Source organism: Pteronotus mesoamericanus, unplaced genomic scaffold (assembly GCF_021234165.1).
Source record: "Pteronotus mesoamericanus isolate MK-2021 breed Mesoamerican mustached bat unplaced genomic scaffold, CSHL_Meso_final contig_25, whole genome shotgun sequence".
Classification (NCBI taxonomy): Eukaryota; Metazoa; Chordata; class Mammalia; order Chiroptera; family Mormoopidae; genus Pteronotus; species Pteronotus mesoamericanus.
This window is the reverse complement of record NW_026555105.1, coordinates 23,655,471-23,799,649: the sequence shown is the minus strand read 5'-3', so window position 1 is coordinate 23,799,649 and position 144,179 is coordinate 23,655,471. Positions and strand designations below refer to the sequence as shown.

The 144,179-nt window shown below is 41.1% G+C and overlaps 3 protein-coding genes and 2 pseudogenes across 3 annotated transcripts; 3 read left to right on the top strand and 2 right to left on the bottom strand.

Moving 5' to 3' along the window:
• The first annotated feature begins 39,595 nt into the window (after positions 1 to 39,595).
• Positions 39,596 to 102,030, top strand: RNF24 (ring finger protein 24). Its single transcript, XM_054573990.1, has 6 exons — positions 39,596 to 39,700; positions 72,792 to 72,941; positions 89,436 to 89,478; positions 91,098 to 91,139; positions 99,797 to 99,876; positions 100,583 to 102,030. Exons 2-6 carry the CDS (start codon positions 72,799 to 72,801, stop codon positions 100,719 to 100,721), a joined length of 447 nt encoding a protein of 148 aa, XP_054429965.1. The 5' UTR covers positions 39,596 to 39,700; positions 72,792 to 72,798; the 3' UTR covers positions 100,722 to 102,030.
• Positions 44,572 to 72,457, bottom strand: LOC129070959 (centrin-3-like; annotated as a pseudogene).
• On the top strand, positions 48,950 to 49,086 carry LOC129071013 (uncharacterized; annotated as a pseudogene).
• A 5,820-nt stretch (positions 102,031 to 107,850) lies between the features above and the next one.
• On the bottom strand, positions 107,851 to 135,975 carry PANK2 (pantothenate kinase 2). The gene is made up of 7 exons (XM_054573989.1): positions 135,623 to 135,975; positions 122,738 to 123,090; positions 117,657 to 117,910; positions 116,185 to 116,361; positions 113,446 to 113,569; positions 111,751 to 111,876; positions 107,851 to 109,527 (listed from the first exon to the last, which is right to left on the bottom strand). The coding sequence occupies exons 1-7, from the start codon at positions 135,885 to 135,887 to the stop codon at positions 109,477 to 109,479; spliced, it is 1,350 nt and encodes a 449-aa protein (XP_054429964.1). The 5' UTR covers positions 135,888 to 135,975; the 3' UTR covers positions 107,851 to 109,476.
• A 5,090-nt stretch (positions 135,976 to 141,065) lies between these two features.
• On the top strand, positions 141,066 to 141,567 carry LOC129070958 (60S acidic ribosomal protein P2-like). Its single transcript, XM_054574176.1, has 2 exons — positions 141,066 to 141,108; positions 141,206 to 141,567. Exons 1-2 carry the CDS (start codon positions 141,066 to 141,068, stop codon positions 141,565 to 141,567), a joined length of 405 nt encoding a protein of 134 aa, XP_054430151.1.
• The last annotated feature ends 2,612 nt before the right edge of the window (positions 141,568 to 144,179 follow it).

Sequence of the window (144,179 nt, the reverse complement as noted above, 5' to 3'; positions counted from 1 at the left end):
CTTCGCTCCCCTGCACAGCCTCGTGCTACTGCTGCTGTTACAGCTCCTTTGGAACCAAAGCCTCCACCCAGATCCCCCCGGGGATAATCAGGGCTCAATGTACTAGAATCTGAAGGTGCCACAGGGGTGTGTGTGTGTGTGTGTGTGTGTGTGTGTTGCTCCGTGTAGAACAGAGGAGGCATGGCTGCATTAACCACGGTGGTCACCAGCCTCCAAGAGGGCCCCAAGTGATCCTCGGCTCCTAGCTTTCATAGCCTCATGTAGTCTCCCCAACATTGGATAGAACTGTCCAAGTAATCAGTAGGATATTACAGAAATGTCAGTCTGCTGTGTGTCTTCCAGGGGTAGGTCATAAAAGGCATCCTGGCCTCTGCCTCACTCTCTTGGATCACTTTTTTCTGGGGGAAGCTGACTGCTGTGTCATAAGGACACCCAAGCAGCCCTATGGGGAGGGCCAAGCAGAAACGACCTGAGGCCTCTCACCAGTCAGGACTAACTTTCAGGTGAGTGAGCCGGCTTGGGCACAATCTTCCAGCTCCATCAAGCCCTCCGTTTGGCCAGCCACCGTACTGATGGCAGCTTTATGAAACACCTCCAGCCAGAACCACCCAGCTAAGCTGCTCCTAGATCCCGGACCCCAGAAACTGGAAAGATATTAAACATTTATTGTTCTCTTAAGCTGCTAAGCTTTTGGTGTAATTTAGGACACAACAGTAAATAACTAATACAATATGTTTCCATTTCTCTCGGGTAAATACCTAAGAGTAGAAAATTGTTTGGTCATATGATAAGTGTATGTTTAACTTTATAAGAAGCTGCCAGTTTCCTGCCTACACCATAGGCCAGTTGTGGTTGTTTTTTCCTAAGACTCACCTCACAAAAGATAAATATCAATGGCTTTGATTATAAGATACAGCAGGACCCCAGTTGCACCAAACTGCCATATGTACCTTCCTCCCTAGCCCCCCTTCTTTATAAGCCATTGCCAGGATTAGGGTAAATCTCTGGTCCTTCCACAGGGTGGGGAACTTCCTTCCAACTGACTACTTACATGACCTTGGAAATCATCCCGCAGTTTAGAATTGACAAATCCCTTTCCCATATGTGCCCAGAATTCTTCCAGGCCATGGACGCAAATGAGATTTCATTAATAGGAAAAAAAACAAACACATACACACACATCTTGGGCTTTCACCCCCATCTGCAGACCACGGGTGCTCCAGAGCTCCTAACTTGCCCCAGTTATTTCTAGAAGTCACATGACCTTAGTACAGGGGTCCCTCCTAGAAAGCCAAGTCCTTAGAAGCCACGTGGGGGCAGCACCTCACCACTGCCCCTGCCAATGTGTCCTGAAGATCGGCACCATGTTCCTTCCTCAATTCTACCCATCATCCCCCCGGCACTCCCCGAAGTTGCCAACCCTGTACTACTATATCTGAGTATCACGCAGAAATGCAGGGAGAAGCCTTCTAGCAGATTCTGCTGGTACCCTGTTTAGATCCCCTTTCCCAGGCCAGGGCGTCCATCCACCAGCTGCTGTGCAGGCCGCCTCCTGCTGCCAAGAATTGCCTTTCGCTGATGGGTGACCCTGAGAGGTTACGCTCCCCAACTGCCTCCCAACAACTGGTTGACACAGGGGAACAAAAGCCTGACCTGCTCACCTCAAGGGGGAGACAACTCTCTGGTCCATTCCCACCCCAGAGGTCCCTGTGGGACCAGGGTGAGGCTGGACTCCAGCTGAGACCCCTTCTTGCCGTAAGCATCTTCCCCTGGCCTGCCCAGCTTTCTTCCTTCTCTTTCATGCTGCTCTGAGAGCACACCCACAATAGGCCATTTGTTCAGGAATCCCCATTTTAGCCCTTGCCGGTATGGCTCAGTTGCTCGGAGCATCACCCTGGACACCAAAAGGTTGGGGGTTTGATTCCTGGTCAGGGCACATACCGAGGTTGTGGATTCACTCTGTGCTTAAGAAGCTGCCGGACAGATTTCCTGCCTATACCATAGGTCAATTGTGGTTACTTTTTCCTAAGACCAATGAAAGTTTCTCTCTCACATCAGTTTCTCTCTCTCTATCCCTTCATCTCTCTCTAAAAATCAATAAACAATCCCCATTTTTAGCCTCTTCCTCTAGGGAGGAAAAAAAAAAACACTTTTCCCAACTTTGTGACACAATCTTCTGAACGCCCCAGCACCTCACAAAGACCTCATGAAATCAGCTCCGCAGCCCCTCTCTGCTGGCTCCAGGAGCAGCCGGGGGCCAAGTAGGAGTATAGATACCAGACCACTCTTCTCCGCTCCACTCCTCCTCCTGCTCCCTATATCCTCCAGGAGCCTACCCACCAGCAGCCACAGGAGCCTTTCTCAGACATGCAAATGTTTCTATGCAAAGCCGTCTTCCTGCTAGATCCCAGCTACTAGGTTGCCCAATACGGTATATTCATTTGACCTTCAAAAAAATCCTGTTCAATTGCTATTATTAACTCTCCTATTTTGCTGATGAGGAAGCCAGAAGTGATTTACTGCAAAACTAACGAAGCTTAAGCTCAATAGCCTGGCCGTTTCCGAAGTCCTGCAATTTTGTAATCATAGTTTTGTATTCTTCTACTTAATGGAAGCTCCCAAATTGTATCAGCTTCAGATCCCACAAAACCTAGCTCTGCCCTTCAAGAAACTGAGTCTCTCTGAATGGCAAGGCCACTTGCCCCAGGACAGAAACCCGATGAGCAACAGAAGCAGAACTTGACCCAGGAGAAGTCCGTGGGCCAGGAGCGGCCATGCTTCTCTGAGAGCACCCCCACAATAAACCGTTTGCTGCCCCCCAAGGTCTTTTTCCTGTTCTCCATATTACAATGCATCCCTGAAGTCCCCCCAGGCACACAGAGGTGGTCTCCAGGACCCATCCCTTAGACTCCCTCAGCCTCCAGCATGTGGCCTTCTGGCCGCCAGCAGCCCCTGCCCTGCTGTGACACACTATCATGGCAGCCTGCCAGGCCAGAGTATGCTTTAGCAAAGCTATATTTAAATACGAAGGTGGAAGAGTATCTGCCTGGATGCCACCAATGAATACAGACGCCCACAAGGCCTTATTATAACCTGAAATAGGCTCTCTGTTTGCCTGTGTCCTCTCCGCTAGCCAATGTGGCAGGCTGATAGGGAACGTGGGGGATATCAGAGTTTGTACTGTGTATCAGTTAGCTTTTGCTGTATAACAAACCACTTAGTGGCTTAAAACAGGAACTATTTATTTAACTCACAGTTCTGCAGGTCAGCAATTTGGCCCAGGTTTTGCTGGGCATTTAATCTTTCTGAGATCCCTGTACATATGCAGTCAGCTGCCAGGGTGGGTGGTAACTGGCATCTGCTGACATGAATCATGTCTGTTCCACATGGTCTCTATGCTCCACTGGCTAGCCCAAGATTGTTCACATGTGGCTGGGAAAAATTTCAAGAAAGCGAGTGGAATTAAGCAAGGCTTCTTGAGGTCTGGGCTCAGGACTCACCTACTACCACTCTCACATTTCATGGCCCAAAGCAAGTGATAGGCCAGTTATAATGGTTAATTTTTGTGTCAGCTTGGCTGGGTCACAGGACATGGACATTTAATTGAGCATTATTTTGGATGTTTCTGCAAAGATGGTTTTTTGGATGAGATTAAAAATTAAATCATTGGACTTCGAGTAAAGCAGATTGCTGACTTTCCCTTAACCCTCCTTACATGATTTCTCCCCAAGCAAGCAAACTGCCTTGACGTTGAACTGCAACTCTTCCTTGAGTCTCTAGCCTGCCAGCCTCCTGCATCAGATTTTTGGACTCACCAAATCTCCACGGTAATGTAAGCCAATTCCTTAAAATCTCTTTCTATGGATGGATGGATGGATGGATGGATGGATGGATGGATGGATGGAAGGAGAGACAGAGGGATGGATAGATGGGTAGATAAATAGATAGATACTCTCTCTGTGTATATATACAATACACACACATACATACATATTTTTTCTCTTTCCTATTGATTCTGTTTCTCTGGAGAATATTGACTAATTGAGAGGACTAACCCAAATAGAAGGGCTGAAGAGTAGACTCCTAATGTGAGACACGACAAAGCCACATTGCAAAAGGTGAGGCACAGAGAGAGAAATGTTACAGCCATCTTTGCTAATAATCTATCAAAGGTTGAGTTTAGGAATGGGATGGGATTTCATGGGGGTTCTGCAGGGCCAATCAGGTGGAGCTTCCAGCTGGGTATCAGAAACTTCAGAAACAAAACTATTTCTAAGTCTCCCTGAGCAGGGAAGAACTCCACACCAAGATTTGAAAGTACATCTCCCTCTTTAGACTAGGGACTCCCTGAGGACTGTATTGTCTTCCACCATTCAACTCAGGGCTCAGTGTAGAATGGAGAGTTCAGATGGAAGACTGCTGTCGTACTCCTCTTATAGCATGCAATAGGTCTGAGAGCAGCCAATAGACTGCTTTAGCCATCTGTTCCCCAAGGTACCTGGCAAAATGACTGAGACAAGTGCTCCCCAAATGAACAGACAACTGAGTGTTTGGCTCATGCTCAGTTCTGAACACACAGTCTTCAGTGCTGAGGCTTGGGCTGTCTGCTCCCAGCTACACAAAGAGTTCCCAGTCCCAAGTAACCAAGACAAGGGACAGGGGCCTCAGACCTGCCCAGTCCACTTCACAGTCCCGTTGAGTATCCTATATGCTGACCTATTTTGTTCTGTCTCTGCCTCTGCTTGTTCAGTTGGCCACCTCTCAACTCCTGGCCCCACGCTGCCTCCTGCTTACCCTCCTTTCTAGACTCTGTAAGCTCCTTGTAGGCTTGGTAAGGAAGCCAAGCCTTGCCACGTGTGTATGTCCTGCAGGCTTCCCCTTCCCCCAGACATGGCTCTGGGCTCTGGGTAGAATCAGGAAATAGGGAGTATTCTGGGGAGAGAATGGAGTAGGCAGGTCAGTGGGGTGACTAGATTTAGCCTATGAAACTCTAGGACAGGGCCTCTCCTACCCAGAAGATCCATAACAGCATGAGCTGATTAAAAAACAGTGGAAGGCTCTGAAGCCACAAGCTCTGAGCTCCAGTCCCTTGCCGTGTGATTTGGGACTGTCACTTTGCTTCTCAGTTTCCTCATCTGTTGATGAGGTGATAACCATGATCACAGCATGTTCTGCAGGCACCCTCCTCGCCTCCTCGGGCCCTTACCATTCCAGGAATTTTCAACTGCCTTCCTACTGTAAGTATGCACGTCTGCACCTGAGAGCTTTCTTTCCTGAGCTGCAGAAAGCCATGTAGCAGACTGCAAGTGCCAGGGAATTAATATCCATTGGAGAAGTGCTTTATCTGTAACTCACAGGATAGCTCTAGGGTGGGCATTCTACTGTGAAGTCCAGAGCTTCCCAGGAGGACCAAGTTCCAGTTGCCCACAGTGGTAATTGTCTCCAAAAGGCACCCTGTGTCGGGCTGTTTCCTCCCCTGTCTGACTTTTCCTAGTCCCTCTCAGCGCAATGAACTACTCGCACTGGAATCCTGGTCTCTGCTTCCGAGGGAACCCAAATAAGAGGCCGTTCCACCCCTGTCTGTGCCACAATTAGCCTGTGATGACAGGGCTACCAGCAGGTGTCTGAGCCCAGGGACGGGTGAGGGACTTCCCAGTCCTCATCTATACTCTGGACCCAGAGGTCACAGGGAGCTAGTGGATGTTGGTGGGACTTCCTCTATTGTCCTGGAATGGCAGCCACAGTCTGTAACTGAGAACAGATGCTCAGTGCCCATGTTCTACAATGAGCAACCAGTGAGTCACCAACAGCTGGGCAGCCTTGACTCTTGGCCTACTAAGAGCTGTGTAACCTGCTCCTCCACCAGTCTACCTAAAAGGGGGGTGGGGGTGGGGCAGGAGGGCACCGTTGACAGGATGACAGAATCCTCTCACTCCTTGAAGCAAGTGAGGCAGAGGTTCCAAGCTAATCAGGGAATATTCAACATGTCAGTTTGAATATCCCTCCATACCCAGCCCAGGCCATCTGTTCAGACCAGCCATTCCATCCTATACCCACATCTGTCCACTGTACATCTCTAGCTCATCCCTCTCTCTACCATTTCAATCCCCATTTAGGCTCCTGAGTGGCACCTTCAGCAGCCTCCTTCTGGCCCCTTCTGTCTCCTCCCTCAGCCTCCTGTCCACTACAATCCATCCTTCTAAAAGCAGATCTTTCTAAAACAGGCCAGCACACTACCATGGGCCAAAGTCTGCCCATGGCCTGTTTTTGTGCAGACTGTAAGCTAAGAATGGTTTTTACTTTTTTACACTTTGTTTTTAAACAAAACAAAGAAAACTATGTGACAAAGACTTCTGCCAAGTCCTGTTTTAAAGCATAAATTCCATCCTGCTTTTGGGAGTGGCCTCCCTACCAGCCTCATTCCACACACTCACCTCTTCACACCCTAGGCCTGCTCTCTGTGCCTGAAATATCCACCCCTCCTCCCTCCTAAGCTGGTCCACCACATGTATTCAGCTCTCATTCTAAATATCCCTTTGGCAGGGCCTTGGCTTGTTGGCCTCAGACCATGCCTCAACTTCCCCTGCTCAGCTCTATGTAATGGGCTGGTCCCTACAGGTTCCTGAATAGGTTGCATCACAGCTGGGTTTGGACAAGGGGGCGGAGCAGAATGACAATAAGAAAAATGATTCCAGGGTATTTCTTCCCCGGGTCTCTGACCACAGCTGATCTTGTTCATGATTTAGACTTCTAGTAGGTATACCCAGCACTGTGCCAGCTCCTAATTGATGATCTGAGCCCCAGTAATACCACCTCCTCCTGCCTTCTCTTCCCCTGAGTAGGAACAGCTCTCTACTGTTGTTAATCTCTGGGCTACCCCTGGCTGACTTCTCGTGCCTTCCATTACCTGTGTGACCAATTCCCTGCATTTAATCATCTCTATTTAAACCCTGGTTTCTGTTCATAGTAGGACTCTGACAAGACACCTAAGTGAGCTCCGTACCTATAATTGCTCAAATAACACCCTTCGCTCAGTCGCTTCAACATTTCAAGTTTTTGGATGCTGATGGTATTGGCCAGAGGTCAGCAAACCGTGGCCTGCTGGCCAAGTCCCTCCCCTGCCTAGTTTGTAAACAAGTCTTTACTGGAACACAGCCACACCCATTCATTTACCTATTGTCCATGGCTGCTTTCAAAGTCAGAGTTAAATAGCTCCATCAGAGACCATGTGTTCCACAAAGACAAAATATTTACCATCTGGTCCTTTACAGAAAAAGTTTGCCAACCTCTGTTCTAGGTAGGCCCTTGCTACTCAATATATAATCCCAGGAACAGCTGCCTACTTTACTTGGGAGACTGTTGCAGCTGCAGAATCTCACACCCCACCCCAGGCCCACTGAATCAGGATCTGCCTCTTAATAAAGTCTTCAGGTTGATACTTAAGCTCACTGACATTTGAGAGGCACTGTCTTAAGAGGTCACCAGCATATCATACATAACACTCTTCATGCTCATCAGGAATTACTAATTAGTTGTTTGTGTTCCCTACTAGAAGGAAGTGCAGAGATTATTTGTGTGTTGCGTTCCCCTGAATCTCCCGCACCTAATAAGGTGGCTGGCAAGAGATGATGGATGACTCTGACAAATAAGTAGTTGAATAGAACCATGGAAGCTAAGGGAGGAGTTTTTCAAAAAGAGCAGTTAACATTTTTGTTTATATCTCAAATTGGCATTGGGAGAACAAGGAAATACACCCTCTCTCACATTGTACAACCTCTGTGGGGAGGTCACTTTGACAATATTCATCAGAATTACAAATACATGTAGCCTTTGACCCTGCACTTCCACTCGCAGGCCTTTATCTTTCAGAGAGACTTACACCTGCAGGAAGTGATAAAATACTAACATATTAATTGCACACTGTCCTCACAAGAGCAAGAAATTGGCATGATCAGGGGACTTGCTCAGTGAGTTATGGTACATAATGAAACTGTGCAATTTTCGAAAAGAAAGAAGGAACTGGAGTGATGGTCAAGATATGTTATTAAGTGAGAAAAAAACAAAATGATACGCATCAGATAATACCCAAAACAGGGCAAGGAGAAATAAGAGAATACCTATATACTTGTTTGTATAGTCATAAAATATTTCTGGGAGGTCATACACAAAAATCAACAACATTGGTCAGCCATAGGAAGGGATCGCTGGGTTGTGGGGATAAAAATAGATTTTTCACTGTCTACCCTTTGATACCTTTTGAGTTAAGATAAAACAAAATGAAGGAACACAGGAAAACCTGCAGAAAAAAGTAGAGAAGTGTCAGAAAGTATAGACATGCTTTAGATGTCCAGGCTAGAGCCTTGCTACTCAAAATATGGTCCACAGAGAGGCAGCATAGGAATCACCTGAGAGCTAGTGAAAAACACAGGATTCCAGGCCCCACCTCAGATGGACTGAGTCAGAATCTGCATTTTAACAAGAGCCCTAGGGAATTTGAGCACACAGTATACTTTGATGCATGCTGGTCCAGGCAACCAGAGAACTGGCTCCTAGCAGCACCACCTGGTTTCCACAGTCTGCTACTGATAAAATAGCTGCTTTCCCAGCCCTGCACCCCCCACCCCCACCACCATAATTGGGACTCCCTCCTGGTGAGACACCAGGACCCAGGCTGTTCCCATTACGGGGGAGGTTTTTCGGCAGCTCCTCCCAGGCCTTGGCTGGCCAAGAGCCCAGTGCCCTGGCGGGTCCCCAGCCAAGGAGACAGCTCACTTCCTCCTCCTGGAGCCACTGGGACTGCTCAGAACGGAAACATTTGAGAGTTCTCCCCTGCCCCAATTATAAGTTCTTTCCAACCTGAATAAAGATGCATCTGTCTGCCTCAGGTTTATTCTTAACTGGTATTTATTTATTCATCCACCAGTGCCTCTGGGTACCTGGTACACTGACCTAGTGGTGGAAGGAAGGTAGGGGAGGAAAAGCACGAGGCAGACCCTGTTGGAGAAGGAGGGAGGAAGAAAAGCCAGGAGCTTGGCTGCTGCTTCTGCATCCTTGATCCACCTGGAACAGCTCCAGGCCACATCTGGAAGCAGTGACGCCACTGGACATTTTAGAGCAGCAGGGAGGAGAGAGAGGGGAGGAGGGAGCCGTGCTGACTTCAGTCCAGACCACCCAGGATTTTGCAGTTGGAGAACTAAGCAGGGAGACTAACTTCTTCCACCATACTGCCCTCCTCTCCAACTCACAACTCTCTGAGCTCATCTAAGCAAGCAGAGAACAGCCATGAGTGAATGCCCCACACTGTGGCTCTCCTGAGCCTTGCTGGCACCCCAAGCTGGAGGGACTCGGTACAGGCCAAGCCCTCTCCTTTCCAGATCCTTCTACTCCTCCTACCTCCTAAACAGCACCCCTTTTCCCCAAAGAGAACCCTGAGTCCTCTTCTTCCCCCTTCATATTCCTTTCTAGATTTCTCCTAGCCACCATCCCTAGGAGCTCATGTCTTTTAAAAGCAAAACCAAGCCATAAAACCACTAAAAAGTGCTCAGCCCAAAAGAGTTCACAAAAATGCTTCTACATATTGTGCCCCGGTTCGTCATCTAACAGCCCTGCAAGGTTAGAATTCCCACCCCTACTTTATTGAGGAGGACACCAAGTCCAGGAAACGTTAAAGGGCTTGACAAGATCTCCCACCCTATAGGTGGTGGAGGCCTCGGGGCTCAAAGCTACCATTTCCCAAGGCTTCAAGGCCCTTCCAGTGCAGGGCTCCAAATCAGACAGGGCTCTCTTCAGTAGCCAACTGTTGATATCCTAGTTCTGTGAATGGTTATGTCCCTTGCCTGGCTCCAAATTCAGACTCTTTTCTTCCCCATTCCCTCTATTGTCCCTGATCCTAGGTCTACCCATGTTAGAGTGTGGACAAATACCCTATCCCTCTCTGCCCAGGCACTACTGTGATTCTTCCCAACTAATCCCCCTATCCTTGGGGCCCTTCTCTTACTATTTCATGTTCCAAAAATGTCCCTCAAATCTTCTGTAGTACATTACTTGCAAACCTGGCCATAATTATTCCTCTTCCTGTATCCACGCCCTTTGCAATGTGACTTCATATCTCCTCTTGTTAAGACGTGGAATCTAATTCCCCACCCCTGGAATCTGGGCTAACCTCATAAATTGCTTTGACCAACAGAATATGGTAGAAGTGACAAAACGCCAATTCAGAGCTTAGGTTTCAAGAGGCCGTATGTACATGTATTTCTACTTCTTTTGGAAATCTGTCCAGCTGCCATGTAAACAAGCCCAGGCTAGTCTTCTGAGGGATGAGAAACCATGCGGCCAGACACCCGCATTGGCCCAACAATAGCCAGCCATGTATCAACTATGTGATAAGGCCAACCTGAATCAACCAGCCTCTAGCCAACACATCGCTGACTGAAGATGCATGAGGGAACCACTATAGTCAGTTAAGTCAGCCCGGACCAGGAGGACCACCCAGCCACTCCAAAGATTAGTCAGAAATAATAGAAAAAAATTGTGATTTTAAATCACTAAATTCTGAGGTGCTTTGTCACGCAGCAAAAGTGAACTGGTACCCGTTTTATCCTCTACTCATTGACTGTCTGGGACTTCCCAGACCAAACTCCTCATCCCAAGTGTTCAAAGCCTTCTTTGAAGTTACCACTTCAGCTTCCTTTATCACTAATTCTCCCCGTGCTGTTCTCTATGGTGTCTTCTGATATTTCTTGCTGTTTCCACCCTTGAACCTCTGCTTTATACTCTTTCTCCCCACCCTTGTCCCTTCCTCCCACGCTGAATACTATTTCACCCTCCTTTCTCCATCTCTTGAAATTATGTCCTTCCTTTAATACCTCACTCTAAAGTCTTCCATGATAATGTGTCTTGTTTTTCCAGTACCTTTGGCACTTTTAGCCTCACACTTTGCTCTAATTTGATGTTGGCCAAAGAAGCACTGAATCATATCTTTATCCTGCCTTGCTTTATAATGCATTACATATAGTTCATTATCAACCAGAAGTGCAAATAAGTCTGACCTCATATGTCTACACAGATCAATCAGTAGAAAATGCCTGCAGAGCATCTTGGATCTGCTGAAAAGACTGCTATGAATGATTGGTAATGTCTGCCATTGGTATAGACAAACAGGTTCCAGCATATCTGTCAAGATTGGCCATTCCTCCTCAAGTACAGGGATTCTTGAACTTTTTGTCTGGTGAACCTTATAGAATCCTTGTCCCTCTGCCCACCCCATCACCCAAGGATATGTTTTAGAGAGAGAGAGACAAAAACATTGATGTGAGAGAAACATCAATCAGTTGCCTTTCTCATGCACCTGACCCAGATGGAACCTGAAACTTAGCCATGTGCCCTGACCAGGAATTGAACCCATGATCTTTTGGTGTACAGGATGACACTCCAAACCAATTGGGTCACTGGGCCAGGTCCAGGCCGCTTCTAAGAATACATTTTTAAATGCCTAAAATACCATATTTTGCTGTGTATAATGTACACCCATATTTTTGGCCCAAACTCTGGAAAAAAAAATCTTTTATTTTAATTTTTAAATTCAATTATTTATTTATTTATTTATTTATTTATATTTAAAGACTTGTTTTTTGTATTATAAAGGAATTTTAGCATTTTTTAAAACATATTATGGTACAAGAAACTTTATGTAACAAATAATTACAAAACACAAGGACAGATACAAGACATTTCAGGCACTACCCATGTATAATGCACATCCTTATTTTTTTCCTCAAAAATTTGGGAGAAAAAAGTGCATTATACACAGCAAAATATGGTGGCTCTGGCTGGGTAGTTCTGTTGGTTAGAGCATCATCTAGAAAAGCCAAGGTTGTGGAGAATCAACCAGTGAATGCAAAAATAAGTGGAACAATAAATCCATGATTTTTTTCCTCTCTCTCTCTCTTCCTTTCTCTCCAAAATCAATAAATAAAAATAAACGCATAAAATAAAATCAGATTACAAAAGACACCAATTATATTGTAATACTGTTATCAAAATATTTTAACAGAAAAATATTAACATTTTATTTTGAACAAAGATATATACATTTATATTATTACTATTCTAATTCAGAGTTTGAACAGTGACTGTCATTAAGTTTTTGTCATGGCACTGGTTATCCCAAGACGGCACAATATGCAGGGAACCAGTATTATCAATCTTATTTGAATTACTTTGATTTAACTAGGATAGCAATATACACAGAACTATATCCAAAACTGTCAAAACTCATAAAAGAGTATGGCAATAACTATTAAATTATATCTGCTTTCTTTGATTTAGATATCCCTGCTTTTGGGACTCTATCCCAATATTGTTTTTAATGTATAATAAAATACATGCTTCTTCCTTGATACACTGCATAACAAGGCCTAGTGGAGAGGGGCCTAGTAACTACAGTAATATTGAAGTGTATGTGATCTTTCAAAATATTTATAACTGTAATATGATTTGAAAATATTTGTGGCTTCTATTGGGAACAAAGACTCAGCTGTGTAATTTGTTGCTATGTACATAATTGAGGGAAATGTTTGATTTAATTTAGAGCAAATATAGATGTAATTTTTTCCAACTACATTTCACAGACCCTTAAATTGTATCCACAGGATCTTAAACAAAAAATCCTTGGTTTTAATATACATATGAGGGAAGACCCCCAGGCCCCGCCACCCCCCGCCAAGAAAACCAGAATTATCTTCTGTAGGCAGGCTCCTTGTAGGACAGGCTTCCCCCACTAGGTGTGTGTTCTGGGAACCCATCTGTATCAGTGTACCACCTGGCATTGTTATGAGGGGCTGCCTTAGGCTTCAGGGAATTTTTTTTAAGAACCTTTCAATGTATTTTTGCCCATTTCTTGATGGGTGATTTACAAGCTCACATGCCCACATTGCATTGAGTGTTCAGCAGTTTTTGACCAAAAACATCATGACCCCCATGTCTCACCCTCCTTATTCACAGGATCTTGCCCAAGCAACTGTTTTTTTGTTGTTTCACCGGATGAAAATAAGTCCTCAAATGGAAACATTTTGCTGATGTGGAAGAGGAGAAACAAAAAACAGCAGAAGCACTAAAAGGCATCAAAATTGATGAGTTCAAAAACTGTTCGGAGCAGTGGAAAAAACGTCTCAATAGGTGTATTGCATCACATGGAGTGTACTTGGAAGAAGACTGAAGTTTAAGCATGTAAGAATAAACACGCAATTTTTTATAAATAAATTCTGGGGTTTAATGGGTCCCCCTCATAAAAGGCAGGGGCTGCTATCACATTGGTTTATATCCCTGAGAGGTACCAAGGCTAGACCCACAGTGGATGGTCAGTAGTGGCATAAAGGGATGTTGCTGTTATTGTGCAGGACCTGCAAGGTGCCTGACATCACGCTGAGAAGAGTGCTGTCAAGATTCCATTACACCTTTTCTTCTCCATCTTGGTGGCCTCTCAGCTTCCTTCCCCTCACAGCAGCCTTCTTGGGGACCTATTTGGAGCCCTTTTCCCTCACTCCAGGTCCAGGGGATCCCTCCACACCCCTCCCTCTCTGTCTTCTAGAATCCTTTACCTTCCCCGCTGTCTTACTTGGGTCTCTCTGACCAGCCCCAGTGGACCAATATGGCAGCATCCCTTTTCACTTGGCTCCCTTCCAGGCTCACCCTGGGCCTTGGCCCTCCCTTAGCTCCACAGTCCGGAGGAGGGGTGCCAGGTTGGCCACAGCCCTTGCCCTGATGAGGGCCTCAGAAACCCAAACCCAGGTCTTCTATTATCTAGGTGTGGAATTCGGCCCAATCACTGTCGCATCTCTGAGGAGGGGGGACCTTTCTCTCCATTGTAAAGATGAGTATTTTGGACAGTTTTGGGATACTTTCTCAAAAATATTTGGCCAAACCTCTTTCTCCAACCTGTGCTGAGCTAAGATGTTCTGTGAAGACTTCAACCTGACCTGGAGTTTCTCCAATGCAGCTTGGTGGGACCTCCTCACAAAGGAGCCTGCCTGGCCCTCATACAGGAGCAGCCCAGAAAAGTGGGGAACTAAGAGTGTGTGGGGTTTCCCTTGACTGACTGGAGATAAGAACCCTTGAAGTGGCACTACCCCGCTTCAGCCCATGCTCTCCTTCTGTAACAGTGGGAGATTGTAACCCACCTCTCCATTCTTTTGACAGTGTTTCCGTAAGTGCTAACTCTGACTAATATGTAGCTTGTAGATGAACAGCATGTTTGTATAAGAATCCTAGGAACTAACTTCAAAATATACAGACCCCGACCTTCAAGCATCCCGGCTCCGGGAGATTTGCTGACCTTCAACAGTGGAGCCAGGATGACGTGAAGCCAGGATGTACACCAGACCATCACTTGCCCTATCAACATGGACTGTGCTCATCTGCACGTAGAGAACTTTTCAAACTCCTCCCCCAATCTCTGTTCTGTTCCCCTCTCCCTCCTTATAAAAACCTCTGCCTCCACTGAGAGGTGGAGATGGGCTTTGGGACATAAATCCCCCATCTTCTAGGAGATGGGCTTTGTGACATGAGTCCCCCATCTTCCAGATGGCCAGCATCTGCAAATAAACAACTTTGCTTTACATCAGCGCCTGCCTCTTGAGTATTGGCTTTTGTAGTGTCAGGCAGCAGACCTGCATTTTGGTTACACCAAAATTCCACCTACCCTCTTAGACACAGCTCTATCTCATCATTCCCCAAAGCCTCTTCCAATCCCTGAGCCTACACTGGACTCGCATAGGCTGAGACTTGGAAACTTGAGCCAAAGTGAGATAAAACTCTGAAGGGGCAAAGAGAGAGCCCCAAGGATGCTCTTTGCGGTCTCTTTAAGAATCCAACACCTATCAACCAATGTCACTTCTATAAATTTAATTTAATATATAAATAAATAAATCCAACACCTAACTAGTGAGCCCAGGATGGAAGACACCAGGTTTGATTCTCCCTGTTAGGAATGCTGTAGGCCCTCTGTCTCTTATTCGGTGTCTATGACATACCCAATGCTGTTCTCGCACCAGGGATACAAGCTCAAACTAACAAAGCTCCTGCCCTCATGGAACTAACATGCTGATGGGGGAGACAGAAACAGACACAGACAAAAACACATCAACCAGTAAATAGACTGCATCAGATGATGGTAAGTCCTAGTAAAGCCTGTAGGCCTGAAGAAAAGTAGAGAAAGCCACGTGGGTCTTTAGCAGAAGAGTTTTCTGTTCATACTTGGCATATTCAAGGAGCAAGTACAGTCTGACCAAAGAGGAGAAACACGAGGGGAATGATGGGAGAGAAGTAGCAGGGGGAGATTACGTGAGGCTTTGTAGATATTGTAAAGACTGTGGCTTTTGCTTAGAGTGAGGTGGGAGCCAGGGGAGGGTTTCAAGCAAACACAGAACACAGTCCCACGGAGCCTCAGAGAGGCTACCCCGGCTGCTCTGGTGAGAATCTCCAGGGGCAGCAATGAAAGTGGGGCAGAGGAACGAGGGTGGAAGCAGAGGAGAGGTTGTTGCAGAGACCCAGGTGACAGGTGATGGTGCTCCAGACCAGCTGGTAGCCATGGAGGAAATACATGGTCATGTATTTTGAAGGCATATATGAGGGGGTTGCTTATGGCTTAGTTGAGGGATGTGAGCATAGAGAGGAGTCAAGGTTTCTGGCCCAGATAACTAGTCCAGAAACACAATGTGATGGGGAAGACTGCAGAAGGAGTTCTGTCTTGGGTACAAACTGTAACTTCATGGAGGAAACTCAACTCATCTGTTTTTCTAGCTGAAGTCTGTGGCTAACTTGGCAGGGAAGTTTTCCAGTGGGGCAAGACAGCAAATCAAAACTCTGGGAACTTCACAGTCCTAATATTTGCTTTACGTGGTGTAATGGTTGTTCCTGTCCTCTAGGATTTTGAGAGTATTAGCTGTTCTAATCTTTACCGCAGAAGACTTATACATGAATGTTCATAGTTTTACTCATAAGAACTAAAAACTAGAGACAACCCAAATGTCTGCCAACAAGGGAATAAGCAAATATTCATAAGCAACTTATGGTCTATTCATACAATGAAATAATATTCAGCAAGAAAAAGGAACAAACTACTAATACACACAACAACCTGGATGAATCTCAAATACATTATGCTAAGCAAAATAAACCTTATACAAAAGAGAACAAAATGTATGATTCTTTTCTGTGACATTCAAGAACAGGAAGAACTAAGCTAACATCAGAACAGTCATTTCCTCACAGGAGGAGATGGTCAGATTGACCAGGAGGGGCATAAAGGACAGGAATGAAGCTAAGCCTCTTGGGAATACTTCCCAGAGCTCTGAGTCTGGGGTGAGGCCACAGAAAACAGAGACCGTTGAGAACATGGCCTCAGTCAGACAGTGGTGCCAGCAGCAGCAGTGCCCAGCTGCATTCCTCCTGTGATCAGTCCTTCTAATCAATCCCATCAGTCACCCTGTAATCTTCTAATAAATCCCTCTTTTCCTTAGGCCTCTCAGAGCCATTTCTGTGGTTGAAACCGAACACCCTGGCTGGTAAATACTGTGTGGAATGAGCCCAGGGCTGAGTGTCAGAGAGATCTGGACGGCGTCCTCAGTCACTCTGGTTCATCAAGTCTCACCACACTGGGTGAACAGACAGCCAGAGGGAGCTTGTCCCATGACCAGCCCAGTCTACAAGGGAAAGCCATGAGTCAGGACGAGCCCTTGGAAGCGTGGGGAGAGCTGCTGAGGGCAGCTGAAGGCCACGCCAACACAGTCAGAGGTTCTAGTTTCACCCGGGTGGGTGGGGGATTGTAGCACACCAGCCTTGCTGGACTTATTAGCAGGGCAAGGAAGTTCATGGGATTGATCTGAACCCACAGAGCTAGATCCTCAGAACCTAGACTGAACACTAGGCAAGAGCAGCTTTCAAGGAACAAGGGGCCAGGTCACCATGTAGGGAATGTCTTTTGGGGACAAAGCACAGCCTGGGCTTCAGGGAGTTCTCACCAGCAGAAGAGACTTATGAACGGAAGTTGCAGAATGCACATTAGAGCTTACAGGTGCACGTGTGCACACATGCACCACACATATACCACACACACAGAGACTAGCCCCTTCAAGGAAGAACACAGGGAAAAGATGGGAGAGTGCCAGGGCAGGCCCACTGACGGGGGGAAGCCGAAGAGTGAGCTGACTGTGGCCACAAAGCAACTTCTGTGGAAGCCTTGGTCAGGCTGGAGGCTGCTATTATGTTTTGGGCCAGACTGAGTGTCTAGCTGGGGCAAGGGAGAGAGGATTGGCCCCTGGGATTTGGGTGTACCAGTTAACTAGTTCACTGTAACAGCTCCCTCCAAAACTTGGTGGTTGAAAATAATAAGCATTTATTATTATTCATGAATCTATGGGTCAGCTAGTCAGTCTTGTATTGTCTACAATCATTCTTGTGTCTGCCATTAGCTATGGGTCAAGTAAGTGTCTTTCCTGATCTTGGCTGGGCTGCCTGACACATTTGGGTGTCAGCTAGTGGCTGGTGTAAGATGGTCTCAGCTAGGAAGATTGTCTTTGTTCCATGTGGTCTCTTGTCCTCCAGCAGGCCAGTCTGAACATGTTCACATTGTCATGGCAGCATTCAAGAGAGCAAGCAGAAACAGGCAAGGCCCAGAAAGGGCTCAACAGCTTCTCCCACGTCCCATCAGTCAGAGCGAGTCACAAGTCCAGAACAGATTCAGAGGGTCAGGAAACAGACTCCACCTCTCAATGGGATGAGCTATGAGGTCAGATCATAAAAGGTGTGGATTCAGGGAGTGGCGGAGAGTGAGGGCCATTTTTAAAATCATTCTGCTGCATAGGGCAATGGTGATCCTGGCATGGAATCTGTCAAACCCCAGGTTTTCAAGCAAACCCCTCAACCACTTGCTGGCTGCTTTGAGGACAGCCTCTGGCCCGTTTCCCCACAAGGGCCCCTCCCTCACTGGAGAAACAAGGGGACAAGCAGCTGGGAGTCCTGGAGGTCGGTCTTCGTCTCTGACTCTGAGTGGGTACCGGACACAAAGGTGAGGCAGGAGGAAGGCAAAATGAGAGGAAGGAGTAGGAGGCTGGACTTGCCCTCTCTGACAACAAGGACCTACGCACAGAGGACGAGGAATGGGGGACAATTTTAGCACATCTCACCCCCTCCCCTCCCTTGTCAGATTCTACTGGGCACCACGGTCCCACCAACGTTTTGACTCACATCACCCAGGCCACCCTCCTGGCTCCAAAACTAACCCCTCTCAAATTACCCCAACATCTACCTCTTCACACCTCTTCCCCTCCACTCCCACGCTTTAGAGCTGCTGCAGAGAAATGAATCTGACAAAGCCTATCTCTCTTAGGGCCAGGGAAGTTTTGGCCAATGGGTCTCATCTTTAAGTGGCAATGGTAATCATGATACTAACAGCTTCCATTTATTGAGCACCTACTGTGTGCCAGGTCTTATGCTAAGTGTATATTGGAGATTATCTTGGGATTATGTTATAGGGGCTAACTAGAGAACTCATTCTCTGGAGAGGCATCCTAAGTCCTTGTCTGAAAGAATCTGGTGATAAATTAGCAATGTCTGTCATGCTAGTGAGAGGGGGCTGACAGCAAACATGCCTGGGTCGACTCCGTCTTAATTTAGGCTGCTACAATAAGTTATCACAGATAGGATGCTTAAACAACGTACATTTATTTCTCACACTTCCGGAGGCTGAGAAGTCCAGGATCAAGGTGCTGGCAGACCTGGTGTCTGCTGAGGGCCTACTTGCTGATTTGCAGATGGCTGTCTTCTTGTTATGTCCTCACGAGGCAGAGAGCAGAGAGAGAAAGAACTTTCTCTTATGTCTTTTCTTATAAAGTCATTAATCCCATTCATAAGGGCTCCACCTCATGACCTAATTACCCACCAAAGACCGCATCACCTAATACCATCACATAGGGGGTTAGGATTTCAACATATGAATTTTGGAAAGACACATACAGTTAACTACATGGTCACTGTGAACTTAGGCAAACTGTTTAATCTCTCTGAATCTCAGAGATAATAGTAGCATCTGTTTCACAAGGTTGTGAAAATTAAATGGGATCTTGCTTATAAAGCAATTACCAGAGCACCTGGTCTATAGCAAATATGAAAGACACGTATACTATTTTAATCATGAGGGTTCTGATCACTCACTCTAGAACAGGGACTACAAATCCCGTGACCCTAGGGGTAGGGCAGGGCAAGGCTGCTGGCATTGTAACGAGAGGTTGTAACGAGAGGTCCACACTGGGAAAGGTGAGGCTGCCCATATAGTCAATGAAAAGACTCAGTTTGGGAACCACATGAATAGCAAATACTGCTTTTTGGCTTTTACCACTTCCAACTGCCAGTAATTGTGATTTGTTTTTTTGTTGTTGTTTTTGTTTTTGTTTTTGTTTTACCTGAGAGCTTTCTCTGACCACTTGACCCCATTCTGTTTATCTGTAACCAGGGAGTTAATATGCTACTGCAGTAGCCCTCAACTCATGACTGATGAGAGCTGGTGCATAACTACCCCCGCTCCCTCGCCCCGCAAATGCCATACCTGAGATGTGTGTTCTGCACTGTCTCCCAAGCTTCCTGAGCAGGATTAAGCTCCAGTCACCCACAGTGACTGAAATGCGCTTTGCATCAGCTTCCTTCTCTTCCTTGTCTCACTTCCTGAATCTCCTGCTAGAGGTCTTGGGACGACATCACAAATAAGCTTCTTGCACTTGAATCCTTGTCTCAGGCTGTGCTCCTGTGGAGAAGCAGCCTAAGAGTCCACCTGTGGCGAGGCCAGCCATGTCACACTCGCGGTCATCTGGAAGGGTCACACTAAGCCTGACCTCTGCGCAGCAGCTCAGGCTGCCAGAAAATAATAGAACCTTTGGGCTGCTCAATCAGAAACCATCTCTATTCCCAGGTATTCAAACTAGAGACACCTTAAAGGCAAGTTTTTTCTCCTTTAAATCCCTCTTACATACTCAAGTTCTCTTCCATAATGACCGTCAAGGCCATCTTGACCTGAGGGCAGAGAAGACACAAAGGTTTCACCTTGAGTGTGCCACTTCTAATCAACTGACAGAAGCTACCTGAAGGCTCTATCTAGGGCTGAAGTATGCAGATATAATTTGTGATGTTTGTCTTGAGCACTGGAATGGATAAGCAGTGGTTGATGCCCACCACCCTGGCTTTAGAAGTGAATCCACTTCTTCGTGGGGAAGTTGGCTGGATTTTCCTTTAACATTCCTAGTCCACCAAGGCTCTCTCTGCCTCTTGCTAAGCTACTTTCTTCATGTGACTTGTCCCTTCCCTGTCAGCAAGCCTGTGCGCTAACCATGGCCACCCATTTTCTGGATGAGAAAACTGAGGCTCTGAAATATTAAGTGACTTTCCCAGCATTGCATGGTCTACCTGATACCAAAGTCCCCACACTATACCAGTTCACAGAGAAAGCAGTAGTAAAGATTTTTAACCAAAGAGAACAGCCCAACATGCCTTTTTGTTGAGAGGCCTTCTGTCTACTGGTCCCCCCTTCCTCTGTGGTCTTCTCCAGTCAAATGGATTGGAGGCTCTTTGGGACCCAGTGAGAAGCCCTTCCCCCACCCCAGCCCCTCTCTGCCATTCCTCTGCCAGGCTTCGACAGCACCTTTTCCGGTCCAGAATCGCTCATCCCCACCTGGGAATGCTAGTTCTCACTCTCCTGGGGCAGCTCTCTCTCAGAGAGGGCTGGAGGCTCCCTGGAAAAGCTGAGGCAACGCTCTAGCTGCAGCAGGCATGACTGGGACACTTCCAAACCTCCAAGTTATGGAAAAATCCAGCAGAGGCCTTCCCAGGGTGGTGATTCAGCACTCCCACAGGCAGGAGGCTCTGAATGGGGGCTTCGGACCACAGTCCAGGCCTGAAGCCTGCTGACCAGGCGGCCTGCCCGTGGGTTTGGCTCACTCTGTCTCCCAAGGAGCAGCTCAGGACTTCGAATACATTCCTGTTGCAGCACATCTGGCCTCCTCCTTTCAAAGCCAAGGACTCTCTGCTCTAAGAAGCCTGAGGGATGAGACTCTCAGACCCACGGTCTCTCTACCCACAAACACAGACTTTAACATACCCTTCCCTGCCCCCGTGGAGATACCTAACAGGACAGCTTGTTGCCAGTGCCTGGTTTTCTGGAATGAGACAGCAGCAAGGGGTACACAAGCAAGGGAGAGAGTAACAAAGCCACCAAACTATGGACGATGCAGGAGGTCATCGAGCTGACCTTGAAGTCAGCTAAATCTGGCTTTAAATTCTTCACTTACCAGTGTCTTAGATCCCATTCTATAGAACCAGAGATGAGGATTCCTGCACACATGATTTACTGAGGAAATTCTCTCAGGAGAAGAGAGGGAGGGAAGCAGGACAGAGCAGAGGGAGATGCTCACCAAGGATGAGGTTTCAGTGAAATCTAACTTCAACCTGACCGCTCACAGAGCTCTGGGGGGTGAATAGTCCAGAGTTGATCTCCCTTGAGGTAAGCAGGCCAGGCTTTATCCCCTTGCACCAGTGCGTCCTTGTCCACCACGGGAGAATGGCGGGGGGGCGGGGGATAAGTTCCCAGAAGGTGCTGGACGAGGGCATCAGTTTTTAACCACCACACCGGCAGCACTTGGGGAAAGACACCCAGATAGGGCACCAACATCAGCTATTACACCAGGCAAGATTCAGTTGCCTCCTCTGTAAAATGAGCAATAATACTTACCACAGTAGTATGTTGGGAAGTAAGCAAAAGGCTCCCAACACAAAGTAAGTCCTCAGTGATGGGAAGCTACCATTCCTATTGCTTGTTGAAGTCATTTTAGTAAGGAAGTTAATTTTGTGTGTCCGCTTGTCTGGGCCATGGGTGCCCAGGCATTTGGTCAAAAATTATTCTGGATATTGATATGAGGGTGTTTTTGGAAGAGAGTACATTCAAATCAGTGGACTTTGAGTAAAGCAGGTTGCTCTCTCTACTGTGGGTGGGTTCATTTAATCAGTTGAAGTCCTGACTAGAAAAGGAACCTGACCTCCCCCAAGCAGGAGGAAATTTTGCAAGAAAATGGCCCTTGGACTTTCACTGTGATGTAAGCTCTTCCTTGAGTCCCAGCCCAGTGGTCCACTTTGCAGATTTTGGACTTACCGGTCTGTAATTGTGTGAGTCAATACCTTAGAATACAATAAATACATTTCTCTTTCTCTCTCTCTCTCTCTCTCTCTCTCTCTCTCTCTCTCTCTCCCCCTCTCCCTCTCCCTCTCCCTCTCCCTCTCCCTCTCCCTCTCCCTCTCCCTGACAAATACATATAGAAAGGAGAGCAGGAGGAGGGCAGCCCAGGGCTCAATGACAATGTCCCAAGGACTTGTCTTTATCACCACCCAATCATGTTTCTGTGAATTTCAGGACCCTCCTGAATTCTTGGGAATCAAGACAGAAGCGCACTATCGCCTTCCTGGCACCCACTGCATCAGCTCCCCAAGCAACCTCTCAGGCAGGCAAACGCCTCCCCAGGCATTTCCCACTACCCCTACCCCCAGCTTCTCTGTACGTCACCCCTCCCATAGAGACATGGGGGAGGGGTGAGTCCTCAGAAAAGGGAGAGGTAGATCCAAACGGAGCAGCACTTTCCAGAGTTCACTCTTCCCACCTGCTCCTGGTGATCTCACCAGAATGCTGAGGACCTAGGACCGTCTCAAGGGGACGGGGTGGGGGGACATGAGGAGCTCCAAATATCCTCTCCAAGTAGCCTAGGCTCCATAATGTTCCCTCCTTTCTTTCTGCAAGGAGGGCTGACAAATGCATTATTGTACCCTGCCCCTGGCCTCTGTAGAAAAGTCAGCACCTTAGACAGGGGGCCATGGTGACCCCCCCAGTAGGAAGACACGCCCTTGGAGAGAGCATGGCCCTGCTGACACTTTGATTTCAGACTTCTAGCTTCCAGGACTGTGAGTATAAATTTCTGTCGTTTTAAGCCACCTAGTTTGTGGTATTTTGTTCTGAGAGACCTAGGAAACGGATGCAGGGAGCTCACTAGATACTGTCCAACAGTTTGCCAAAGCGCCAGCCACTCAATTTCTGAGGGAAATCCAAGGATTAGATTCTGGAAACTGGTGGCCACACCGCCTCAGGGATCTGTGAGAGCGGTCAGCTGCACTTCCCCAGCCAGTCCTCCACCTTGAAATCATCATCATTGCCTTAATGTGGGGGAAACAAAAGCTCAGGGAGGGTTAGTTACTTACCCAGGACCACACAGCTGACAAGGGGGTTGAGGCAAGACTTGAACTCAGACTGACTCTAAACCAAAGTTTTTTGTGACACTTGGACACCCAAAGAGTAGCTCCACCTGACACCACATAGGCAGGTAGGTCCTCAGAGCTCCAGCCCTGCTGGCTCACCTCCTGACACCTCATGCTGTGAGTCAGAGCAGCTGAAGACTTTATGAGCCCTCTAATGGGCTAACACCTGACAACATGGTTATGCAAAAAGCCACATGTGAAACTCCGGCCCTCATAACCACGTAATTTATAAGGAAATAAGTCTACCTTCTCCCAAGGCCTTTGGCTGCCTTCCCTTCATGGAGGCTCAGGGGAACTTTTCAGGACAAAGCAGGGAGCAAAGAGGAGCTCCCTCTGGCCCTGTCCCACTCTGTCCCCAGAGCCCGCTCTGCTCCAGGCTGCCTTTCCATCTGGGCCTCTGCACGGTCCTCATTGCAGTGGGGACCCAAGGAGAAGGGAGGCTGGAGGAGAGACAGGAGGAGGCAGCTGGGGGAAGAAAAAGAGAGAAGGAGTGGCTGAATGAAGAGACAGACAGACGGACTGGAGGGGATAGGGTCTTTTCGGCTCGTACTACTCAGAAGCTGGGGATCAGACAAAATCCACCAGATGAAACAGGAGTCTATTGTCTCTGTGCTGGAATGCCAGGCCCAGACAGCAAGGCTGGGTCCCAAGTGGGACGATGAACACTGTGCACCAGTCCATGAGACAGCTGTCCAACCCCTAGTTCTCCCTCTAGCTTTCTGGGTGAGGGCTCCTCAGTTTTCTCTGATTTTCTCTGACCTCTGTGTGCGTCCCTTTTTCCGCCTTTCTTCCCCATGCACCTTAGTTCTGAAGCTACAAGTCCACACTCAAGCTGCCAGCAGGGCCATGCTCTCTCCAAAGTTGTCTTCCTGTGGGGGCGGTCACTGTCCCTCACCGAAGGTGGTAACTTCTCTGTAGAGGCTGGGGGCAGAGCACAAGAATGTACTATTTGTCAGTCTGATGACTGTGGAAGGCCCCAAAGGGGAGAAAAGGCAGAGGCAAGAGAAGGAAGCCGCAGTCACATTCTCCTCCAGCGTGGTCCTCCCAAATACCAGGACAAAAGGGGACATGGGAGAGGGTTTATTGGCAAGAAGCTGGGGAACAGAAGAGGAAGAAGGAATAGAAGAGAGAAGGGATCCAGGAGGAGAAGTGTGGGGAACATATGCTTCAGAGCTTACCCTTGGCCAGGTGGGCTAGAGGTAAGAGCTGGGCATGCCTCCCTCAGCAGGTGACAAGAATATTGAAAACCCCACATTATCCCCTGCTAAGAAAAGTCTCTTCTGCCTCATCCATTCACCCGCTCGCTCCTTCACACCTCTAGCTTTCTTTTTCTAGCCCACCTTACTCCCTGACTCCATTCACTCCCCTCATTTGCCCACTGCTTGTATCTCAAGTGCACAGAACTTTGCCCAGTGCCTGGCAGCAGCTCAGTGTTTATTACATGAATTCATGCACGAATCTCACTTGATACACACAGAGGATTTTTAACAGGGGACAAAAGCCTTTAGAGAAGTTGCAAGTTTATCATTCTTCCCCAGCCTGCTACCAGACCCTGTACTTACACTCATCACACACAGGCCCTTCCAAGTATGAAACCATGGCCTCATTTCTCAAAACAAACCTAGTTTCTCTTTCTTTTTCCCCTCCCTGGTCTCAGAGCCCTGCCTCCTCCTTTCTTCCTACAATCCTGGACACCGTGAGAAGGCTCCACCCACCCTCTAGTTGGCCTGGAGCTCCAGGCCACACTCCTTACTCTATTTTTATCTCATGTGCACATTCTTGGCAGCCTTTAAAAATTCTCTCCGTAAAATCCATGGGCTCCACCCTCACCCTGCCTTTCTGCAGCCCCACTTCAGGCAGGGCCACTTCCTCAGAAGTGGACCCGCCCTACCTGTCTCCTCTCTGTTCCTCTTGTTCCTTCCAGGCCTCTGTCATTGTTACCCTCATCTCACTTCCTTCAACGTCCCCCAGACACACACGCACACTCACACACACAGGCACACACAAACACACATACACATATGCACGTGTACACACACACATATACAATACATATGCATGTTATATACAACGTGTATTTTATATATATATATATACCTCCACTGAAATATAGCTTTCTCTGTGTATTTTTTCATTCTACATCACAGCTCCTTTTGCCACCTTCCTCTTCCCACACAGTGCTGGTTTACTCTAGGCAGGTGTTGCCAACTCACAGCCCCTTTATTCTGGACCCTTAACTGTGGGCCCTGTGGTAAGCAGAATAATAGCCCACCAAGAAATCCACATCCTAATCCTCAGAAATTGTGAATATGTTAGTTTATATGACATAAGGGTCTTTGTGATGAAATTAAATTAAACATTTTGAATTAAAGAGATTATCCTGGATTATCCAGCTTGATCTGATGAACTCACAAGGGTCCTTATAAAGGAAGGAGGGAGGCAGGAAGATCAGAAATTATTGAATGATGAAAACAGAGGAAAGAGAGAGAAATGTAAAAGCATTACACTGCTAACTTTGAAGATGGAGAAAGAGGCCACAAGCCAAGGAATGCAAGAAGCCTCAAGAAGCCGAAAAAGGCAAGGAAGCAGGTCCTCTCCTAGACAGAACCCCCAGAAGGAACACAGAGCTTCCCAACCCCTAGATTTTAGCACAGTGAAACCCACTTTGGACTCCTGACCTCCAAAACTGTAAGATAACATATTTGTGTGGTTAAAAGTGTGTTTGTTACAGCAGCAAAAGGAAAATAATATAGGCATCAATTTGTACAACTCTGGTAGTCCCACAGCGCCCGCCTGAGTAGCTGCTCCTGGCAGCCCCATTCGGGGCAGCCCGTGCATAATGCCTTTGCTGTTTGCAGTCTGTCTGTGATTGAAGGATAGTGCCATAGTTTAGGTTACCCCCTCCATCCCCAGAAGAAATTGGATGCAAGTAATTTAACTAGAGATGATGCCGAGAAACACTGGGAGGAGAGTGGGAAAGTGAGACAAGGAAGGGAAGCCAACTGGTAAAAGTCCGTTATTAACTAGTTACCAGTGTAGGCAACTAGGATTCAATCCCTCAAAGGAACTCTGAGAGCCAACATAGAGCATACCACAGTGTCATCCCCACCCTCTCCTCCCCCAGGGGAAAGGGAGGAGGAGTGTTTATGTATTTACTCCCATCGGTCATTGGTCGAGGGCTGCCTGGAGGTGGAGAGAGAGTGTTCTGGTCTCTGGCCAGCACAGACAGAACCACTTTCATGCTTTGGAGAAAGCCCTCAGGCAAAGAGATGTGCATTCTAGCCATAAAACACACTGAAGTAGTAAGTCCCAAACAGTGAGGTGGTGCCTAGCCAGTCAGCAGTGTGTCCCCCACTTCAACAAGGAAGCACCCCATATATGTGGCCTCTATATCTCCCCTGACAAGAGTGGAAAGAGTGGAATCCTACATCTCTGTAGGATTCTATAGACTGTCCCTCCATTTGGATTTGTCTGGGGTTCTATCATGATTAGATTGAAGTGAGAAGCAATATTGTGCCCTTCTCAGTGCATCACATCATGGGGTACATAATGTCAGTAGAGTTACTACTAGTGATCTTAATCTTGAGCCTTGGTTAAAGTGATGTCTACCAGGTTTCTACACTTTTATATTTTTCCTTTATAATTAATAAATATGCTGAGGAGATACTTTGTTTCTCATCAAATTTTCACTCGTTGATTGTAGTTACCATCAGTGGATCTGGCCTGCAATTGTTATTACTGTAGAGTTTGCCTAGTGGTGATTTTCTATTTCCCTCATTTGTAGACCTAGTTTTAAGTTCTTTTGCACTTCAGTTTCTTCATCTGTAAATGGGGATAATAATATTTCCTGTTAGAGAAAAAGAGCTGTATTACATAAGGATCAAACCATCCATCCACCACGAAAGCACAAGAATCCTAAATGTGTACACACCAAAAAAGTGTCAAAATATATGATGCAAAAACTAATAGGTTGAAAGAAGAAATAGACAAATCCACAATTATAAGTGGTGGCTTCCCATTTGCAGCAAATGATAAAACTATTAGAGAATCAACAAGGATGTAGAACTGAACAACACCATCAACCAAGAGGATATAATTGGCATATAAAAAATACTGCACCCACCAATAGCAGAACACACTTTTTCTTTTTTTTTTCTTAGAACGCAAAGACTGTTCACCAAGATAAGCCATATCCTGGGCCATGAAACAAACCTCAACTAATTTAAAATAATTGACACAGAAAACAGTATGGTGATTACAAGAAGAAAAGGGGGTGGGGGAGGTAAAGAGAGTAAAGGGGGGAATAAATGATGACAAACAGACCTTGAATGGGGAACACACAATACAATATACAGATGATATATTATAAAATTGTACACTTGAAACTTATAAATTTTATTAACCAATGTCACCCCAATAAATTCAATAAAAATTTTAAAAAATAATTGAAATCATACATACAAAGTATGGTCTCTGACTATAATGAGATAAAACTAGAAATTAATAATGGAAAGACAACATGAAAATCTCTAAAAATTAAAAGCTAAACAAACATGTCAGTAATCCATTATCAAAGAGGTCTCAAGGGAAATGTTTAAAATATATTGACCTAAATTAAATACAACGTATCAAAATTGGTGGGATCAAATAAAGCAGTGCTGAAAGGATAATTTAAAGTAGTAAATGCTTATATTAGGAAAGAGAAAAAGCCTCGAATCAATAATCTAAACTCATACTTCAAGAAACTAGGAAAAAAAGGACAGCTGAAAAAAACCCAAATCAAGCTGAAGAAATGAAATAATAAAGAGCAACAAAGAAATTGAAAACAAGAACCTAACAATAGAGAAAATCATTGAAACAAGAAGCTAGTTCTTTGAAAAACTAAAGACGATAAGGAAAAGACAAATATAACCAATATCAGGAATAAAACAGGATATCACTTCATTCCTAAAGCCATTTAAAGGATAATAAGGGACTACTGTGAAAAGCATTCTGCTCAGAAATTTGACCTCTTAAAAGAAATGGACTAGTTTCAACCTGCCAAACTACCAAATTTCAACAAAGATGAAATAATCTGAATAATCTTATAACCATTAAAGATATTGACTCTAATGTAAAATCTGAAAAAAAAGTCTCCAAGTCCAGATGGGAAATCTAACAAACACTTGAAGAAGAATTAGCCTCAAATTTTATACAATCTCTTCCAGAAAATAGAAGTGGGAACATTTTCCAACTCATTTTATGAGGTCAATATTACCCTGATACCAAAACAAGACAAACACTATATTCAACACAAGAAAGAAACAAAGGGAAAGTTATATGATAAATAAGTTTGGAGATGTAATGTACAACATGGTGACTATAGTTAGGAGTACTATATTGTATATCTGGAAGTTGCTAAAAGAGTAGATATTAAAAGCTAACACATACAAAAAATTATAACTATGTTTGTGATAGATGTGCTAACTAATCTTACTGTGGCAATAATTTTGCAATATATATGTATGTAAAATCACTATTTTTACACCTTAAACTTACACAGTGTTATGCGTCAATTGTATTTTGATAGAGCTGGAATAAAATAAAATAATACATACATGGAAAGGCCCAGGCCCCAGAATAGATAAAAACAAATATGTAAAAAAAGAAAAAAAAGATAAGAGGAATCAGCCTACCTAATTTAGAGAGTTATTATATAGCTATAGTAATCAAGATATTGTGGTATTGGCAAAAGGATAGACACATAAATCAGTGGATCAGAATAGAGAACCCAGAAATAGATCCACATGAATATGCCCAATTGATGGTTTTACAAAAGTGCAAAAGCAACTCAGTGAAAGAAGGATAGACTTGCAACAAATGGTGCTGGAAGAATCGGACATCCAAAGGCCAAAACAAATCTTCAACCTAAATATTATACTTTAAACAAAAATTAATTCAAAATGAGTCATGGACTTACATGTAAAATGTAAAATTTCAGGAAAAAAACTTAGGAGAAAATCTTCAGGACCTAAGGCAAGGGAAGGAGTTCTTAAACTTGACACCAAAACACACGATCCATAAAAAAAATTTTTTTGACAAATTGGACTTCATCAAAATTAAAACTTTTGCTCTGTGAAAGACCACTTAAGAGAATGAAAAGAAAAGCCACAGACTGGGAATAATATATTTAAACCACATATCCAACAGAAGACTAGTACCTGGAATATACAAAGAACTCTCAAAATTCAACAGTTAAAAAAAAAACAATTATTCAAGAAAAATGGGCAAAAGATCTGACTAAACATTTCACCAAAGACGATATACAGAAGGCATATAAATACATGTAAAAAAGTTCAACATCATTATCCATTAGGCATGTACAAAGTAAAACACTATAATAAGATATCACTGTACACCTACCAGAATAGCTAAAACTAAACGTGACAACACCAAATGCTGACAGGAATGCAGAGTATCTAGACCACTTACACTCTACTGGTGGGAATGTAAAATGGTGCAGGCACTGAAAGAAGCAAGTTGGCAGTTTCTTATAAAACTAAACATGTAAATTCCATGTGGCTCAGCAATTATTCTCCTTGGCATTTAACCCAGGGAAATATTTTCCACAAAAGCCTGTGCACAAATGTTCATCACTACTGTATTGTTTTGACTATGCATAATAGTGAAAGCTGGAAACAATCCAGATGTCCTTCAGTGGGTGAATGGTTAAATAAACCATGGGGCATCCATACCATGGAATACTACTCAGCAATAAAAAGGAACAAATTATTGATACACGCAACAACTTCGATGACTCTCCAGGAAATTATGCTATGTAGATAAAGCAAATCCCCAAAGGTTACATACTATATTATTTCCTTTATATATCATTATTGAAATGACAAAATTATATAAATGGAGAATCTATTAGTAGTTACCAGGAATTAGGGACAGAAAACATGGCAGAGGGGAGCAGGGGTGGATGTGATTACAGAAAAGCAGCTCAAGGAATCCTTATGGTAATCAAACTGTTCAGTATATTAACCATGGTGATGATTACATGAATCTACTTATGTGATAAATTACATAAAACTAAATACACACACATGACTGTAGAACTGGAGAAAAGTGAGTAAGATTGGTATATGGTATGAATGTCAATTTCTGGGCTTTGATATTGTGCTATGGTTATGCAAGATGTTATCATTGGGGGAAACTGGGTGAAGGATACAAGGATCTTTCTGTATTATTACAACTTTATGTGACTCTGGAATTACTTCCAAATTAAAAGTTAGTTTTAAAGAAAGACCACTAGAAAAAAGCTAGAAGACTATATGTGCAGACAAAATAGCATGTTTGAGAGATTATCTTTGATTTGAGAGTAAGCACTCACACCTACATTGGAATAAATCCCCAAACTGGGTAGTGAGGAGAGCTACATAATGCTGGATGTCTGAGGAAAAAAGAAGCTCTACATCTTGCCTTCTTCCCCATGTAAGTGTGGGAACTCCAAGTGCAGAGAGAACCATCAGTAGGACTCAGGATGGCAATAAGACCACCAAACAGAGATGGCTGTGTGCACAATGCACATTGAGTCAGCCCTGTCAGGGTTCCTAAAATTCAGCAAAGTATGGAAGTAATAGAATGAGCTGCACACATCTGTGAATAGCCTAGAAAATCTAGAGTGTCATAGATAATCCACCATGTCCCCCTTGGCCCATCACAGAACCTTAAAATATCCCTGTGAATCAAGAAGGTCACAAGAGTTGGCTGAGAGACACCCAGCCCCCAAGGAAGCAGACAGTCAAGGAATCATGCAGTCAAGGATGAGAGTTGTATTAGCAAGGATTCTTGTACTGATCGCCAAAAACAAGGTCAAAGAGCACATCTCATATGATACTGAGGCAGATGGTGATGATGCAGACCAGATGTCATCTGCCAGTGCTTTGGATTTCTGAAAGCCTCCCAGAAACTCAGCTGACAACTGACTGACATCAACGCAACAAAGTTCACAATAGAAATTTTATTGGCTTCCTTCCCTTCCCTGTCTCACTTCTTCATTCACCTAACTGGTGCTTCCTGGGATCACCTCCCACATCAACTATTTCCATTTGAATTATATCAAAATCTACTTTGGGCAACAACTAAAACCAAGATCAGTGGTAATTGCTGGTCAGTGTCTCAATCCAAATGTACTGTGTCAAATGAAAGAAGCCAGACTCAAAAGGCTTCATACTGTATAATTACATTAATATGATATTGTGATATCTGGAAAAGCTTCAAATATTAGGATAAAAAAATAGATTACTGGTCCTGGCTGATTTAGCTCAGTGGATTAAGTGCCAGCCTGCAGACCAAATGGTCACTGGTTCGAATCCCAGTCAGAGCACTTGCCTAGGTTGCAGGCCAGGTCCCCAGTGGCGGGGGGGGTGTGAGAGGCAACCACACATTGATGTCTCTCTCCATCTCTTTCCCCATCCCTTCCTCTCTCTCTAACAATAAATAAATAAAATCTTTAAAAAGAATAGATCACTGGTTGCCAGGGCTGAAGTATTTTACTACAAAGGAGTAGCATGAGAGCATTTTCTTTTTTAGGGTAATGGAACTGTTCTGTAGCATGATTGTGGAGGTGGTTACATGACTCTATACAATTTTCAAAACCCATAGAACTGTATATCATAAAGAATAAATTTCACAGAGGCACAGATAGCCTTAAAGACCCATGGAATTCATTTTGTCCATCCTTGACATTTACAGAGGATGATCCTGAGGTTCAGGGAGGGAAAGAGACTTTCCCAGGTTCCACAGCTACTCTAAGACAAAACCAGGAGTGTATGACAAGCCTCAAGAGTATTAGGCTAGTGCTTTTTCCATCAATAAGTGAGGTCTCCATCATTTAGCCAATCTGCCTCCAAGTCTGTGCCTGTAAGAAAAAGTTGTTATAAAGGTGGCACAATGGTAGTGGTCATCTTGGTGATGACAGTCCTTGTTATATCTGTGTCTTGAGTGTCTCAGCTCCAGTCCTCCTAGGTTTACCTTATATCAGCCTCATAGAGATTCTCATACCTCTGCCTATGTAGTATCCTCTGCTTCCTGTATCCTGTGTCTCTCTGTTTTTCTCCCTCAGCTTTGTAAATTACTTTCTTTAGTTACTTCCTAGAAAAGGAAGTATGAGATTGTGCATATCTGAAATTGACTTTATTCTACTTGTCTCTTGATTGATAGCGGGGGTGAGAATAGAATTCTAGATTAGAAACAATTCTCCTTTAAAATGTTGAGGGTATTACTCTAGTATTATACCTTCCAGTGTTGCTTGAACAGCTTTAGCGAAGAGCAGTGTGAAGCCATTTTGATTCTTGCAACTTGGTGCATAACCAGTTTTTTTCTTTATTCAACTCGTGGAATCTTCTTGTTCCCAGGGTTCTGAAATTTCACAAGTACATGCCTTGGTTGGGCTATTTTTACCCATTGAACTAGGCACGTGGTGGGCTCCTTCAACATGGAAATTCATTTATTCAGTTTGAGAAATTTTTCTTGAATTATCTCATGGATGATTTGCTCCCCTCTTTCTGCAATGCCTGTTATTCAGATGTTAAACCATCTGGACTATTCCTCCTACATTCCTCTTTTCTTTCCTATTTAGTTCATTGCTTTGTCTTTTGGGTCTATTTTTTGGGCAATAACTCAGACTTTATTTCCCAAGCCATTTGAGTTTTTCATTTCTGCAATCATGCTTCATTTTTTATATTTTAAAAGTTTATTCCTATATTGTCTTCTAAAATAGCATCTTATTCTTTTTCATAGGTGTAGTATTATCTCTTATCCTTGAGAATAAGTCTTAGCTTCTTCCAAGTTGATTTTTTCTTGTTTATTTTGATTCTTAGTTGGTGTGTTTATTTTATTTTTATTATTATTTATTCTCTGTCTTCCATGCTAACAGTTTTTCTCAGATGTGCGGTAATTTGTAGTAGATGTTATTGGTTTCCTGCCACTACCCTCAGCTGCTCTGAGTGTTGGCTGGTAATGAATGACAGTTGCCCCTTTCTCTAGAGCAGTGATTTTCAGCCTTTTACATCTCATGGCACACAAACTAATTCCTAAAATTCTGCAGCACACCAAAACTACGTTCTATTTTTTGCCAGTCTGACAAAAAAGTAGGTATAATTTTGATTGATTTACAAAAATAGTAATTACCTGCCCTTTTTGATCCAAAATAACTTTTTTTAAAAATGGGGGGCCTATACTTGTATATAAGGATTTCTGGTACAAGAATTCACTAGTCAGATGCAACCCTACTGCGTGACATGACCAATAAAACGCAACTCTATTATATGACCTGTATAGTTATAGTTCAAGACAGAGCATTCACACTGGAGGGTTACTGTTGTGTTGGCTATTGTCATTTTTTTTAGTTTGAAAATTTGAGGGAAAAGCGGTCAGTGCCCCTGACTAAATAGTCAGGTATTGCATGTTTTAAGAATTCTTGTGGCACACTGGTTGAAAATCGCTGGTCTAGAGAATTGACTTCAGCCAGGAGCTGCCTTGCCTGGGAGGCTATGGCCACCTCCTTTGGCAGGCCACAGACAATGATCGATTAATATGTGCACACACACAAAGAAATCCCTCTTGCATCAAAGTGAGATCAGTTCTGTGATGCAGTTCACACTCCAGGGCTCCCTGTGGGATAAGACTTAGCTAGATTCTAGCTAAGACCACAGCCTTGCTCTTAGCGCCTTTCACTGCTGCTTTGAGAGAAGTGAGATGTCGGGGAGGGGGTCTTGTCCTGAGAGACTACTCTCGATCAGTCACATGCATCGGAATTCTCAGCCTCTGTTTATAGAGAACCTAAGGCATCATCTTTAGTTGTCTGCTCTTGATTAAGAGTAAAGTTTATTGAAAGCCCTGAGTTTGGGAGCCAGACTTGTCAACTCAGAGATTTACGGAGAGGGAGATATGGGTGGTCATATATTGGAAATGCCAATGCCAGTATCCTTAGTTCTTTCGTTTAGGGCCAGTCAGAGTACAGAGAAGAGGGGTGGAGTGTGGCTGCTGGTGATTTGGAAAGTGAGCAGAAAAGAAAGCTGAGGATCTCAGCCCGCAGTGAGCAAACATTCACTTAATGTCCCTTTTCTTCTATGAAACCTTTGTCCTCAGCTGTGCCTGGTGTCCTCAGCCCAGAGACCTTCTGTTTTACCCACTCCAGTCTTCTGCCTGGTGGGCAAGGGCCCAGCGGCATGAAGGATGTGAGAGAAGGGCTAGAACTTTAACCGCTTCCCAGTCACCTTTCACCCAGTTCTGATTCTGACTTGCTCTGTTCCAGAGGTATCTAAGACTGCCAATTCCCTTTTTTCTTTTCTTCTTTTTTCTTTTTTTAAATTTTTAGTATTTTACCATGAAAGCAAGTCTGTTCTTAGCTTTCCCTGGATTTCAAGCTTCTTGGGACTGCTAGATCGATTACCATTCATCCATCTGTTTTCCAGCTTCCAAAATTCTTTTTGCTATTGCCTCTTCTGTCCTCTCCGTCCTTTTAAAAAAAAAATCTCTTTATAGTAGTTTTAATGGGTTTCAGGAGAGAGCCAAAGGAGATGTGTGGATTCAATTCACCATCTTAACCTGGGAGGGGAAGCCTCTGGTCATATTAAGAAGATATTTCCTCTCAGCATTCCCCTCCTGTGAGCCCCTTTGGATGACAGGCCAGTGAGAACTGCAGGTAAAGGAGCCAGAGGCCTGTGATGGCACCTGTGTCTCCCAGTGGAGAATATTCTCTCATGGGAGTTCAAGCTTCTTCCCCTAATCTTGGCCTTCACCCGCCTCTAAGGGCATAAAGGGCTGAGTCCAGATTATGATCAAGTAGGTTGGAAGGGCAAAAAGCTAAGATAAACCAGGGAAGCCTGCCTAGGGGAGGTGCTGTAATATGGGGAGAAGCAAAAGATACTGGGTCTCATCTTTCTAATGAGAGAGTTCATCCCATCTCGCACTGCTTCTATGACTGTGAGTCCAGAAGTCATTCCAGAAAGACTGCTTTCTTGCCCTTTCCCTCTTTACTTGTTTTCGGATAAAGTGATGGTGGCAGAGAGCTATCTGGGTAGACTGGATAGGTTGAAATGAGGGGAGAGATAAACCACTTTAGCTCTTTTTTCCTGGAATGTTTGTGGGCAAAGATATCATCCCACTTCACTTCCTCCTTCAAGCTCAGACCTAAGAACCCAGGAAACAGAAAAGGTAGTGGCGCAATTGGGTGGGAGAAATTAGGAGGAGCAGGAATTTTGGTGATGATAGTGGTAGAGGCCGTGTGACCAATAGCAGAAGGAGCTGAATGAGGCAGTTCACTTTGCCGCACGGATGTAACTTGAAAGTTTTCCATTGGTCATCTATAAGCAACCGGAAGTCAGTGAATAAATACTTCAGCCTCCTTCTTCATCGCCTGGGAGGAAAGTGTGAGGATGTTCCCACAAAGTTTCTCAGAGGGTTCCCATTGGATGGAGCCCCAGGTGCCCATGGCAGTAACTGGCCCATTAGCATACCTGAGTATTGGCTTCTCTCCCTTCCATATCTTACTTTCCCATTTCTTGACTCCTATTTCCTGGGATAACCTCCCAAATAAATTACCTGTATCCCAGCCCTTGTCTCAGGGTCTGCTCCTGGGAGAATTCACACTATGACAGGTGTCCGCAATCCAAAAGTAAGAGCAGACTGTACCACCCCTGGGTAATCACTTCCTCTATCTGCGGCTGGCCTCCACTAGAAGGTGCTCACATGGGATCCTGAGCACATTTATATTTTCAGGAGCTCTGAGTTCTGTTTGGGTCATTGGGCCTGTGTGTGCCAAAATAGGCAACATGGATTGCTCGTGGCTGGGAAAACAGAATGCTTGGCTACTGCCTCCGACAGGAAACATAGCTTGGCTCAAAGCTACAGTGCACATAGGAACCTATCCTTCCTCCCCCACTTACACTGTTTCATAGTCGTGCACACACATCCTGCATTGAGAAGCAATTCCATCACTCCAAGGACAGGGTCATACCCCAGCTAGAGATCAACATGGGCTGCGAGGAGAGGAGGACCATTGGGATGAGTCCAGCAGGAGGAGGCCCAGCAGGAGACTCTTTGGAAATCTTGGATGAAAGGGAACATAGGACCATGCTTCAGTCTCTTACAGAAATATGAGGCTCATCTGCTGACCCAGTCCAAGGAGTCATAGCACTGAATAGCCAACCCTTGAACGGATTATTCCAAGCTCTAGATTAACTAAGCAGTCAAATGATTGGCCAATATGAGGGATGTTTTTCTGGTATAGTGCCCACCATTCAACAGAGAGACAGGCCCCACCATGTGGAGAGGACAGGCAGAGGAGTTGGGCTATAGACAACATTCAATTTCTAGCTACTGTTTGAAAGACTGATTTCTGCCTTTAACAGTAGGGCAGTCATTCAAAAAAAAAAAACCCTTGTATTGAGCACCAAATCCAAGATGACTAAAACCAGCCTCTGCTCCTACCACAGTTACCATCAGAAAATGATTCCAAAATTAGTCATAGACATTTGATTTAAAATTAGATATCATCTCTTTTCCAGAAGGTAGAGGAGTCTTAGAGGACTTCTGACCATGAGGGTAGGGGCAGAGTGTTCTGAGAAATGGGCTGGGGATGCTGAAAATGCTTTAAGGTAAGTATAGTATTGGGAGAAGATGAGAGAAAACTTGGGGGAGGGGAGATAGAGAGAAAGAGGGACATCCTCTGAGGTCCTAAACAATGAAGTCTTTCCCTCTATCTGTCTCCCATTATGTGGAACAAAGGAAACATGTTGGCTGAGAAAGCAACTACTTCAAGTCCTGGATGCCTGCCATTTTGGAGTACCCACCTAAACTGCCCAGACCTTCCTTAATATACTCATATCGCACATCTATTCCATAGGCATTTTGCCTAGAGAAGGCGGGGGTAGTTGGGAGTTGTGAGAGAATAGAACCTCTGTATCACTAGGCAGATAGGCAGGTGAATCTCCAGGTGGAGATACCAGGAGACCAAAAACTCTGACTTTTACTCCAAGGGGATAAGGAACAATCCACTACTGAGGAGAGAAGGGTAGGATCCTGTCATATGTGTTGTGGAAACTGTGAGGCCTGGTTCCACCTATCCAGCCCCTAAAGGAGACTTTCTCCTTGACCCAAAAAGTAGCTGGGCTAGCTGATGCCTCAATAAAATTTTCGTAAGATGGGTATCCCTGAAAATAGCAACTGAACACATCTCTACTCCTTACATCCTTACATTCTCTTTCTGTCTCTCTTTTTCCCTCTCTGCCCTAATTTTCACAAGGACAAAAGACATGAAGCTGGAGTCACTCCACCTTCTACCCTACAGCCTGTTTGGACTAGCGAATTTCTAGCCAAGCTTTCTAAACAAACAAAACATGTTTCTAAACACCAGTCAGGGGAAAGAAGCCACACGGAGAGAGGAGAAAGAAATGGGAGCTCAGCATTTCTCTCCCCTGTGGAGCCCACCAGGGAACATCACCTATCCCAGCAACCACTGTATGACTACTGGGCACCAGTCACCTACCTGCTAGGGCTCAAGGAAACATTGCTCCTACTGCTTAAGTGTTCACAGTCTGATCGCAACAGAAAATATGTAAATGAGTAGGAACCCTAAGTGCGCCTGGTGCTGAAAGGAAAGTGGGTACAGGTGAGGATTTCACAAGAAAGTCTGTCAACAAGGAGGGAACAGGAAAGAAGAATTGATTTTTTTTTTTTAAGTATCTTTTGAGTGTTCCTAGGTGAGCGTTGCTTTCATAATAAAGAGAAGAGCAAGAACACAGACACTAAGGGTAAACAACATGGTGCTTCTCTGGGAATGGCTGGAAAATCAAAGTGACAAGTAGGGCAGGAAAAGAGAAAAGGACAGAAACATGTGCATATCATGTAAGTTGATTTGCATAAGCATGGATCGAGACTTCAGCAATAGCTCTGGAGAGAGAAGGGCTGATTTAGACAGATTGAGAGGTATCAGCAATTAGAGTTGAAAATGTTCTCTTGTTTCAAATGACAGCTACGAGTGAAGCGAGAGAGGGGAAAAAGATCATGAGATTCTTTGCTTGAGTGGCAGGGGGGATAGGTGTTGACAGGGAGCCTTAGAGGAAGAAGCATCTCCCACACCCTTCCTTTTGCCATGCTCTACCTAGCACAAGCCCTCATCCATCTCTCACTCTGGGAACTGTGACAATTCGGTAACACGAGATGTTCATTGATTTTGTCTTTACTTCAACCTTGCTTTGGAGGTTTATGGTTTGCCAAGCAGAAGGAGCTTGCCAGCAGGCAATTTCCATGATGAATTTTGCTTCCCAACATTAAGCCACTGAGCTGTTTATGGTTTACGTGACAGGACCTGGAAGGTAGAAGAAAGGACAACCTCAGAGGGGGACATGGGAACTAAAGGAAAAGGGGGTAATCATTTCTGTAAGGCTTGAGCTGCAGTGCCCACACACTCTGCTGAGAAGCCTCAGAGGGGATGGCTGTGAGGACTGCATCAGGCTCTCCCCATCACCAATGTTTCCTTCAGCCCAGGAATGGCAGAGCGAAGGATCTGGGAACTGCAGAAGACACTCACTACCAGAGACACCTCCCTAGATCCTTGGAGTTGAGTTAGACCCTAGACCTTGGAATTACAGAAGGGCAGAGCCCTGGACCCCAACCAAGGTCAGTTTCTTGCCTGCCCTGTGGAATGGGAGCTGGGGGATAAGAGGACTAGGTCAATGCAAATAAACAAAGGACACACCTCCCTCGACTATCTGGGCAGATTCTGGGTCTTCCATCACTGAGGTGGCAGCACTCAGCTGGGTGGACCTGCTGCAAGAGAGGCTAATGGAGAAACGGGGCAGTGTACACAATATCTCCATCAAACTAATGGGCACTCCTGTGCCCCCGGGGGCTGGCAATCTGGAAGCTAAGGAAGGAGATGTTGTTCCAAGCTTTCACTTTTAAAAATGCATACAGGACATGCAAAAGTACTAAGGATTAAACGAGACGGGTCTATTCGCGGCAGCTTCACCTATGGGACTTCCCCAGCGGGTGGGGCGGGACCAGGACTAGCAAGGGAGCACAGCGCCTGCGCGCTGAAGACCCTGAAGGACAGCGTCCTCAGCGAGGTGGGCGGGGGATGCCGGGGCATCCGGGTCCCTCACCCCGCCCCGCTGCATGAATGAGAGGCGCGGCGCCTGCCCTTCCCCCGCCGGGCCCGCCCCTCGCCCCTAGCGGCCGCGCGCAGTCTGCAGCCGCCACCTCAGCCGCACTTGGTCACGGCAGACGCTCTCCGCCCGTAGCCAGCCGCCCGGCGTTGACGGTCTCGCACTCCCGCCGCCGTCGCCGCCGCAGCCGCCGGCGCTACCGAGTAAGTGATCGAGCGAGGACCGGGGCGGAGAGGCCCGTCGCCCCCGAGCTGGGACATAGGGGACCGTGTGGGTCGGGTTTGGGATGCTCAGGAGACCGCGGGCCAACGCCAGCCTCCCACACACTCACTCCGGGCTCCCCGGCGGGGGGCGGGGAGGAGTGGGACTGCAGCCCCAGGCCGGGAGGGACGCGGAGGAGGGTCCGCCCCCGGGCCCGAGGGTGCACAGGCTGTCGCCGGGAGGTCGCAGGAGGAAAGGTTCGCAACGCCTTGCATGCCCCGCTTGGGGGTGCCGGGCGTCTGGCCCTGGGCGTGGGAGGCGGCTGGGTTGTGCAGGAGGACGAGGACGAGGACGAGAACGAGAACGGCTAAGACCGCTGCCGTGGTGTTGGCAGTGGGAACGCGCCTTGTGGATCAGTGTTTTCCTGATCCCCGTCTATTCCTCCCCTTTCTTTGTGGCGTTTGTCTCGTGCCCGTTTGTCACTTACGGTGGCTGTGGTCTAGGGTGCGATCTCTCGTCTGGGCTTACTCATTAATTAAAGTCAGGTGGTGGCGTCCAGCCTGTGGGTGGGGGGCGCGTGTGCTTCCACAGGCCAGAGAATTGAGGACCTTCCTTTGTTTCCAGAGACCTAATGGGTGTGTGTGTGTGTGTGTGTGTGTGTGTGTGTGTGTGTGTCTCCTATGAAGTGAATCAAATTAAAAAGGGTCTAAGGAAAAAAGACACTGCTTATCAGACCGTCACCCAATTCTGTCTCTGATGTTCTTTCAAACGTCATTTCAAAAACAAGCATTTTTTTGTTTCTGACTGTAAAAATCAGTGGGTTGCGTTAATTGAAAATGTGCGTCTATGTTCTCATGTATCTGTACATCTAGAACACTTTGTTTTTTGGGTTTAGTTAATGGTAAAATACTGCTATGTATATCCATGGGAATACACCAGTCCATACAGAACACTGTTTCCTGGCTTTAGCTTATTTACAATGTATACCTATACTCGTATACACATTTATAGAAATACTCCAGTATATCTAGGACACTGTTTTCCCAGCTGCTCAGAACAAGCAGATTTTGTTTCTTCCTTTCCCTGTGTTAATAAGAAGGTGGTCCAGCAGGTTCTGTCCACCTCCTTGCTGTTGTTCTTTTTCTTTTTTTTTTTTCCTCCCCATTGCTTTGGCACAGGATTTTATTGCATATTACCCTGGCATGTGCCCTTGCTTTGATCTGAATTTTCCTGTGTTCTGTTGTCTGGTTGTGCAGCCCAGCTCAATGGCTCCTCTTACAGGACTACTGGAAAACAGAACACCTTTTATCGTTGTCCTCATCCCCAGAGAGAAAAAGCAACTGCAGGTTCCCACAGACTTTCACTTGCTCAGTAAGACTGACTGCCTGACTTTTCTGTCCTCTTAAAGTTATGAAGACCAAGAGTTACAAGTTGACGCAGACCAACTAAAAAGAAGCAATTGTAATAGCACCATGTATTCCTTGCTGTTTCCTTTGGACCTTTTTCTCTTTTAAATCAGGTTTTATAAGCTTTAGAAGATGGTTTATTGCATTACTAGTTTTATAATTTTTTATAATTCCTTTTTACCCTTATAATTTTGCAGAGTGATGGGAAATTAGCTAAAGTTGATTATAAGAAACACACCTCCAAAATATACGATCTTTTGATTTAAAATACTGGTGGTAAAAAAAAAAAAAAGGGCTTATTGGATGATATCAATAATTGAATTGTTATTGGATGATATCAATAATTGAATTGTTCAGTGTTAAGATTCTCTTTAAGATTCTTTTTAGTCATGTGTGTTTTAATTCCTGATAGTTTTCATTGCAAAATAATATCTAAACTAAGCAGTCTTCCACAGCATTGTTTATGTATATTCCCTTTATTAAAAACATTTACTTTTAATTTTAAGGGGAAATTTTCCATCGGTTGTATTGGGATCCATCATTCTTGGTAAAATTCTTCCCTTATGTTGGCACAGTCAAATTGGGTTTTTTTTTAAGTTAAAATTAGTAAAAACTAACTTTCAATCTGGGGAAGTTTTGGTTTCATGATGTAGAATTTAAATAAATTTTAATATCAATGAATTTAACTCAAAATAAGTTACCATTAAAAACAAGAGCTTTATTAATTTTCTTAACTAGAGTCACTAATATTGAAGCAACCCCAATAATTGTATAAACTGCCTACATCTGATTATTTAGGAATCCCCCTAAAATAAACAATAAAGGGAAGTCTTAGATAAACAAAATAGTATAACCGGAATTATCGCTGAAATAGGCTTGCATAGTACCACAATATTGTGGAACTTCAATTTTGCAAGAGTGACTTAGCTATTGTTTCAATCAACAAAGGAACCTAAAAACATCCTGGCCTTGTTCGGCATTCTGTTAACCAAAATCTTTGCCATAGGTAGGTTAGCATTTCCTGTAGTATGATGATTAAAGAAAAAATTCTAAAGTAATTTCTAGATCATCAAAATAAATTAAATTATGTTAAATGCTATTTCAGTAGTAAATATATTCATTAGAAATACTAATATTGTTGTGTTAGTGATGGTAATAGCCGGTATAGTAACAGTTACCCAAAACTGGGATACATTATCCCCCCAGTAACGTCTGGTAATAAAAAGACTATTTTTTCTGTTGAGCATTTTCTATCAATAATTGTTTTCATTATTATATATTAGCTAAAACTCTATGAAAGTGCCATTTTTTTAGATTGGGGAGTAGAAAACAATCAACAACTCCATATGGTTCAATCACTTTCAACTCTCAGCAGTTCCTTCTGTTATTTACCTTTATTTCATTTTTTAATGTTTAAACTGCTGTTTCTTGATTTCTTACCTTTGGATATTTGGATATTACCTATAGACTTCTATTTTGGAAGTTGAGGACTTAGTTATCCCATTCGGACATTCTTCTATTCCCTGCTCATACATACACTACAGTTCCCAATTAGGTCAGTTTTAAGTATTTGTGTGACTATGACAATGTACCTGTTATTCACAGATGAGCCATGTAGGGTATTAATATTACATTTTCTTTCTTGTGCAACTTTTGTTTCTCCTGAATTAAATAATCACGTCTTTGTTTTTCATTTGCTTAGTTTTCTTGGTTTCAGTCACTAATTCATCATCAAATTCTATGACAGAACTAAAAATCTTTCAGTATTTTCAAATAATCTGTTTCATTTCTTTTTCCTAGCTGTCATCTAGGACTTCCCTTTGTTATCATTTTGGGAATTCCCTTCGCCTTCTTCCTGTGTTAAACCTGTTTTTTCCTGGATCCTGTGTCTCCCTCACTCATTCTCTAGTAGCTGACTGAGAAAGGGCACATACAAACTGCGAAATTCCTTCCTAAATTCAGAAGTCTGGAAATGTCATTTTACTCTCACACTCGAATAGTGGTTTAACTGGATATTGAATCTAGATTGAAAATGAGGGCCCCCCCTTTGGAAAGCATGGTCCATTAGCTTCCAGAATTGCTCTTGAGAAGTCTCATGCCATCTTAATCCCCACATCTTTTTTCCTTCCACCCTGGAAAATTTGGGGATCTTTTGTTTATCCCTGGTGTTCCTGACATTTCATGATGTTTCTTGAAACGTCCTTTTTATTTTTGCTCATGGGGCAGATAATATTTTCTCCAAATGACTATACAGACTATGACTGTATGTCCATGCAGACACACACCCCCCCTCTCACCCAATATGCTCTTCTTTATGGTATTGACATGCCTCCAATAAGAAGTGAGGTCTTTGTTTCCTCTCCTTGACCCTGTGAAGACATGAATGATCCCCAGAATGTTGGGTCTTAAGGCAAAATCATTATTTAGGAGCACAGCTGAAGGATCAAGGGCATGCATCTTGAGGGACAGGTATTTTTTTATTTTTTACGTTTAAATGGAATCATTACTGGAAATGTCAGTTAGCATCAGAGAAAATTTCTTTGAGTAGTAAAATGCAGTCAGCTTAGGAATCAACATGTAGGCTACCAGGTGCATTTTTCAAAATCCACTGTAGGCAGTGACAGAACTATTGATGACCAATAAAGAAACACTCTTTAAGCTTCATGATTAAATAATGGTATGACTAAATATGACAAATATAATATTTGCAAGAATTTCTGTGATGAGAAGATGGAGACAAATGGAACTATGTAGACCACGGCTTGATTAGACTTTATCAGTGACTTTGTGTTTATCTTACAGATACATATTTTTTAAAATATCTTTTTGCCCATGATTTTTTTTTCTACTTACAGTGGCCTTATCCCCCATCTAGCTTTTTCATGGGTGCACATGAGTGCCTGAATATTACTGGAGAACTTTAGAGTCATGATTAAAAATCTGAAGTGAGCTCTTAGCACTGCCCAGGAAAAAGCTATGAGATTCCTAAGAAGATCTTTTTGCCTGTAACTATTTAATAATTTCTCCCCATTCTTTGAACTCATGAGCAGTCCACCCCTTCCCATACTGATAAGCAGGCTTTATACTTCATTGAAGGTTTAGAAGTTACCAGACAGATACCCCCTCATCTTTCCCTCACTAAATCTAGAAATTTACCTTCCTTGGGACCTATGCTTTCTGTTATTTTCCTATCAGCAGCCAGCTCCTCTCCCTCCATACTCCCCCCTCATATCTACTCTAGGACTTGACTCTTGTATTTGTTTATCCCTGTCAACATACACATGTTCTTATATTGCCCATCTTTGAAAACCGAAGAAAAAATGACAACTTTTTCCGGACCTCCCATCTATCCCCTTGTTTCCCTTCATGGTTATATGTCTCAAAAGAGAAGTCTTTATTTCCTCCCTACCTCCTGTGTAATACCTAGCACTGTCTGAAAATCTCTTGTTGACTGGTATTTTTGACTCTTACCCGCACTGGAAGGTCAGCTTCAGGAAGGCAAAGACCTCATCTGCCCTGTACACCACTATGTCCCGTAGGACAGCAACTGGCACAAGTACCTACTCAATTATATTGGCAAAAAAAGGCACAGCTGACATTTTTTTAACCTGCTGGAATGACTAGCTCTTGCTTTTTAAAAATTTCGTACAAAAATCCATTTTTATTTATTTTTTAAATTATTCACTTTTTGCTATGCTTGAAAAAATTACGACTGTATTACTAGTTGAATTTTTCCCTATATTACATTACCTTTTATTCTTTCATAAATATAATTTAACATTGGCAGGCTCACACCTGGATTCTGGAGTCAGGCTGCTTGGAGTTGAACTGTATGCAGCTCTTTCACTTTTGCCATGTGACCTTGGCAGGTCTCCTAACTTCTCTGTTTCCTCGTCTGCAAGATAGAAGTAAGAGTAGTATCCACCTCATGTTTTTTATGTGGGTCAAATGAGATAACATGTAAAATGCTAAACTCAGTATTTGCCGTGGGGGGTAAATGTAATGAAAAATAATTATAATTATTTGTAGAGCCTTCTCCAATTTCTAATATTTGATCTGACTTAGTCACTATATTTTTGTCCAGAGTACTTACATCTCCTAGAGTAAGTTGGCTATAAATGTGACTCAGCTGTTTTTAATTTTACAGTTTTTTTCTGATTCCTTGCCTCTCTATTCCCCAGATTATCCCAAGTGGTAGATTGGTAAAATGATCTGCAGTTGACACAGGAGCACCCTATAGCACTTCCCAGCAGTGTGGTCATTTGATTAATCATTTTGATTACTTGATAAAATATTATTTCAAACCCAGTCCTGCTCTTTATTTGGCTTGCCCAGGAGTGAGGTTTCTTTTTCATGTTATTCCACATTAAGTTTTCTTGTTTCTGGAAATGGAACTTTTAAATCACCCAGTACATTATCAACAGATTTTTTTTTTTCAGTAGCTATAAGACACTGTTGTTTTCACTTCTTAGCTAACTGGGAAGATAAATATGTGTAGCAATACAAAATCCACTCTGAGGGCCACATCAGGGAGAACGACAGGCTCTGTAGAAGGTCAGAGTAGGAAGATTCCTGTCCTGCCAGCCTTAAGAGATTCTTATAGATTTTCTGCATGTTAAATTCTGTTTTAGCCTATTCCCATATTATTTTGTCTTGAGTTTTATTTTGAAAGTTTGCTTAATCATCTTGGCAGTAGTTTAGATTTTAAGGCTGATAATACACAAGATAAAATTTAAGGCAGTTTTTAATTTTAGAAATTTTTTCTTGAGGTAATCAACTTAGTAGTTACTCTGCCTCTTTCTTTTCTTGTCTAGGTAGGCAGTGGGGACTTCTCCAATAATCTGAGCATTTCTGACATCAGAGGGTAGTGTTGGGTAAACTTAGGGTTCAAAAAGATGCCAGATGGTTTGAAAGGAATTGTGAGCACTCCAACTAGTACAGTCCATTGAAAGCCAGCTGGCTGAGCCTCGTCTGCTGTGGAGGTAGGAACCAGACACTTTGTTCCAAGCCAGCTGGCCCAGGAGTAGCTGGCCAGTGGACTTATTTTGGTTGGCCATTCCTGGGAAAGCCAGCCTGGGCCCTCCATCTGCCCTAAGAACAGTGTGATACCAGAGAGTCGCTCTGTGCCTTCATGATGCTCTAGGGAATTGGAGCAAGCCAGAGTGGCAAGGAAACGAAGCCGCTTTTTAGGTAGCACTGCAGGTGAGCCTCACATTAAGTTGTGATCTTGCTCTGTAAAAGCATAGTGCAACTTCAGTTTTTATGGATTCAGTGCTGTTAGGTGCATTGTATTAGAGTTGCTTACGGCTAAAGAATCTATAGTGAATTTTTTTGTTTTGTTTTTATTTCAACACTTACCCAAGGATGTGTTTTATTTTTTGAGAGAGAGAGACATCGATCCATTGCCTCCTCCTGTATGTGCCCTGACCAGGGATGGTACTTAAAACCTAGGTTATGTGCCCTGACTGGGGATCGAACCTGAAATATTTTCGTGTACAGCACAACGCTCCAACCAACTGAATCACCCAACCACGGCAATATAGTAAATGTTTTCATATTTTAAATAACTTCCATTTGATCTGCTTTTAAAGTTCCTGCTTTCATTTATTGAGTTTTTTATTTTTAATCATATTTTATTGATCATGCTATTACACTTACCCTGATTTTTCCCCCCTTGCACCCTCCACCCAGCAACCCCCACTCCTTCAGACAATACCCCCACCATTGTTCACATCCAGGGGTCATACATATAAGTTCTTTGACTAATCCATTTCCTATACTGTATTTTACATCCCCATGGATATTCTGTAACTACTGATTTGTGCTTCTTTTTTCTTTTTGGGGTTTTTTTTATATTTTATTGATTATGCTATTACAGTTGTCCCATTTTTTTCCTCCCCTTAATTCCCCTCCACCCTGCACCGCCCCACCTCCCAGCATCCCCCCCTCCGCCTTAGTTCATGCCCATGGGTTGGACAGTAAGTTCTTTGGCTTCTCCATTTCCTACACTATTCTTAACCTCCCCCTGCCTATTTTGTACCTACTATTTTTGCTGCTTATTCCCTGTACCTTTTCCCTCACCCTTCCCCACCCCCTCTGTTTTACTGTTCATAGTTTTGATCTTCCTCCTTTTCTTCGATAAATCCCTTTAACATTTCATATAATAAAGGCTTGGTGATGATGAACTCCTTTAACTTGACCTTATCTGGGAAGCACTTATCTGCCCTTCCAGTCTAAATGATAGCTCTGCTGGATAGAGCAATCTTGGAGGTAGGTCCCTGTCTTTCATGACTTTGAATACTTCTTTCCAGCCCCTTCTTGCCTGCAAGGTTCCTTTGGAGAAATTCAGCTGATAGTCTTATGGGAACTCCTTTGTAGGTAACTGTCTCCTTTTCTCTTGCTGCTTTTAAGATTCTCTCCTTATCTTTAATCTTGGGTAACTTAATTATGATGTTCCTTGGTGTGTGCTTCCTTCATCCAGCTTCTTTGGGACTCTGTGAGCTTCCTGGATCTCCTGGAAGTCTATTTCCTTGGCCAGATTGGGGAAGTTCTTCATTGTTTTTTCAAATAAATTTTCAATTTCTTGCTTTTCCTCTTCTCCTTCTGGCACCCCTATGATTCGGATGGTGGAACGTTTAAAGTTGTCCCAGAGGTTCCTAAGCCTCTCCTCATTTTTTTGAATTCTTATTTCTTCATTCTGTTCTAGTTGAATGTTCATCTCTTCCTTCTGCTCCCAATCGTTGATTTAAGCCCCGGTTTCCTTACTTTTACTGTTGGTTGCCTGTATATTTTTCTTTATTTCATTTTGCATAACCTTCACTTTTTCCTCTATTTTGGGACCATGCTCAATCAATTCAGTAAGCATGGAGATTACCAGTATTTGGAGCTGTCCATCTGATAGGTTGGCTATGTGTTCATTGATTAGTTCTATTTTTGGAGCTTTGATCTCTTCTTTCATTAGGGCCATGTTTTGTTGTTTTTTTTTTTTGTCTTGGCACGCCTTGGAAATTGATGGAAGGGGCAGAGCCTTAGGAATTTACCAGGGCAGAGCAACCCTGTTTGCTGAGTTGTGACGGTGTCTGTGGGGGAGGGGTCCAAGAGGGAACAATGCCGCTTGCTTGGCTCTCAGCCAGCTTTCAGTCACTTCCCCCGCTGCCCACAAGCAAATTGGGCCCGTCTAGTGCTGATTCCCAGGTGTGTGGGTTTGTATACCTTCTAGGAACCTTTGGGTCTCTCCAGCAGACTCTCCTGTGAGTCTGGGGGTTTCTTCTGCTGCTCTGACCCCCACAGGTTTTTACCTCCAGAAGTTTTGAGGCTTTCTTTTCCTGCACTAGAACCCTGGATTGCGTGGTCTGTCTCATTTTCTAGCTGTTCCTCTGGTCTATCTGCACGCAAATGTGGGAACCCCAGTCCTCCAGGCGCCACCTTGCCACGCCTCCTCTCCACCCCTGCTGCCTGTCTCCACCCCTCTTACAGGCCGGATGAGTGTTTCTTCTTTAGCTCCTCAGTTGTCAGATTTCCATTCAGTTCAATTTTCTGGAAGTTCTGCTTATTATTCGTTGTTGTCTTTCTTTGGTTGTGCAAGACAGCAAAGCATATCTACCTACACCTCCATCTTGGCCAGAAGTCCCTGATTTGTACTTTTTAATCCCCTCACCTCTTCACCCATTTCCCCAGACCTGCCTCCCCATCTGGCAACCATCAGAATGCTCTCCATAGCCATGATTCTGTCTCTGTTCTTGTTTGCTTAGTTTGCTTTTTAGATTCAATTGTTGATAGATAATATATTTTTGCCATTTTATTGTTCATAGTTTTGATCTTCTTTTTCTTAAGATAGTCCCTATTATCGCTTCTTGGCCTTTTGACTAAGATCAAGTATAGTATCTGTTCTTATCAGTTTAAATAAGTCCCTTCAACATTTCATTTAATAATGGTTTGGTGATGATGAACTCCTTTAGTTTTTCCTTGTCTGGGAAGCTCATCTGCCCTTAGATTCTAAGTGGTAGCTTTAATAGGTGGAGCAATTTTGGCTGTAGGTCCCTGCTTTTCATGACTTTGAATATTTCTTGCCAATCCCCTCTAGCCTGCAAAGTTTCTTTTGAGAAATCAGCTGACAGCCTTATGGGAACTCCCCTATAGGTAACCAACTTCTTTTCTCTGGCCGCTTTTAAGATTCTCTCTTTACCCTTAACCTTTGGCCTTTTAATTATTATCTCTCTTGGAGTGGGCCTCTTTGCATCTCTTGTTTGGGACTCTTTATGCTTCCTGGACTTGCATGTCTATGTCCTTCACCAAATTAGGGAAGTTTTCTTTCATTATTTTTTTCAGATAGATTTCCAATTTCTTGCTCTTTCTCTTCTCTCTCTGGCACCCCTATGATGCGAATGTTCGAGCCCTTGAAGTTGTCCCAGAGGCTACTTATACTACTCTCATTTTTTTGGAGTCTTTTTTCTTCTTGACATTCTGCGTGGTGGTTTTTTGCTTCCTTATGTTCCAAATTACTGATTTGGTTCTTGGCTTCATCCACTCTACTGTTGTTTCCCTGTAAATTGTTCTTTATTTCAATTAATGTATCCTTTGTTTCTGACTGGATCTTTTTTTTAAGCTGCTGAGGTCCTCACTAAGTTCCTTGAGCATCCTTATAACCAGTGTTTTCAACTCTGCATCTGATAGATTGCTTATCTCCATTTTGTTTAGCTCATTTTGTGGAGTTGTGATCTGTGCTTTTGTTTGGGCCATGTTTCTCTGTCTCTCGTTTTGGCAGCCTCCCTGTGTTTGTTTCTGTGTATTAAGTAGAGCTGCTTTGACTCCATGTCTTTGTTGAGTGGCCTAATGTGGTAGGTGTCCTGTAAGGATCCAGTGGCACAGCTCCCTCTATCACCCAAGCTGGGTACTGAAGGTACACCTTTCACGTGGGCTGAGTACAATCTCCTCCTGTATTTGAGCCTCGGTTGCTGTTGGCAGATCAATGGGAGGGATTTACCCAGGCCAGTCAGCTGCAAGGATTGGCTGTGACCACTTAAGCACCAACCTCCACCCTCTGTGGAGGATCAGCTGTGCAGTAACAGGGTGGTGGTGCTCTGACATGGTCTGTAGTTGTCCACTGGGTGTGCTGGCCCTGGGGTTTCCCAGGTCATGCAGGCCAAGGTCAGCCTCCGCCCATGTTTTGCCTGGGGCACCCTGCCTGAGCTGTGGAGCAATCTGAGATGGCTGCTACCTGTGCTGAGCTTGGAGATTTCCAGGTGAAGCCAAGCTGTGAATCAAGGTTGGCTGCTGCTAGTGCTGGGCCTGGGGCTCACTGAAGCCAGCTATTGATTGTTTCAGAGGATTTAGAAAGCTGTACAGTATAAGCCAACCAGCCATTCACATGGAAAAGCAGCTTGGGTAGGCCTGTAAGTTGGGTGAGGCAGAGTTTCTGGGGATCTCCAAGGCCGGCCAAACAGTGTTAGCCAGATTGATGGAGACTTGGATACATCACCAGCTTGCCAGCTTTATGGCTCTGTGGGTCTGAGGATGTAGAAAAGGGCCAATGTCCTCTGCTCAACTTGATGCCAGGCACTTCAGTTTCTTCCAGTATGCCACTGATGTTTTTCAAGCTGATACCCTGGTACTGGAGCTCAGAGAGAGACTGAGTAGGTGAGTCTGTGTGTGGGTTCTTTAAGAGGAACTCCTTGGGGCTCCAGAGGTTTCTTTCACCGACTCAATCCCCACTGGTTTTTGCAGCCAGAAGTTGTGGGGACTTATCCTCCTGGCACTGGAACCCTGAGCTTGGGGGCCTGGTTTGGGTCTGGGACTCCTTGCTCTCAAGATATCCCTCCCAAATTTTTATCCACTATATGTGGGTGTGGGACCAGCCTGTTGTACATCTGCGTCCCTCCTACCGGTCTGGATGGATGTGGTTTCTTTAATTCTGTAGTTGTCAGACTTCCATTCAACTTGATTTCTGATGGTTCTGAGTGATGGTTGTTCCATATTTTAGTTGTAATTTTGATGTGGTTGTGCGGAGAGGTGAGCCATGCCTCTATGCCACCGTCTTGCCCAGAAGTCTTGACTTTTCTTAAAGTGAGGTTTGCCTTTTCTTTTCCTTGTCTTCTTCTAAAGTTTTGGTCATTTGTAATTATTTTCATCTGTCATAAAGCTTTCCCCTATATAAACCATAGGGTTTTTCTGTCGGAGGTTAATTATGTGTGTTGTCTTAAAATCTGGGTCTCATATCAAGTGACTCAGTTGGTTGGAGCATTGTCCTGTACAGCAAAAGGTTGCAGGTTCATTTCCTGGTCAGAGCACACACCAAGGTTACGGGGTGATCTCTGGTCGGGGTGTGTACAGGAGGCAACTGATCAATGTTTCTCCTTTACTCTCTCTCTGAAATCAATAAGCATATCCTTGGATGAAGAGAAAAAAAGATCTGTGTCTCTTTTTGTCTGTTATTTATGTTTTCCTAACTAAACAGATGTTTATATAGATACAAGTCTTCCTTTAGCAAACTTAATGTCATAATAATGTAACTGAGATCAAAGGAAGTGCAAGTATGGTGCCACAGATGTGAGCATTCAGTTCATTCGATAATATTGAATTCTCAAATTAGTAACTTCACAACAGTCTATCAGTATGCTTTATGTTATCTTTAAATTTTTGTTTCCAAATTTGGAGACTGGTGCTGTATTACTTAGGTTTATTAAGTTTATCTAGGCAAACCAAAAAATTATGAACTAACCTGTACCTCCTGTTGTTCTTACCCAACTCTGAGCATGGAAAATTATGCCCAGTGCTGTAAACTTGAAATAGAATCTAGGTATTCTATCCAAATAGGCTTTTCATTGCAAACTGAAAGAAAAAGTTTGGCAGATAATGAAACACCGAAGTATGTGCTAATGTAGTTTATAGGAAATGGGTGGGAAGGGAAGTGAAAGATGTAGGCTATCATTCTTTTCCTTTGGCACAAAAGAATTGCAAAACTTTTTCAGAAGCATGTTGGGTGTCTCATGCTTGGCTATAATTAAATAAAAATCTTTGCTTAAACTTATTGTCCCTGAAAATAAGCCTGAAGAAATTTTTTGGTACTAAAAAAGATTTTTTTTAAATCATAGACCACAATATCAATAGCTACGGGCAATACTATACCCAGAAAATCATCTTTCACCTTAGCTAAGCTATACCAAAAACCTTTTATGCCAGTAGCTTTATATGCTTTGCTTATTTACTCCTTACAGCAGCAACCCAAGAGTTGTTTATGGATGATAAAACAGACGATCAAAGACGTAACAGAATAGCCATGGGGAAGCACAGTATAGGAGATGTAGTAGGCAAAGAACTTACACGCATGACACATGGACATGAACAACGGTGGGGGTTGCCTGAGGGGCTGGGGAGTGTTGGGTAGAGGGGAGCAAAGGGGAAAAAAATCAAGACAGCTGTAATAGCATAATCAATAAAATATAATTTAAAAAACCAGCATTTAGTTCAAAATGCAGCTGTGACTTCTTTTCTGTGTCTCAATTTTCTGTATTTCAGTTCACTACCACCATCTCTTTAGATCTCCAGAGTTACATAAAATAATGACACAGTTCTGAGGAGAGAAAGTGGGCAGCTGCATTCCTAAAAGTTTTTTTTAAAAACTATATTCTGGCCCTGGCTGGTGTGGCTCACTGGATTGAATGCCAGCCTGTGATCCAAAAGTTCACTGAGTTCGATTCCCAGTTAGGGCACATGCCTGGGTTGCAGGCCAGGTTCCCAGTTGGGGGCATGTAATTAATGTTTCTCTCACACATCAATGTTTCTCTCCCTCTCTTTCTCCCTTGCCCTCTCTCTAAAAAGAAAGAAAAAAAATAAAAATATATTCAATAAAACTGCTTGTTCTCTACTGTGGGTTTTCAGTGGGATATATACTTCAGGAATAAAACAATATATTTTATAGCTATCTGACTGTTTTAGTTCGATTGGGCTGCTGTAACAAAATACCATAGTTTGCATGTCTTACAAGCAACAAAAATTTCTCACAATTCTGGAGGTTGGGAAGTCCAAGATCAAGGCCCTGGCAGATTATGCGTCTGGTAAGGGCCCGCTTCCTGGTACACAGATGGTACTTTTGTTGTGTCTGCATGGTGGAAAGGACAGAGGAGCTGTCTAGGGCCTCAAGGCACTAATCCCAATCATGAGGGCTCCACCTTTATGACCTAGTCACCTCCAGATATCATCACATTGAGATTTAGGTTTCAATATATGAATTTGGGTAGGACACAAACATTCAGTCTTTAACACTGACTATATGATACAAGGAGAAAAATGATGTTTCCCATATAATTCACTTAATTTCTAAATAATCAACTGCCATGGTAATTTTTCATTGATCTATTTATTTTCTACCTGAGATTAATAGTACTTAATTGATTTACCTGTACTTGTTTTCAGGCTTCTCTGCTCTTTCTCATTTTTTATTATAAAAAATTGTAAATACACTCAAAAAGAGATAGTACAGCACACCCCTGTATGATCATCCCTCAGATTCAACTATTTTCAAGATTTTGCCATATTTATTTTTTATATATTTTTCTTTCATTTTTCCTGATGTATTTTACAGCAAATCCTAGGCATTTCTGTATACCCTGACATACTTCTATATGCATCTCTAAAAAATAATGATGTTGTCTTGTAGAACCAAAACGCCATTCTGACACCTAATACAATTAAAAATTACTCCTTGGTATCATCTAATAGATAGACCCTATTCAAGCTTGCTCAGTTGTCTCAAGAATATATTTTTAGAAATGGTCTGTTCCTGGATTTAAAGTCCACAGATCACAGTTGGTCATTTTGTCTCTCATGCCTGTTTTTATGTAGGGCAGTCTCTGTTCTCTCCCTGCCCTTTTTTTGTGTATCACAAACTGGTTGCAGGAACCAGGTCAGTAGTCCTGTGGAAGCTCTTACATTTGGGATTTGTCTGTTTGCTTCATCATGGAGTCAGTTTGTGTCTCTGTTCCCTGTGTTTCCTACAAATGGAATTTAATTCTAGAGACCTGATTAAAGTCAGATTTAAGTTTTGTGGCAGGAATGCTTAGGAGGCCTGTTGTGTACAGCTACCCACTTCTTGTGATACTAAAAGAAAAGACCCCATGGATGATCATCTCATTATCATTTATTACCTCCAATGTGGCAAAATGGTGATTTTCTTATTTTGACCCATCTTCCACATTTATTAGCAGGAGTTCTGTAAAAAAAAAAAAAAAAAACCTTTATTTCATCAACTAGGGCTATTTGGTGTTACCCTGAAATACATTTTGTATGAGAGACTCCCAAGTAATTTGATATTATTTTGTTCTTGATAAAAGATAATGAGTTTGAATCAGAATAAAAGGAATTGAATTTATCCTTTGTTTTATTGAGCATTATAATGAAATTCTGAGTCCTACAGCAAAAGGTGGATGATTGCTTTTCTTTTACAAGTGAGATGTGTACAACAGTTGCTCTGAAAGTTAAAGGTGGAGATATATGAAAGCCCCTTATAAACTGGAATCAAGCAGTGGAGAGGAAAGAGTGCTAGATTAGGATTAAAAAATTGGTTTTAGTCCCTAAATGTCTTAATCCATTCATTTTCATGGACTAATAGTGAGGGTTGACAGTCTTTAATTCTATGGGGTTCTATGAAGATAATCGGTAAATGTGTTACTGATTATTCCAGACTATTTTCTACAATCAAATCAAGAAAATTGCATTCTAATGTCAGATTTCCTGTGTTCTAATTAGTTATCTAATGTGTTATGACAGAAGGCTAATGGTAAGTATACTCTTAACAAAAATCATATTTTTCTGAAGTAGAATTAGGATTCATGGTCTGATATTCCAAATGGTCTATTAATGCAAAAGAATTTAAAATAATACTCACCTAGAACATCAATATGTTGGATTGATGTGTTAGCTGTGAGTAACAGAAAACCCAAAACAAGTGCCTTAAAATGAGATTAAAATTTATTTCTCACATAAAAGTTGGCACAGGTCTGGTATGGAGCTTCATGACAACATGGACCTTTTACCAATTATCCACTTTTCCCTCTTATCACTCTATCCTCCTCTTGAGTGCAAACCATATTCTTATGGAGAAAGAAGGTGGCCTACACATTACACGGAGCAGGATGGAAAAAAGGATAAAGCAGAAGGTAGAATGCGCCTTCAGTGCTCTATCAAGCATGATTCCTAGCCCCTTCCGTATGCGTCCATCACATTAGCTAGATCTGAAACATGGCCACTCACAGCTACAAGAAAAGCTGGAAAGTGTAGCCATGTGTCCAGCTAAAAATTCTGATTAGAGTGGAAGAAAGGGAGGTGTGGGGAGTCTCTACCGCAGTCTGGTTAATGATAAACAAAAGAGAAAACCAAGGAATGTTTGCTATTATATCTCGCCCACTAAAGAAGGGGAGGGTTCCTTCTTTAGTAGCTGTTTCTAGTAGCTGGTGTTCATTCTCTCAATGGAAATGTACTTCTAGAGGAGAAGAGCTGACAACGTCATAGAAACATCTCTTAAGAATGTCATTCTCCTTACTGTAATTGGGTTAATGCATGGGTCCTTCCGAGAGAGAACTGCTAGATATATTTCCTAGTTTTAATTCATTAGTTGATATTATGATTTATGAGCCAGCCTCTGATGAGTTAGTTAATGTGGATTTTTCCCACTGAGCTCAGTAACCCCTGGGGAAATTGATCAAGCAGAAAATAGACCTAACCCTAGATGTACAGTGAACATACTGGAAATATATACTTTGTAAGGCTTCATCTGACCTGAACCACCCATTTCTCATTCTTGATCTTGAAGGAGGAAAAATCACAAACTTGTAGTCATTAATATCTCCATCTATAAAATCAAAATAATGTTTTGCATGGGAAGATTGATAGTGGTCTTGTAAAATGTTTTTAAGTAGGAAAGAGCTTTCCAGGGCTAATGATATGGCAAGTCTTGACTTAAAAACCCACTTAGAAAATTATTCTCTGTTCTGGAATGTTGTGACCCTTTCAAAGTTTCTGAAAATAAATCAGCAGAACCAGACTCATTCTCTAGAATATGGAAGTAACATATTTCATCTGCACCATTGTCTCAGCTGTTCCATTTCCTGCCTGAAATCATCTTAAGGATGAGGTCTTCCCATATCTTTCTTCAAAGAACAAAGCGATGCTAGTAAACTAAAGAGGCCATGCTTAGGATTGTAATATCTAGAAACTTCAGTTAATTTTCACCAGCGTCAAGATACCAGGCAGCCTGCACACTTTGCTAGATTTATAACTGGTTGAGGTTTGCTCAGTTAGTCATGAACATCTCAGATGCTGTTTTATGGGTATAGAATTCTCCTATGAAAGTAAGATCCAAGCCCTGGCTGGTGTGGCTCAGTTGGTTGGAGTGTCGTCCCATAGACTGGGTTTGATTCTCAGTCAGGGCATATACCCAGGTTGCAGAATCAACCCTGGGTCGGGACACGTATGAGAAGGCAACCAATTGATGTTTCCCTCTCACATCCACGTTTCTCTCTCAATCTCTCAATCTCCCTCTCCCTCTCTCCCCCTTCCTCTCTCTCTAAAAGCAACAACAACAAAAATGTCCTCAGGTAAGAATTACTTTTTAAAAATCAGAAAAACCCATAGGCTTTTGATTTATACGGATGAGCCATCTGGAAATTGTTGTTGAAGAAATGTAGCTAAACTAATGACTGTTTCCCAAAATTCCCTTCTCTGTCTGAGTCACTTCAGAGGGGAGTCCACTTGTGGTCCAGGCTCAGAGATTTAGATCTGAACCAGACTGAACCAGGGAGATGTGGTCCGGGCTCAAATTATCCCTGACTCAGGAATATTCAGACACCAACCTCAATGCCAGCCTCACAATAAAGAACCAAAAGACCTTGACCATGATGATGAACACTCCTGTATGCTAGGCACGTCCCCCAGAGACAGGCATTGTAACTACCTTCATTTTACACATGAGGAAATTGAGACTTGCCTACAGTCCTAGTCGGGGGAGTAGCTAAGCTCAAGTCTACAATTAATGCCTCAGCTATGACATCTTCCATGGAGCCCTCTGATTTACCCTCATTTCTTGGCTAATGAATTTCTAAACGACACAGACATTGTTTTCTCTCATTTCCAAGGCTGTATTTTTTCATTGGTTAGCTTGTTCTCATTTTACCACTCTAGAAAGAGCTTGTGGTTTTACTAAACTTCCTTGTTTCAGTTTTAGTTCACAGAATGTATACATTCAAATCTTTTCTCTTCACGGATCCTAAACTCCTGTAAGAATTCTGAAAAACTGGTACCTTTTCTGGTAACTGAGAATTCATGAGTAAAGTATTGGAAGTAATGTGCTCAACCCAGAACCCTCAAGGTTTATAAAGGACCCTCTTGCCACTTCTCCCGTAGTAATTTGACTAGGCTCTAGAGAATGAACCTTCCCAAGGGTTCAGGGTTTGAAATAGTCACCCACAGCTCAGCAACTTTTAAACTACAATGTAGAAAAGGGGATTCATATATAGAGGAAATTCAGTGCCTTCTTATATAGCCCTTATGTATACTTGAATTTAGTTATTAAGTTATGCAGTCTGTGGACTGAACAAACTCAAGTCCTTTAAAAGCAAGTAATCTATCATGACTGCTCCGTTAAACCGTTGTATTAATTTCTGTCTGGTACCCTGTGCTTTTCCAGGGAGTTATAACTGATTGTTGATTTATCTTCTCTGGCCAGGTGTCTGAAATACAATTGACTTATCTAGATTATCACAGCCAACTCTTCTCTTTATTTAAAAAGTGACTCTTTTCTTTGGTCTTTAGGGCTACTCTGGCTCTATTTCCGGACATTTCCTTGGTTATGACATAAATCCAGCAATTCCTAGGGTGGCTTTCAATATTCAAAGCTGTTTCCAGAAATGCCATGACATTTCCAGAATCAAATAAACCTTTATTAATTTTAAAGACATGGTTCTGTGTCAAACACTGGAGAAGACTAAAGAGCCGTAACTAAATACAATGTGGGCTCTTGGATTGGATCCTAGAAAAGAAAAAGAACATTAGTGGAAAAACTGGTAAATTTTAATAAAGTCTACAGTTTAGTTAATAATATTGTACCAGTGTTGATTTCCTGTTATTGTATTATGGTTGCATAAGATTTTAACATTAGGGAAAGCTAGGTGAAAGGTGTATGGGAATTCATGCAACTCTTCTGTAAATCTAAAATTATTTCAAAATTAAAACTTTAAGCGAATATACATACACTCTCCCAAATTGTTTAGGAATTATGGTATTGGCCTTTCCTGAGGCCCTCTAAGGCAAAGAAGATGAACCAGAATGTATCAGTATACTCAACTACACACAGGAACCAGTGACAGAAATTGTTTCGCTTGTGTGTTATTCAAATTCTGCCAGTCTAGTACAAGCTTAGTAAGGCCTATGGAAGGCAGCAGGATCTCATGGGAAGAGTAAGGGATTTGGATTCAGTCATGGATTTCATTTCCTCTGCCACCACTGACTAGTGATTTCAATTTGGGCAGCCGACTTGACGTTTGAGTCTCAATTTCCTCATTTGAATATGGAGGAATATAATACCCAGCCCACAACAATTATAAGGATTAAATGGGATTTATGTATTTGAATATTAGTCATAAACTCTAAAACACTATGTAAAATGTTCATTTTGATTAATATCCTAAAGAATTGTTTGAAGAAAAAAAGATTCCCTAGTTTAGCCTGGCTCTCCTGAGAGTATTTTCTTCCCTTGCTACCTGTCTTTCATTTCATTCTCCTTCTGTCTCAGCATTATTCTGTGCTCTTTTTCCTACATACTCTTAAGAGACCCATCCTTAGTTAATGATGACTTTAAGTTAAATAGAAATCAATAGTTAAATACTAATAAGCAGATTATTTGTAATTAACAGTGCTTGTATGGTTGTCTGGGATAGGGGTTAGGGGGAATATAAGTTATCCAGTTTGAATCCCTCACCACCTTCAAATTCTCATAAAGATCTGATGGAATGATTTAAATTGAAATCATTACCCCCCAAAAAAATGGAGAGAAAGTCTTTATGGGGCCAGCATAGAATAATTACTGGGGATATGTCAGGGTAAAAATAGACCTACCAAAATAACAAACATCTGAAATTTTAAAAAGTGTTTTAGAAGATAGGCTTCAATTATGATAACAAAGATTGAGCACTTCAGACTTGATTTTAGAACTTTGGTAACACCAACAAAGAGAAAAGCTGTGCACAAATCCAGAGAAAACTATGGAAATAGAGGAAACAAAAAGGAAAACACAAACTGCAGAAAATGGAATTGTCAATAATAGAGCTGCAAAGGGTAAAAGATACAAATGCTATTAAAAGGAACTAGTTACGATTAAAAGGAAAAAAAAACAAACAAAGCCTTGAAGCACTGTGATAAAAAGTATAAAGAAATTTCTGTCCCTTAGGGGGATAATGGCGTCAAAGTAATGGGTCGGTCAGTAAAATTGAGGCTAGATGAAGATACCCAGATTACAATACAGACGGAATAGACAAATAGGTTACATCAAACTCCATACCTCTAGCTTTTTGCTCCTGCATCTCCCCTCTAAATAAAGTTGGTGCAGGGAGTGAGTCTTGCAAGTAGAAAGATGCCTCAGTAAACGAAAAATTGAAAATGTTTGAAAAAAGAAAAATAGACCTTTGCTTACAACTGAGTTTGTGGAGTACTCCCCGCCCCGCCAGATTTGGCACTTAAAGACATATCTACTTATCAGTTTCTTAAAACTAGAAAGAAGGAAAAACTATCTCCTGGAGAATAAAAGATAAGCATGACCTCAGAATTTACAACTGAGATTATAGAGAGAAGATGCAGTTAGGGAAATATTTACAAAATACCAGCCTATTTATCCTCCCTAGCTGTCTGCCTTCTGAAGATAAAAGATTTTGAACTCTGATATCTTAGAAGAATTTCGAATAGCCGAGTACCAGAGAAGATTATAAAAGACTTGGAATGCAGAGAAAACTTCTGAACTATAAGTGGTAGAGACAGTGGTACTTGGAAGGAAGAGAGGTAGTGGAATCATCCAGGAGTGGCAGCTTCAGCATTGGAGCACAGAACTTCTCAGTGCAGGATTTGTACCTGAGGTGCTGCATTCCATGGCCTGAGCCTTTATAAGAAGAGAAATGCAACCTTAGCTTAACTGAGTGATAACCAAAGCCTAGGGAAATCTTGTTAACCAAGTCTCACAAGACTTCCTATACTCACAATGTATAGATTGGGCACGAGAAATAGAATTTTCAGGTGAACTTGAACCTTGATTAAACATGAGTAAAATTCTTGTACTCTTTCCCTTAGGTAAGTCATGTGGGAAAAACATAAATAAAATCATTGTATAATTTTGGTAAGTGGTTTTAAGAAGTATTTCTCTGCTAACCTTGTAGTAGTCTTCCCTGGTATAGGGCTTTCTGATGGACCTGTAACTTTTTGACATTCACTGGCAGATTCTGGATTTGACAGGAAATGTATGCTTAATTCTATACATATAATCTATGCTTCTATATAGACAGATATGTACTAACACCATTTCCTTTTAAATCACTTAATACCATTGTCTCTACCAGCTCTTTGTAAGATGTAGGCAAATATTAGTCAAATACATCACTTTAAGTTTCTTTTAAAGTCAAAAGATATAAAAGGATATAGATATAGATATGACTGTGTCTTCCCTAGGGTCCTTGTCCTCTCTACCAAAGCAGCTCACGTTATCAGTTTTTTGGATAACCTTTCAGGGATAGTTTATGTACATTCAAGCAAATCTCTATATTCTTCAGTAGTGACATCTGTCAAATCCAACTAGTAATAGATGTGTTTGCAGTGTTATCAATGACATGATGCAAGGCAGTCAGCTATGGGCTAAGCTGCAGAGGCTTCACATCTCATGCTGATTGTTAATACCTGCCATCTAATTCTCGAAGGCTCAGATTGCTGCAGTAGGGCCAGGCACTGGCCAGTCCAGTGAGGCCACACTGTGGCTCATCAGCTGAATTCAGTCACAGCTCTGAGAGAATGAGCTCTCCTGCAATTAGTTCCTATATTCTAGTTGAACAAAACAAGGATGTATCCTGGTTTTCTTATATTTTTAATTTGTTCCTGAGACCACTTTGATTACGTCAGAAAGCAAAAAGATTGCATCTCCTAAAGCCCAGTCTTTGGGCACAGTCCTGTTTGGGCAGGGTCTTGAGAGACAACTTGCCAGTTTGCTATTTTGTTGTCAGAAAGATGAGCTGGAGATCAGCTAGTGCAAAACAAAAGTTACATTTGGTGATATGTACTTTTAATAATTATTTTAGGTGATATGTAAGTAAAAGACCCTTGTAGAAAGTAACTGTTCGGTTGCCTTGGTGTATGTTTTGCAGCCAGTTTTTCTTGGAGTGCTCACTGCTTAGAGCTCAGTGTTTTGTGGATACTTTACTAAGAGTTATTTGTATGCAGACAATTGGTTGTATCTGCCCAAAAAAGTTTTTCCAAGTTTGGCTCCAAAGTAAATACAGACACCCCTTGACTTACAATGAGGTTACATCCCAATAAATCCACTGTAAATTGAAAATACCATAAGTTGAAAATGCAGTTAATACACCTAAATTACCAAACATCATAGCTAAGCCTGCCCTGCCTCAAACCTCCTCAGAACACTTACATTAGCCTACAGGTGGGCGATTATCTTTAGCTTCATCTCAAGGGTAATTGCCTTCCTCTTACCAGAAGCAGGGGACACAGATGGACATGTTGCAGACATGATGGGACGTGAAAACACAAAACATATCCCAAAAATGCTGGCAACACAGCACACTGTAGAATATCAGTTGCTTACCCTGGTGATCCTGTCTGACTGGGAGCTGCAGCTCACTGCTGCTGCCCAGCATCACGAGAGAGTATCATACCAAGTATCAGTAGCCTGGGAAAAGACCAAAATTCAAAGCACAGTTTCTACTGAGTGCATAGCACTTTTACACTGTCATAAAGTGGAACTATCATAAATTGGGGACCATCTCTATAAAAAGCAGTAGCTTTTCTCTTTTCTGGGAATAACCAGCTTTTAAAAATATAATGGGAAAAAAGATCCTATTCATAATAGGAACAAAAAAATATATATATAATAACTGAGAATAAAGAAAAGGGTAAAACCTCTATGAATAAGCTATCTACTGAGAGGCATAAAATAAAACTCAGATAAATAAAAAGTCATATTGTATGCCTGGATATGAAGACCCATTTTCCCTAAAGTAAGCTATAAATGTAATTCACTGTTGGTTAACTTCTCAACAGGATTTTTAAAACATTGTTTATCTCTTAAGAAATAGCCTTGAAAATATTGAAAGGGGCCCTGGCTGGCATGGCTCAGTGGATTGAGCACCAGCCTGTGAGCCAAAAAGTTCGCCAGTTCGATCCCCAGTCAGGGCACGTGCCTGGGTTGCAGGCCTGATCCCTGCTTGGGTAGCGTGTGAGAGGCAACCAGATGATCAAAGTTTCTCTCGCACATCACTGTTTCTCTCCCTCTCTTTCTCCCTCCCTCCCCTTGCTCTAAAAATAAATTTAAACAATATTTGTTAAAAAAGAAAATATTAAAAAGGGAGAGGAATGATGAACATATTGCCCTATTGCATATGAATTGTTGGTATGCTAGTTTCATTAAAACAAGATGTTTGAGTGCTGATGCAGAGCATCATAGGCAGAAAAAAGGGAATAGACTGCAAAATCCAGAAACAGACCCAGGCATGTGTATAAAGTGACTCTGAAAAAGGTAGAATTTTAAGGCAGTGGAGAAAAAATTTTATAATTGCTATTAGAACAAATGACTAATCATTTAGAAAACAATTTTAGGTCTTTTTTCCATGCCATAGAGTCAATTAAATTTAAATATTTAAATTTAACGTGCCTAACCGTGTATATAGTAAGAGAATACAAGTGTGTATTTCTATAATCTGGTGTGGGGAAATCAAAGATAGCAACCATAATGCAGGGTCACAAACTCAGTGCCAACAGGGCAACAGGGGCAGGCAAGAAATTGAATCATTCTAGTACACTGGGTAAAAAAGAAAATCATGCAGTCCATTTTTTTAATTTTGATTTTTATGTTAAATTTTTATTGATTTGAGAGAGAGGGGGGAAGAGGGGAGGAGAAGAAAGAGAGAGAAAAACATCGATTTGTTGTTTCACTTACTTATGCATTCATTGGTTGTTCCTTGTATTTGCCCTGCCCAGGAACTGAACCTGCAACCTTGGCATATCAGGACCACCCTCTAACCAACTGAGCTTCCCAGCCAGGGCCTTATTTTGATTTTTTTTTTTTTTTTAATATATGTAGAACTATTTATCTTCTTTGAGAAAAATAACAGCATGAGCACAATAAGTAACCACCAACATGTGGTTCAGAGTTATGGAGTTATAGGGCATGGTGGAAACTGTGACGTATGAAACCGTGCTGACCTCATCCCAGCTGTGCCCCTCCTGTCCTTCCAGTTGTGCAGCAAGATGGCAGCTTGGAGGCCCCAAAGCCACTCAGCTCCAAGCAATTGTTGCTATCCATGCAAGAACAAAGCCACAAGAGTTACAGATCATCTGAGTTCTTCCCATGCATAGCTGAACATTGCAGACTTTATTGTTAAATCTACCAAGTTTAAACTGTTATCTTATAGTTTTTGAAATTTGTGAAACAAAACATTCACAAGGCCAAACTCAGCCCATCGGCCTCAGAGGTTATGAATTCTAGCTGCATAGTTTTGCTTTTGGTTTCAGGGTTATGCTTACCACCTTAAATGAGTTGAGATGCTTTCCTCCCTGCCCTTCCCCCGCCCCAATATAATTCTCTGGATAGCAGAGGAATTATCTGTAGAAGTTTAGATTGATTTACCATCTATTGCCCCCAGGGTCTGGGGCCTTTTTGTGAACACAGTTTTATATTTTCAGGATTTCTTCTTGAGCCAGTTTTGGTTATTTATGTTCCTATAAAAATCATATGTTTAATCTGGATTTTAAAAAATTCTCTTACAGATTTTTATTTTAATCTTAGTATCGCAATAGTTTTTATCTCTCATTTCATAATATTTTGTTGATTGGTTGCTCTTAGTTCCCCTCTGGATTTTTTGTTTTAATTTATCTGTTCTTGTTTGACTTTGTTTCTTCTGGTTTATTTTGTTTGATTTGTTCTTTTTCTAGCTTTTAGAGTGAATTTTTTGTTCACGATTTTCATAATTCTTTTTAGATTGATAATACAAGTTTTGAAGGTTATGAGTTTTTCTCTCAGAACAATGCTTTCCCCCACCAACATGTCATTAATTTCTAAATGGTCTGTGGTTTGCTTTGACTGCCTCTTGGACCCAGGTCATTTCAAAGATTATTTTTTGAATTTCCAAGTAGTATTTTTTGCTTGTTTATCAAGGCAGAAGAGAACAACTAAAATCTGCCTAACAACCTTACCTTTGTTTATCTCCTTTTTCCTGGTAACCTTCCATACCTGACTCTCCTCACCCCCAACATATTCTTTTGTCTTCACCTGAAGATGGTATTTAAGATGGTGGCTTCAGACATTTTGGCAAGTTACTCAGTTTCCTGGGTCTCTCTCCCATGTATACACGAGGTATACATATTATTAAATTTTTGTTTGTTTTTCTTGTGCTAATCTGTCTTTTATCATAGGAGAGTCTCTGCCAAGAATCCAGCAGGGTAGAAGGAAAATTATTTTTCCTCCCCTACAAGCAGTAGGCTATATCATATAGCTTAGGTGTGTAGTTGGCTATACATACTATCTAGGTTTGTGTAAGTGTACTCTATGATGTTTGCACAAGAACAAAATCACCTAAACGCATGATGCAGTTCTCAGACTGCATCCCGGTTATTAGTCAGTTCATGACTGTACTGGGATAAGATGCATGTCGTAATCCCTAGAGTAACCGCTAAGAAAATAATTACAATACTATACTTTAAAAAGCAACAAATCTCTCCTGGGCATTTATCCCAGAGGAATGAAAACTTATGTTCACACAATAACTTGTACCAAAATGTCCAAAGCAGCTTTTTTATAATAGCCCAAAACTGGAAGCAAACCAGATGTCCTTCAGCAGATGAGTAGTTTAACTGTGGTACATAAACATAACCATGGAATACTACTCAGCAGTATAAAGGAACAAATTATTGATACACGCAACAGGATGGATAAATCTCTAGAAAACTATGCAAGTGAAAAAAGCTAACTCCAAAGTTACATACCTTATGATTTCATTTATATATCACTTTTGAAATAACATTTTAGACACGAAGAACAGGTTGGTCATTGCTAGAAGAGGTTAGGTACTGAGGGTAAAGGGTGGAAGTAAGTATGTGTGGTTATAAAAGGATAACACTAGGGATCCTTGTGATACTGTAACTGTCCAGTATCTTGTCTGTGGTGGTAGTTACGCCATTTGCACTCGTATACAAACGAGTGTAAGTAAAACTGGGTAAATCTGAGTAAGGTTGGCTATATCAGTGTCCTCTGTTTGCGATACATTATAGTGATAACTAATAATAGTTGTAATTTTATATGGTAAAATGTCACCATTGTGGGAAACTTGGCAAAGTATGTAAGAGATCTCTCTATTATTTCTTTTTTAAAATACTAATAAACATGTGTACCAAAACAAAAGTGACTACTAATAAATGCTAAATAAAACTGTGTACCACATGATTCCATTTTTTAAACTTTATATACATAAAAGCTTATTATAAATACAAAGCTAAAGCTATGAACTATTAGAGTGATGATAATCCTGTTCATACTAAGAAACTTAACAGTAGAAAATATTACTACATAAGATGCTTATTTTTGGTCCTTTTGGAAAAAAGAACTAAGGTTAGGGTGTTTTTTACATTTCTCCAACCACAAAAATAGAATACAAGATGGTAACTGCAACATTCTCAGTGTTTACCCTTGTAGTGCTTTCAGTATCACCAGTCATAGCAGCAATGAACTCCTGTTGATTTATTTCTCTTTCACCATCTTTATCAAATTTTTCTTTCATCACTCAGTGTTTTCACCCAGTTTTCTAGCAACACATCACAAATTCCTCAGGCTTATTTTTCCTGAATCATCATCATCAGATAGTTTAAATGCCTTCAGTATTTCTTCATACGGATCTCTTTCCAATATCCAGTCTGTCACAACTTCATTAAAATCTTCAAAGATAATTTTCCCTATGGCTTCTCTGTCAAAATCTTTAAAAATCTTCAGTACAAAAATAGTCACAGGGATGTAAAGTACAGCATAGGGAATATAATTAATAATATTGTAATAACTATGTATGGTGTCAGGTGGGTACTGGAAATATCAGGGAGAACACTTTGTAAAGTATGTGATTGTCTAATCACTATGCTGCACACCTGAAACTAGTACAAAATAATATCAAATGTAAACAGTAATTTTAAAAAAAAACCTTTGGTACATCAGCTCTTTTTACATTAATCCCCAATGCTCTCATTGTCACCTTTAATTCATGACAACCTATTGCTTTATTTTTATTTCTGTCAAATTGTTTAAAAGCATCTTTAATTTCTTATTTCTGTTCTTCAGAGAGCTCTCTTTTTTTCCTCTTTGTTTTGTCCACTACAAGTACATTTCTCAGAACTAAACTCACCTTCTCTCTGGAGAGAGCTGTTCCTCTTAAGAATGATTTTAACTGCCTACCCAAGGCAGCATGACTTCCACAAGCAGTTCAACAGACACCAACGACCCTCTCTATTATTTCTTACAACTGCCTATGAATCTGCAATTATCTCAATAAAATATAAGTTAAGAAAAGTTTTAAAATCAAAAAAGGAATTAAAATTGTACACTAGAAAATATCCAGTTAATACAAAAAAGTCAGAAAAAAGAATATGAGACATATAGAAAAAAAATAGCAAAATAACACGTAATCCAACCATAGCAATAGTAATATTGAATAGATTACTCCAATGAAAGTCAGCTATTAGCTGACTGGATTTTAAAAATAACAAGGTCCAACTGTATATTGTCTACACTTTAGACAGCTGTATACTGTATATATTCAAAGACACAAAATAATAGAAAAAGATACATCTTGCAAAGAATATGCATAGGAGAGCTAAAGTGGCTATGCCAATATCAGACAAAATAGACTTTAAAACACAAAAAATACTGCTAAAGACAAAGGTATTTTATAATAAAATAGTTCTTCAGGAAAATATAACAACCATAGACATATACCAACCTAATAGCTGAACCCCAAAATACGTGAAACAAAAACTAACAGAATTAAAGGGGAAAATTGATATTTCAACAATAATAGTTGAAAACTTCAATATCTCATTCTCAATTATGGGTAGAACAACTATACCAAAAATCACCAAGGATACATAGGAGTTAAACAACACTACCAATCAACTTGACCTAACTGGCATTTATTGGAATACTCTACCTAATGACAACAGAATACACGTTCTTCTTAAGCACACATGGAACATTTCCCAAGATAGACTATACATGTTAGGTCAGGGGTTTATAAAAAGTTTCTTAAAGGGCTCTATAATAAATATTTTAGGTTTGTTGCCTATAACAGTCTCTGTCACAGCTATTCATCTCTTCTATTTTAACTCAAAAGCAGCAATTAACAACAAATGGGCATGACTGTGTTCCACTAAATTTTATTTACAGAAACAAGCAGGCTGTGCATAGTTTGCCAACCCCTGTGCTAGGTCATAAAACAAGTCTCAATAAATTTAAAAGAATTGTAACCTAACTTGATGGAATTAGATTAGATATCACCAAAAGGATATTTTGAAAACCCATAAATATTTGGGAATTAAACATTACGCTACTAAGTAGTCCACAGGTTAAGGAAGAAAATACAAGGAAAATTAGAAAACATTTTGACTGGATAGAAATGAAAATACAACAAACTGAAATAATGGAATGATTACCCAATGCAATCTGCAGATTCAGTACAATCCCTATCACAATTCCAATGATTTTTTTTTTTTTTTTTTTTTTTTTTTTTTGCAGAAATAGAAACGCCAGTCCTCAAATTCTTATGGAATTGCAAGAGGCCCCCAAATAACCTAAATAGTTTGGGCTGGGGTCCGGGGGGAGGGGAGAACAGAGTTGGAAGATTTCATTCTTCCCAATTTCTAAACTCATTATAAAGCTAAAGTAATCAAAACTGTGGTACTGGCATAAAGATAGACATATAGACCAATGGAGTAGATTTGAGAGTCCAGAAATAAACCCCAGACATCTGTGATCAATTGATTATTGATAAGAGTGCAAAGCTCATTCAGTGGGGAAAGAATCATCTAAAATATGGTGCTAGACAACGGGATATTTACATGCAAAAGAACAAAGCTGGACCTCTCCATGATATCCTATACAAAAATTAACTGAAAATGCACCAATTACCTAAATATAAGAGCTAAAATTCTTAGAAGAAAACAGGTGAATCTTCATGATCTTAGATATGACACCAAAAGCATAAGCCACAAAAAAGAGAGAAAGAAATTAGACTTCACCAAAACTTCAATTTTTTGTACATGAAAGGACATCAAGAAAGTGAAAAGACGAAACTACAAAGTGTGAGAAAATATTTGTAAATCATACATTTAATAAGGCTTTAGTATCCAGAATACATAAAGAACTTTTACAGCTTAAAAAAAAAGTTTCACTTTCAAAATAGGCAAAGTACTTAAATAGCCATTTCTCCAAAGATACACAAATGAAATAAGCACAGGAAAGAATGCTGTACACCATTAGTCATTAGGGAAATGCAAATTAAAATCACAATGAAATAGCATTTCACACACATGAGGATGGGTATTTAAAAAATAAAAAGCACAGAAATAAACAAGTGTTAATGAGGACGTGAAGAAATTTGAATCCTCTTACATTGCTGGTAGGAATGTAATATGGTATATAGCCACTGTGGAAAAGTTTGGTGATTCCTCAAAAAGTTAAACATAGAATTATCATATGACCCAGCAATCCACTTCTAGGAATATATCGAAAAGAATTGAAAACAGATACTCAAGCAAATCCTTGAACACAAATATTCATAGTAGCATTATTCACAATAACGAAACAGTGGAAAGAACACAAATGTCCATCAAGGGATGAATGGATAAACAAATTGTGGGATATACATATAATGGAATATTATTCAGCCATAAAAAGAAATTAAGTACTGATATATACCACTACAACATGAATATGAACCTCAAAAACGTTAAGCTAAATGAAAGAAGCCAGATACAAATAGTCATATATCTTGTTGGATAACTCAGTTGGTTAGAGTGTCATCCCAGTATGCTGTGGTTGCAGGTTCAATCCCCAGTTAGAGCACTCACAAGAATCAACCAATAAATGCATAAATAAGTGGAAAAACAAATCAATGTTTCTCTCTCTTCGTCCTCTTGCTCTCCAAAAAAAATAAGTTATATTTAGTACGATCCCATGTATATGAAATATCCAGAGTAAGTAAATCCATAGAAACAGAGAGTAGTTTGGTGGTTGCTGGGTCTACAGAGAGGGAAGGCATAGGGAGTAAACTGCTTCATAGTATCGGCTTTTATTAAGTTTAGAGTGATTAAATGTTTTGGATTTAGATAGAGGTGGGGGTTGTACAACATTGTGAAGGCACTAAATGCCTTTGCATTGCTCATTTTAAAATGGTTAGTTACGTTATGTGATTTCACCTGGTTTTTAAGCATATGAAGGGTATATACTCTTAAGTTGTTGATAAACTTAAATTTTATAAGTTATATTTAAAGGTACCACTTTTGTAATAATCATTTGCTACTTGACTTTAGAAATTTATTTAATAAGTTTTTATTCAATCATTGCTCAGAAAGTTAGATTATTGATGCTTACAAAAAGAATAATGAGATATAGTTAAAGCAGAGGTTAGAGAGAAATTTATGGCTAGGAATATCTGTATTAGAAGAAAGTAGAGAATTCAAATCAATAACCTACGCTTCCACTATAAAGAAGCTAGACAAAGAAGAACAAACTAAACCCAAAGCAAGTAGAAGGCAGGATATAATAAAACTTACTAAATCACCCGTCCTCTGTAGAACCAAATTCTCTCTCACCTTGTCCCTTTTGTATCTTGCTGGGAAATTCTACTGCCAATAAAATATTAATCTTCTCTGTTTCTTTTCTTTAAAAATAAAAGTAAACTGATTAGGTGATTTGAAATTTAGGCTGAAACTAGAAATTTCAGAAACTATTAATTATACAAGGGGAGAGAAAGTTTTCATGTAATTGAAGTCAGAAATGCCAAGTAAGATCCAGCAGTGCATGTATGTTCTTTCTCCTCTTCACTCCCACAAGGAGCAATTACTAAAAACCTTTTACATTTTTGATACCCAAAAGGCAAAGAATGCTTATTACTGGGATGATAAATAGTCTCTCTTTTTAAAGATTATCTTATTTTGAAAGATTATTAATACTCATGCTGAAAAGATATTATGATGAAAATATTATAAAACCAATGTATTGCTAGACCAGGATTAACATCTTGGAATAATACAACATCTATTTAGACTGTTGAGCCAACATATCATTCATAGCTAAGCAATTCAGCGAAAGAAAGAACAGTCCTAAAATGTATCCTGTATCAGAGTATCCTTTGTCAGCCCCCATCTCTCTGCTAATGGGTTGTAAGGCCCTGCCAAGAAGGGACAACTCACAGGGAAGTATCAGCAGTCAGCTCCCAAGAGCACTGAGGCAGATGTCCCTTCCATGTGATGACAGCACTGACTTTGATACTCTGCATGTCTGTATCTCTGTTCAGAATCCCCCAGGGCTCCTTGGTGACGCCACCCAGTGTGAAGACCCATTCAGGGGCAACATTCTCACACTACTAGCTCACTTCCAGCTGACCTGGAATGAAGGCTGCCTTAGGCAAGGATAGGTGTCCAGGCCTTGCATCTGGGAGCCAGGCTGGCAGGCCACTTGACACAAAGCTTGGCATTGTGTGCAGAGGAGCTCCCTGAGAAAAGAGTACTGGGTTAGTAGACTCCCCTCAAGAGATTTCTCTTTGTCAGGGCTCTTCTGTATTATTTAATGATTTTTTCTAATATCTTCCCTCCCCACTGCCCCCACTAAAATGCACGAGCACACACGCGCCTTACATAAGATGAGAAAATTGAGGTGTAAATGGGTCAGGTATTGACATCTAGATTGTAACATCCTGGGAACAACATTCAGAATTGCTGACTGCAGACCTGTTGCTTTTTCCCACCACATCACTTCCTGTCTCTTTGACCATTTCTCAATTAGTCCTCTCAGCACGGATGTTTAAATCTCTAATTTCCTAAACTGAGAGTTATTTTACCAAATCTAATTTGTCTGGTGAAGGATATTTCTACAGGATTTAGAGTATTTTTAAGGGATTGCAAAGGTTCCTGTACCCAGTTCCAGCACGGCATGGAGGAGTGCCCCCCACCACAGTTCTCGGACACTGGCAGGATGTCCAAGAATTTAACTAAATTCTGACACTATCTGCCCAGTGATAGCATCAGATTCCACAGGTTAATGGTTCAGTCCTACAAGACTACACACACATGTATACACTTCAGACACCAGCCTCAAGCCTAGTCTTTTACCTGTGCTTCTGACCAACCGGCTATAGGTTGGAGGCTCCAATGACCCCCTCTAGCTCATACTGCCAATCACAAGTCCAGATCGTTAACTATACTTCTGATCAACTGGCTATAAGTCAGTCGTTCCCACAGCCCCCTTCTTGGTTTCAATTATTTTGCTAGAATGACTCACAGAACTCAAAGAAATATTTTACTTACTAGTCCCCTGGTTTGTTACAAAAAGATATATCTCAGAAACAGCCAGATGGAAGAGATGCATAGGATAAGGTGTGTTTGAAGGTACCTGGAGTTTCCATGCCCACTCCAGGCACATCACTCTCCCAGCACCTCCATGTGTTCACCTGCCTGTAAGCTCTCCTGAAAAGGACCAACGAGCTGTCCTGGGTTTTTATGCCCCCATCCTTATATAGTTTCCAAAACTTGCCTCATTAACATAACAAAAGACAGCCTTTTCACTCTCAAGAAATTCTGTAGCTATCAGCTAGAAATTGTGGACAAAAACCATTTTATTTATACACACACACGCATGTGTGCGCACACATATACACATATATATACACACACAATTTATATCCTACTTAACTTTTCCGACATATCTTTGTATTTCCCTTAACATTAATATTTATGGACAATTCTAGAAATAAACAATTCATGAGTTTTAAATTGAGTGCTGTTCTGAGTAGTATGAGGAAATCTCTCACCATCCCTGGACGTGACTCACCCTTTGTCTAGCATATCCACATTGTACTTATAGTGCAATAAAGTCTTTAGAGAGAGGGAAAGACCACATTCACATAACTTTTATTACAGTATGTTGTTACAATTGTGCTATTTTATTTTATTGTTAATCTTACTGTGCCTTATTTATAAATTAAATTTTGTCATAGGTATGTACATATAGGAAAAAAGCATAGTGTATATAGCGTTTGTTAACTCTCCAGGAACCCACTGAGGGTCTTGGAACAGATTCCCCAGGGATAAGGAGGGACTACTGTAATATACAAAGATGATGCTCTCTTGGTTCTTAGTCTTTAATAACCTAATTTTTTTTTTATTCTTTTTTCCACAGTTCATCCATGAGCTCAGATTTCCCACATTACAACTTCAGGATGCCTAATATTGGATTCCAGAATCTGCCTCTCAACATATATATAGTGGTTTTTGGCACTGCTATATTTGTCTTCATCCTTAGTTTACTCTTCTGTTGCTACTTGATTAGGTAATCAATTTTGATTCTATGTTACTTTAGAGTATGTTAAACAATCAATAATCAATTAACTTTCTGCCCTTAGGTTAAAAATTTTTATAAGTATTATGGGGGAGGAAGAAAATTTCCTTGTCCCTTCTAGGTTCTTTCAGCTAGTCTAATAATCAAACTGACGTGAGACAGGTTAACAAGAGAAAAATAACCAAATTTAATTACATATATACATATGGGAACCCCACATACATGAGAAGGTCCAGAGACAGAAAGTTAAAATGAGGTCTATGTGACCCTCTGAGCTAAGGATAAAGTAAGGTGCCTTGGGGCTTCAGAGGGGAGGAAGGTCATTTGAAGGATGAAAAGAAGAGCGGACGTTCAGTAATTACATGTTTGCCCTGCCCCGTAGGTCATAAAATGTTATTTATGGCAATAACTGTTATTATGGGCAAAGCACTCAATTTAGATTCTTTAAGAAAGAGATAAAGATTTATCTTGGGCCCACAGGGTCTCAATTGCCTTCAGCTCAAAATAACCGTGTATGTCAAAGTAGCACGTCTTGGGGAGGCCTGTTCTGAACCACTTCAGAATGATAATTAGCAAATTTTTACAACTTACGGTGGCTTAACATTTTAACTTTCTATGAGTTACTAATCAATAAAACACCTTTATACAGTCTTCAGTTGTATCTGTTGTTGAGGTGTTTTATTCGAGGACAAAATTGTTCTCATTTGTTTTTCCAACATATTGACATCTGGACTGGATACACTTATGTCATTGTCAGTCCTTAAGATTCAATCTACTTTCACAGATTTCAAGATTGCTTTTCAGGAGAGTATTACATTATTGTAAGCTAAGTCATTAGGGGTCAGAAAGCAATCTCCAAATCAGATTGAAGCCTTTAAACAAATTTTTGTGGTCTCTCAAGATTTTAAGCTCCCATTCATTGTTGAACTGGTCAGGTGTTCAGGCGATCGATCACCTGCATAAAACACTAAGTGTTCCACAGGCTCTGCAACGTGTGTACTGACACATGATGAAGGGTGACAGCTCACTTGGAGGAGGATGTGGCCAGTAAAGATACGCAGTTGACTGACTCATAATTATTTCAGCAAGCATTTTTCTCTTTTTAAGTATTTAAATAAGGCCTAATTTTCAAAGCCAAAACTCAGACTGTAAAAATTTTTATACTGATTGTTCAAAGAGTTTTATGGAGTAAAGTAAGAGATAATTGAATTTCATTATACAGCTATACGTCTTTAACAGTTTTTGTGTTTGTACAGTATATGATTATGGTTAAAATAAATACCACTATGAGATAACTTTCAGCAATAATTCACTATTGCCCCCAGTGTTTTGAGGCACTTTTTTACTGATGGTCAAATTTGAATGGATTTGGTGTGTAGTTTCTAATTTTCTGACAAGTGAACTTATATTCTTCATAGAAAGTGAATCTTCTGGAGTTCTCAAAATGTAATCACTCCTTATATCTCATAGATATGCTGACTGCCTATGATTCTTAGGTCTTGCTTAGAGAAATAAATACACAGCAAATATAATTATGGCAGTTAGGAAACACTCTTTAAAAAATCTGTTTATTTCTAAAATTTCCTCTTTTTAACATTTCTTTAATAGTTTAATAAGTATTATGTAAATACTCAGCATTTTTTTAAATTAGGGTATTAGCAATAATTAAACAGAACCTTATAGCATTAAAATGTTTTCCTTTTTTCCAGACTTCTTAAATTTTTTTGGAAATTTCTCCACAAAATACTGGCTTAATTCAAATTTTTGAATTTAATATTTGAAACCAAATTATTTTTTACAAGAAGACAAAGATATAACAATATTCTAAAAGGTTCATTAAGGAAGGGTCATATATAAAATATTTTAAAATGTACAGCTTATAGTAGTTTTTAATACTATGTCAAAGAATTAAACCTTTAATTTTTTAAGAAAAATATTAATATACCAATTGTGATTCTTGTAAATTTTTTGAAAAATACGTTATGAAACACTTTTACCTCGTTGTATTTCTTTTAATAGTCAAGCAGGTAAAGAGATAAATGATAGCATTGTTTTCATGCACTATTATTGTACTTCATTTTATCCTGTTTTATTCATTTAACAAGCAAATAAGTAGGGATCTGCTACACTAAAATAAAATTATCTTTTTTAATCAGAGAAGCAGGTCATGTTCAAAAATATCTGTATTTGATTAACAAGTCATTGGTACCACTTTGAAAGTTTTATCATAATGTAAGAAGTGTTCCCTTTCTGATGATCATAGTTTGTTACTTTTAACTCTTCAAATGTTAAGTTTGAAATTAACAAGTCCTTTATAGTTAATCAGGACATTCAGGGATTTGGCTTCTCTAAAATTACCCAGGCCCATTTTTTAATATAAGTTAAGTTCTCCAGCACCTTCCTACAGGGCCTTAATGTTCTCATGCAGAGAGATCCCTCCAGTCCCAGCGAGACTCATCAGAATCATAGGAAGAACACAACTTAGTTCTAAACTAGATACCCACTACCAACCACAGTCTTACATAATATTTTAGTATAAAATCTGCTGCCTATGACAGAGCTATGAATAGATCACTACTGGAACACAATGAAGGACATCTTACCTTGCTAGGAGTGATCCTATTTTATAATGAATCATAAAATAATATAATTTATGTTTGTTATTCATCTCTTTCCCCAAATAGATTTTTATCTGTTCTGTTTGCTGTATCCCAAACACCCAAAACTAAACAATGCCTGTTACAATATTGGTACTCCATAAATGTTTGTTGGGTAAATGAAAGTATGGTGTTTCTAGTAGAAAGTCATTAGTTACACATAAAACTGAAAAATCAAGAAGTAGCAACACAAGAAAGGTATATTTAGAGATATGGAAGTAAATACCAAAATAGTGAGCTAAAGGGAGGGAAATGATTATCTCTGGGGAAGAAGGTTGCTGGATTTATTATTACTAACCCTGTAAAACTACGTATGACTTTGAAATATGTGCATATATCATTTTGATAAAGTTAAAAACTAAAAATAGAGGAAAAATACTGAATGACCTAACAGATTTATAAGGTCTTGAAACAAGATAATGGCAGTAGAGCTAGAGAGTGTGTTATGAATGGTTATAAGAAATATTTGGAAAGTGAAAACGAACAAAATTTGGTGACTAGGCATTAAGGACAAGAAAAAGATGAACTTAGAATCTTTTGTGGACTTCCAGCTTAGGCAGCAGGGTGGATAGCAGTCTTTTCACAGAGACAGAAAATGAATGGCCAAATTGGGGTGGAAGGATGAAAGATTCTGTTTAACACTTGGTGATGCTGAGTTCCCTGTGTAACATTCAAGATGTTTAGTACATAGTTGTATGTATAGGTCTAAAGCTTATGAGAAGTCTGGTCTGAAAACAAAGGGTCATGTAATAATAGATGGAGGCTGAAACCAAGAGTGTCCGCTAGAGAGAATGTGTATAGTGAAATAAAATGGGTCTAGGACAAAATCCTAGGGAAACATTAATATTTAAGAAGAACCCATAAAAGAGATTAAGAAGGAGTAGCCAGAGAAAATCATGAGAGAAGTGCCCCACATATAGGGTTTCAGTGGATTGAGTCAGTTGTGTCAGCTGCTCCCAGGGAGGTTTAGTAAGGGAAGAACTGAAAACTCTCATCCAGTTGACTCTTCATAGGTTTGAAAAGTCAAACATAGGTTTGAACTGTGTGCGTCCACTTGTGTGCAGATTTTTTCAATACAGTAAATTTATTTTCTATGATTTCCTTTTTCTAAATTGTTGTTCTATTACAGTTCCAATTTTCCCCCATTGTGATTTTCTTAATAACATTTTCTGATCTCTAGCTTATTTTATTGTAAGAATACAGTATATTATGCGTGTAACATACAAGAAATATATGAATAAACTGTTTATGTTATCATTGAGACTTCTGGTCAACAGTAGGGGAGGTAAAAGTTACTAAGAGAGCATGATAAACAATGCTAAACAGTGCTAAAGAAAATGATGAAACCATATAGTTTATGGCTACTACAAATCTGTGGTCTCCATTCTCAACAAAGCCCTTCATACATTGCTCTGTAATTCTACACATTCAAGCTCAGTGTTCTAAGCTTCTATTTCAAACCCTTGCCACTCTCCTCAAACTTTATCCCATCCTTCTTCCCCATCTTTTACTGTACAAAGAAAGAGGTTGTCATTTATGCAGCTCTTTTACTCCCAGCTCTACATACCTACATATATACTGTTCTCTGCAGTTTCCTTCATCTCTCTCTTAAGAAGGTATTCTGCTTAGGACTAATACTGCTGTAACTTTTAGGTGTCTCTTCTCATCTCCGCTATTCATTCTTACAAATCTTCCACAACTAGTTCATTCTCCTTAATATTATAAATATAATATTTATATAATAAATCTTTATCTTAAAAAATCAAACACCAAAATACTTGCTTGATTCTAGATCAAATTGCCCCCCCAATATTTTCTCAATCAAGATTCTTCAAAGAGGTTATATTCCTTGTACCCATTTTCTCCTGCTCAAGCTTTGCCCCATTATGCCCCACCTTTTATCACCCCAGTACCTATGATTCTGAAACTTTTCTAAAATTATGGATGCAAACTTAATTATCAAATGTACAGTTGCCCCTTGAACAATGGCAGGGGTTAGGGGTGCTGACCCCCTGCTCAATTGGAAGTCCACATAACTTTTTTAAAAAGATTTTATTTATTTACTTTTAGAGAGAGGGGAAGGGAGGGAGAAAGAGAGGGAGAGAAACATCAATGTATGAGAGAAATATCGATCGGTTGCCTCTCACATGCCCCCAACTGGGGACCTGGCCCACAACCCAGGCATGTGCCCCAACTGGGAATTGAACCAGAGACCTTTTGCTTTGCAGGCCAGTGCTAAATCCACTGAGCCACACCAGCCAGGTTTGAGCCTGGAATTTTTAAATGAAGACTGTACCTACTTTATTTTTTTTTTTTAAAGGGGGGTAACAAGTTACTGAAGAAAAAGCAAATTTAAGATATTATTCCCAATTCTCACTTTTCGCCAGATAAGTTACAATCTATATCACTAGTATGTTCCCTAAAAGAAATAGGAAAAAGATATTTGCGTTTAACATATAGCAAATGCGAAATAAAATAGTGCACTCTAAAATATTAGGTAATTAATGAGACTTAGAGTATGAAGGTGTAATAAGAAGGGGGAAGGAATTTAAGTAGGATTTTTCAGAAGAGACAAATTTTTGAGCCATGGATTGAAAAAAAAATAAAAAGATAAGCCCAAAGTGTGACCCATACTGTGGTTGGAAATAATGAAGCTTGGGAAAGTACACAAATCCAAAGAGTCAAATAAGCAAAATAAATGTACAAATCAAGCCTGATTTTAACTCCAATGGAGTTTATTTTATTCCTTTACATGAAAAGTACTGTATACTTCTGTCACTAAAATGAGCAGACAGAAAAAACAAAAAAACCTGAGGATATAAATTATATGAACTACATAATTAAAAATTTGACTTAATTAGGATAAATTTATAGTTTTAAAATTATATATTAGACCAGAAAGACTGGAAACCATCCTGCTGGGTAGCACAGTTGGTTAGAGCATTGAACTATATGACAAGGTTGCAGGTTTGATCAGGACACAGTCAAGTATCAACCAATGAATGCATAAGTAAGTGAAACAACAAGTCGATGTTTCTCCTTCTCTGTCTCTCTCCCTTCCTCTCTCTCAAAAATCAATAAATTAAAAAAAAAAAATTAAAGAAAGCCAGAAAACCAATGAGGTAAGTTTTTTTTAATGGAGTTTTTTAAAATGCCAATTAAACCCCCCCAAAAAAGTTAATCAAAAAGAAAATCAAAAAGTTAAGCACAGAAATTAATGAAATAGAAAACAAATGCATAATAAATCATTGAAACTGAAATTTGATTCTTTGGGAACATTAACAGAATTGAACAATCTCTAGAAAGACTGATTAGGAAAAGAGAGAAAAGATAAAAATATCAGAAATGAAAAAGCGGACATTACTACAAATCCTAAAACATTAAAAGATCACAAAGGATATTTACTAACAACTTCGTGCCACTAAACTTGAAATTTTAGTTGAATTAGACATAAATGGCACTTACAAAAAAATCCACAGCTAGTATCATACGCAACAGTGAAAGATTTAAAGTTTTCCCTGTAAGATCAGGTACAAGACAAAGATACCAGTTTTCACCACTGCTATTCAACATTGTGCTAGAAGTTCTAGATAAAGCAGTTAGGCACGGAAAAGAAATAGAAGACATCCAATTGGAAAGAAAGAAGTAAAACTATCTCTATATAGATAATCCCATTGAATTCAAACAAAAACAAATCTACTGGAACTAATAAATTAAGCAAACTTTTAGGGTTCAAAATCAATACAAAAGTCAGTTGTATTTTTATAAACCAGCAAGGAGCAATCTGAAAAGGAAATAAAGGAAATAATTCCACTTACAATAGCATCCAAAAGAGTAAAATTCCTACGAATAAATTTAACCAAGGAGGCGAAAGATTTGTACTCTAAAAACTATAAAACATTGCTAAAAAAAATTAAAGAAGACTTTAATAAATGGAAAGATATCCTATATTCATGGATTTGAAGACTTAATTTTATTAAAATGACAGTACTCCTCAAAGCAGTCTACAGATTAGATGCAATCCCTATCCAAATTCCAATAGTCTTTTATGCAGTAATGGAAAAACTGATCCTCAATTTTTTTGGAACATCAAGGAGCCCCAAATAGCCAAAACAATATTGAAAAAAGAAAAAACAAGACTACTTAGAGTTCTCAATTTCAAAACTTAGTACAGTAATCAAAACATTGTGGTACTGGCATAAGAGTAGACATATAAACCAATGAGATAGAATTGAGAGTCCAGAAATGAACCCAAACATCTGTGGCCAATTGATTTTCAGTAAAGGTGCCAGAATCATTCAATGAGGAAATAACAGTCTCTTCAACAAACGGCAGGACAACTGAATAACATGTGAAAGAATTAAGTTGAACCCCTCCCTCACATCCTATATAAAAATAAACTCAAAAAAGATCAATGACCTAAACATAAAAGCTAAAACTATAAAGTTCTTGGAAGAAAATGGGTACATCTTCATGACCTGGACTGGCAATGGATTCTTAGATTTGACACCAAACGCCCAAGCAACAAAAGAAAAAAATAGATAACTTGGACTTAAAAATTAAAAACATTTGTGCATCAAAGAACATTATGAAGAAAGTGAAGAGAGAACCTACAGAAGGGGAGAAAAATATTTGCAAATCACGTATCTCTTCAGGGATTAATATCCAGACTATATTTTACAGACTCTTACAGCTCAACAACAAAAAGACAACTGGATTAAAAATAGGCAGGGGATAGAAATAGCCATTCCTCCAAAGAAGATACATAGGGTGAGCAAAAGAAGGTTTACAGGTGTTCATATGGAAGATAATAAAATAATAATACAAGAATAAACTCTGTTCACATACTGTAAATCTACTTTGCCCCACCCTGTACAAATGGCTGACAAACACATGAAAAAATGTTCAACATTAAAGACATGCAAATTAAAATGGAGAGATACCACTTCACACCTACTGAAATGCTGTGATAAAAAATGTGGAAACCCTGTCCCTGGCTGGTGTGGCTCGGTTGGAGCATCTCCCATAACCAAAAGTTGTGTATTTGATTCCTGGTCTGGGCATGGGCATGTGCAACCCCTGGTCCAGAGGCATACAATGCCCAGTCTGGGCACAGGGGGCAACCAGACGATGCTTCTCTCTCACATTGATGATTCTCTCCCTCTTGCTCTAAAAAGCAATGAAAAAAGTGTCCTCAGGTGAATATAAAATATATATATATTTACATATATAAAAATACGAGGTCTGTCCAAAAAAGTCTGACTATTATTGTTAATACAATGAGAACTGTTTGCACGACATCAACGTAACCTAACAGCCAAGGAGAGTCAGCTGGAATGCACATACATGAACAATGACAACTTCACTGTACTAGTACTAGTCAGCAGAGCTGGTGGAGGCCATTGAGTGAGCATGTGTATTGTTGGCCATCACATTCAAAATGACAGCAGTAGAGCAACAAATCTGCATCAAATTTTGCATTAAGCTTGACCATTCTTCCACGAAAACTATTTAGGTGATTCAGAAGGCTTTAGGGATGATACAATAAGTTCAGTGCAAATAAAAGTGTGGCACAAATGCTTCAAAGATGATCAAGAATCTGTTGAAAGTGATCAACATTCTGGAAGGCCTGCAACAAGTAGAACATCCAAGAATGTTGAATGTGTATAGGCTGCAGTCACCAAAATTTGTGTGAGGTCCCAAGGTGCCAACTTTGAAAGGGACTGAGGTATCATTGTCCTATGTACAGTGCTCCTTATATCTTGTATCTTCTTCAATAAATGTCTCTATTTTACCTATTGTGTGGCTGGATACTTTCTGGACAGGCCTTATATATAATGTACAACAAGATCTGTCCAGCAAAGTCCAACTATTGTTAATACAACAAGAGTGGTTTGTACAGCATCTGTGTAATCTGGCAGCCGAGGAGAGTGGACTGGAATGCATATGCATGAACAATGATGACTTGACTATACTAGTCAGTGGGGGCGGTAGATACCATTGAGTGAGCATGTGTACTGTGTGGCCATCACAGTCAAAATGACTGAATGAGTAAAGCAAAGATCTGCATCAAATTTTGCATTAAGCTTGAACATTCTTCCACAGAAACTATTTGGATGGTTCAGAAGGCCGTAGCTATGGGCAGCTGGTGATTGGCAGCCTCATCACAGCATCATGCTCGCTTTAGCATCACATCTTGTGCAGAGTTTTTTTGGTGAAACATCAAATCATCCAGATGACTCAGCCCCCATACAGCCTAGATTTGGCACCCTTTTACTTCTGGCATTTCCCAAAACTGAAATCATATCACATGGCCACCATGTAATATGAAAAATAGAAACATTTACTGAAGAAAATACAAGAAACATTGTACATAGGACAATGATGCCTCAGTTCCCTTCAAAGTAGGCACCTTGGGACCTCACACAGTTCTCCCATCAGCGGCACTGTCGTATTTCCATAACCTCATTAATGATCTGAAATCTCTTCCTTTTCAAAGGTAATTTTAGTTTTGAGAAAAGCCAGAAGTTGCAGGGCACCAAATCTTGGCTGTAGGGAAGCTGAGTCACCTGGGTGATTTGATGTTTTGCAAAAAAAGCTCTGCAAGAGACGCAATGCATGAGTGGACACATTGTCGTGATGAAGCTGCCAATCACGAGTTGCCCTTAGCTACGGCCTTCTGAATCATCTGAATAGTTTCCTCAGAGGAATGTTCAAGCTTAAAGCAAAGAAAATTTTAAGTATACTATTTTGATTATGCTATTACAGTTGTCCCATTTTTTCCCCTCCCCTTTACCCCCTCTGCCCAGTGCCCCCATTCCCTCCAGCATTCCCCCACCCTTAATTCATGTCTATGAGTCATACATATAGGGTTTTTGGCTTCACTGTTTCCTATACTATTCTTAACCTCCCCCTCCCTGCTGATAACCCTCCATGTGATCTGCATTTCTGTGATTCTCTTTTAGTTGTTTATTAACTTTGTTTTTGTGTTTGTTTTTTTAGGTTCAGCTGTTGATAGTTGTGAGTTTGTTGTCATTTTACTGTTCATAGTTTTGATCTTCTTTTTCTTAGATAAGTCCCTTTAACGTTTCATGTAATAATGGCTCGGTGATGATGCACTCCTTTAACTTTACCTGATCTGGGAAGCACTTTCTCTGCCCTTCCAGTCTAAATGATAGCTTTGCTGGATAGAGTAATCTTGGATGTAGGTCCTTGCCTTTCATGACTTTGAATACTTCTTGCCAGCAAGGTTTCTTTTGAGAAATCAGCTGATAGTCTTATGGGAACTCCATTGTAGGTAACTGTCTCCTTTTCTCTTGCTGCTTTTAAGATTCTCTCCTTACCTTTAATCTTAGGTAATGTAATTATGATGTGCCTTAGTATGTGCTTCCTTGGGTCCAGCTTCATTGGGACTCTCTGAGCTTCCTGGATCCCCTGGAAGTCTATTTCCTTGGCAAGATTGGGGAAGTTCTCCTTCATTATTTGTTCAAATAAGTTTTCAATTTCTTGCTCTTCCTCTTCTCCTTCTGGCACCCCTATGATTTGGATGTTGGAACGTTTAAAGTCGTCCCAGAGGTTCCTAAGCCTCTCCTCATTTTTTTGAATTCTTATTTCTTCATTCTGTTCTGGTTGAATGTTTATCTCCTTCTGCTCCCAGTCGTTGATTTGAGTCCTGGTTCCTTCCCTTTACTGTTTGTTCCCTGTATATTTTTCTTTATTTCACTTTGCGTAGCCTTCACTTTTTCCTCCATTTTGCAACCATACTCAACCAATTCAGTGAGCATGCAGATTACCAGGGTGTTGAACTGTTCATCTGATAGGTTGGCTATGTGTTCATCGATTAGTTCTATTGTTGGGGCTTTGATCTGCTTTTTCATTTGGGCCATATTTCTGTCTCAGTGCACCTGTTACGTTGGGAGAGGTAGAGCCTTACGTATTCACCAGCGCGGGGCAACTCAGGTTGCTGCATTGTGACTCGGTCTGGATGTTTCTTCATTATCTCCTTCGTTGTTGGGCTTCCATACAGTTCAATTTTCTGGTAGTTCTGATTATTTTTTGTTTTTAAATTTGTTGTTGTCCTTCTTTGGGTGAAGAGGAAAAGTGTGTCTTCCTACACCCCCATCTTGGCCAGAAGCCTACTTTCAGTTCGCTCAGTCATTTTGAATGTGACAGCCACACAGTACATGCTCACTCAGTGGCATCTATCGCCCCCACTGAGTAGTAAGGTGAAGTTGTCGTTCACGCATGCGCATTCCAGCCTGCTCTCTTTGGCCACCAGATTACGTTGATGTCACACAAACCATTCTCATTATATTAACAACGGTTGGACTTTTGCTGGACAGACCTCGTGTATATAAGTAAATATATATCAATATAATTTATATGTATATATGATTGGCCAAAAAGTTCGTTTTATTCTGTAAGATGGCTCTAGTAGTGCTTAGTTGTCTTTAGCTTCATTTGAAACAGTTTTGTTAGATTGTATTGTGATAGCTGTCATTTCAGCCTGCATTTTTTAAAATAAACTTACAAAATTCATGATTTTTGTGTAGCCTTTTTAATATTGAAGATGGAAGAAAAAAAGCAACATTTTTAGCATATTATTCTTTATTATTTCAAGAAAGATAAAAATGCAACTGAAACACAAAAAGAGATTTGTGCAGTGTATGGAGAAGGTGCTGTGACTGACACAAATGTGTCAAAAGTGGTTTGTGAAATTTTGTGCTGGGGATTTCTTGCTGGGCAGTGCTCCACAGTCAGGTAAAGCATTTGAAATTGACAGTGATCATACCGAGACATTAGTTGAGAACAATCAACGTTATACCACACAGGAGATAGCTGACATGCTCAAAATATCCAAATCAATAAAGTTATTAGTGAAGATTTAAAATTGTGTCTTTCATTTTATGGAAAAAACTAAATGGACTTTTTGGCCCCTGGCCAGTGTGGCTTGGTTGGAGCATCATCTTGTAGACTGAAAAGCACACGTTCAGGTCATGTCAAGGTACATACCCAGGGTGTGGGTTCAATCCCCAGGTAGGGTGCATACATGAGAAGGCAACAATCGATGTTTCTCTCTCACATCAATGTCTCTTTCTCTCTCTCCCTCTTTCCCCCTTCCTCTCTGTCTAAAAGCAATGAAAAAAATTTCCTCGGGTGAGGACTAAAAAAATACACATATATGGAAAATTAGAAGTGTTGGCAAGGATATGGGGAAGTAAAAACCCACATATGTTGCTGGTGGGAGTGTAAAATGGCGCAATCACGGTGGAAAAGATTTCAGCAGATCCTCAAAAAGTTAAACATAGAATTACAGCATGACCCAGAAATTTCACTTCTAGATGAAGACCCAAAACAAATGAAAAGACATGTCTACACAGAAGCTTACAGAGTAATGCTTATAGCAGCAACATTCATTATAGCCCAAAGATGTATGCAACCCATATGTCCATCAGCAAATGAATGGATAAACAAACTGTGGCATATATTCAGCCTTAAAAGGAGTGAAAAACTGATACCTGCTACAGTTAGGATGAGCCTCAAAAACATTATTTTAAATGAAAAGCCAGAGAGAAAAGGTCACATATTATTATTTCTTTTATATGTGTATTTTATATATTATCCATAATAGGCAAATCTATAGAGACAGAAAGCAGATTATAGGTTACCAGGAGGTGGAGAAGAGGGGACTGGGGAGTGACTGCTCAGTGAGACCACATATTCTTTGGAGGGTGATGAAAATGTTTTGAAACGAAGAGAGCTGGTATTTGCACAACATTGTGACCACACTAAACACCACTGAATTATACAATTTAAAATGCTTAATTGTAAGTTATGTGAATGGAAATAAAGGAATATTAAAATTTTTACTAAAGGATTAAAAACCTCAAAATAAAATAGAAACTATTAACAATTAAATACATAGTAAGAAATTGAATGTATTATTAAAGCATTCCCACAAAGAGACTGTAAGCCAGGTAACTTTACCAGTGAATTCCTTCAAACATTTAAGAAAAATGACCATTCTTAAATGACTCTTGCAGAGAATAGAATACTTCTCAACTCATTATATAATGAGGCCAGCATAATTTTTATTAAAATAATGCAAAGCCTCACAAGGACATTACAAGAAAGGAAATTATAGACTTGGTTCTCTCATGAACAAAATATTAGTCAAGTTCAGGAATGTGCAAAAAGGTAGTACATTAAAACCAAGTGGACTTTATTCCAGGGATGAACATATCAATGCAATATACCACACAGTAAAAAGAGGGGAAAGTGATGGGGGTAAAAAGCATGTGGGACTTCTGGTCAAGATGGAGTGGTAGGTAGAGATGCATCATCTCCTCGTGCAACCATAGAAAGAATTACAACTAGATCTCAAAACAATGCCCAGAACCGTCAGAAAACTGAGCTGTATGGAAGTCCGACAATCAAGGATTTAAAAAAGCCAGATTTAGTTAGATGAGTAGGAGAGACAGGGTCACAGACAGGTGCAAAGACGCAGTGTGGCACAGAGTGGCAGAACAGACAATCCCACATGCATGTTTGGTGGATGAAAATTGGGAGGCATACCTTGGCAGCAAGTGATCCCAGCCCCAGGCCAGACCACACAGCCCAGGGTTTCAGCATCCGGAAGATAAATCCCCATTACTTCTGGCTGTAAAAACTAGTGGGGGTTGGGGAGGCAGAAGAAACTGCCAAATTTTCGGAAGACTCGGTTTAAAGGCCCTGTGCGGACTTAGAACATACGCAAACCCACCCACCTTGGGATTCACCACCAGGACAACAGCTTAAAGGTGCCAGGAACATAGGGGAAGTGGGTGAAATGACTGGAAACAGGACAAATGCCAGGAAAACCTCCAGAAGCCAGGGAACCGCATTGTCACCTCTCCGAGCCCTCCACCCACACAGAGCCACAAAGTGGTGAAGTGGGTTGCCCCACCCTGGCAATTATCTAAGGCTCCACCCCACACGATTTTTAGGTGCCTCTTCTACAATAGGCTACACTACTAAGACGGAGTTAAAGTAGCTCTACCTAATACACAGAAACAAACACAAGGAGGCTGCCATATGGAGGAGACAAAGAAATAAGGCCCAAATGAAAAAAGAACAAAAACTAAACGAAACAGAGATGACCAACCAATCAGAATCAGAGTTCAAAACACTATCAGGATGCTCAAAGAACTTGCTAAGTATGGCAACAACACAAAGGAAGAAGTGAAGGTTACACTAAGTGAAATAAAAATCTACAGGGAACCATCGGTGGAAGGGGAGAAGCTGGGATTCAAATCAATGATTTATTTGAAACATGAGGAAGAAATAAGCATTCAACGAGAACAGCAAGAAAAAAATAATTGAGAAATGAGTATGAGGATCCTCTGGGACATCTCCAAACCTACCAACATCCGAATCATAAGAATGCCAGATGGAGAAGAGGAAGAGCAAGAAATTGAAAACTTATTTGAAAAAATAATGAAAGAAAACTCCCCTAATTTGGTGAAGAAAATAGACTTACAAGTCCAAGAAGCGCAGAGTGCTGACCAAGTAGGACCCAAAGAGGACCACCCCAAGCCACATCACAATAAAATTACCTAAGATTAAAGATAAGGAAAGAATCTTAAAAGCAGCAAGGGAAAAGGAGAGTTTTCTACAAAGGAATTCCCATAGGACTGTCATCTGATTTCTCAAAAGAAACTTTGCAGTCAGGAAGGGACTGGCAAGTATCAAAATGTTTAAAAGCAAGGACCTACAACCAAGATTACTCTATCCAGCAAAGCTATCATTTAGAATGGAAGGGCAGATACAATGCTTCCCAGACAAGGTAAAGCTAAAAGAGTTCATCATCACAAAACCATTATTACATGAAATGTTAAAGAGACTTATTTAAGAAAAAGATCAAAACTATGAACAATAAAATGGCAACAAATTCACAACTATCAACAGCTGAATCTAAAAAAATCAAACTAAGCAAACAACCAGAACAGTAAACAGAATGATAGATATGGAGATCATTTGGAAGGTTGTCAGCTGGGAGGGGGAGAATAGGAGAAAAAAGTGCAGGGTTTAAAAAGCATAATTGGTAAGTACAAAATAGATGGGGATTTTAAGAATCATGTAGGAAATGGAGAAGCCAAAGAACTTCTGTGCACAACCCATGAACATGAACTAAGGGGTAGGAGGAGAATTGTTGGAGGGAAGAGGGGTTCAGGGTGGATGGGGGCAAAGGGAGGAAATTGGCGCAACTGTAATAGCATAGTCAATAAAATATATTTTTTTTAAAAAGTATCTGGTAGCCTTGGCTGATATGGCTCAGCAGATCGAGCCCTGGACTGCAAAGCAAAGGGTCACCAGTTTGATTCCCAGTCAGGGCACATGCCTGGGTTTCGGGCCAGGTCCCCAGTGGGGGGCATGTGAGAAGCAACCACACATTGATGTTCCTCTCTCTTCCTCCTTCCTTCCCCTCTCTCTAAATAAATAAAATCTTTTTTTAAAGCAATCTGGTAAAAACTAATACCTATTCATGATTTTTTAAAATCATAAACTAGAATAAAAGGGAATTTTATGTATGTGAATCAAGATTATCCACAAAAAATCTAGAGAAAACATCATACCTGATAGTGACATATTGATAGAGACATTGACTATCACTTTTATTTAACATTGTATTAGAGGTCTTAGCCAATGCAAAGCAAAAAGTAGAATAAAAGAAATTAAATAAAGTGTAAAGAAGTAAAATATATAAAGATTGTAAAGGTAGATTTAAGCTGTCACATATTTGTAGACAGAATGATTGTATATATTAAAAAATCCAAAAGATTCTACAGGTAAACTATTTAAAATTAATAAGTGAATTTAACCAGTTACTTGATATAAGATCAATGCACAACAACCTTTTTAGTATAGTAACAAGAATTAGAAAATGAAAAAAATTATCATTTATACTAGATCAAAAATTACCAAATACCTAGGAATAAATCTAATGAAAGATGTGTAAAGTGTTCCACCTAGAGATGTATGGACAGAAATTAAAACCTAATAAATAGAGGAATGTACTATGTCCATAGGTTGGAAACTCAATCTTGCAAAGATGTCAGTTCTACCCCAATTTATCTATAAATTCCACACAATCTCAGCCAAAATCTCAACTGATTTTTTTATTGAAATTGACAAGCTCATGCAATTTACATAGTTAAGAACAAAGCTTGAGTACTTATACTACCAGACCCCAAGACTTGTTACAGAGCTCCAGTACGTAGAACAGAGTGCTAGTCACATAGCACCCAGATCTTTCTTTCTAAATAACTATTCTCTTATGAAATAAACCAAGGTTCTTTGTAAAAAGTGGTTAATTCCACAACTAGGGCATGGAAAATGCAAGATGAGCCTGGAACATCTTTCAGTGCCAGTAAGCAAGGAAAAGACTGAAGTAAGCATGCTGACTGAAAAAAGCCAACACAAAAGGGTATATATACCAAATGATCCATTTATGCGAAGCTCAAAAATAAGCCTCATTAATCTACAGCGACAGAAAATCAGGAGAGTGGGTTCCTCTTAGGGGTGGATATTGATTGGGAGGAGTCATTTAAGGGGTACTGGAAAGATATTTCTTGATCTTAGTGATAGTTACACTGGTGTGTGTATGTATATGTATGTATATATATTTTTAATATTTCTTAAGATTCGTGTACATTATTAGGTATATATTATACTTATTTTTAAAGTAAGAAAAATTAGATATATTAAATATTGAAACAAGTGGACTGTCATCAATATAAAAATTGTTATATTGGTAATCGTAATATCGCATTGTTAATTTGTCTTTTAGGCTAAGACATCAAGCACACAAAGAATTTTATGCCTACAAACAGGTAAGAAATTTATTTCAGATTGGCTTTGATCGTGTTTTTTACCCCCAAAAAATGAGAACTTATATTTCCTCTCATTTTAAACTAGGATTTGTGTTCATTTTGACATTTCATTGCCAGTTTGCAGTACAAAAGAGAACAACTTTAAGTACTCTTCTTTTCTTTTTTATTTAAAGTTATAAAAAGTTCAGATGATAGAGTAATATAATTTTTTTTTCTCTAAGAGTTTCTTTAGCAAGACACAGAGAGACTTTAACTTCTCTGATTGATGGTACAGAACCATCTCCCCATGTTAGGATAACATACCTTTTTTGTCCATGTCTCTTTGAAATCTGAGCTCTTGGCCAGTTCCTTAGGTGTCTGCACTGATATCATAGGCTTCACGTGAGATTCATACACAGAGTGGAATGTTTTAGTTTTCTAAATGAATGAAACCTTTTGTCTCAGTTCTGTCATGATCTTGACAACCTACAAGATACTTGTATGTAAAAAATAAATAAATAACTAGTAAGTGAAATTGGTCTTGGTGGTCATTAAAAAGGTGAAATTGATAAAACTAATAAAGTTACAAGACATGATAAAAAAAATTGTCTTTAAAAAATATTGAATTTGCAATGCAATACATCCCTGCATAGCTAGATAGTAGCTTTTGGTTGTGATTTTTGAAAATATGATTTACCCTTAAAATTATTTTTGGTTTAGGAATATAAGATACTCAAAGTAGAGATTTTCTCCAAATTTTACTTCCCTGTTTTTTCACTTGAAAATGATATATATAAGCTAAATTCATTCTCAAAAATTTTCTATTTAAATAGTAATTTGCCCTCTTATCACTTGGTATTCTTCTTAAGTGATGGTCACTACAAAATCAAGTTAGGGACAGCACCTGGGTGAATTTTAAGTCTAGCTACATAACTCCAGATAAGACTGAAGTTTTCTGAGGATAGTAATGTATAATAATGAGCAAAACTTTTAAATTTAAGATTGATCTTACTTTTTAATCTTTTATAAATTATTAATCCTGGCTGGGTGTCTCGGTTGGAGCATCGTCCTGTACACCACAAAAAAAAAAAAAAAAAAAAAAGTTTGCAGGTTAGATCCCCATCAGGGCACATACCTAGGTTGTTTTGGTCCTGGTCAGGGAGTGTAAGGGAAGCAACCAATCAGTGTTTCTCTCACATCGATGTTTTTCTCTCTTCCTCTCTGTCTAAAATCAATAAACACATCCTCGAATGAGGATTTTTTTTTTTTTTAATGATAAATTGCTAGTCAGTCCCATCAGCCAATGCTGTGTTTTACTGAACCATGAGGCAGTTAGCCTTATTTATTTCCCCCCATGTTAGCACTTAGTCCAGATGGGCATGTGTTAATGTCTTTTCCCAAAATTTCATCTGTTGTCAAAGAGATTTTTAAATTGCTTTCCAGAAGAATTTTGCGTCATTGCTCAAGTTCAAAAAATGTTGGTAAAATGTTCTATCTCAAACTGTAAAAGAGAGTCTCTCCAATATTGAATACGAGGGGAAATGAGCTATATGCAAAAATAGAAGTATTTATAAATATAATGTGAAATTTTTTTAATTACATATTTAAATGGATATAAGAACACACTTTTTGCCTTACAGGTTATATTAAAAGAAAAAGTAAAAGAACTGAATTTACATGAGGTAAGTTGCCTTGTAAGTATTTTAGCTGTTTTCTAACAGAGTGGTATGCTGTGGTATGCTTACACATCTTTATTTCCAGAAGCTGAAAAAGTTAGATTTTGATCAGCTTAATAGAATTATTGAGGATGAGCTCACATAAAAATCAATTGTGTGAAGACTTTAAGAGAGTAACAGAACTCATATTTTTAAGAGGTTGGTGCCCATGTAAGATTGCATAGTGGCAGAGATGCTGCCTGCTGTCAGTACTATATGCGTAGGAGATAGATATCAATTAGTTTTTCTACTCAAGGTGAATTTGCAGTAATTTCACTCTTGAAAGTGTTCCCAGTAGTCCCTTCTTAACCATTGTCACAAAAAAGACAGTGATTATTTCTCGGGAGTAGGAGTTTGGGTAGGTGAGACAGAAGAATGGAATAGGGAAGATCATAGAGGGAGAGGTATATATCCTTGGGATTATGTAGTGTTGAGGTTGCATGGTTGCTGGTCCATACGTGTTTCCAGTCTTATGCTTTGTAACTTAAATACAAAGACATGTGTATATCCTGATATACCTTAAGACACACATGCTGTAAGAATTCTTTTTCATTTCAATTCTCGTGTTGCCTCTAACTACAAATGTTCAGAATTTTTAATTTTAGGGCCCTTTCTCTTCCTCTTTAAGTTTTTGAGTTGGTGTTTAAAGCAAAGACTTGGAAAGCTGCACGTGTGATATCTATGTTTTATATAGATTAGCTGTGGTGAGGTACATTGCCAGTCTCTTTAAAGATAGTTTGTGAAATTATTTGAATAATAATAATGATGATGGTTTATATTATTGTTGAACACTTTGAAGCCATCGACTGCTCCTTTGCTGTTTCTGCATATATTTTAACCAGAGTCAATAGGTTACAGCATTTTACACCTAACCTTGCATTAAACTCAAGCATCAATTACTGTTTTATTTTTAAATTTTCCCAAAAGTTAACTTTGGCATGTGGCCAAAATTAACATGCAGTAATAGAGGGTGATCCTTTTTCATTTGGGGTGTCTTTGATGGCCATAAATGAAAACATTAAATCCTGACATACCCGTACATTTGCAATATTGAATAGCCAAGTTTGTCAGGAATGGAAGTCTTTCTTATTGGTTTGACCCATCAATTTCCAATCTTGACCCTGAATAAGTGCATTGTGTTGCAGCATTGTGTATCAGAGTTGGTATCTAGCTGTACACACCAACTTTAGTTTCACTGAGTGTGACCAAGCTGCTGATCCACCCTCCCCCAGTTATTTGAAACTGTAGCAAGGAAAACCTAACTTTGCTTTACACCTTGTGTTTAGAGGCCAAGATGTAGTTTTCACAATTCATGTGGTTCTTTCCAGCTGCATTTCTTGGTAATAAAACTATTTTTTGTTATGTGTGTGGCCTAATTATACAGTGATACATAACTTGGTCCTGTGTAACCACATGAAATTTCAATGTGGATACTGTTATTAATGAAAAATTGTAATAGTGAAAAATCAGAGACAAGCTAAGTGTTCATCAGTACTGTAACAAATAAATAAAACATGATATACTGGCAGATTACGCACCAAGAGAGGGGGAGAGGAAAGGAAGAAGAACCTGATACAGTGACTCATACAATGAGGTACTGTAGAGCAAGCAAAATGAAGGAACAAGTTCTATCTATAAATATATCAATCAACCTGGCAAAAGCTCTAATGGGATCTTGATGAAAGCAAGTTGCAAAATGATATAAATGTTTATATGACATATGTAAAATAAACACCAGATCGTTCAAGGGTTTACATGCCTACTGCAAAGCACTGTACTGTTTAAGAAGGACATGTAGTGATCACACAGAGGACAAAAGAAGAAAAAGAGTAGGGGAAGTTGGTGTTTTATATGCAATAAACAGGTGTTTTATATGCAAACAGATGTTTGTTTTATATGATGTTTATTAAAGAAGGAAAGTAAATTAACATTAAATTTTAAAGTAATTTAAAAATTATTGACTACATAAAACATGTCAGACACTGTACTAAGCCATGGAGACACAAAGAAGCATAAAATACTAATTTCTGCTCTCAAGAAGTTAGAAGTCTTGTAGAGGAGACTGTAAATGAGACGAGTCATAGGCTGTGCAGACAGGAGCAGTCTGTTACCTGGTGTATGCACTGAGAGGCCCTTGAGAGGTCCGGTATTGCAGGACCGCATAGCTTCTTCGTGGCTTTTGCTCCCGTGAGAGTACCTTCCTGGGGCTGTGCAGGCTCGATGCCCAGACACCCCCACCACCACCTCCAGCTTCCTATGGCCCTTGAGCTATGACTTTTTATATTATTTTTTGTTTTGTTTATTTTTTTTCCTACCAGTCTAGGAGTCAAGCAACCCTTACAATAAGTCTTATTGTAACACTTATTATAAGATAGGTCCAATCTGTCTTTTAATTGGTGTGTTTGGACCATATTTACATTCAATGCAGTTATTGATATTTCAGAATTAGATCTAACCATTCAAAACGTGAGAATATATTGTCCTTCTATAAAGAAAAATATCCTCTCTTAAAACCCATAGTCACCCTGTTTATCTTTTCTTCGTCCATATTCTTTCTAAATATTTTTAAAATCCTCACCCAAGGATATGTTTATTGCTTTTAGAGAGAGAATTAAGGCAGGGTGTGGGGGGGAGAAACATCGATCGGCTGCCTCTCATACACATCCTGACTGGGGACAGAACTGCACCCTGGGTATATGTCCTGACCAGGGATCAAACCCACAACCTCCTGGTGTACAGAATGACACACCAACCACCTGAGCCGCCCTGCCAGGGCGCCTCCATCTTTTAATAGAGACGTAGAGGAACAGATTTCCAAAAGAAACATGTTTCTAGTTCTAACCATTGAAGTGGGATAATAAATGGCATCTAACGGATCCTGTGGTCAAGAGAAGCAGATGCCATGGAAGCTGTGACACTGGGGCATACAGTCCTAAGTAAAGGAGTTGTTAGGACTCAGTTCAAGCTAATTGTTGCCATGGGGGAATACAGGCCAGTTGTTGCCAGACCTGGGTTTTCTCAGGCAGAGCCTGAGAGTCTCGGCGTTAGTCTCTGACCTACTTGCCATTTGCATTTATTCTTTGATTTGTTCACCGCAGTGTTCCCAGCTCTGGTTATGACGCATAGTTGCTTTCTCCATTAAATTTCTGTTGCACCTTAGTCAGGAAATCAAATGGCCATATTTTTATGTGTTTCCAGATTCTCTATTCTTTTTTATTGATTTATGTGCCTATCTCCTTAGACACTATTACTGTAGCTTTATAGTAAGTCTTAAAATCAAGCAGTAATTCCTTCAACTTTATTCTTTTCCAGTACTGTTTTAGCTAGTCTAGTTCCTTGGCCTTTGCTCTTCCGTATAAATGTTAGCATCAGCTTGCCTGTATCTACCCCCCCCCAAAAAAAAATTCCTGTTGGGATTTTGATTAGTATTATATTAAATCTATAAATCATTTGGGTCATTTGGGAGAAAATTGGCATCTTTACCATGTCAAGTCTTCTAATTTGAACTGAAGTTTCTTATAGACAGCACATAGTTGAGCCATGTTTTTTAATCCACTCTGCCAATCTGTCTTTTAAGTGGTGTGTTTAACTGTTTACATTCGATGCAATTATTGATATTTTGGAATTAGAGCTACCATTTTATTGTTTGTTTTCTGCTTTTCCCTCTCTTTATTCCTTTATTTCTTTTTTCCTACCTTCTTTTTGGTTATTTCAACATTTTAGTATTCCATCTTATCTGTTGTGGTTTTGACTTTATCTTTTGTATAATTTTTTAGTGGTTGCTTAGAGATTACAAAATAAATACTTACAATCCATTTTTCCACACTTCAGTTGGAATTTTGAAACATTATACCCATATAGACCCCTCTAAGTTTCCCCCCTTAAATGCAATAGCTGTCATATCACATCTGTATACATTGAAAATCCCATCAGACAATGTTATTTCTTTTTGTTTTTAACCATTAGATATATTGTAAAGCATTTAGGACATGAAGAATAGTCAGTTATATTTATCCAGATAATTACCATTTCTGTTGCTCTTCATTCCCAGGGTTCTAAATTTAGTTGTTTTGTCATAGTCCTTCTGATGACCTTCCTTTAGCAATTCTTTCAGAGCAGATCCGCTGGCTATGAATTCTATTAGTTTGCCTTCATCTAAGAATGTCTTTTACCTCCTTTGCTGAAGGTTATTTTTGTTGGATATAGAACTCTGAGTTGACAGTTCTTTTTTTTTTCCATCCCTTTTAAAAATCTTTTGCCACTTTTTTCTGGTCTTGGTTTTCTGAAGAAAAATTCACAGTCATTCGCATGATTAATTCCCTATCAGTAAGGTGTCATTTTTCTCTGGCTTTGGTTTTCAGCAATTTAATTATGATGTCTGGGCATGGCTTTCTTTGGACCAGTTAGGGGATTATTCAGTTTCATAAATATATAGGTTTGTTTTTCACCAAGCTTAAGAAGTTTTCGGCCAGTATTTTTTAAAATTTTTCCCTGCATTGCACTCTTCCTGTCCTGCCACCGTGCCAAAGAAGGCCCCACTCACCTGCTGTTGCCATATGAGCCAATCAGAACACATAGCCATGCAGAACCCTGAGCCTGCATCTATAGTATAGTGGTAGAGCCATCCACGTAGCTTCTAAATTTTAACAAGTTTGGGTCCATCCCTTCTTCCATCAGGGTGGTAGTACCTGAAACTGTAGAAAGGAAAGGAGAACCTGCTCCCCTTGGCATCTCAGCAGCAGCTGAGGTATAGCTGCACAAGGACCAGGAAGAGCCACATTTAGGTCATTTTTCCCAAATCAGGCAGGTAAGCGGGTGAGGAGTCATGTGGAAGACACACTATGGGCCTGCTCTGCCCTACTTTCCACAGGAAGCTCAGACTTGTACACTGAAAACTATAAAATATCACTGAACAATATTAAAGAAGACCTAAATAAATGGAAAGACATCCCATGTCTGGAAGACTTACTATTAAGATGGCAGTATTTCCCAAAATACTTACAGAATCAACACATCAACACAATCTGTCAAAATTACAGAAATTGAAAAGCAGGTCCGAAAATTCACATGGAAATGCAAGAGGCCCTATAACAGCCTAAAATAATACTGAAAATAAGTGAAGAACAGGGTTGGAGGATATCTCCCAATTTCAGAACTTATCACAAAGCTACAATACTTAAGACAGTCTTAATACAGTACATACTAAGACTGTCAGCCCTGGCTGGTATGACTCAATGGATTGAGCAATGGCTGTGAATCGAAAGGTTGCCAGTTCGATTCCTGGTCAGGGCACAAGCCTGGGTTGTGAGCCAGGTGCCCAGCTGGGGGCATGCAAGAGGCAGCAGATTGATGTTTCTCTCATACATCGATGTTTCTCTGCCTGTCTTTCTCCCTCCCTTCCCCTCTCTCTAAAAATAAAGAAATAAAATCTTTTTTTTAAAGGCTGGCAGATGGATAGACATGCATATTAATGGAGTAGAATTGAGAGTTCAGAAATAAACCCAGATATTTGTGGTCAATTGATTTTCAACAAGGATACCAAAACAATTCAACTGGAAAAGAGTTATCTATTCAACAAAGGATGCTGGGATAACTAGATAATCTCATGCAAAAGAATTAAGTTGGAGCCCTGCTTCACACCATATACAAAAATAGATCAAAGACCTAACTATAAAAACTAAAATTACAAAACTTGTAGAAGTAAATGTAGATATAAATATATGTGGCTTTGGATTAGACAGTGTTTTCTTAGATGTGACACCTAACCCACAAGCAACCAAAGAAAAAAATAAATAACTTGTGCTTCATCAAAATTAAAAACTTCTGTGCTTCTAAGCCCATTATCAAGAAAATAAAAGGATAACCCACAGGAAAAAATATTTGCAAATCTTATATCTGCTAAGACTCTAGTATCCAGAATATATAAAGACCTGTTACAGATCAATAATAAGAATCCAACAAAATAAAAATACCTTCAAATATTTACTCCTGGTCTTTTCATCCTAAAAGGGTCTTTTGAAAAACAAAAGTTTTTAATCAAAGTCCAATTTATCAATTTTTTTTCCTTTGTTGCTTGTGCTTTAGGGGTTCTTTTGTGTTATGGATGTCTAGTTGCTCTGACTCCATTGTTGAAAAAGCTATCCTTCCACCCTTGAAATACTTTTGGACCTTTATCAAAACCAGTTGGCTACCTGATAAGGGCTTTGCATATAGAATATATGAAGAATCCTTACAACTCAATAATGAAAAGAAAAATAACCCAACTAAAATATGAGCAAAGGATTGGAATAGACATTTCCCCACAGAAAATATACAAATGGCCAATAAGCACAACATTAGTCATTGAAGAAAAGCAGATGAAAACCACAATGAGCTACCACTTCACAACTCTGTGACTATACTAAAAACTGCTGAACTGTACACTGTAAAGGGATTTATACCATCCTGACTGGTGTGGCTAAGTGGATTGAGTGCCGGCCTGGAAACTGGAGGGTCATGGGTTTGATTCCCAGTCAGGACACACGCCTGGGTTGCAGGCCAGGTCCCCAGCTGGAAGCGTGTGAGATGCAACTGATTGATGTTTCTCTCCCTCTCTTTCTTCCCTTCTACTCTCTCTAAAAAATAATAAAATATTTTTTAAAAGGGAGGGGATTTATATTATGATATGTGAATTATATCTCCATTTTTTTAAAAATAAAAAGGGATGGGAACTCCAACTGGAAAAACAATGTGTTGCTGAGACGCTGAAAAGTAAAGCTCTTTTGCAGAATGTGATCTTTAAAGTTTTAAAATTAATTTGATCCTTTGGGAACTTCTAAGAAGTCAGATCTGAGGCTTTTCTCTTCATGATTGTCCTTGGCTTTGGATCACTTTTAGCGCTTAACATGCCAGAATTTATCTTGTGGGGTGTTTCTTCAGGTGACTATGGTTTTAGAATTTGTTTGAGAAGAAAATAATAATAGCCCATTATACCACCAATAGTAACTCCATTTTGAAAAGACTACAAATCTAACTTTGGATCCTGGAAAAATAAGCAAATAAAAATGAGTGACTTTTCCAACTTCTTGTCCTTTGGTAGGATCAGTGCTGAACCTCCAGAGAGCGAGCCAGCACTCCTGACCGTGTTTCAGGAGAAGGCTGTGCTGGGAGGGAAGCTGGGTGTCTAAGGCCACAGGGCATGTTCACTCAGGTGGGAAGCTGAGGCCCCAAAAGATCACTCCAAGGCTGGAGCTGCTAGTGTTTCTAGTGTCTCATTTTTCCCAGCAACTTGTTCTCAGATGTCTTTCAGAAAACAAAAATGGGCTTTAAAATAGTGCTCTCATTGCAAAATTAAAATATGAATATAAACAGCTGATACTGGTAGTCTGCCTTACTGCCTCCTCAGCTCTGCCCCCGACGACCTGAGCTGACAACAGTCCAGTGAGGGAGATGGAACAGGTAGATGAAGGAACAGAGCTTGAGAGGCATCAGAATGGCGGAGATCGTACAGTTAGTGGGTGTCCGAGCCAAGGCCAGTGGTCTGTCCCGCCTTCCTCCCGGCTCTCCTGCTGTCTTGGCAGCAATGCCAAGTATGATAAGATAGTTATCCATTCTCCTCTTGGTATGAAGATCCTTTCTGTTATATACACAAGTCCCTGAGGGAAGGGCGTTGGAACACCAACATTCATGGCACTGGCAGTGGGGCACCGAGAGCTGTATGTCCTATCATATAACCTAAGAAGGCTTGGTTCACATTATATGTTATAAAACAAGTGACAGGGAGGTCATGTCAGTAATCCAGGCAAGAAATAGAAATGAGTGAAGCAGGATCCCTGGAGACGGACAGGGACTCAAGCAGGGAGGAAATCAGGCTTTGGGACAGAGGCAGAAGCGGTGCAGCAGCCCACCATGTGGCCTCAGGAAATGTGCTAATCGCTCTGAGCTTCTGTTTCCTCATCTGTAAGGTGGATAAAAGTGATGATAGTTGGGGTCCCTGGGCACTGATATGTGCTCAGGAAGTAGTGGTTGAAACCCAGCATTGGGGTGCGGAAGGGAAGGCCTTATTCTTGCAAGCTGTGGGGCCTAGCCACCGGTTAGAGCACCGTGCTGGCCCCATCTGCACTATCCCTCAAGGTTCAATTCGGTGACTCTTGGGTAACTTTTTATATGACACAGACATACACTGACAGCAGAATGGTGCCAGAGCGAGGGGACCCAGGAATTATAAAAGCATGTTCGCAGAGAAGGGAGAGCCCCAGGGCGTGAGCAGTCCTTTAGGGGCTACGCTGCTGAACAGGCAGAGCCCCCTGCGGCAAGTCAGCCCTTGTGCCCGTGACATCACATCACATCCGGCCTATCTAGTGAGAACTAACCGAAGTCCAACTCTTCTGAGGCACTGAAGAAAAGGCAACACCCTCTTCCTTCCTGTCTTCTTCCATGTGCCCCCCCATCTTTGAAGACATGATAGGAAGAACAGGACACTCTTCTTCAGAAGACCTTGCCCAGACTAGCCTGTTCCTTTCACTTAAACTGCGGAACGTTGCAGATTCCTTCAGATGGCTGGGCTTCAGGGGCCTGCACTTCCTTTGTGGCCTGAAGAGAGCACTTAGCAGATTCTTGGCCTAATCTGTGAATTTGCCTTTCAGCTCTGTGCAGTATGTCTAGAAGACTTCAAGCCTCGAGATGAGTTGGGGATTTGTCCATGTAAGCATGCCTTCCACAGAAAGTGAGTATTGGTTTAGAATTGTTTAAGGGGACCTGAGTTTGAGGCACATCAGCCAACTTACCTGTGATCTTGGGACAGTGTCAAACAAGTGATGTCTTCATGACTGGTCTGTAATGCAGAAAGCACCCTGCAGGGTGGGGCAGGTGTGTGTGCACGACATTAGGAGGAATTGGGGATGTGGAACACGGCCGCCATGGCAGGACTCTGGCAGAGAGCCAGACAGGCCCATGCCTCCCAGCAGCCCAGGCTGTAAATAGCTATTAACTGGAAATTTCCAATGAGAGCGTCTACTCTAAAAAATTTATTTTAATCAAAACGATACTTCTTTTAAATCAATATAGATAAGTCTGACTGTAAATGGCAGTGTGGGGCTCCACCCCTCCTGGAGACATATTCTTTCTCTTGTATTTTATGCATTTCGCATTTCTATTAGAAAGTTATTCTGCTTCCACCACCCTCAGTGGTACCTGTCAGCCGTGGAGGAAGGACTGAGGGTATAGCATGCTGACTGGCTTCTTACTATCACCTTTTAGAAGACTGGAGGCTCCGGCTCCTCCGGGGGGTGAAGTGCATTCTCCACCGAGGGTGGGGCTCCGCGGGACCGGACCGTTCTAGGACATAGAAGTGTCAACATGCAAGATGTGTGGGCAGGGGTACCATGAGCACGGGACTGATGGCTTGCCTCTTGTGGTGTCTCACCCTGCAGGTGCCTTATTAAGTGGCTGGAGGTTCGGAAAGTGTGTCCACTATGCAACATGCCAGTGCTGCAGCTGGCCCAGTTACACAGTAAGCAGGACCGTGGCCCCCCACAGGGGCCCCTGCCTGGGGCAGAGAACATTGTATAGCTCACCACAAGGATCAAACGGTTGCGGGATCCCACGTCCGCGTTGAGGCAGGAGAAACACAAGTGTTCTCTGTGTTGGCTGCTCTCCCTGGGGCGCCAGCTGCCACTTCCTTTGCCTCATGAAGAACTCTTGGGCCAACTAAGCTGAGAACCCAGACTTCTGGGTCTTGTGACAACCAAAGCACGCTGACACTACCCCATGTCAAGAGAAGAGAAGTTGAATGAGCCTGTGGGTTTGTTTCAAGAAACTTCCTTAGAGTCTCTTGCTGACTCAATTCCATGCTGTCTCCCAGACACTTACCTCCATGTAAGGTGACTCTTTCTCAAGCAAGAGGGAAGATAAACACAAATATTAGAGAAGGGAACTGAGGGCAGGTCTTTAAAGCCACCAACCCCCACCCTGTGGACAGACGAGCTTCTATGCAGACTGTGCATGCCTTAGCCGCAGCAAACCTTTCTGGCAGCCCCTGAGCCAAGTAAAACCAGCGGTTACCTCAGCCGAAGCATGACCAGTTGCCTGGTTGGTGAGGCAGTGCCAACAAGGCTTTTCCCCTTCTGTTCCTTTGATAAGGCGATCTTGGAACCCGCCATTCCCTCTTACTCTCCCACCCCCAACTCATCAGTGAGGCCACACTGCCCATCAGGAGCCCCAGCAGGGGGCAGGCTTCTGCACCCATGCTGTCCCTGTGTGACCCAGGGTCCTCGGAGTGCTGCCCACTTCCCCCGATATGAGGTATGGCTCCAGCATAGCCGCTGGTCTTGGCCCACTGCCTTGGTAAGGAGCTACTGGGAGCCCCTCGGACGGCTGAGAATGGCGAGTCCTCCTGGCCCTGTTGAGATAGAATTCTGACCTTGCCTCTCCCCTTCTTCCTTCCCTTTTTCTGCCCGCTCTTGCCCTATCTTGTTTCTACTTCAGAGGAAATGCCCGTCATTGGGTTTTAACAATTTAAAGCATCCCAAATAAGGTCCCTCTGTTATTTGTTAGGCAGGGATCCACTTGAAATTGTAAATAGTATCAGGAAGCTCCTGCAGGGCTGTTCACTCATTGGTGTGTGCCTCAGTATTCAGACTTGTGAAAACCGATTGAAAGTGTCTTTATAGGAGAGAAATGCATGCTATTCTTTGGCTCTTTCTGTCCAACTTTTCTAGAAATGACTCAGAGTCCGTTAGGATTCATGAATATTGTGTAAACTAGCTAAGAACTTTCTAGTTCTTTTCCTCAGTCCTGTTCTCCACCTCCGTCCTTTATAGGGAGGGGCTCCTTGTCAACAGCTTCGCCTCTGCTCTGTCCAAGGTGTGAGTGGGGCAGTTTCTCACTAGAAATACCATCTGCATGGTATGCAATTCTGTTCATGGCATGTCTCCAGAAATTTTTCTGGAATTCAGCCTCTACCATCTTAAAATGGGCAAGGGAACCTGCCCTTGGCTCAGGTGGCTGGGGTTAGAGGAGGAGGAAAATTCCCATTAGCCTAGGAAAGTGCTGGGCAGAATCCAGTTTGGAAAATTACAAACCCAATTGGTCAGAATTAGCTGTTTCCTATGTGTGACCTATTGTATGGCATTCCTATGGTATGCCAACTGGAATGCTTCTTAAACAGGGCAAGGAAAGTGTGGAATATTTTTATATGAAAGCCTTAGTCTGTTTGGCATCCATGAAAAGAACTGTATGTACAGACTTTCATCCTCTGTCCCTGCATTCTCCGTTTGTAGCACAATAGAGTTGAACGCTGCAAAGCACCCAGTTTACATGAAATGTTTTCAGAGACCAATGTCAGAAGGCTTGCTTCTGGACTAGCCTCTTTAATGACCAACACCCACCATTTCCCATGAAATGGCCATGGGACAAATGTCATCTTGTCTTTAGGAGGTTTGAATAAGGCAATGTTTCCCCGCAGAGGAAGAATGTTTGTGCTCTATACTGCAAATTGCTTTGACTCCATTTTTGTAGGATTTTAGCCTTTCCGTGCAGCTTTTTCTGTACGGGTTTCAGTACCAAGGAGACAGCCTCACCAAGTCCCTGTATTTGTAGGGAGGCAGATTAATCCATTTCATTGTGTCACAGCTAAAAGCAAACTCATGTGGTTGGTACGCACTGGACCAGAGGCACAAAGCCAAATAGTTTAAAGGAAAGCTTGAGTGTGCTGTGCACTCTCCATTTGGCACCATTTTGCCCCGTGAGGTGCCACTAACATGACCTCAACACTTGTGAATGTGGAGGACTTTTTAAAACACAGCTCCTCACTAGATGGGGCTGGACACTGGAGTGCCAATTGCCCGTTCTGCTCATAGTCATACTCCACTTCTTGGCTTAGTGTCCTACTGCAGCATGGCCATTGTCACTTGGCAGTAGTTCTGCAACTCTTAGCAACACAATCTGAATGCATTTGCTACCCACATTTGGGTCTTCCTCCAGCACTTACCTGTGCTGCACTATTACAACTGCATATGGCTGGGGGGTTATTTACATCTTACTTCCATTGTGATGCGAAAGTTTTGTTACAGACAAGGTTAAATTTCCATCTTGAATTTTTTTTTTTAAGGAGTCAAGGATCGTTTAATACCCTTGGCTCAGGCTCACACCTCACAGTGAGGCCACCCTGTCTGCATCTATCAAGTTGTGGGTGGCCTTTTGTTAATCTGTAGACGTGTGAGGAATCTCATCAACTTTTTGGCCACATGGTGATTGTTTTACTTTGTCTAAATGCATCTTAAGCAGTTCCAAGACTGGATGTTACTTGTGTGCCATGGGCTAGTGGAACAGAGCTCAGCCCCAACTGGTTTCCACTGATGGCTCAATTATCTAATGGTTGCCAGGGGCACAAATGAATTCAGTGGGCTTTAGAAACAAAACCAGCCTGACTTGATTCTTGGTTAGTTTCTGCCATTTTACTTTGCCACAGTGTGATTTGATTAGGCCTGTCCCTGGAACAGAGCAGAACAAGACAGAAATGGCCAAATGGAAACCAGGAGCCCATGGCAAAGTCTGGGCTGAGGGATTCAGGGGACCTCCCACCGTGGCCAGATGCCTGTTCTTCACAAGTGTTGACTAATGAAAAGCCATTTCCCCAATGCCAAGCCCCTTGGGGCCATGATCTCAGGCACTTTGCACAGCCCCACTCCAGTCTGTCATCTCCATGGCCTGATCCCACTCTGCTCAGCTAATGACTAGTAATTATTTTTCTGAGAGACTTTCTGGAAATTATGAAATGCAGAGGTGTCCCCAGAGCAATGGACAGAAAAAGTAGTGATTTGAATCATCTGTCACTCACCAGCCAGGTGCCTTTCTACCAGTTAGCTCTCAGCCCATTTCCTTACCCATCACCCAGGGATTGTAATAACGGTATTTTTAATGGCTTTTTGCAAGGATTAGCTGTGTCCATAGCCTGGCAGGTGACAGGTCTGCAAGTCATTGTGGGGAAGGGGGACCATCCTGTTGTCCCAGGTCTGCTGGCGCCCTTCCTCTTCCCCTGCCTGTTCTTCCCTCGTCACCTCCATCTGCCTTTGCCCAGTGTTCCCCAATTACGTTGTTTACTGCTGAATATGCCTTTTTAAGTTTGAGTAGGTCAACCCTTGACATGGTTCACAAATCGTAATGAGTCTTCCTTGAATCCCTGATATCAGCAAATCCGCTTCTCACCCCTGGAGCATCCAGTATTGCTCCTTGTGTCCTTCAGAGATCATTTATGTATATACAAGCAAATGCACACACCTGTGTATGTGTGCATAATTTTTCTTTTTTCACGTGATAACCAGAGTATATTCAAGGAGCATTCCTATTCATGTGGGAAGAGCTATACCAGGAGTCAGAATGTCTGTAAAAGATGAGCCCAGAAGTGGGGGGTGATTTTGTTAATAACATTCCTTTTGAGTAAGGCGTTTTATTACTGATTGCAGCACACTGGAATGCTAGTTTTCTATACAAATCATAAACTGCAATCTCTCCCTGACCTTTACCACAGATGTCCAGGTAATATGGGAGCACAGCCAGTTTCCAGAGTACTTATCTGTGACAGGACACTCAAAAGAGCAGACCAACAGCAGTACAGGCCTCTCATCCAGGTCCAACAGCTTTGCAGCCACCTGAACAAGCTGCCCCATACCATCTTAGCCAATTCCAAGTGATGTCCAAGTCCAGCAGTGGTGTCTGTTAATTGCTTGCTTAGGTGAGCACCCATGTTTTTGAGGCAGCAGTTTGAGAAGCAGCAGCAACTGAAGGCCAAGGCACCTATGTTGGGGGGTAGGTGTCTCAGATGTTGCTGAACAAGTAGTTGATCCACCTTGGAATTAATCAGGTGTTCAGGCACATGGGCTGGGCTCCCTTTCCCTCCCTATTCTATGAACACCCCCTGCCCAGAAAAAGCTTCCCAGATCTCCCCCCCACCAGTAATCATTTCTTTAAAAAATAATTTTAAGTTCATTTTTGCCTCTGCATAAGATGAAAATTAAAACTGCTTCCTCTAGACAGTTGTAGCAGGGAGGACCATGGACCTTGCCTCTGTCTTCACCCACCTCCCTGGTGTGCTGCCACCCAAAGCTTCCCCAGGCCTGACTTAAAACTTGAGATTAAACTGCAAGTGAACCTCCACTCTTCTGCCATGTGATAAACCTCTGGCCCTGCGTTAGTGTGTCTTTCACGTTAGCTGTTATGATTTGTTACCTGTATTTTGATGAAACTCCTCTGCTAGTACAAGCCTGTGCTTTGGGCCAGCTGCACACCATCCCTGTCTACACCTTCCCTCCCAGGTTCTGCTAGAGCCAGGTAGGCAGATGGGGCCCCTCCTGGTGACACCAGTCTTCCAAGATAAAGCGTTCCTGATAACTGTCATCTCTGGGTCTCTTTAACAGATCATTGCCATGAAGGATAATTTAGTCTTGTAGTTTAGCCCATTGGGGTTCACTCACTAGATGTAACTCCCTCAAAAAAAGGTTTATGAAATGCTGAGCTTCAGGTTTCATAGACGTGTTTGTACACTAAGAATTCTGCAGCAGAATATTTTTAAACATTCGCAGTTTTTTGTAAGGTATATTTTTGTATATTTAATTGCTATTTTAAAGTTTTAATGCATTTTTTGCTAATTACTCGTTTAAAAAATAAAACATGCATGTAATTGACTTAAATGTAAATAAACAGCAGATTTTGAAAAATACTTCATGTTAATCAAGTACCCACGTGGTCATCCACACCCTACTTACGCCCGTGCAGCGAGAGCTGGAAAGTCAAGGTAAGTAGTTCTAATCAAACTCAGCTGGTCACCACCAACAGGTAATGGTGAGGAAGGAGCTTCTGGCCTGTCCCTCTGTGGTGTGGGGTACAGGTCAGAGGTGTTAAGTAAAACACTAGGACACAGTGAGGGAGAAAGCAGGGAAGCCAAAAGCCTCACCTGCCAACCTGGCCTCAGCTTTGCAAATACAGCTGGACACAAAACAAGCTGTTTTCCAAATACAGAACTAGCCCATGCCTCACACCTCTATATCCCAGACCTGTAACTTATTAGGAGGAAAAAAAAAATCTCTTGGTCCAAAGTCATACCTGTGGGAAGCTGCCATTTCTCCTCACCACCCCTCACTAGGACCCACAACTTTGGGGAAATTGTTTGACCTGAAGGCCACCTCTGGGCCATCTTTAATCCTCACTTCAGGTGTCCAGAGAGCTCCTCTCCCCTCAGTCTTCTGAGCAACAAAACCCCACCAGCCCCTCTCTGACGTTTCTTCCGTTTCTTTTGCAGACTTTTTCTTCTCTGCCCATCTATCAATTGTTATTCTCATTCAACCCTGGTATTCACTAAATTCCCTCCTACAGCCTGCCCATACATGCATGTCATTCTCAGGGGTTTTCTACAACTCAAATATCCACGTATTTGGTATTGATCACAGCTCCAAACCAAGCTTCTGTGCCCTCATAAAGGCTCCCTCCCTCATACTAATCATCACAGCCCAACACACAACCTTCTAACCATTCCTCTCCCCAGTGGACCACCTACTGCTCCCTTCTTGGATGCTTTCTCACCTGGACCATAACCACAGCCACCCACACTGCGCCACCCTCCTCCCCCGCAGACACTACTATGTGGAGAGCAGACTGGAAAGGACAATTGCAGGGATAAGACAGCGATTTAGACCAGTGGTGGCAATGGTGGAGATTAAACTTACATGCCTCTCAAGCTGGAGGGGGTGAAGAAAATGCAGGGACAGGGATTGGGCAGGGGGGAGGGGCGGATTCTGGAGAAAGGATGTGGACATTTCTGTGTAGGGATGGCCTTGGAGATTGACAAGTAGAGGGAAGGGAAAACATTCATTGCCTTAGGACTGGAGCTCAAATGCAACTGCTGGCCTGGGCACGCTGTCTTCAAGTCAGAATCAAGGTGAGTGCTGATGGCTTAGAGAAATGAGGACTGCGCCTGCAGCTGGCAGCATCAAATTGTCTTTAGAGAATAAACTGGCAGAGACAAGAGAGGCCTGGAAGGCAGAGGGAAAGCCAAGAGAGGTCTACTGTGTTAGACCTGAGGAAGGTGAGGACATAAAACGTCCCTCAGATTTAGTAACAAGACTCACTGGTGGACCTATCAAGAACCACTCCATGGAGTGATAGAGTAAGCCAAGAACCCAAAAAGTGATGTTACAGAGGCAGCTTCTCAAGAGTGAATGGCATGTGGGTCCTTGGAGGTGGAAGGCGAATGCAGAGGGGGGACTCCGCCTGTTTGACTTTGGGCTAGTTTGCTTTGTTGAACTGTGGAGAAGACAAAAAGCTGCATGAGACAGCACATGTAAAGCACTGGCAGAACCTCTAGAAGACAGGCAGGACCCCACATCAGAGGTCTGAGAGGAGGGCTGGCTCCTGCTCCCTCCCCTTCTCTGCCTTGGTTGGGGAGGACGGGACTGGTACTGGGCCCAAGCAAGCAAGCAAGCAAATGCCTGGAACATGAGGGGCTCGAGAAATACAACCATGATACCAGCAAATAAATGGTAGCACTGTCTTTGCAGGCTGTGGGAGGGAAAGTGGGGCCACCAAGCAAGTGCCTGGAAGTGACACAGGACAGAGAACAGGATGGAGGTATGACTCAGGCTGAGGCCAGGGAGCGCTGCAAGGGGCACCTCCAGCGCCATCCAAGGACCACAATTCCCATCCCCCTCAACGGCCCTCCAGCTCTAGTATTTGCACCGGGACAGCAGCACCCACAACCCACAGGTACCAGGGACCACGCACTATCGCACTATCGGGCCCAACAGCAGGGGAAATGGCCATGCCCTAACAAGCCACGGGCCTCTGCTGCCCCCACGCGGCCAACATGGGAGGCACCAGGATCCCAGCCCGGCCCCCTGCACTCTTCTGTCCCTTGGAAGTTCCCCACTGGACTCCTATGCCAGTAACAATGGGATGCAGGGAGACCACAGAAGCTTGGACTTTCCTTCTGGTTCAAAATCTACTTTAGTCCTGGCAGTGTGGCTCGGTTGGTCGGAGTACTGTCCAGTAAACCAAAAAGTCATGGGGTTTGGTTCCGTCAGGACACATGCCTCGGTTTCGAGTTTATACCGGTCTCCAGTCTAGGTAGGTGCAGGAGCCAACCAACCAATGTTTCTCACACTGATGATTCTCTCTCCCTCCCTCCCCTAAAATCAGTAAGCGTGTCCTAGGGTGGGGGTTAAAAAAAAGGAAAAGCTGCTTTAATAGACTCTTAATTGCCTTCAACGGCAATACAGGCACCAAATTATATACAAAATGAGACACAAATATCCCATCTCCAAGGGGAAGGTTTTTAAAAATTATTCTGCACAGCAGAAAGAAAAGGTCCAGAGTTTATCAATACTCAACCTCAAAACCTGTCTCCCAAAGCAGCAGCCTTCTGAGCAAGCCAGAGAAATCACGACTGCACCTGGAGGGCTGGCACGTGCCAGAGCAGGAGTGGGAGGGAAAGGCGGGAAGAACCCACCTTGCTCCCCATGAGTTAGTGGACACCTCAACTCCTTCATTTCTATTAGCCTGAAAGTGAAACCAGATTCTCCCCAGTTTCCTGGGAGAAAAAAAGGCAGCCTTTTGTCTGGTTTTAGCCTTCCAGATTATTCATTTGGTCCCAGTTTACTCACTTCACTTCCATCAGGTCAATAGTAAGCCCAATACCCAATTTAATTCCGCCCTCACAAGTCCTGTCCTTCCAAACAGAACTGCCTAGGATTTATGGCATGAAGTAAACTGGAACTGTCCTTCTGAAAGCTGCTTAATTGTCAAAATTACAGATGCAGAATTAACCTGCCCAATTAAGTCCGCAGAATCTTGAAATAATACACGTTTTTCAGTATGTTCACACAAAGGCTAAATACACAACAGAGTTCATGAACAGGTGATGTCTCCAAGACAGTAATGACAAAACTGTGATTAGATTACAGCACATGGTAACTTCTCTTACATTTACCCAGTTCAATGGCATACAAAACCACAATCAGGTGAACAAAGAAGAGCTCTGCCCTTGAAGTGCCTCCAGTGAGTGACACTGAATTTCAAAAATATACAGCAGGTATTATACAGCAATTCCTCACTTCCATGAGCATGGTCCACTTTACATATATATAAATCTTTCCTTACTGGTTACTAGTTTGGACTGAATTAAGGATTTATCTTGATGACTTAGAAAAAGTCCCTTGTCCTTTCTTGCTTTGATTCAGGTAATAAACAATCATAAAATTAAGTAAGGCTCTTAAAAAACAGAAGTTCACAGATCCCAATATGGAAGGTTCCAGGAACCCCCCTTCCCAGGTAACAATCAGGGGATCTTCAACAGCTCAAGGAGTGCTCCAACAGCTCCAAAATAACCCTGAAAAAAGAAAACACACACACACACACACACAAATAAGAGCAATTTTCTTTAGAATTACTTAAATTACCATAAATGACTACTAGTGTTAAAGCCAACACTGCCATTAATTCCTGACACTCATTTCCTGAGCACAGTATTTTTGATCCATGTTTGGGAATCAGCTGCTGGGAGACGGAGGTTGGGAATTCAAAAATACTGTTTTTGATCTCTGGTCCATTGAATCATGGATTCAAAACCAATAGGTACAAAGGGCCAACTGTATTTACTGAAAAAATTCAGGCCGAGCTGGTGTGGCTCAGGGGATTGAGCGTCAGCTGAGCGTCAGCCTCTGAACTGAAAGGTTGCTGGTTTGATTCCTGGTCAGGGCACATGCCTGGGTTACAGGCCAGGTCCCCCGTAGCGGGTGTGCAGGAGGCAACCAGTCAATGTTTCTCTCTCACGTCTCACAATGATGTTTCTCTCCTTCTCATTCTCCCCTCTTCCCCTCTCTCTAAAAATAAATAAAATCTAAAAAACAAATTTCAAGTATACATGGGCCTGCACAATTCAAACTCTCATTAATGTTCAAGGGTCAACTGTATTTCAAGAACCAGAGAGCCTAAAATAGTCAAAGTTCCATACGTGCAGAAATTAATACTAGAATCAGAAGCCTGAGTGCAAACAGAAAACAAATGGACCAGCATTTCTAACCAGAGAGGAAACCTAAGTCGGCAGGCAGTAAGAATTACAAAATATTTTTTTAAAATTTCATGAAGGGTTCATATTTTAACTGTGATAACATGAAGTATAAAAAAATTAACCTAAGAAATCAATCTCTATGTTCTACCTAGGAAAAAGGTTCAAGAAGAGGTAGAATTTCAGCAGGAAGAAAGTTACTCTAAAATTTAACATTAAGCATGATTTATTTTTATTCTAACATTAAACAAAACAGGTAAAAAGATCACTACAAACAAGATGTATATAAAAGGTGTAAGAAACAATGATAACTTGGTACCAATTTACTAAGACAACATTAGAAGCAATAAACAAGTTATATGTCTTGAACTTTAAGCATCTTGATATGGGAAATTTGTGCACTTTGGGTTTTAACCATGAACTTGTACAACTTAAAGCTATTTTAAAGTAAAAAGCAATCTCTAGAGCACCTCAAATCCTACTTTGATTTCTGTCAATTCATATAAACACTGGTAAAAGTAACACACATATAGCCCTGGCCAGTGTGGTTCAGCTGGTTGGAAGGTCGTCCATAACCAGGTTGAAGGTTCCATCCCCAGTCAGGGCACATTTCCCAGGTTGTGGGGGTTCAGTCCCCAGTCGGAGCATATATGAGAGGCAACCAATCAATGTTTTTATCTCACATCGATGCTTCTCTCTCTCCCTCCTTTCCCCTCCCTCTAAAGTCAAGTATGTCCTTGGGTGAGAATAAAAAAATATGTATACATTCATACAATTTTGAAAAACATTCATGATAACACTAAAACCCAACAACACTTGAAATAGTTCAACTGCCACACAACCAAGGATAGGAAAGAGAGAGCGTTTTCCAAAATAGGATATCAGATTGAGCAATTCAATGACTCTTCCATTTTGTCATTTCTAGCTTGTCTATGTCTTAAGTTTTTATGATACTGTGTTTCTAGTCCTGGAATGCTTTTTACTGATCTGTTTTCAAAACATAAATGTTAAAGAAATGGGATGAACTGGGCCAATGCACAAAAACTTACTCAAAAAATGAAATAAGCAGAACCCAGAGAGTACATTTATAAAGCACAACAGGAAAAGCATAATGGATGGTTCAGAAAAGAATAAGGCATCAAAAATATGGCCGAACATTCATCCAGACTTCTTTAAAATTGCTGAAGCTCACGATGAAATTAACCAAAAATCTATCTTGCATTAAATCAAGTTTAAGAAATAGCTTTTGGTATAAAGAACCCATGGACAAAGACTAAGTGGGGAAGGACTGAGGGAGGAGGGAGGAGGTGGGACATGGGAAAGTGGTGGTGGGAAAATGGAGACAAATGTATTTGTCTCCAATAACAATAAAAAAATAATAAAAAATAAATACCTTCTGAACATTAGATCAAAGTTAAACCCCGTATTGTACAATTACAAAAACATGTAAGTACTGCAGCCCTTTTCACCTCTACTTCAAATTACACAGTGTGAACCGCATGCCCTTTATGTAAGTGACATATTACAGGAAATAAGGCTGCTTACCTCGTGTTCCGAAAAAAGTGCTTTCAACTGTCCCTTGGACCAATAATCCAAAGCATATGCCAAAAGCCGCATGGCGATCGTATTAACTCTCAAGAAATTTCCAACAAATACCACCTGGTTAATATTCTGAGCACATCAAAAGAAGGCAATTAGTTTTCATCTTAATTTCTGTCCTCTTGTAAAAGCTACCCCAGAGACCACGTGCATAGTTTCTAGCAGCAAACTGACTTCTGATCAAAAACAAGTGCTTATATTTACTCCAATTGATCAAGGGCTGCTTAATTTGATCCCCACATAACTCTGGCCCCACTTCAAAACATGCCAGAAAATATCACAGGAGAAAACAGATTAGGAAAAACGTGTGTATTAAATATGACAAATAACTACTATTAAAAAGTTTTATACAAAGTAAAAAAAAGATCCAATTCAAAGAAGGAAAGTAACACAAATAGGCAAATTATACAAGAAATATCACAGAAAAGAAATTCGACCTCATTAGTAATCCAAAAAAAGTAAAAATTTAGACCCATTAAATGTTAGCAAAACAACTAACCAAAATTCCACCCAATTTTTAGTCAAGTTGTGGTAAAACTGACCCATTCATTTATTGCTAAAGATGTTCTATATTGGTACGCCCCTTGTGCAAAGAAAGCACCTTGGCAATACCTATCAAGATTCATAACATGGTCATATTCTTTATATGAGAAAACTCACTTCGGACTAAGTCCCTTATCAAGGATAAAATCCAACCAAGAAACAGTTTCACCTTTAAAAATGCTTTACTACAGAGCTATCATTGGCAAGCAACCAAATGCCCAGCCTGATGTGAATGATGTATGACATAAAAATAAACCAAATATACAGCCATGAAATTTATAGTTACATAAAAAATATAAAATGGTATGTATACCAACTAAAATCTTAAATGCATAAACACAGGAAAGGGAACATGCAATAAAGAAAACTGTTAAAATATTCAAATGAAGAGGGTTTTTAAAAATTACTTGATGCTGATACAGTATCTTTCTAATTAAAAATGACACAATCTTTTTGCACCTTTTAAAGTTTCCTTTTTAAGCCACATCTCTATCTGTTTAAAAGAATAATTTGAAACAAAAATGTATAAATAGGGAGGAGCTATAAAGCTGCACCAACTGGATCCCCAAGGGAAGGCCATTCTTGGTTCTTTCATAGCCCTGTACAATGCTGCTTGACCTGAATGCTACAAGGCAGCACTGTAAAGAAGCTGAAAGCACAAAGACAGCTCTGCTGCGGTGGAGGGGGAGCAGGGCAGGCACTGCGTGGGCCCGGTCAGTCTTCTCCCAGCTTCCGTGACTTCCTCTGGATTCCTTCCCAGGGACTCCACAACGAGCATGGAGTCAAGGTCAGCACTGCTCTCACTTCCCACAACCCAACAGTCCCCCATCACCTGGCACACTGGCTACCCTCCTGCCTGCCTCTTCTTTCTCCTCCATTGCTAGACAGTAATAGTGTTTATTTTCAGTAAGAAAAAAATCAATTAAGATTAATCTACGTGTGAAGAGTTTATCTGCACCAATGAAACAAATTCCACCACATATGACTGCAATTAGGCCCCATTCAGGGAAGACAGATGTTCTATACAAGGTGGGGCCCGCTTAGGACGTTCTTCGGTTATTTTCCTCGGAGCAACTAAAGAAATTCATGTCCCCTTACTTCATTAAGGGCACACATTCTTGCTATCGAGCCAATGTTGTTGGTGATGGTGATCAAAGTTGCTCTAGCAAGGTCCTCTTTACTGGCAGCTTCTCGTTTCTCCTTGCTCATCATGTTTCCAAAGCTGTGATGGGGTGGGGGAAGAATATACATACATATATATATATATGTATCTTTGATAAACCAAAGGCAACACAGCCCAACAGAACTTGAATGTAACTTTTAAAGTAATGTTCAAATCTTCAAGCTTTTCATTACAAAATAAAGGGGCATCTGCTCAAAGAGAAATGCAGCTTCAAAGAGAACCCTCAAGCATTCTAATGAGCAAATGTCTTTCCTTGTGGTTTCCACTGCACTCTATCAAGCTTTGATACAAGATAGTCACATATTCAGTTAGGATCTCACCAGACCCACTGCAAGGCACCACTGCTCCTTCTGCAACCAGGGAAAAGTTTCAGAAAGACACCTCTATTAACAATTCCTCCCCAACCGCACAGCTGTTCCACTCAGCTAAAGGGTCATAGTCACATCTGTCTGGTAAACTGCTTTATCCTAGCAAAGCGTAACCAGAAAACAAGCACAACCAATCATAAAAGTGATTACCTATGAGCAAATGCTGCAAACATAGAAAACGAAATCTACGGGATGTACAAAGTACCTAAAATTAGTAAACAAGCATGTGTATGAGTGCCTTTTCTATTATTAAAAACTATGTGCCCCAACACACACATATACACAAAATCTCCAAACAATCCAAAAATAAAATTAAGAAAACAACTCCACTTACAACAGCATAAAGAGAATAAAATACGTAAGAGATATATTTAACAAAAGTATATGCACTGAAAACTACAACACACTGGTGAAAAGAAAGCAAAGATCTAAGTAAGTAGACATGCCATGTTCTTGGATCAGAAGACTAGATAATGTCAAAAGCTTCAATATTCTCCAAAATGATCTAGGATTCAACACAATCCCTATCAAAATGCTACTTTTCCTTTTTTGCAGATATTGGCAACCAGATCCTAAAGTTCATAGAGAAAGTCAAGGGATGCAGACAAGCCAAAACAATCCTGAAAAAAACCAAACTGGAAGCCTCACACTTCTCAATTTCAAAACTTAATACAAAGCTGCAGTATTCAAAGCAGTGTGGTAATGGCATAATGATAAACATCAACAGAACAGAACCAAGAGTTCAAAAATAAACTATACATTTGCCCTGGGTGGTATGACTCAGTGGACTGAGCAGGGGCCTGTGAACCAAAGGGTCACTGGTTCAATTCCCAGTCAGGGCACATGCCTGGGTTGCAGGCCAGGTCCCCAGTAGGGGCGTACCAAAGGCAACCACACACTGATGTTTTCCCTCTCTCCTTCCCTTCTCTCAAAATAAATAAAATCTTTTTAAAAATATGGTGCTGAGACAACTGTATATCCATATGTGAAAGAATTGATTTGGACCTCTACCTCACACCATACACAAAAACTAACTCAAAATGGATCAGAGACCTAAATGTAAGAACTAAAACTACAAAACTCTTAAAAGAAAATACAAAAAGTAAATCTTCATATTCTTAGGGTTATACGTAATACCAAAAGTAGAGTAGTGAAAGAACAGAAAAGATCTATTTAAATGTAAAACTTCTATGTTGCAAAGGATACCATCAAGGGAGTAAAGACAACCAACAGAATGGAAGAAAATACTTGTAAATTACATATTTGATAAGGGACTTATATCTAGAACATGTAAGAATTCTTACAACTCAATAATAAAAGACAAATAATCCAGTTAAAAAACGAGCAAAAGACTTGAAGAGACATTTCTCCAAAGAAGACAGTCAATAAAGACATGAAAAGATGTTCAACATCCTTGGGGAAATGGAAATCAAAACTACAATGAGAGATCACTTTACACCTATTAAGCAGTTTAAACCAAAAAGACAATGTTAGCAAGGATGTGGAGAAATTTAAACCATTATATACTGCAGGTATGATTGTAAAATAGTAAAAAAAAGTCTGTAGTTCCTCAAAAGATTAAACACAGAATTACCACATGATCCCACAATTCTGGTCAGAAAAATGGGTAAATAAAATGCTGTATATCCAAACAATGGAATACTATCCATCATTAAAAAAGGAACAAAAATACCAGGCCCTTGCCAGTTATCTCAGCTGGTTAGGGGTGTCATCCCAATATACCAAGGTTGCAGGTTTGATCCTCAATCAGGGCACATACGAGAAATAATCAATGAATGCATAAGTAAGTGGAACAACAAAGCAATGTTTCTCTTTCTCTCTTGAATTAATAAATAAAAACTTAAAAACAAATGAACAAAATACTAACTTATGCTACAATATGGATGAACTGTGAAAATATTAAGCTAAACAAAAATCACATATCGTATGATTCCATTTATATGAAGTGTCCAGAATAGGCAAATCTAGAGACAGAAAATAGATGCATGTTTATCAGAGGGTGGGAGGGGATGAGGAGGTTGGGGGGTGGGGGAGGGTTTGAGAAGTGATAGCTAATGAATACAAGGTTTCTTTCTGGGATGACAAAAATGTTCTAAAATTGGATTATGATGATGACTGCACAATTCTGTAAATAAACTAGAAATCACTAAATTGGACACATTAAACAAGTGACTTAATAGTACATAAAGCTATTTAGAAAGGAAAAAGTTATACCCAATATTTTTTTTTAATTTCTATATTTCTTAGTACATGCCGCCCCCTTACCTTGAAGCCACAGCCCAGCCTGGCAGTCCAAACCTCTCATAGTCTCCTCCATAAATGTCTCGCACTAGTTTATCTACTTTAGTGCTATCTCCACGAGATGCCATTTCAAGAGCTTCTTCAAAAGTGGTACAGCCAGTAAGCAGACAGCAGAGACCAAAAAATGTTCCTCCTCCAAGACTGTGATTAAAAATAAACAACACAGTATTGTAACATTTTTTTTAAATAATAGGAAGGTAACGTTTATAAACCCAAAACCCTATTCACGTATCAATCCTGCTCTTGCCCTGACCCAATCACGCAGATGCCACCAGCCAAAGTCTGTGAGGCCCTGACTGGCGTCTCAGTGGTTTGGGCGTCATCCTGCAAATAAAAGGTCGCTGGTTTATGGGGCACATGCCTGGGTTGCAGACCAGGTCCCTGGTCGGATGTGTGTGAAAGGCAACCAATGGATGTTTCTGTCGCACATCGATGCTTCTCGCCCCTTTTCCTTCCCTTCCCCTCTCTCTAAAAATAAAGTTGGAAGGAATGAAGGGAGGGAGGGAGGGAGGAAGGTCAATCGGTGAAAAGAACAGGTCCCTAATATACCCCTGAAAATAAACATTCATGTGTACTAACAAGCAACATAGCAAAACACAGGAACCACCTCCCTACCCACTTCTCCAGTTCAGTCTGGGCAACTACTGAGTTTGCGAAACCCCCCAAGTGCAAATCAGCCTACTGCACCCAGGACCACGCTGGGCCTCTCCCCTTTCGCTCTCCGAGTGCAGGCTCCACATCATCCCCCTACAAGAATTTGTCACCCTGGCTCATCAACTCCCACCCCACAGTATCTCCTCTATTAATGTGGTTCCCCTCCCCCCCAAAAAACAAAACAACTTACTCCTCTCATTCTCTAACTCACACCTATTAAAAAACTTGTTTATCCCAATTCCCAGCCCCTTGTTTTTCTTCAAGTAGTCTCTGATCCTTGAATCAAAGTGTATTCCTTTCTCATCTGCTACCTAATTTTTCCTTTCAGACTACTCCCCCCGCAATCATTTTTCTGTTGTTCAACATCTCAACTTCTAGATCTCTCATCATCCTCAAACCACAAGCCCGTGTGCATGTGCAGGCATGCGTGCGTTTATACACATGTATAATATCTAGATCAGTTTCAAAGCTGTAACATTGCCTTGCCTTGCCTTCTCCTCATAGAGGCTACCAAGCTTTGGTTCCTTTATGAACACCCTACACTATCTGAGGGCAGGGATTATGGGATCAGTGAGTCTGCTGATGAGAGTTTATAAAACTATGGTAATGAAACCTGCAGCAATACAGATTAAAGAAAAGTAGGTCATAAAATCAGAATTTTCAAAGCGAAACATTTGTTTGCATAATCCCAGAAGCTGTTTTATCTTTCACATAATTTTCACAGATTTTTAAGTGTATTTATATGCAATGCCTATGTGATATCAAGAATACAAAAGACCTACCTGGTACCGGTGACCCGCTTGTAATTATCTTTGGAGTATACCGCTAAGATGCTAACCCCAGAGCCAATGTTCACCAGAAGAAGAGGGTATGGATTTTTCAAATCAAACGGTAACTTCTGACAATTTTCAGAATCAGCAGGGTTTTCAAAGTAATAGCACTGTGACCGTCCATTGAATCCAACCGAGTCAATGTATAAAATTCCTTTTATTAAGCAATCTAGTTCATCAAGTTTGCAAAGCTGAAGCTCACCTATCTGTAATAAAATAAAATGTTTTCAGACTTTTTAACAAGCCGATATAAAAAAATCCATTTAATAAGGCATCCCATCTACATTAAACAAACCATGAAAGCACTCAAGGATGTATATTATTTGTGCATGCTTCACAGAGCAAATCTGGAGACAACAAACAGGGGTGAACCGATCAGACAGACTCCTGCTCTCACAGACCCAAATGCACTCTACCTACAAACCACTGAAGCAGCAAGAGAAAATGTGCCAAATACCCAGGCAGAAAACAAGACGTCTGCTCACAGGCATGAAGCAGGAGCATGGCGGAAGTCACAGCCCTAGCAAAAGCAGGCTCCAAGAAGTTTAAGTGATGCAAGCATCTGGTGACACAGGCAGGAGCCACAAAGACTGACATCTGCCTTCCAACAGACCATCTTCATTCAAGGCTATGGAGCAGTAACAAAATAGGTCACACTTTATAATTAATAACGTAAAGCCAAAAGGCTGCAAGTAGACAATGTGAAGGTAAGATTTTTCACTATCTAAACAAGTTACAGCCTCTGGGGAACAGGGGGATTTCATAAGAATTTAAAACATTATTATCAACTTAACTTCACTTAAATAATCAATAAATGATGTAATTATTATTTATATTATGGATCACTACAGAAATTAAGGATGCAGATTTTCATTCAATAAAAAACTGAAGTGGGAAAATTTAAAGACATGTTAGTCAAAAAAAGCTGAAATATTTTATAATGATCCAATCTGCCTATTTGTAAAACCATGTTTATATGTCTGTGTCATACAGCCATGCATAGAGAAGATAAAAAGATACATAAACTTTTAACAGTGGTTAACGCTGGAGAGAGATGAAATAAAGAAATGTCCATGTTTTTACTCTATGAACTTTTAACCCACTTGAATGTTTACAAACATATATACTCAATATATACAACAAATATAAAGATGCCTCAACCCTAAAGCACCTATTTCTGTTGACAACCAAGGTCAGCTCTCAAGTACTCCCCGATTAAATCAACTCCCATATGTCTGATTACATTTACATGTAATTTATTCTGATCCAGAATGGAGATGGAAGTTAACAGGGAACTTCATATTAATCCTTCATTAAGATTAAGTTACTCCTCTGACTGAACCCAAGCCCTTTGTTCATCACTGTCCTTATTTCATGTGCCAGAGCCCTCCCTGCCAAGACAAATTTAAATACCAATTTCCTGACACTTGAATCTCAAGTGCCAGCCATTTCATCTCTTAGACAAGTCATTTTATACTGGTGGCTCAATGGAATCCAAGTAGTTTTCTGCCATTGTATGTCAAATTAGTATCTCCTTTTGTCCTTCCCATAATTCATGTTATCCTGACGTGGCCTGCTGTGCTATTATTATTCTTAGTAAAGCCCAGCTTCACTGACACAGTTAGATGACAGAATGCATAGGTCATTTCATTAACTCAAAGTACTCTATGTACAAAGTGTTGCACCAACATGCAAACTCAGTATGTGAGGAAACCTGATTCACATTTAAAAAAAAAAATGTAACAGTATTTTAAAAACTGTTTCAGAGATCGAGCTTTGACTTTCCATCAAGATGGAGGCATAAGTAAACACAGTATTCACTTCTTCCCACAACCACATCAAAATTACAACTAAACTACAGAAGAAAACAACTATCATTCAGAACTGCCTGAAATTGAGCTGACTGAAAGTCCTACAACTAGAGAATTAAAGAAGCCACATCAAGACTGGTAGGAAGGACAGAGATACAAAACGGACTGGTTCCACACCCACATGTGGTGGATAAAAATCAGGAATGGTATCTTGGCTGCAGAGGTCCCCCTACGAAGCAAGAGAACCCAGCCCCACACCAGTGCCCTCCCCGCCGCGACCCCAATCCCGAGGTTCCAGTGCCAGGAAGAGATGTCCCCATAACCTCTAGCTGTAAAAACCAGCAAGAATTGAGGCTGAGGGAGGTGGAGGGCTTCTGAAATCTCAGGCAGTTCCTCTTAAAGGACCCACAAATGAATCACTCACTCCTCACTCACTACTCAGACTCACTCCCTTTGAACTCCAGCACTGTGGCAGCAATTTAAAAGGTACCAGAGACATACAGGGAAAAACTGAATTGTCCTGCATCAGGGTAAAAGCTGGGGGAAGAGGGAAGGAAGGGTGTGGAGCTTTCTCCCAGACAGAACGGCTGACAGAGGCCATTGTTCCTTTTCTGAGTTATCACCCCCACAGAGCAGGCAGGTGTGCCCCATATCTGTGTCCACCAATCTGGCTCACACTGCATTGCTCCCTGCCCCTTCATAATTCCCTGAGGCCCTGCATCACCAACTTCTGGCCCACCCAAGCTGCTTCCAGTGGCTTCTCCATACAAATGGCCTGCCTTGGCTCATGCTTCAGATTTTCCTAAAAACTCAAAAGAGCAGCATCTTCCTTCAGTGTGCCCCATTCCTCTCACTAAGTGGCCTCAGGCCAGACACCAGCAGCAGGCCGAAACAAACTGGAGATATTCAAAGTGATGAAAAGCAAGGATGTACAACCAAGATTAGTCTACCCAGCAAAGCTATTGTTTAGAATCAAAGCAGGTAAAGATCTTCCCAGACAAGAAAATGGTAAAGGAGTTCATCACCACCAAACCAGTATAATATGAAATGTTAAAGGGTCTTTCTTCTTTAAGGAAAAAAAAAAAATTGAAAATATGAACAAAATGGCCATACCTATCAAAAATTGACTCTAAAAAAACAAAATAAACAAATAAGCAAAACAGAAACAGACTCACAGATGTAGAAAAATTTGATGGTTGCAAGATGGGAGGGGGTTTGAGGATGAGTGAAAAAGGTGAAGGAATTAAGTACAAATTGGTGGTCACGGAATAGTCATGGGAATATAAAGACTATACAGCATAGAGATATAGTGAAAAATATTCTAATAACTGTGTATGGTCTCAGATGTGTGTAAGATTTATCAGGATGATCACTAAGTAAGTTATATAATGTCTAATTACTGGGATATATACCTGAAAATAATATAATAATATGTGTCAACTGTAATTGAAAAATTTAAAAATAATTTAAAAGTTTTTAAAAACTGTTTCACTGTGGTTTATTTAATATTAGTCATTCCTAATGTACAAACAGGATTTGATAGGCACTTCATTTTCAGTTTTCAAAGATGGTGCTGGTGCACACAAAGAAAAGCCCCAAAAGCCTAAGAAGCCATCCCTAAGATCTAAAATCCACTTTGCACCCTCTCCTTGAAGGTACCACACAATTTTGAAACCTCTGATAACACCCTGACTGGTTTTCCAATATATTCCAAAGGGTATCTCTGCAAGGTCCTGAAAACAAAGGTGTTCTCCTTTACCTATCAGTCATGGTCCAGAGTCCACTATGATCCTTCCACAAAAAGGAGAATTTTCCCTCCTTCCTGCTACCTTCCTCTACTCACAGGTGAAAAGAGTCCACTGAAAACCAACAACCAAGGGAAATACAAAGAATATAAAATAGTATTTAAAATTTAATTTTCAAAATTCTCATCTATACTATGATTACGGTCAGAGAAAGTCAGGAGATAAAGGACAAAAAAAGAAAACACGGTCATAAACCATGCGGTGACACAGGGTACAGGGGTGGGAAGGAGACACATGTAGAATGACACAATGGCAGAATCTCTGGAATAATATTCTCATTGGTGGCATTAAAAACATGGTCACTGAAGGTATTTTTAAATCTGAAGGTCAAAGTCTTGGCCAATACACTTATCAATTTCTGCACCCACCCCTACATCTACCTTCAAAGTACCTAGCCTCAAGGCCTTGCACACAGTGCCCACTGACACTTCCCCTAGTGCCCACACATGATCTAGAGACTCCTATTAACAAGTGTGCTGCACAGAACACATCAGAAGGCATTCAGGGAGAGAAGGGTCTGCTGTCAACAATCTCTAACTAGTTTAGAGGCCTGAAAATCACCACTTTGGACCAGAGTTCCTTAGTGGCGGTGCAAAAGACATTTTCATACATAAAAGAGCTCAACATTTACTACCCAAAGAGCTTCTCTGAAGTAATTAGTAAAATGCACTCCAATATATTTTTAAAAGCATTTAAGAAATGAGCTATGAGCACTGGTTGGTGTGGCTCAGTGGACTGAGCGCGAGTCTGTGAACCAAAGGGTCTCCGGTTCAATTCCCAGTCAGGGCACATATGCCTGAGCTGTAACCAGGTCCCCAGTAGGGGGAAGTGCGAGAAGCAACCACACAATGATGTTTCTCTCCCTTTCTCCTTCCTATCTCTCTAAATTTAGAAAATCTTAAAAAAAAAGGGGGGGGGCTATGAGGAACAATGATAAGGGTTTTTTTTTTTGTCTTGTCTTTGTCTTCCTTGTTTTTTTTTTTTTAAAGTAAACTTTCCAAGAAATAATTGAAGGGGACAAGAAACACTATGATGTAAAGGAGATTGGAAACAATGTTATGCCATGAAATGACATTAATTTTATTATTTTTTAATCTCATTGTTCCAGATATAATGAAGCTGTTCCTCATGGTTGATTTACTTTGCTTATGACAGCTTCATTATTTTTCCATACTAAAAGAACAAAATGCCATGTTTTTAGTAGTTTTGATTCTCATCAATTCATCTGAACTGGACAAAAAGTAAACTACACAACAATCCCTAGATGGCTAACTCCTATCACTAATTTATATTTAATCTTAATTTGACTCAAGAATATTTAAATTCTATTAGAGATGGAAATGATTCCAACACTTGCTACTGGTTATTATTTTTAACAGATTATCATAAATTGTATATAATCTAAAAAAATGCATACTGTGAGAAAATCCTGCTCAAATTTGTACGCTCCACCTCCAGTGGCACAAAAGACAGTGTGGAGACTTGAGAAGTTTTTATCTCTGCCCATTTGAATAAAAGCAGGCATGTCATGAGTGGGAAAGCGTATAAAGTGCAGATTGCCTTTGCGTCCACACAGAGTCAGGTCCTTCAGTTCCAGGTGCACGTCCCGAATACCCGTGGACCCGTAAGCCACATTGGAGGTCAGATACTTCCGAATGCTTTTAAGACTTTCCACTTCTTCCTCTTCTTCCTCAGCAGTGATGTCTTTGGGTTCAAAATAAACCAGCTTGACTAGGGTTCCACCAATATCCAAGCCAAACCATGGAAAAACTAAATGGGGGAGGAAAAAAGAAAGTCAAAACAACTTTTTCATGAAAACTAAATTTACACTTACTAGATTAGAAACTTATTTCAAACTCTAAAATTTCCTAGGACTATATAAACAGGTTTTGGGGGAAAGAAATATAATTGTCTGATTTGGAAGCGAGTATTTTTTAAAAAATTATAAAGACCAGGAAGAAAAGTTTCAGCATATTGAGCCAACCCAACACTCTTTTAAAGACAAGCCCAAACTACGCTGTGAAATATTTAAAAACATCAAAAAGACTACCCATGAACCTTCTGGAAAAAAAATGAAAATGAAAATTTTCACCCTTCCCCTTGACTTACAGAAGAAATTTTGGAAGTTTTCAGAACTCTGGTTTAGTACTCAAACTAGAGGTAAAGAAAAACTCCCCACCCCATGTAACATTAATATAAGCTCCAGTGTTCAATTTCTCTCAAAACCCAATGTCCTAAAAAAATAGGTTTCAACTGAACAGATGTTTCAAAGTTATTACCTGTAACCAAAAGTATCCTTCCCGAAAGAATGACTTCAGGGGTTGGATCAAGATGGACTGCATAGATATACATGCCTTCCCCTTCCCACGTTAAATCCCAGAAATGACTAAAGATACATACTTATTGATATACTATTTTCTAAAATAATTCTGGAAATAAGAAATGACACTATCAGGAGACCTAGGTTGATAAAGGCAGTAACTGTATAGAAACATCAAAAAAGGAATATTGTACTAATTGGGGAGCAGCTACGGAGGTGGGGGGGAGAGTGGGGTGTTCCATCCAAGCTACGGATGGGGTGACTGCCACGGGGAAACAGGGGTTCTGGTACAATCGTGATGCAACTGGACAGGCCAGTCACTTCCCTCTACTGAGAACCGCTCCCCACCTCCCTTCCTCCAGCCAACAGAGAAAATGTCTTCAATGAGCACAGGCACTTGAACCCAAGATTCAGGATGGCACCCAAGTGGCTGTTATTAACCAGAAGAAACAGGTGTCCAGTTCTGGCCATATATCCAATCTCTTCCCTTCAATCCAACCTGACAGACTGGTAAACAGACACTGCACCCACAGACAGGAAAACAGCAATCCTCAAACCAGAAATATCACTTTACAAATTAGAATCACCAAAAGGGATATCAACACCACAAAAAGAAGCAGCTGAACATATGAAGAAAGAGTTGCAGGAACAAAGAGGAGACTTAACAATCGTCAATATCGCAGAGATAAAATGAGATTTCATCCATGAAAAATGAATAAACTACCATTTTAAAAAATCAGAAGAAATAACTGTCAGCTGTGGTTGTGGCTGCAAAAATCTACACATGATAAAATTATACAGAAGTAAACCACGTACACAAAAGAGTTTATGTAAAAAGGTGAAACCTAAATAACGTCTGTGACCTGTATCCTCATTTATGGGGGGTAGGTTCACAACCAATTAAGGAGGACAAACTACTATACACTTAACATAGATAAATCTCAAAAATATGTTTACACAAAAGGCTACATACTATATGATTCCATTTATATGAACCTCTAAAAATGCAAACTAATTCTTGCATCTGACAGGAAGTAGATCATAGGCTGGGGGAGAGAAGAAAGGACTGCACAGGGGCAAGAGAAAACTTTCCATGGTAACCTCAATCATGACTGTAGGGGCAGGGTGGGGGGAGCACCATAGTTATATGTATCTGTAAAAATACATGTAACTGTACACTTGTAATGAAAGCAGTTTATTTTATGTAGATTATACCTCAATAAAGACACATTTACAAAAAAGGAGAAAACTGATATCCAAAATAAAGCTTAACAAGTACATTCAACAAGAAAATAAGCACAGAAAGAAAAAAAAAAGGAAAACTAAGAAATTCTCCCAAAATGCCTCTTGAGTATGAAGGAAAGGTATACATAAAGAATACAGAACCATAGTCCAACATCTATCTAGAAATTTTCTGGGGGAAATAAAGGATAGAGGAAGAATATTAACCATCAGGTTGAAAGATGCACTGTGTTAAACAGAATCTATTAGTGGAGAAAGGGAGTACTTGGACACATCGTATTGAAATTTCAGGAAATCCTAAAAACTTCCAAGGGAAAAAGCGTATTCCTAAAAAGATACATAAATCACATAAGGGTAAAATTAAGACTTCATCAGCGACACAGCTGGTAGAAGACAATGGAGCAATAGCTTCAAAATGATAAGGAAAAATTTTGAAATTCTTATCTAGACAAATTAGCTTTCAAGTGGTAGTGCAAAAGACAATTTCACACATAAAAAGAGCTCAATATTTACTATCCAAAGAGTTTCTCTGGAGTAATTAGTAAAATGCCCTCCAATATATTTTTTAAAGCATCTAGGAAATGAGCTATGAGCACTGGCTGGTGTGGCTCAGTGGACTGAACGCCAGCCTGGGAACCAAAGGGTCGCTGGTTCGATTCCCAGTCAGGGTACCTGCCTGGGCTGTGGGCCAGGTCTCCAGTAGGGTGAAGTGTGAGAGGCAACCACACAGTTATGTTTCTCTCCCTTTCTCCTTCCCTACCCTTCTCTCTAAAAATAAATAAATAAAGTCTTTAAAAAGTAAAAAAGAAAGAAATGAGCTATGAGGAACAGTGATAAGCAAAAGAAGCAGTACAGGCTAACTTTTAGAAAAATAAATAATGTGAAACTAAAATACTTACATGATTTCAACACAGGAAGTAGAAGAGGGAAGAAAGGGAAGAGTAAGCAAGCAGCAGTTCTGTCCGTTTGAGGAAAGGAAGATACGGATTCTCACTAATTCTGAATAAAGAAGTAATGGTTTAAAAGCATTAAACCATCTAGAAGAAAAGAAATGAACATAAGACCTTCAAATAGTAGAGAAAAAATCAGTGCAAAAACAAGCAATAAAAATATGATAAATACAAGGTTAAAAATCACAAGAATGGGTCAATAATCACAAATAAGCCAAATTTCTCTTCCAGATTGAAGAGGAAATTCAACTACATGCTTACTTAAACATATCTCTAAAACAAGATTATACAAGTAGACTGAAGATAAATGGTAAAACAGCCCCAAAAGAGTCCCATAGGGAAGAGCTCCATGCTTTTTAAAATAAAACTGGCTTTCAGTCAAAAGTACTCATATCAAAATCTTAAGCACCTCACTGGAGACTGATAGAGAAGTTGACTTACATGTAGGAACCACGGAGTTTTCAAAGTCAAACCCATGTTTCAAGACCAGCACTGAATTTAACATGTGCTATGCTCACAAGATGAAAGATGCCCCTCCAAGTTTGACCTACCAAGAAAATAAGACTCACAACTCTCACCCCTATGTTTACTCTGAATTATGTACATATTCACTGACCAAATCAGTGGGTGGAAATCACTGGCACCACTTACTTATCTGCCATATTTATAGAATTAAATTTGTGTATGCAAAATAAATGCTTGAACAATGCTAGTCCACTGTATCAAGCAAATGTTAACAGAAAACAAATACAAAGAGACTAAACAGAATTCAAACAAAAAGCATTAAAAGGGGACAAAAAAATCCCCAATAGTGGGCTCAGGTGGTTGGGCATGATGCAGCAAACTGAAAGGTCACTGGTTCAATTCCCAGCCAAGGCACATGCCCAGGTTTTAGGTTCAGTCCCCTGAGGCATATGCAGATGACAGCCAGTTTCTCTCTCACATTGATGTTGCTCACCCTCTCTTTCTCCCTCTCTTCCCCTCTCTAAATAAAAAATAAAATATTTAAAAGGGGGAGGGGACAAAAAGGAATTATGTCATTGCATAAAACAGTGTAACTGAAATGATACTAACAGTTTCAAAAAAACATTAAAAACAAGGAGAAACTGACTGATCTACAAATCAGTATGAGAATGATACAAGTCTCAGAAATTTGCCCACATACACACAAAAGAAAGGTGTACAGAGGATCTGACTATCACAGCTAAAATGGTGATCTATTAAACATAACTATAACTCTATCAAAAAACCAACAGACTTTCCTACTGCCCTGACTGGTGTTGCTCAGTGAGCTGAGTCTTGTATTACGAACCAAAAAGTTACCAGTTAGATTCTCAGTCGGGGCATATGCCTGGGTTATAGACCATGGTTGGGGGCGCGCAAGAGGCAACTGATTGTTTCCCTCACACATTGATGTTTCTCTCCTTTTTTTCCCTTCTTTCCATTCTCTCCAAATATATATAAATAAAATCTAAATACACTTCCCTTTCAAACACCCATAAACTATTCACAAAAACCAAATGTATTAGCTTTTAAGAACCTCAAATTCCAGAGAACAAAAACAAACCACATTTGCCCTGGGTGGTGTGGCTCAGTGGACTGGGTGCTGGTCTGTGAATCAAAGGGTCACTGGTTCAATTCCCAGTCAGGGCACATGCCTGGGTTGCAGGCCAGGCCCCCAGTAGGGTGCATGTGAAAGGCAACCTCATACTGATGTTTCTCTCCCTCTTTTTCTCCCTCCCTTCCCCTCTGTCTAAAAATAAATAAATACTTTTAAAAAAACACTTACTTTCAACAATACCTCAAAAATTAGATATTAATCCCTCTTTCTCTCTCCCTTCCCCACTCTCTAAAATAAATAAATAAAATCTTAAAAAAGAAAAATTAGTCCGACACACCAAAAAATGCATTGAACTGGAAAAAAATTTTTTAAGATTTTTTTTAAAATTTAATTTTAGATGGGGGAAAGGAGGGAGAAAGAGTAAGAAAGAACAAACATCAATGTGTGGTTGCTTCTCCATGCAGCCCCTACCAGGGACCTTGCCCACAACCCAGGCATGTGCCCTGACTGGGAATTGAACCAGTGACACTTTTGGTTTGCAGACCAGTGTTCAATCCGCTGAGCCACACCGGCCAGTGCAGAGTTCTGATTTTTTTTTTTTTTAAATATGAGAAATTCCATTCCCAGTGACGGGACTAACCCAACCTGACAAGAATCATTCAAAGTCTATCTATCCCTGACACTTGGAAGAAACAAAGTTTTTTCACTCTAAAAAATACAACAGTTCTGGATATAATTGAAGCAAGGAGATTCAATTCCTATTTTCCTACTAGCACTACCATCCTTTGACTGTCAACTTTAGGATAAAGAATCTTGTAGACAGTAGAGAAGAAACACAGCATTCCACCAACATTTGCATCAAGAATGGAATGTGAAGATTTGTGCATAAACACTGAAGACCAATGTAAGATTTTGTAATGCCTAAACCAAATGAAGCCTTACTTATGTTTCTTTAGATTAAAAAATTAAAACATTAGTATATGGCTATTTTATTTCAAGTGACCATTTATTAACAGCCAAACTATATTAAAACTTCACTGTATAAACTTATTTAATGTTTACAATGACCACTATTATAATCATCTTAGTTTATGGATGAGGAAACATGCAAAAGAGCCCAAGGTCAGAGCCAAGGAAAGGTAGAGGTGGAACTCAAAACCAAGATTTTCTAAATCCTTTAACAAATATCTTTTAAAGATAAAACTATACCAACCTGAGAGCACAGAACATTCTTGGGTTAATAAGAAAATAAAATTTAAAAGCAGTTTAATGAAATTTACATATTTTTAAAAAGATTTTATTTATGTATTTTTAGAGAGAGGGAAAAGGAGGGAGAAAGAGAGGGAGAGAAACATTGATCGGAAATTGAACCAGCAATCTTTCACTTTGCAGGATGGCACACCAGTCAGGGCAAAATAAAGAAGATTAACAATATATAAGGAAAAATAAGAAGCAAAGAAGAGTAGTAACTCAGTTCATATCCTCGTTATAGCCTTTAATGGTTTCTAGATTCTTTTCTGAACTACTGAATAAACCCTTTACATATTCAAGAACTAAGAGGCATTAAGAAGCATGGCAGGTCCATTAGACACATGTTCTCAGATAATGGCTATACAATTCTGTTACTTATAAATATCTAGCCTGTCCAAAGGGGCTTAGATACCTATCATTAACTGTGAGACTACCCAATAATACATAATACTTATTCAAAACAGTATGTTCCTGGATGGAAAAGTCAAAGAAAAAGCAATTCTTGCTATACACCATCAAATTCCTTGTATCTCACCAATAGAATACATATTTATTACTTTTTTTCAAATTATTTTATTTCATTTTTAATTTTAGAGAGAGGGGAAAGGGGAGAGGAAAAAGATGGAGAGAAACATCAGCATGAGAGAAAAACATCGACTGGCTGACTTCTGTACATGCCCTGACTGGGTATTAAACCGCGTCCTTTCTGTTTGCAGGGCGCCCCCAACCAACTGAACCACACTGACCAGGGCTATTCTAACTAGTGAGTCCTTTCATTAATTTTCACAGATATCTTAGTCTGTTTGCAACCCTTACTATATATTTCCTGATATTAAGACCTCCAAAATACTCAAGTCTAGACAATCTATATTTGATGCAGGACACATTTCTAGAATGAAGTGAAACTTTCCCTCACAGATTATCTATGGCAAACCATTTTAACACAATGTCTCTCATAATAGGTCAAAACAACTGATATGCTTTCCAATGGGAAAAACATGGTTTACTAAAATGTTCTCAATTTTTCTCCATTATGAACTGCATCTTTACCGGATCACATGTTGTTAAGATATTGCAAACCCAAACTAGGCTGTCTGCTAGGCTGTTCTACATAGCAATCTGTCCTCACATTAAAAGGTATCTTAGGCCCTGGCTGGGTAGTTCAGTTGGTTAGAACGTGGTACCATTATGCCAAGTTTTGCAGGTCTGATCCCTGGTCAGGGCACATACAAGAATGAACCAATAAATGCATAAATGAGTAGAACAAATTTCTCTCTGTCTCCCTCACCTTGTCTTCCTCCTTTCCTCCCTTCGCCTCTCTCTCCCAAATCAACAAATTTTTTAAAAAGATACCTTACTAACAATTATTCTTATTCATCAAATAGTTTTAACTCAGGGGCCAGATACTTACAAATTATAAACTTCACATTCAGGAAAAATAAACACACAAAACCTAACAGAGACTACTAAAAACTGCAAGACAGCATTCCCCTTTAGACAGCACAACTTAAGCCATTATTTTAAAAGGGGAATTTTCAAATCCTAGTCATTCTGACTGACTGAGAAACTGAGAAAGAAAAGTATCTGAGGATAAAGATTCCCCAAGTTATGAACCTGAAAAATGCTCATTAAGTTATAAATTTAGCTCAAGGAACATCACTGATCTTTTAAATGACCAGTTAAAACAGCCATTCTTACCACTTTCTGATAAAGTCCTCTCCAACAGCCTTTCCTTCCAAAATGTGTTTAAGCAAAGCCCTGACCCATGTGGCTCAGTTTGTTGGGGCACTGCCCCCCAAAGCAAAATGTCGCTGGTTCGAGTCCTGATCAGGTCACGTGTCCGGGTTGCAGGTTCGGTCCCAGTTGGGGCACACAAACAAGACATAAGTGATCGATGTTTCTCTCCCTCTCTCCCTTCCCCTCTTGCTAAAAATAAATGTTTTTAATGTGTTTAAGCAAGTATTTTTATATTCATTTTTTAATTCTCACCCAACGATATGTTTATTGGTTTTTAGAGAGAGAAAGAGACAAGAGAAACATTGATGTGAGAAACTTTGATTGGCTGCCTACCATACGCACCCCATCAGGGATCGAACACAGAACCTAGGTATGTGCCCCCACCAGGAATCGAACCCACAACTTTCGGGTCACAGGACCATGCTCCAACCACCCGAGACACCCAGCCAGCTCTAAACAAATATTTTTAATAGCATACATCTCCTCTTGCTTACAGTCCCCCCACATAAATAGAGGGGAAAGATGCCAACACTAAACAATCATATTATCTAAATGCATAATTCATACATAAGGTCCCTAAAATAACAAACTGTATTTTATACAGTTGCATAATAGGACTATTATGAGTCCCTACTTAATGTTTTATATTTGTTATACATCCCAAAGAGGTATCACGTTTACTTCAATTTCTCTTAAAGTTAATAATATAGGCCCAAAATCATCCTCTCCCACTCTGTCGCTCTTACTAATTCCCTGAAGGTAAACACTGAATCTGACAAAGGGCAGTCTTCTAGGGACCCACCTCCAGTTCCATTCTGCCAATACTGATACTCTTCCCAAAGTCAAAGAAAAGCAATCCATTTTCTACTTTAAAACTGTCAAGCTAGAAACAAAAGTTTTATTTTCTAAACTAATGGAGCTACAACATGCTTAGGAGTCACCCTAAAAGAGCCAGCTCATCCTCTGCTGTGGAACACTGTGATCCCAGGGTTCCCACGTATTCTGCACATCTGCGGTCCTTGATTAAAATGTTCTCCAGCCGTGGCAGATGTGGCTCAGGTGGCTGGAGCAACATGGCTCAGTTGGCTGGAGTGTTGTGTAGACCAAAAGGTTACATGTTCGATTCCCAGTCAGGGCGCACACCCAGGTTGCTGGTTTGATCCCCCTCAGTCACGGTGCATATGAAAAGGTGGCCATGGATGTTCCATGTTTGTTTCTCTCTCCCCCGCCACCACTTCCCCTTTCCCTAGAAGCAATTAAGAAATGTCCTCGGATAGGATTTCAGAAAAAAAAAAGGTTCTCTGAATACATGAGTGTACACATTTGTCGAAATTATATATATTATTCCTCATTAAAATTTTAAAAATTAAAAGATGTGCCCTGGCTGGTGTGGCTCAGTGGATTGAGTGCCAGCCTGCAAACCAAAAGGTAACCAGTTTGATTGCCAGTCAGGGCACATGCCTGGGTTGCATGACATGTCCCCAGTAGGGGGTGCACAAACAAGCAACCACACTTTGATGTTTCTCTCTTCCTCTCTTCCCCTCGCTCTACAAATATGTAAATAAAATCTTTTTTTAAATTAGAAGATCCAAGTTCTTAGCCCCCCTGTAAATCTGAGGGGTTATTTTTTAACTTCTGAGTGATTCCACGTGAGACCACTACTCTTGATTACATCACATGTGCCTTCCACCATTACAAAATGGGGAAAGACAAGAACACTGGGTCTGAATTCAGACACCTAGACCAAAATACAGCTCTATTACTAATTCACTATATGCCCTTGGACAAAGAGACAATTCCACTGAGCCTGCTTCCTTAGCTGGAAACTACGAATAATAAATACCTACCTCACAGGATAATTGTGAGACTTAAGTGAGACATTTATAAAATATTTGGTAGAGCGTCTAACACCAAGTTCTATGTTACCATCATTAGCATCTTTATTTCCATCATTTTAAACCAATCTTTATTCGGTATTTTCTCTCAGTCCTGAAACATATATTCCACCTAATCTAAAACTTTTAAAGAACATCTTAGACACACACATGCCTCTTCACCCCTGATGACTATAATGTGTTAAGCCTGGGATGAGGGCAGTTTTGGGACCCACTCTGCTCCTGGGAACTTGTGTGGCAGAACCTGACTATAACCAGAGCCCAAATTCCTATGGAAAACTGAATAGTTCCTTCTAATTTCAAATGACAACCAGCCTCCTACCTTTAGACAAGTAAGGTAGTGACATCCAAACAAGGTTTGCTAGTATCAAAAGAAAGGTGGTGCTACCCCATACCCAACTCTCCCAACAAGAGATTTAGTCTTCATTGGATTTCCTCAAGATTAGACCAAAGTTAAGTTTGCCTCTTTAAAAGGGGGGGGTGAGGTGTTTTGGGGGCACTGAACCCCCCCCAATACCCCACACACACAAGTCCATGTAACCTGCCTTGGCTCGTGTTGCTCAGCGGGTTGAGCGTCAGCCTCCAAACTGAAAGGCTACCATTGGCATTCCCAGTCAGGGCACATGTCTGATTAATGGGCCAGGTCCCAGATGGCAGCATGCAAGAGGAAACCTGATCGACTCTTGCATTGATTTGTTCTTCCTTTCCTTTCTCCCTCCATTCCCCTCTCTCTAAAAAATAAGTAAAATCTTTTTAAAAATTTTTTAATTCATGTAACCTGACTCCTCAAAATCTTCATTTTCTCACAGTATCTAAAAAGAACTCAAAGACCACCACCCTCCCACCCACAGATACCAAGATATAAAGATGCTCAAGTCCCCTATATAAAATGGCACAGACCAATGCGTAACAGTAGGCCCTCTGTAGCTACAGATGGAAAACAATACAGGTTTATTTGGGGGCGGGGGGGGGTAGAAATCCTCATATAATTGGACCCATGCAGTCCAAACCTGTGTTGTTCCATAGTAAACTGTATGTATATTCTTGGAGGGTTCAGCAGTCTAACACAGTTTCTCCCTCTAACAAGTATACCTGGCACAGTACAGAAAACAAGTGGGGGGAAGAACAATACCTTTTTTCTTTAGCAGGTCTATACCTGAGAGACACCAAATGGTAGAAAACAAAACAAAAAAATAAATCCTACAACTTGAAAATTTGTCTTAGTTCCTAAAAGAAGTTTCAAAACCACCTTATATAACTTCTCCACCCGTATGGTCTAAACCAGTGTTTTTGAGTGGCCTCTGAGTCACTGTATTTGAATGATATGAGAAGCTTCTTAAAACCATTTCCAGACTTTGATTCAAACAAGAGAACTGAACCCAAGGAAGCTGCATTTCTAACTCCCCAGGTCATTTTTATGCTCAAAATTTGCAAGTAGCTAGAAATTTTCACCTCAGGTAAGAAAACCTTGAATGCAAAAGATCATGACTATGCTTGCTCTCAAAGCAATAAAAAATTAGCTACTAGTATATGAACAATCTGTAGAACACAGTGGTTAACAGCAGACATCATGAAGCTACAATTCCTGAGTTTACAGTTCTAACTAGCCATTTGACACTGGGCAAATGAGCCCCAATTTTCTGGTCTGTAAAATGGAACACTACTACCTACTTCAGAGTTGTGAGGGCTAATGAGTTATTAAAACTCTCAGAAGAGTGACTGAAAAACATTTAATTAAAAAAAGTTTTTAGAGTGCGCGACCCATCCAACACTCAAAATACAAATATTTATTTCAAATCCTCGTGGTCAATGGCCACAAACAGCTGGCTATCTAACTGTGAATCCTATCTCCTCAATCTCTGTAATTTGCTTCTGTATCCAATGATACAGTACAAAACCATGAAGGAACTAATGTTTTTTGTACTGCTTAAAAATCAGGTGTGCCCTGACCCATGAGTTGGCTGGGCATTGTCCTGCAAAGTAAAAGGTCGCCAGTTCAATTCCCAGTCAGGGAACATGCCTGGGTTGCAAGTTCAGTTCCCAGTCAAGGTGTGTATGAGAGACAACTGACTGACTGATGTTTTTCTCCCTCTCTATCTTCTTCCCTTCCCCTCTAAAGAACAAAAAAATAAAATTCATTTTTATAAAATAAAGTGCTGCTCACAACATAAACCACGTAAATGGCTCTAAAAATGGTAGGTTGAGAGCAGATGTCTTCCAAATAAATCTCTTTCGAGAGGCTAGGAAAAAACAAAAGAACTGAAAACTCTCCAAACTTTTCATAGCAAATTAGGGCTGCATTTAATCATCCAAATCATAAAAGTTAAAAGTAAAGCAAACGGGTGCTTGGACCAAGGCACAAGACAAGACCATCCAATAAACACCTCTCACACCCATCCTGCCACTTTCTCTCCCTCATAATCTGCATTTAAAACAAGTTAATTTTCTTAAGTAGGAATCTGGCTATAACATCGAAAAAAAAAATCTAACCATATGTAAAAATACCACTATATTGTAAGGCTCATCTTAGAGTATCAGGACAGTGTATACTTTCGACAGCACCGATGGTGTAGAAAGACTGCCTGAATTAAAGACCTATAATGGGGAAAAAATATTTGGACAAGATCTGAAAGCAGGAAAAAAAAAAGACTAATAATAAAAAGAAGAAAACGATTCTATGATTAGAGCTTGTGCAAATCCTAAGGCGAGATTCAAGAAGATGTCGTTTTCCCCGAAAACAAAAAGCCTTAATGCCCAAAACGCTCCAGTCCTGAATCCTGTCAGCAAAGATAACGGGGAAATACCTGGGTAAGAGAGGACCCGAATTCTCACGAGAACGGCCAAAGCTTAATGCACAAAATACGGAATCTAGTTTTAGGTTTGCAGCAACTCAGGGGTCAGTTAACCATTGTCCAGTAAGCTAGAAATTTCCAAACAAAAAAAGACTTAACGTCCTGGAGAGCAGCTCTTTAAAAACCCACACAAGACAGACTGGGGATTCGAAGGACTTGGGGGGAGGGGAGGCGGTGAAAATGAGTCAAAAGAAGCCTTCTCCAGGATAAAAATCATGTGACTCCCGGGCATAGACAGAATACCCAAGGAGCGAGAACGGAGGAAGGGTCCTGGGGAAGAGAAGAAACCACGGAGCGCGGACTACTGTGCGCAAGGGCCGGACCCCGAAGTCACAGCGTTTGTGGGACCCCAGGCCTCCAACCCCCTCTGTGCCCACGCACCAACCTGGGACCACCGTGCGGGGGCACTGTCCCCTCGCGGGCGCGCGGGAAAAACGGCGGCCGGGCCGGAAGGGGGCAGGGCGAACCGCGAGGGCGCCCCGCCGGGCACTTACGCGGCCGCTTCTTCCTGAGTGTTTCCACGCGCTGGCGGGAGACCGAGGTAGCGCCGCTGTAGGAGCCAGGTCGGTCCCGCCTTACTTCCTCAGTCAAGGCCGAGGCTCCGACCCCGGGGGCCGACACGCTGTTCGCCCGCCGCCGCGGCGGCTCCTGCCGCCGCCCATCTGCCTCATCGGGCGCCGGCTCCCGGGTCGACGAAGCGGAGGTGGCGGCGGCCCAGCCGTGGCGCTCCATGGGCACACGGAGCCGGTCCGCTCCCATCCACAGCAGCTACTGCTGCCTCCGGAACCAGCCCCCAGCACCGGACTTCTCGTTGCCTCCTCCGCGTCAGTCCAGCCGGAGCAGAGGCGAACCCTCGGCTGTCCGCCTCTTCCGTTGCGCCAAGGTGCAGCAAGCCAATCCCAGAAGGCTATGGGAGGCCCGAAGGCCTCGTATCCAATAGACTCCTTGACTCGAGGCAGATTGACTTCACTTCTGTCCAATGGGAGACTCTTAGGACGGCGGCGGAGCTGAGGGTGGAGGGGGAGGGGATCCGGGACCCGCGGAGGAGGAAAAGGCGGTGTGGCTGATGGGGGAAGTGATGGCGGCGCCGCCCAATGGACGCGGGGATGGAGGGGCTTGTGCCCCTCCGTCTTTAGTATCCTCCTGCTCAAGTGGACTGGTTGGCGCCCCGGGGCCCCAGAACTCTCCCGGGATGCCGCCGCGCGCCCCCTGAAACCCACCACGCTGCTCCGTTCCATCCTCTCCCAGTCCCCTCTTCCAGTCCAGCAGCGCCCCCGCAGCTTCTGTTGGCCGACCGAAGGGCTGGAACTGCGGCTGACTTTAGCCTTTGTCCCTCGGCCTGGTTCCTCCGCTGCGGTCTAGGACGCCAGCCCTTCCGCTGCTATTTTTTACTACCACCCTCTCCCCCAGCACCACCACTGGCGTGTTTGGGTTAATCCCCCTCCATTCCGCCTGCGTTGGAGAAATGTTCCTGGTACCAGAAGGAATGAAAGGACTGGGTAGGTCTCCATGACAACTGGATGAAAAAGGTGGGTTATAAATCTTTCGCCACCCTCCTGTGGTGAAGGAGAGAGTGGGAGCCGGGAAGTAGGGTTGGCTTTTTGAAGGAATCTGACCCCTCTTTCTATGTGGTGCACTAGGGGACATAAAAGGATTTGGTGGCCGCCTGGAAGCATAGTTGGGAGGGGGCTTTTTTTTTTAACATCTTATTCCCTTCTCTTTTGGGGCGAGAACATCGTCACCTCCAGCCCTGATATCCCAACCTCGCACATCTACCAAAGGGCCTTCCAAGCACCCTTTCTCCCAGAGGTTTACCCAAGCCTGTTAGATCTCGCCCCTCTCTACTTTCATGGCAGTCCCTCACTCCGTCGAGTTTAACAAGATTGTGGGTTTACCTGGCTTGCTAATTATTTCATGAGACTGGTAGACTGTAATGGCCCTTGGGTGATGTCCTTTAGTTTCTGCATCTTTCCGGTAATGACTACCAGTAGCAGGTAGAACAAGAAAGATGAGCTTAGAGGTGATTGGAGGTGGCAGAGTGTATGGGGGGATAAATGGTAATGGAAAAAATAAAATTTTTAAAAATGGAAAAGAAAACATGAAATGTAAACAGGGAAGTTTTCTTCTGAAGACCAAAATAAATAAACTACAACTAAAAAAATACGAGCTGCTTTCTTGCTTGTTGAATAGAATTACCATGTTCACTGCAAACTTGCTCCTCTCACTGTAGGAATAACTCTGGAACCCCAATTTTCTGCTCTGGAAATCCCAGCTCCTGAAGGAAGCTACCCCCAGATAGATCCTACAAGAACCAAGAACAGCTATAACTTCTCTTTGAAATCTCAGTGCCCAGCATTGCCTATCTTCCTCTTTCCCCTCCCACTCCACCATATGGTCCTTTTTGATGTGAGGAAGCTTCTGTCCAAGTCGGTAAACTTTCATAGATCATCCAGAGGAATCAAAGAATTATTATTGCCTGAGGCTGTCAAAATGCACCTCAACATCAAAACAACACCTGAAATATGTGTAGCTTTTTTTACAGTTTACAGTGCCTTTACATCTCACTCCAGGCAACATTTGGATGGTAAGGCAACTTATCCAGAGGCACACAGCTTTTAAAAATGACACAACCTGCCCTGGCTGCTGTGGCTCAGTGGATTGAGCACCAGCCTGCAACGAAAGCATCATTGGTTCAAATCCTGGTCAGGGCACATGCCTGGGTTGCAAACCAGGTCTCCTGGGGGAGGGGGAGGGGGAGCATGTAAGAGACAACTAATCAATGTTTCTCTTCCTCTCTCCCCCTCTCCCCCTCTCCCCCCCCTTTCTGAAAATAAATAAAATCTTTTTAAAAAAAGAAAAAGAACATCAGAACCTGGACTTCTGAGAAGTTACCTACTCTGCTTTATGATAATCAAAAGAAGGCATGGAGCCCTGATTGGTGTGGCTTGGTTGGTTGGGTGTTGCCCCATAAACCAAAAGTTCTTGGCGGGTTTGTTTCCCAGTCAGGGCATATGCCTGGGTTGTGGGTTCATAAAGTCCTGTTCAGGGTGTGTTACAAGAGGTAACCAATTGAGGTTCCTCTCACACCAATATTTCCCTCTTTCTCCCTCCCTTCCCTTCTCTCAAAAAAATAAAAATTTTTTAAGAAGAAACCTTTGCCTTGGAGCAAATTAAACCCATAACTAAGCTTAGACTTTTTTTTCCCCAAAAAATGAAATGAAAGTAGCAATTAAGTCTCCTTTCCTTGTGGTTATTATATAATTTATTTTGGGTGTCGCTCACTTGGTTGGGCTTGACCCCACAAAGCAGAAGGTCCTCATTAGATTCCCCATCAGGACACATGCCTGGGTTCAGTGCCCAGTTGGGACACATTTGAGAAGCAACCAATCGGTGTTTCTCCCTCTCTCCCTCTCTTCCCCTCTGTCTAAGATAATAATAATTTAAGTTCTTTATTACTTTCAGTTATTTACCCTTGGGGAGAAGCTAATTTTCTGGTGTACACACCAGAATAAGGCACTGGAGTCATGATAAGCATTGTGCTTCAGAGGAACTAACCAAATTCTAAAGTAATGACTCGGAAACCTAGAGCCATTTCAGTGACAAAACATACAAAACACATCTACCATATTGGTTGCTTATGACTAGGTAAAAGCTCCCAAACTTAGTGGCTTAAAACAGTAATAAATATTTTGCATTATCTCAGTTTCTGTAGGTCAAGAATTTGCAAGTGATTTACTTGTGTGGTTCTGGCTCAAGGGCTTCCATAAAGTTGCAGTCATTTGAAACTATGCACTGGACGATCCACTTACAAAATGGCTTATTCACATGGCTGGCAAGCTGGCAATGACTGTCAGCAGGAGTTCTCAGCTCCCACAACCTGGGCCTCTCCAAAGGGTTGCTTCAGTGTCCTCTTGACATGGGAAATAGCTTCTTTCAGAGCCAGTAATAGAAGACTAGACAGAAGTCACAATATTCCTTAAGATCTAGACAAGGAAATCACACTTCATATGTTCTGCAATATCTTGTTATTACACAGGTCAGTCCTATTCAACATTGGTTGGTACTACCCAAGGACTTGAATACCAGGAGGGAGAGAATCACTGGAGGCCATCTTGGAGCCTACTGTCTCTACTCTGGACCCCAGAGGATGGGGGATTTACATCTTTGTCTCACTACTTTGTAAAAGCCAGGGGACAGACCCTCTGAGCGTCCATTTTCTATAGCGAAACATCGCTGGGAAATAAAATTATTTTCTGAAGAGTGCCAGGCCGCAGAGGTTTATAGACCAAATTCTTTCTCCTTTCATTGGGTTCCATTGGAGCCAGGAAATTGAAGAGTATAGCTCAGGCCTCTTTCAAGCACAAGGTCTTTTTTCCAGTAATGGTGGAAATTTGGGGAAACTGCCTATTATCTCTCCCTGTGGACAAAGATATGAAGAACATGAAGTTATTAAGCCTCTAGACATTCTTCCAATAACTGGGCCCTGGCCCAGAGTCCACTTCTGAAGAGGAACAGAGATAGGCTGTACAGAGTTGTACACACAGAGTATAGCTAGCATGTGGCTTTCTGATAGCCTCTCCAGAGCTCGCAGGCAATGTAAAAGTACTATTGCGTGCTTTCACACACAAAAAAAAGCTCAATTTGTCTCAGGAGAATAAATAAAGAAAATTCAAGGTGATAATAACAGTAAGTTTAAAACAACTCAGAGTTTCCTAAACGTGGAAAAATCCTATTCCTTTCAAGCATTGAAAGAACTGATATCTTTTAGTTTTCAAGCTCAAGGCCTCTCTTACCTTTGACTAAATATAGCTGATTTGGATACTATTACTAGACAACTGCTAATAGTTTTGCACTTTAATGTTAGAAAAGCAACCTGTGCTCAAATGAGCTTGGAAAATATGAGGCAAAGTTTAGTGCAATTTCTTAAAGATTTTAATATGCTGAAGGGAATGACAAATCAAGAGGAGACAGGTATGCAGCTATCTTCCAAATGGAATTGAGAATGTGTTCCTCACACACACTTTGAGAAAATCACCTCTGGGTATAAAAATCACTTGTATCTCTGTTATGTTAATGGCAATGAAGGTATAATTCCTTCCAGCTGAAAGCTTGATAGCTACCATTTTGTTCCCAAGTAAACCTATTTGTAAAAGCATTTGGGGTGTTTGCTTGTTTTTTTCTGTTTCTAAATAATGCACTTTATTTTATTTTTTAAAAAATTTTATTGTATTTTTCCCATCACTAGTCCCCTTATATACCCTTCCCCACCCCACTGCATCTGTTTTCTGAAAACAAGTTTGTCCTCTTTTCCTTTAAATAATTCATCTTTCCTTAGTTCTCTTAATGGTACTGCCATTTCTGTTGCCCTAAGTAACTTGATTCTTCCCTTTCATTTGCCCATCTCTCCACTAGACTGTAATTAAACATCGGTTGGTTGCCTCCTGTATGTTCCCCAATGGAGGATTAAATCCGCAACCTAGCCATGTGCCCTGATCAGGAATCAAACCAATGAACTTTTGCTTTGCAGGGTGATGCCAACCAACTGAACCACACCAGCTCGGGCCTTAATGAATATTTTGGATTGAGTGTTTGAATAGAAGAAAAATCAAATTGACCCTGCCTGAAATATCTTGAATTTGAAATTAAAGTCTCCAATGAATGAGGCCTTAACCATAAACCCCAAAGGAATCTAATAATTTATATTTCAAAAAATTATAAATTTTTTAAAAACTCTTCAGCCCTGGCTGGTGTGGTTTGGTGGATTGAGTGCCAGCCTGAAAACCAAAAGGTTGCCGGTTCTATTCCCAGTCAGGGCACATGTCCAATGTATCTCGCACACATCTATGTTTCTCGCCCTCTCTTCCTCCCTCCCCTCTCTCTAAAAATAAATCATTTTTTAAAATCTCTTCAAAACACCTATCTGCAGAAGGTTAAGATATGCATAGTGATATAGTGACTCCCAGTCAAGGTGGCGGCATAGGTAAACATGGCTCACCTCCTCACGTAATCACATCAAAATTACAGCTAAACTATAGCCCCACACCAGCACCTTCCTTTCCCTGCCTTACACCATGGAGGTCACACACTCAAGTCCTCTTCAACACATGTTGCCTCCTATCTCCTGGCTGCCCTTGGGGGCAATTCCTCCCCCAGAGCCAAGGACATCAAGAAGATCCTGAACAGCATGGGCATCACGGTGGATATCAACTGGATCAACAAGGTCATCAGTGAGCTGAACAGAGAGAACATCGAAGGCATCATTGCCCAGGGTACTGGCAAGCTGGCCAGCGTCCAGGCTGGTATGGCTGTAGCTGTCTCTGCCATCCCAGGGTCTCCAGCTCCTGCTGCTGGTTCTGCCCTAGCAGCAGCAGAGGAGAATGACGAGAAGAAGGAGTCAGAGGAGTCACATGACAACATGGGCTTTGGCTTGTTTGATTAGAGTCTTGTTCCCCTACAAATAAAATCCTTTTTATATATATTAAAAAAAAGTTACAACTAAACTATAGAACAGCCATCACTCAGAACCATCAGAAATTGAGTGGAATGGAATTAAGGAAATCACAATGATCCAGACTGGTAGGAGGGGCAGAGACATGGAAGAGGCTGCTCCCACATCCATGTGCAGTGGATGAAAATTCGAGAGGGGTATATTAGAAGCAAGGAGTCCCAGCCCCACAACAAGCCCCCCAGTGCAGGGTTCCAGTGCCAGCAAGATAAGTCCCCAAAACTTCTGGCTGCAAAAACCAGCAGGGAATGAGTCAATGGAAGGAACTGCTGCAGTCCAAGCAGTTCTCTTTGAAGAACCCACACATGAACTTACTCAGACTCAATCCCCCTGAGCTCCAGCACCAGGGTAGCAGCTTGAAAGGCACCAGTGGTATACTGAAGTGTCTGGTATCAAAGCAAGAAGATGGGATACAGCTTTCTCCCAGACAGAAAAGCAGGCAGAGGTATTGTCCCTTTTCTGAGCTCTTGCCCCACAGAGCCACAAAGCTGGCAGGGGGTGTTCCATATTGTAGACTCCATCAACCTGGCTAACACTGTTTGCCCTGCCCTAGAGAACCCCTGAGACTCTGTACCCCCTAACTTACAGGCCCACCTCAGTGACTTTTCCATAAATATGGCTGGTCTTGGCTCATGCTTCACAAATTCCTAAATCCTCTCAAACAAGCAACAGTCACCCTCAGTGAGCCCTCAGCCCCCATACCTCTTGTTAAGTGGCCCCAGACCTGGCACTAGCAGCAGCCAGCCCAGATTCACAGCTTGGCTTCACCTGGGAATCTCCAAGCCCAGCACAAGTAGCAGCCATCTCAAATTGCTTTATAGTTCATGCAGAGTGGCCCTGGGCAGAATACAGGTGGGAGCTGACCTTGGCCTTAACCACCCAGGAAAACCCAGAGCCTGCACACCCAGTGGACAGTTATAGACCACATCGGAGCACCACCACCCTGCCCCTACACAGCTGCTCCTCCATGGAGGCAGTTGATGGTCAGTGGTCACAGCCAGTCCTTGCAGTTGACAGGCCTGGATAAATCCCTTCTGTTGACCTTCCAACAGCAATCAAGTCTCACCTATAAGAAGAGGGTGTACTCAGCCCACACAAAGGGCGCACCTTGAGTACCCAACTTGGGTGGTAGGGAAGGCTGTGCCACTGGACTCTACAGGACACCTACTACATTAGGCCACGCTACCAAGACACAGAGTCATAGCAGCTCTACCTAATACATAGAAACAAACACAGGGAGGCTGTCAAAACAAGGAGACAAAAATACGGCCCAAATAAAAGCACAGATCAAAACTCCAGAAAAAGAACTAAACAAAATAGAGATAAGCAATTTACCAGATGCAGAGTTCAAAACACTGGTTATAAGGATGCTCAAGGAACTTGGGACCTCCGCAACATAAAAAAAGATCCAGTCAGAAACGAAGGATACATTAATTGAAATAAAGAACAATGTACAGGGAAACAACAGTAGAGTGGATGAAGCCGAGAATCAAATCAATGATTTTGAACATAAGGAAGCAAAAACAACCACACACAACATCAAAAAGAAAAAAAACTCTAAAAAAAGGAAGGTAGTATAAGTAGCCTCTGGGACAACTTCAAGAGTTCTGACATTCACATCATAGGGGTGCCAGAGAGAGAAGAGAAAGAGCAAGAAATTGGAAATCTATTTGAAAAAATAATGAAAGAAAACTTCCTTAATTTGGCGAAGGACATAGACATGCAAAGTCCAGGAAACACAGAGTGTCCCAGAAAAGATGGATGCAAAGTTCCCGTAAGACTGTAAGCTGATTTCTCAAAAGAAGCTTCGCAGGCTAGAGGGGATTGGCAAGAAATATTCAAAGTCATGAAAAGCAGGGACCTACAGCCAAAATTGCTCTACCCAGCAAAGCTATCATTTAGAATCTAAGGGCAGATAAAGAGCTTCCCAGACAAGAAAAAACTAAAGGAGTTCATCATCACCAAACCATTATTATACGAAATGTTAAAGGGACTTATTTAAGAAAGAGAAGAATATCAAAATATGAACAATAAAATGGCAATAAATACATATCTATCAACAATTGAATCTAAAAACCAAACTAAGCAAACAAGAACAGAGACAGAATCATGGATACAGAGAACATTGCCATATGGGAGGCGGGTGTGGGGGAATGGGTGAAGAGGTAAGGGGATTAAAAAGTACAAATCAGGTTAGCCAGGTTGATGTGGCACCAGCTTGCCAGTTCTGGGAAAGAGGGTTTAACAAAGGTGCAATGGCCTCTGCTCGCCTTAATGCCAGACACTTCGGTTTCTCCCAGTATGCCACTGGTGCCTTTCAGGATGCTACCCCAGTGCTGGAGCTCAGAGGAAGTGAGCCTGAGTAGGGTTCCCCTCATATAAAGAGAAACAATCCTCTTCTTTCATCTCTTGGAAACCAAAAGTGAACATTTCACATAAAATCACCAGTAAATTTTGCAAGTCAGCCAGAGAAGAAGGCACATTTGATGCCTGGGCTTATGCCTACTCTACTGCAGGCCCTGCCTCTGTGCTACTGATCTAGGGAA

What these genes read in the sequence shown, in the direction of transcription:
- RNF24 (XM_054573990.1), top strand. Translation starts at nt 72,799, where the DNA reads ATGAGCTCAGATTTCCCACATTACAACTTCAGGATGCCTAATATTGGA. An exon ending in AAGAACTGAATTTACATGAG is followed by an intron (nt 91,140 to 99,796) that starts GTAAGTTGCCTT and finishes TTTGCCTTTCAG; the next exon opens with CTCTGTGCAGTATGTCTAGA. An exon ending in AAGCATGCCTTCCACAGAAA is followed by an intron (nt 99,877 to 100,582) that starts GTGAGTATTGGT and finishes CTCACCCTGCAG; the next exon opens with GTGCCTTATTAAGTGGCTGG.
- PANK2 (XM_054573989.1), bottom strand. Translation starts at nt 135,887, where the DNA reads ATGGGAGCGGACCGGCTCCGTGTGCCCATGGAGCGCCACGGCTGGGCC. An exon ending in TTGAGCAGGATTTTCTCACA is followed by an intron (nt 117,911 to 122,737) that starts GTATGCATTTTT and finishes ATTTTATTACAG; the next exon opens with ATAGGTGAGCTTCAGCTTTG. An exon ending in CACTTTTTTCGGAACACGAG is followed by an intron (nt 109,528 to 111,750) that starts GTAAGCAGCCTT and finishes TTCTTTTTTCAG; the next exon opens with GGTTATTTTGGAGCTGTTGG.
- LOC129070958 (XM_054574176.1), top strand. Translation starts at nt 141,066, where the DNA reads ATGCATAGTGATATAGTGACTCCCAGTCAAGGTGGCGGCATAG. An exon ending in CAGTCAAGGTGGCGGCATAG is followed by an intron (nt 141,109 to 141,205) that starts GTAAACATGGCT and finishes TACACCATGGAG; the next exon opens with GTCACACACTCAAGTCCTCT.